The sequence below is a fragment of the Lygodium microphyllum genome, chromosome 19 (genome assembly GCF_053477565.2).
Source record: "Lygodium microphyllum isolate KBCC chromosome 19, Lygodium_microphyllum_v1.1.10, whole genome shotgun sequence".
Taxonomy (NCBI): domain Eukaryota; kingdom Viridiplantae; phylum Streptophyta; class Polypodiopsida; order Schizaeales; family Lygodiaceae; genus Lygodium; species Lygodium microphyllum.
This window is the reverse complement of record NC_141153.1, coordinates 95,848,874-95,993,052: the sequence shown is the minus strand read 5'-3', so window position 1 is coordinate 95,993,052 and position 144,179 is coordinate 95,848,874.

The following is a 144,179-nucleotide window of genomic DNA, read 5'->3' as shown; positions in this document are numbered from 1 at the left end:
TCGGTCCACGTTCCCGGCGCGGTCAACAACCCCCTTGGTTAGGGTCAGGCAGGCAGTCGGGGGTAACTGAAACTGCCTCTTCCTTCAGGCCTTCAACCTGAAGCGTAGATATTCATTTAATTTGTAATTCATAAATCAAACAGTGCTCTAAATTCTCTAGCAAGCACAAACACTTTCATTAACCGATCTTGTTGTTGGCAAACTACTAAGGAATGATTCTTTCCTTTCGAATGCATCAGCACTCATTCCAAGGTGTCTTGCAACTTGGCAAGATCCCTTATATTCTGGGTTAGGGCGTACCTTATTAACCCAACTTGGTCAACCCTAAAGTTCATTGGATACTTTAGATTCCATTTTTTTAACTTTCCTTATTTAGAAGGATATCAAAAAATACATCCTTTTGCAAGATAACTTGCGTAAGGATCTGCCATCCTTGTTGAGGGTATTTAACCTTTCTTCTTGTGAATCAATCACAAGACTATATGACTTCGTACTTGCTGCGCAAGTCCTGCATCGTAATATACCATGAAATAATCCGTTTTCGTTTCTTTAAGCTGACGTTTGTTGGACCTAGGGTCTCTTTTTAAGAACCTCAGGGACAAACCCTAGTTATTTTACATTTTAAGAATTTATTGACCCTACAATCAGGGAAGATAGTCAAGTGTTTAAGGTATAAACGTTTCTTGGCCTTTAAATAATTCCCAAGGTATATTTTGCAGCAAAGGTATTTCTAAGTTTACATTAAAATCGGTTATCTTTTAGGAGGTAATATTGAGATCAGCTCGACATGATTTGTTATCCTTGTGACAATTGATTTTTTCAGTCCTAAACTTTAATGCTTTGAGGTTAGGTAAATTCAATTAATCCTCATTTTTCCTTGCAAACGAAACTCATGCCAAATAACAATCTTTTCCTTGCTAAGATATGCAATTAGCAATGATAACTTCCTAGAATTCGGCAACGTAAGAAACCTTTCATGAATTTCATCTTGTATGTTGCAAAAAAAGAATAGGGTTTAATGATGTAAGATGCAGTTTTTATACCTTTAAGACTTAACCGAAATATATTATTATAGTAAGTAGATAATCTTGCTCGTAATTCGTTTTGATGCATGATGCTATTCGAAGGAAACTATGTTCTATACAATATCATTTGTTCAATTAAACTAAACTCCTTCATTGTAAATAACTCGGAAAAATATATCTTATCCCTAACAATTCATCTTTGCATGATTGACTTAAAACCGATATAAAATCAAGAAGAGGAAACCTGGTTTTGGGGTGAGATATCCACATGGATACCGAGAGATGACCCTCCCGCACCTACTCCTTGGACTTTCTTAGGCGGCATCGCAGTTCGAACGTGAAGACAGCTTTTACTCTTTCTTTCGGATTTCCACCGTCCCTCTTGAGAGATTTTTGGACTTGGGGGTTTTCAAACCTAGGGGGAAAATTTGAAGGGTAACACAAGGGATTACAGCACGGGGAGAAGGTGTGAAGGAAAAAGGGTACACGGGGGTAAGGGCTTAGGGGGTGTGTTAAAAGGAGTATGGGTGGCGAGGGGCCTAAGCAAGCTCCAGCGAGGAGCTTGCTGGCCCCTCTATCCCCCCTCTCACGCTCCAGCTCGAAGCGCCGCCGCGAAGGTGAACTATATATATTTAATATATTACATCTATAGAACTCTAAATATTCTTACAGAGGAAAGGAATAGCATCTCCTAAAACTAGGTGATCCAAAGAAGGAATGGATATGTCCAAACTACCATCTCTAGGTGCCCTGAATAAATTTAGAGCTGTGAGGCATGGAGGAAGGGTATTGCTAGATATAGCAGGGATCAACACTCACGGAGTAGAAAAGCAAGAATTATTTTTGCCACTCACTTTAAGGGCTTTTTGTAAACGACCACAAGAGGACAGGAGTCATGATTTGTAGAAATAGGCTCACAATCCTCAACAAAAGGAGGGGGAACTGATGCCAGAAGGCATATTCCATGGTGGATTCGGTGAGGTTTTGTGGTGGATTCCGTAAAAGTATATTTATTCGCCGGGACTCATACACAAGGTGGATTTCTTGTGCAAAAAGTTGACCGGGACACCTGTCCTTTTCGGGCATCATGTTAATTTAATGTGCAAGTGGGTGACTCCAGAGTGGGTGATTTCGCAAAATACATATTTAAATTAATGGACGTTTATCAGTTTAGAGTGTGCACTCATATTAAATTAAGGTTAGGATAGAGTTTCGACCTATTTATTTATTTTGTAGTTGAAGACTGCTAGGTATTCACTTTTTTTGGTTTAATTTTATTTTTTTCTAGCAATTGTGAATGCTTCAGTTGATGTGTAGAGCAAGTGGCGGTGGCATTGGGAAGCACTAGGTCATAGCGTGTATTCAAGTTATTTAAAAGAAATTATCATTTTTTATGGACGTGTGTCTTAGGCATGGTGCTAATATTTATTTTGATGCACTTATTTATTGAAGCGCTTGACATATATTTATTATTTTGTATACGCATGGGCGCACGGTTTAAATATTCATTATTGGACATTGTATTTGGGCACTGCCCGACTCTTGGGCCGCCTAACCGCTTTATTATTTATTTGGACAAAAGCAAACACAAAAGCTAAAGCATACTAATTGTAAAATTGGGCTATTTTTTAGCTTGGAGATTAATAAAATATTAAATACATGCTTTGTGGAGCACTCACACAAGGCATGGGGGGAGATTGTACCCAATTGGTCTTTTTGCCTCATGTCGTGCAAGTCTATTTTCTTGAATTTTGAGCTTAAAGCAGAGTTATTTGTTCTTGGGGACCTTCCGACGCTCGCTAGTATGCATACGGCATCTGATTTGCGCACCGATGGTATCAAAGCGAAGTTGTAATATTTCCATTCAAAATATTAAGTCGACTATAAAACCGCACATCTTGCTCAAAAGTAGTACAAAGTAATCCCCCTGCGTCGAATAATGTCGGTGGCTAAGTGTTCCCTCCATGCACAATGTTAAAATCCGGCTCGATGTCGTGCAAAAGAGGCTAGGGTTTAAAATCCGAAAGCCGCACGAGAAACACCCCTTACATAAAGGCAAATGGATAAATGATTAGAGTAGTGCAAATTTTTTTAATTAATTACCCCTCCCCTCAGCCGATGCATGGCAGGGGGAGAGGGAGTGTGTGGAGGAGTGAGTTAAGTGGAGAGAGGGAGGAGTGTGGTGTGGGGATGCATGAGAGAGGGAAGGCATGAAAGCCCTCCACGTGTGTGGATCTTCCCCCCCCCTTACACACTATAAAACCTCCCCCTTAAGCTTGGGGGAGGCACGAAGGGAGAAAGGAGAGAAAGGAGGCAGACGTGCTGCCATCGCCGTCGCCACACAGGAAGCTACCGCCCGCTGCCGCCTGTTGCAGCACTGCAGGCCACCTCCACCGCCACCATCACACCCTCCTCGTTGACATCGCCCTGGTCGTCGTCCTCTCCTCCAAATAATTACCACCCCCCTCCACGTCATTTTGTAAGAAGCAGAAGCTTCTTAAAATAGGCTCCCATAGGCCTTATGCACCCGGCCTTTTTCCCGATTTTTTTTAAAAATCTACATCTGTAAAGGGGATTCCTGTGCGAGGGGGAAGTAGGCAGGTTTTTGAGGCTGATTTGCCAAAGCTTGGAGGGAATTCAGAGATCGCATAAGGGTGAGGGCAAACCGTGGAGTCCAAATCCACTACATCAATGGTGGCTCCAAAACAAGAGATGCAAGGCGCATGCGCAGAAGTCTCCAACCGAAGCATACGTGTGGACATCCCTACAAGCCCTCAAGCCCAGGTTCTTAAAAGAATGAATCCGCATTAAAGCAATGCATTAGGCATGTTAAATTTTCATGGGAAGATTGCACTTACGCACGTTTCTAATTCACATAGTCTAGTTAAAATACTTTTGGGAAATTATCTCCTCAAACGATTTACAAGAGTTAGTGCATGTCATGCAATTGGGATGCTTGCATTTCCAAGTTGAAATTCCTAAGCACATATTGCTTAGGTTTAAAAGATAAATTGTTTAAATGCATCTTTGATTGACCGTGGAAAAGAAAAGCGCATAAGGCATTTAGGTAGTAATTTTCTACTTGTAGATTTGAATGACATAATCGTTGTCGATGTTGTCCAAGTTGTTGCATTGCATGGAAATGAAACCATGGACTTGCATGTTGCATGCGAAGATGCTTGTATTTTAAGACAGATTAAGTGCCATAGAATGGATTAAGTCAACAATAATCTTATGGTATTTGCCATGCATGAACTTCATCTATCGAAGTTGTATGTAGAAAAGATTGCATGTCATATGAAAGCATGAAATTCAATTGCATTAAACGAAAGGTTGTAGGCAAAGTTCTTAGTGTAAATCTAAGTAGGTTTTATGCGGGTTACCCCAAAATTGTCAATCATTATGATTCTAGCAAGAACAAGAACTCTGGTCAATTGCAAACCCTATAGTTGCATTGAAGGAAAAGTCTATGATTTGCACACTTACATGGAACGTTGCACCTTGAATCTATTTATTTGCATCTCTTAGGAAAAGTATTTGCATCTCTTTTGGGAAAAGATCATTCTTGTCGCAAGACAATTAGATCGTTTTAGGTAGATCATTTGTAATGTTATAACCCTCAAGGGATTCGTAAAAGCTTAACTAGATGGTACAATGAACACTTCAAAGTGCTAGGTAGGGTTTAGCACGTTGAGAATTCTGCATAGTATCGCACTTGGGACGCCAAGTCGAGACTTTCAAACCTAAAGGTCCTACCCACATTCATGCAATGTTCGGTTAATTGGAAACCTAAAGTTTAGAATCCCTAGGGCCAAACGTTATTGGCCTAGTAAGGTTAGGGATTGGGTTGGGTAAGAAGATACCCAAACCCTACATCTTGACTAAACATACTTCTTGACCAAGGAACGTCATTGATGGGAGACTGATCCCACAAGTTAGATGCAACTCCTCTGCAACAAGTTGCAACGTGGCATGACTTTGTGTTTAAGTCACAAGATATATTTGCCACTCCTTGGAACAAGGTTGGTGCATTCCAAGTACAAGCTTAAAATTGCAAGAGGATGAGTAGTCATCTTGCAATTGAGTTGCCAAGTTAGGGTAACTATTAATTGCCTAGCAAGCAATTGACAAATCAAGTTAAAGTGACAAAGTCGCCAGGATTTACTGTCTTATTTTAAGAAACCTAAGGTGTTGGTTAATTTGGGTTAACAGGGCATAACCCTTACCCAAGGATACAAGGGTACACAAACAATGAAACCCTTGGGGATCTTGCCAAGTCACAATTGATCCCGGATCGGATGTTGGACACATTCGGAGAGAAGGATTCACTCCTTAGCAGTTGGCCAAATAAACGACCACTGGATTTATTGTGTTTATACAGTTTAGACTATTTGTATTGCTTGCTCAAAGAACTAAAGATGGAAAAATAATAAATGCTTCAGGTTGAAGGCCTGGAGGGAGAGGCATCATCAGTTACCCCCGACTGTCTGCCTGACCCTAACCAAGGGGGTTGTTAGCCGCGCTGGGTACGTGGACCGAACCTGCCGCGAGAGGTCTCTGCATGGGTGCTACTTGGAGCTGGAGGACGCTTGGGTTCTAGGGGGGGCTCTGGCCATAAATCCCTTGCCTTCCGGGTCATACACAAGAGGCTGACGTGACTCGGGATTGAATATCGAGGCCCGTATACTAGTCTACGGGCAGAAACTTGAATTAGTAATCCTTGAGGATTATGGATAGCCTTCGGGCTGGATTATATGATGTATTCCAAAGATAAATAAGAGCAAATGTTGTAAAGGAACTTGTTTGAGATTGTTTTTCTATGTCAATGCTAAGATTACGTGAAGGAATCAGTAATTAATTGACTAATTAAGGAAGCTGTTTTTGCGTGTCAAGCTAAATGTGGTAGGTAATTAGACAACTAAAGCAACCTTGAGGAAAGTGCGGTGGATGTGGCCATGGGTCCGTCCTACGGATGGGTGGTCCCGGTTGGATAGGAACTTTTCTCAAACAAAATCGACAGCAAGGAACGATGACTTAGAATCTAGGATACTAGAGTCCCGATTTATGTTGTTTTAGGGGAACGGAATGGGATTATGCCTTAGGGGTAGAGAGGTCGATCTTTGCATCCCTCTCGTTTCCCATTCTCCTTGAACGAAGTGCAGCATGAATCCGCTTCGATCCTAACGTTTCTGCGTAAAGTAGTTCGCCTGGGGTTCGACGCTAGTTACTCTCTAGGAACTTGACCATTAGGAAAATCCTGAGTCCTAAGTGGGAATGGACGGAATGCTTCAGCTACGTGGCAGACTCGGGTAGACCTAGTTCGCAAACCACGTAGCATTCCGTGGGAGTGCCGGGCGGCGCTTTCTAGTCTCTCTTCCCGATGGGCTGCTAAGACGTGTCCTGCAAGTGAACAGGTGGACACGTCACAGTTGGTATCAGAGAGAACAAAGGAGGAAGTAATGTTTACAAGAAAACTTAATGAGGTGAAGTTGAGCAAATGTTGCGTTAAAGAACATTTCTTTACTTACTTATCAATGCTGACTTGCAGAGTCATGAAGCATGGAAGAGATTCTTGGTGTTCCAAGTTATGTTTATGATCGCGATGCATGCTTCAGATTATCGACAAAGGCTCGATATGATGAATATCCTAGATCACATCTACAATCCTTCACCCCTGTATGTGGAACGGAGATGGACGGGTGATTCAAGAATTTATTACATAGCTGCCCACCGATTTGTGTACCTTCGAACCAACTTAAAGAGAATCAAGTGGTTGGAGGACCTGAAGATCCTGAAGCTGTTCATCTTTTTTGAGGCTCACACAAACGCAACCCTACATGTCGGAGGTCGGAAGGTCAAGCAGAACACCTATGTGTATGAGGAAGTGACCCGAATAATCCCTACCGACAGAATCAAGGTGTTGGGACGTTACGAGAAGAACGGGTACCAAAGGAAAGGATACCCTAATCTTCCAATGACCTATCAATTCCTAAAAATCCATGACCCCAATCCATACTATTATTCGGTTCCCGTAAGCTGAATGTAACACAATCTTATTCTCCTCAAATTAATGTATCAGCTTGTTCCATCTTCCCAAGAATAATTGTACTCCGAAAGGACTATGCCCATATGAATGAAATAAACTTTTTATCAATGATTGTCTTGATTGCGAGTATTGATTAAGAAGTTAAGTGATTTGGTCAGTTGGCTAAAAGCTGAATTGGGCATGAAATGTAATGTGAGGAACGCTTAGCTAAAAGCTGAATTGGGCATGAAATGTAATGTGAGGAACGCTTAGCAAGTTTTAATGTAAAGAAGCTTATTGCCCAAGCGCATCCTCAAGTGGAATTCGTACTGGGAGGAAAATCGACTTCGGTCAGATTCAGGGTTATGAACCTAGGTATCCATGAGTGTTTGCTCAGGATGGATTGGCTTAAACCTAATGATGATCACATTCATTATGGAAAGGGCTAAGTTTCCTTTCGAAACTCTAAAGGGGAATTGGTCACAACTCAAGGAGAAGCTGGAAAGTCGAAAATTCAATTGGCCAAAGCATCTCGGATAATAAAGGGAGTCAGAAAGGGGCTACCTGTCTATTTGATTAAGCTTAATAAGCTAGATCAGAATCAGGAGTCTAAGGAAGAACCTTCATGGCTAAAGGAGTACGCAGACGTATTTGATAAAGAGCTGACAGAACTTCCTCCTCAAAGGAACTGATCATGAAATCAAGCTAGTGCCAGGAGTTGCACCAATTGTAAAGAGGCCATATAGAATGTCCATCCCAGAAGCGATTGAGCTGAAGGAGCAACTCAAACAACTGTTAGATCAAGGCTACATTCGTCCTAGCAGTTCACCATGGGGAGCTCCAGTGCTATTCCAGAAGAAGAAGGATGAAACGCTTTGGTTATGTATTGATTACAGAGGGTTGAATTAATCAACCATTAAGAACAAGTATCCTATTCTAAGAATAGATGAACTTCTTGACCGTCTTCAAGGTGCGTAGATCTTCTCCAAGATTGATCTCAGGTCTGGATACTACTAGATAAGGATCAAGGAAGAAGATATACCAAAGACAGCATTCAACACAAGATATGGACACTTTGAGTTCCTAATCATGTCATTCGAGCTGACAAATGCTCGTGCCACCTTCAACAGGTTAATGCAGGATATCTTTAGGACATATCTTGATGACTTTGTACTCGTCTTCTTCGACGATACCTTAGTCTACTCCAAACAGGAAGAAGATCATGAACCCTTGCTTCACATTGTTCTTGAGACAATGAGGGCACACAAGCTGTATGCCAAGAAGAAGAAGTGTGCATTCTTCAAACGACAGATTGAATATCTGGGATTCATTGTTTTAGCTAAAGGAATTTTAGTAGACCCGGCTAAGGTTAGAGATGTTCTAGAGTGGCCAATACCAACAACTGTCAAAGAAATACCCAGTTTTCTTGGATTGACAGGATGGTACACGGTCTTTATAAAAAACTATGCTTTGATTGCAGCGCCACTGACGGATCTACTGAAGAAGCAAACATCGATTGTATGGTCAGCTCTACTGAACAATCTAGATTTGATAAACTAAAGCAAAGTTTGGTATCAGCACCTATCCTGAAAATTCCGGATCTTGGTAAGGAGTTCGAAGTGATAATTGATGCTAGCACACTTGTCTTAGGATGTGTGCTTATGCAAGAGGGTCATCTTGTAGCATACTCTTCAAGGAAGCTGAAGAGCCATGAGAAGAATTATGCTACCCACGATCTGGAGTTGTTAGTTGTCATCCATGCTCTCAAGCTTTGGAGACACTACTTGTTGGATAACAAGTTTACCCTAGTGACGGATCATAAAAGTCTCAAATGGATCTTTACCCAGAATGAGCTCAACATGAGGCAACGTCGATGGATTGAAGTGCTAGAGAAATATGAATTTGAAATCAAACACTGGCCTGGAAAGGATAATGTAGTTGCCGATGCACTCAGTCGCAAGGCATTCCTAAATTCTCTAATCTTGCAAGATCCATCAATAGCTAGATCTCTAGCCACAAAGGTATCCATGCCAAACAACCCAATACTTGAGCTAGCTAAAGAAGAGGCATGCCATGATCAAACTTACCACAAAATGCTAAGGGAGGTCCCTATAAGGATCAAGACCCAAAGCTACAGGCAAAGTATCAAGAATTCTCTATCAATAGTGGACTTTCCTACTACAGAATGAGATTATGTATACCGGCAAGCCAGTCACTCAAGCATAAGATACTTGGGGAAGCTCATGACTCCCCTTTCTCAGGACATCCTAGCTATGCCAAGAATCTCAATGTAGTCAGAAAGAGTTATTATTGGGAGAGGCTTAAAGGTGACATTCTCAAATATGTCATTAAATGTTTGTCTTTTCAACGCATTAAGGCTGAACATGTCAAAATGCTAGGGAAGTTGCAACCACTTGACATTCCCCAAATGAAATGGGAATTCATCAGTATGGATTTTGTTGTTGGCCTACCCCAAGTTCAGGGAGGATACAACCCCATTATGGTTGTGGTGGATATGGTCACCAAGGTTGCACATCTTATTCCTGTTAAGACAAACTATAAAGCCTCAGACATTGCAAGGTTGTTCATCAAGGAGATATTCAAACTGCATGGATTGCCCATAAGAATCATTAGTGATCGTGATTCTCTCTTCACATCACACTTCTGGAGAGCTATCTTCGAAGCCATTGGGACTCAACTCTGTTTTAGTACAGCTTACCATCCTCAAAACGATGGTCAAATGGAGCGAGTAAACCAAGTCCTTGAGGATATGCTAAGGGCACGCTGCTGCCATGAACCCAAAAAGTGGATTCAATATTTGCCCTTGGTTGAGTTTTCCTTCAATGCTTCTTATCAACAAAGCATTCAAATGACCCCTTTTCAAGCATTATACGGACAGGACTGTCGAAGTCCTTTAAACTTCTCGGATCCAACCTTGAGTGTTGAAGATTCAAAGAAAATGTTGGAAGATATGGATGATCAAATGAAGTCAATAAGACAGGACATCCAAGCCGCCAAGGATAGACAGAAGGCATACACGGATTTGAAATGACAAGATAGATCCTTTGCTGAAGGAGATATGGTCTTCATTCACGTACGCCGAAAGAAGAGTTCCCTATCCTTGGGTGAATGCAAGAAGCTAAGTCCAAGGTATTGTGGACCCTACAAGATCCTCAAGTACTTAGGGCCTAATGCTTATAGACTGCAACTCCCTGAGAACCTAAAAGCTCATAATGTATTCCATATTAGTCTACTGAAAAAGTATGTACCTAACCCTAGACACATACTTGATGATCAACAAGTTGTAATGCCTAGCCAAGGAGTCATTGAGCTACGGCCTGAGAGGATCTTAGATGTTAGGGATATTGAGATATCGAGCTCCACTCGTGATATGCCAGGGTGACCGTTGTGCATTTATGTCACCGACTTGTTAGCTGCAGATGCGGTTGGTACACCGCACATGAATAATAGCTAGATGACAACTATCCTTATCTACTCTAGTTCGTGGCTCAGTTAGTATGTCACCTTAGTTAGTTGAGTTTGGTTTGAGACCCATATATAGGGTTCTTCTATTTCTCTGTACTAGAGTTCTTTTTTGGCTTACACAACTAAGAAGAGAAAAATTGTTTTCAGCCTCCACCTTTGTGTGTATTCCCCCATTGTGTAAGAGAGAAAGCTACAAGTGAGACTCCTTCCTTCTCTCCCACAATCTTAACATGGTATCAGAGCCTGGTTCGTGGTAAGGAGCTCAAGAAAGAAAACTAAGTTCGCGGTGTTTTGGTAAGAGGACCAGTGTTGCTTTCATTTTTCGAGTTTGGAAACAAGTCTCTACAGGTAGCACAGCTGGAAAGTGCAAGAGTACATTGTCTTAGATTGAGACGCCCTTCGCGGTGTAGCAAGAGGGCAGTATATGCTGTGGGAGAGGGACTTAGCCCTTGGTTGTCCTGTTTTTTTGATTCGAGGCCATTTCGGGGCCTGTTTTTGAGGCAGAAGTTTTCCGCACACACTCAGGAAAAGACCCTATTTTTTGCTGTGCGACCACTATTCTACAGGTCGGTGAAAAGTTACTGTAGAAATTGCATTGTATGCCTGTGCACAGAGACATTGGGAGTTACAAAATCATCCTTGTTGCCCGTTGATGCAAAATCGTCACTAGGAAGTGACTGTGTGGTCAAATACCACTTCTGTCAGTTTTGCAGATTTGCCCTTGTGAGGCTGAAGCTGTGTTTTTTGTAGTGACAGAATTGTTTGCAGTGTTCTATAATGGCGTCTGATTCTCTTTCACAGATTGTCACTGAAAAGCTTGATAAGAACAACTTCCAAGCATGGAAGTTTAGAATGACGAATTTCCTTATGGGAAAAGGATATTGGGAATTTGTTGCAGGAAATGAAAAAGAACCAGTTCTTCCTGATGTTCCCAATCAACAGCAAATGCAAGCATTTAAAGGATGGCATGAGAGAGCCAAAAAAGTTATGTACTGGCTGTCTATCAATATTTCAGACTCTATGATTATGCATATTCAGGATGCAAGTACGCCAAAGGAGGCATGGGATACTTTGTCAAAAATGTATAGCACAAATACGCAAGCCAGGAAAATGTAGCTCAAGCAAGAGTTGCACAATGTGCAAAGAGAAAGTATGAGCATCAATGACTACCACATGAAGGTAAAGAAGATTGCAGATACACTTGCTTCCATTGGGTCGCCAGTGGAAGATGATGATTTAGTTTATGTGACCTTGAATGGTCTAGGAAAGGATTATGCACAGTTCCAAACATCCATTTCTGTCCGTGAAAAATTTTCTAATTTTGAGGAGTTGATTGCTCCTCTAATTTCTGAGGAGTAGAGAAATGGTGGTGCATCTTCTTTAGGAGGAACTTCAAAAGAAGTTGTCTTCTACTCAAATGCTAGAAGAGGTAGAGGCAGAGGTAGAGGAGGCCGATCTGGAGACCGTGGTAGAAATCAGAATATGCAGCAAACTCAAGAAAACCAGTCCTATGGAGGAGGACGTGGTAACTCTAGAGGCAGGGGGAGCCAAAGAAGTCGTAGTGGATGGCAAAGAGGGCAAAATGCAAACAACAAAAGAAGTCGTAGTGGATGGCAAAGAAGGCAAAATGCAAACAGCAATGTTGAATGCTACTACTGTGGTAAAATGGATCATATGGCTAAAGACTGCTATAAAAAGCAATATGACATCATGAATGGTAAATTGCAACAAGGGAATTATGCATCTTCTAGTAGACAGGGTGATGACAGAAATGAGCATTTGTTTATGGTGCAGCACATGACCAATTCTGTGACAAGTGTAGAAGAAAGCAACGATGTGTGGTATGTTGACTCAGGTGCATCAAACCACATGATAGCTCATGCAAAATGGATGTAGGATGTAAGAAAAATGGAAAAACCAGGATTTGTGGAGGCTGGTGATGATACTGCACATTCTATTATGCAGATTGGAAAAATTCATTTGTCTATGCAGGATGGAAAAAAGAAATACCTATCGGATGTATTTCATGTCCCGAATATCACCAAGAACCTGGTTTCTATTGGTAAAATGGTTGAGCAAGGCTTGCAGGTTAGATTTAATCCTCATGGATGCTTTGTTGAGGATATGAAAAATAAAGGTTGCTTGATAGCAAAAGGAAAGAAGAAGGGCAGAATTTTTACGTTGGATGCAGACATGCCTGAATTGAGTGCATCAATGTTTGCACATGGGACCATTGTAGTTGCAGGTATTGATATTTGGCATAAACACATTGGTCATGTTAATGTACAACGACTTAAATCAATGCAAGCCCAAAATATTGTTGCAGGATTGCCTAAATTCAAGGTTATAGAAATGCATAAGGTATATGAAGCCTGTCAATTTGGAAAACAGGCAAGCAAACCATTTCCTAGACATATTCAAGAGAGTAAGAAGTCATTGGAATTAATCCCCTCTGATCTGTGGACTATTAAAGCTGCATCTATTGGAGGCTGTCATTATTTTGTCACTTTTATTGATGACTATAGCAGAAAAGTTTGGGTGTATTTTATGAAAAAGAAAAGTGAAGTTTTTGGGCATTTCAAAACTCTTAAAGCTATGGTTGAAAAAGAAACAGGCCTGCAAATAAAATGCCTAAGGTCAGATGGAGGGGGAGAGTACCTCTCAAATGAGTTTGCAAGGTTCTTGCAGGAGCATGGCATAAAGCAACAATATTCATGTAGTCATACCCCATAGCAAAATGGAATTTCAGAAAGAAAAAACAGGCATATTGGAGAGGTATCTCGTGCCATGCTCAATGAAAATGACCTGCCAAATTTTTACTGGGCTGAGGCAGTTGCTACAGCAGTCTACATAATGAACAGTACTCCCATTGCAGCAATACATGGCATGACTCCAGAGGAGAGGTATACTGGTAGGAAACCATATATTTCTCATTTGAAAATTTTTGGTTGCATTGGCTATGTTCATGTGCCAGATGAGTTGAGATCCAAGTTGGATCCAAAAGCTGAGAAGTGCATCTTTATTGGTTACTCTCTGCAGCAACAGAAAGGATATAGATGCTATAACCCTTCTACTCGTAAGTTTACAGTGAGTAGAGATGTTTTTTATGAGATGAGTAGCTGGTATAAACCAATAAATGTGATTGATAATGTAGATGCACAAAATGGTAATGCTGCACAGAATTCACAGCAGCAGTCACAAGATATTAGTGGACTTGGAGTGTCCTCTAGTAGAGGTTCACATTCTTCGCCATGGACAGGTAGATTGAGATCAGGAGAATCTTCTCAAAGAAATGTAGATAGTGGTATGGAGGTATCACGAAAAGGAAAAGAGAAGGTAGATTAGCCCATGTTTGATGTGAATGCAGGTCACTCTTATGTGGATGGTGAATCCAGTGGCGCAGAATAGAGCATTGATGATGAGTTGGATATTCCTTCAATTGTTACACCTGGAGTAAGGAAGACCAGGGATATTTTGAGAGCACCTGGAAGTGAGCCTACTTTGCGCAGGTCTACCAGAGCTAGGTATCCTGGATAGGCTGAAATATGATGGATTTACAGCCATTCACTATGCCTATATAGTCAATGTGATACAGGAACTAGAACCCACTTCTTTTGAGCAAGCCATGGAAAAAGAAAAATGGGAGAAAGCCATGGATGAAGAAATAGATGCTTTGGAAGCAAATGCTACATGGGAATTGGTACCTTTGCCTAAAGATAAGAATGCAATTGGTTGTAAGTGGGTTTATAAGGTGAAGCACAATGCAGATGGTTCTGTGAACAGATACAAGGCAAGATTAGTAGTCAAGGGGTATGCACAAACATATGGCATTGATTATGAAGAAACATTTAGTCTGGTTGCAAGGATGGCAATCGTAAGAGCAGTCATTGCTATGGCTGCATCAAAGGGATGGTCTTTACATCATATGGATGTAAAGAATGCCTTCTTGCATGGTGATTTGCAAGAAGAGGTCTATATGGAGCAGCCACCAGGTTATGTGCATGCTGTTCATCCTGAGTTTGTTTGCAAGTTGAAGAAAGCCTTGTATGGCTTGAAGCAAGCACCTAGAGCATGGTCTGACAAGATAGGACAGTATCTTGTCACTATTGGCTTTCAGATTTCCAAGGTAGATTTCTCACTTTATGTGAGAAGAACAGATAAATGTATTATGCTGCTAGTCATTTATGTTGATGATTTGATTATCACAGGTGATAGTGATGAATATATCCTTCATGTGAAAATGCTATTGAAGTAGAAGTTTGAGATGAAGGATTTGGGAGAGTTACATTATTTCTTGTTGCAGGTGAGCTTCTGGAAGATCCTACTATGTACAGGGACGCATATTAGGAAGTTTGATTTATATCACTATTACCAGGCCAGATTTGAGCTATGTTGTTGGATTGGTAAGTCAGTTTATGCAGGCTCCAAGGAAACTGCATTTGGATGCAGCTAGACGCATACTCAAGTATGTGAAGTCCACATTGCAGTATGGACTATTGTATGAGAGTGGGGTTCAAATACAGTTGCATGGATACACTAATGCTGATTGGGCTGGTAGTATTTCCGATAGACGATCTACCAGTGGATATGTGTTCTCTTTTGGGAGTGCTGCAGTCACTTGGAGCAGCAAGAAACAGCCTACAGTTGCCTTGTCGAGCACAGAGGCTGAGTACAGGGGTGCAGCAATGGCTGCATGTGAGATAGATTGGTTGCATAAGCTACTTTATGATATGCATCAGCCTCTACAAATGGGCCAGTTGTCATTTATTGTGACAACATGAGTAGTATACACTTGGCAAATAACCCATTCTATCATGCTAGAATAAAGCACATTGAGGTGCATTATCACTATGTGCAGGAGAGGGTTTTACTAGGTCTTATTGATCTAGTTTATGTCAGCACAAAGGATCAGGTAGCTGACATATTTACGAAGGCATTGGGCACAGAGAAGCTACACAAGTTCAAATACCTGCTTGGTGTGCAGGAATTGGGATTGAGCTCGAGGGGGAGTGTTAAGATATTGAGCTCCACTCGTGATATGCCAGGGTGACCGTTGTGCATTTATGACACCGACTTTTAGCTGTAGATGTGATTGGTACACCGCACATGAATAATAGCTAGATGACAGCTATCCTTATCTACTCTAGTTCATGGCTCAATTAGTATGCCACCTTAGTTAGTTGAGTTTGGTTTGAGACCCATATATAGGGTTCTTCTATTTCTCTGTACTAGAGTTCCTTTTGGCTTACACAACTAAGAAGAGGAAAATTATTTTCAGCCTCCACCTTTGTGTGTATTCCCCCATTGTGTAAGAGAGAAAGTTACAAGTGAGACTCCTTCCTTCTCTCCCACAATCTTGACAAGGGAGAGACATTTGAGATCCAGAACCTTGAGAGAATACATCATCCAGTGGAAAGATTATCCCAAGGAGGATGCCACTTGGACAGATGAAAGCGCTCTCAACCAATAATACCCCCAGTTCTTCTCGAGATGATGACATCTCGATTCCTCTAAGGGGGAGAGAATGTAATATTTCCACTCGAAATATGAAGTCGACTATAAAACCGCATATCTTGTGCAAAAGTAGTACAAAATAATCCCCCTGCATCAAATAATGTTGGTGGCTAAGTGTTCCCTCCGTGCACAATGTTAAAATCCGGCTCTGTGTCGTGCAAAAGAGGCTGGGGTTTAAAACTCGCAAGCCGCACGAGAAATACCCCTTACATAAAGGCAAATGGATAAATGATTAAAGTAGTACAAATTTTTTTAATTAATTACCCCTCCCCTCAGTCGATGCATGGCAAGGGGAGAGGGAGTGTGTGGAGGAGTGAGTTAAGTGGAGAGAGGGAGGAGTGTGGTGTGGGGATGCATGAGGGAGGGAAGGCATGAAAGCCCTCCACGTGTGTGGATCTCCCCCCCCCTTACACACTATAAAGCCTCCCCCTTAAGCTTGGGGGAGGCATGAAGGAAGAAAGGAGGAAAACGTGCTGCCATTGCCATCATCACGCATGGACCTACCGCCACACACCACCCACTGCTGCCTTTTGCAGCGTTTCAGGCCGCCTCCACCACCACCATCACACCCTCCTTGTTGACGTCAACCTGGTCGTCATCCTCTCCTCCAAATCATTACCACCCCCCCCTCCACATCATTCTGTAAGAAGCAAAAGCTTCTTAAGATAGGCTCCCATAGGCCTTGTGCACCCGGCCTTTTTCCCGGTTTTTTTTTTAAACCCACTTCTGTAAAGGGGATTCCTATGGGAGGGGGAAGTAGGTAGGTTTTTGAGGCTGAGTGTCCAAAACTTGGAGGGAATTCAGAGATTGCATAAGGGTGAGGCCAAACCATGGAGTCCAAATCCACTACATCAACGATGGCTCCAAAACAAAAGATGCAAGGCGCACGTGTGGAAGTCTCAAACCCAAGCATACGCATGGACATCCCTACGAGCCCTCAAGCCCATGTTCTTAAAAGAATGATTCCGCATTAAAGTAATGCATTAGGCACGTTAAATTTTCATGGGAAGATTGCACTTACGCACGTTTCTAATTCACGTAGTCTAGTTAAAATACATTTGGGAAATTCTCTCCTCGAACGATTTACAAGAGTTAGTGCATGTCATGCAATTGGGATGCTTGCATTTCCAAGTTGAAATTCCTAAGCACATATTTCTTAGGTTTAAAAGATGAAATTGTTTAAATGCATCTTTGATTGACCGTGGAAAAGAAAAGCACATAAGGCATTTAGGTAGTAATTTTCTACTTGTAGATTCGAATGACATAATCGTTGTCGATGTTGTCCAAGTAGTTGCATTGCATGGAAATGAAACCATGGACTTGCATGTTGCATGCGAAGATACTTGTATTTTAAGACGGATTAAGTGCCGTAGAATGGATTAAGTCAACAATAATCTTATGGTATTTGCCATGCATGAACTTCATCTATCAAAGTTGTATCTAGAAAATGTTGCATGTCATATGAAAGCCTGAAATTCAATTACATTAAACGAAAGGTTGTAGGCAAAGTTCTTAGTGTAAATCTAAGTAGGTTTTATGTGGGTTACCCCAAAATTATCAATCATGATGATTCTAGCAAGGAAAAGAAATGGTCAATTGCAAACCCTATAGTTGCATTGAAGGAAAAGTCTATGATTTGCACACTTACATGGAACATTGCACCTTGAATCTATTTTTGTCCATCTCTTAGGAAAAGTATTTGCATCTCTTTTGAGCAAAGATCATCCTTGTCGCAAGACAATTAGATCATTTTAGGTAGATCATTTGTAATGTTATAATCCTCAAGGGATTCGTAAAAGCTTAACTAGATGGTACGATGAACACTTCAAAGTGCTAGGTAGGGTTTAGCACGCTGAAAATTCTGCCTAGTATCGCACTTGGGAAACCAAGTCAAGACTTTCAAACCTAAAAGTCCTACCGACATTCACGCAATGATGGGTTAATTGGATACCCATACAATAACGATCTAGGGTTTTACCCTACGGATCAATCGACCTAATACTAAACTTCTAATTAAGTTTAGAATTCCTAGGGCCAAACGTTATTGGCCTAGTAAGGTTAGGGATTGGGTTGGGTAAGAAGATACCCAAACCCTACATCTTGACTAAACATACTTCTTGACCAAGGAATGTCATTGATGGGAGACTGATCCCACAAGTTAGATGTGACTCCTATGCAACAAGTTGCAACGTCGCATGACTTTGTGTTTAACTCACAAGATAGATTTGCCACTCCTTGGAACAAGGTTGGTGGATTCCAAGTACAAGCTTAAAATTGCAAGAGAATGAGTAGTCATCCTGCAATTGAGTTGCCAAGTTATGGTAACTATTAATTACCTAGCAAGCAATTGACAAATCAAGTTAGAGCGACAAAGTCACAAGGATTTACTGTCTTATTTTAAGAAACCTAAGGTGTTGGTTAATTTGGGTTAACATGGTATAACCCTAACCCAAGGATACAAGGGTACACAAACAACGAAACCCTTGGGGATCTTGCCAAGTCGCAATTGATCCTCGATCAGATGCTAGACGCATTCAAAGAGAAGGATTCACTCCTTAGCAGTTGGCCAAATAAACGACCACTGGATTGATTGTGCTTGTATAGTTAAGAAGCACTGTTTGTATTGCTTGCTCAAAGAACTAAAGATAGAAAAATAATAAATGCTTCAGGTTGAAGGCCTGGAGGGAGAGGCAGCATCAGTTACCCCCGACTGTCTGCCTGACCCTAACCAAGGGGGTTGTTAGCTGCGCCATGTATGTGGACCGAACCTGCCGCGAGAGGTCTCTCTGTGGATGCTACTTAGAGCAGGAGGACGCTTGGGTGCCAGCGGGCTCTGGTCGTAAATTCCTTGTCTTTCGGGTCCTGCACAAGAGGCTGACGTGACTCAGGATTGGATCTCGAGGCCCGCATACTAGTCTACGGACAGAAACTTGGATTAGTAATCCTTGAGGATTATGGATAGCCTTCAGGCTGGATTATGTGATGTATTCCAAAGATAAATAAGATCAAATGTTGTAAAGGAACTTGTTTGAGATTTTTTTCTATGTCAGTGCTAAGATTACGTGAAGGGATCAGTAATTGATTGGCTAATTAAGGAAGCTGTTTTTGCGTGTAAAACTAAATGTGGTAGGTAATTAGACAACTAAAGCAACCTTGAGGAAAGTGCGATGGATGTGGCCATGGGTCTGTTCTACAGATGGGTGGTCCCGATCGGCCGAGAAATTTTCTCAAACGAAATCGACAGCAAGGAACGATGACTTAGAATCTAGGATACTAGAGTCCCGATTTATGTTGTTTTAGGGGAACGGAATGGGACTATGCCTTATGGGCAAAGAGGTCGAGCTTTGCATCCCTCTCGTTTCCCATTCTCCTTGAACCAAGTGCAGCATGAATCCGCTTCGACCCTGACGTTTCTGCGTAAAGTAGTTCGCCTGGGGTTCGACACTAGTTACTCTCTAGGAACTTGACCATTAGGGAAACCCTGATTCAGGTCAGTCCTAAGTGGGAACGGCCAGAATGCTTCTGCTACGTGGCAGACTCGAGAAGACCTAGATCCCAAATCTCGTAGCATTCCGTGGGAGTGCCGGGCAGCGCTTTCTAGACTCTCTTCCTGATGGGCTGCTAAGACATGTCCTGTAAGTGAATAGGTGGACATGTTACAGAAGTTGAGATCGAGGGCTTCCAATCGCTTTGCGAAGGACTAGTCTCTGACGGCAGAGGACCACCTCCCAAGCTCCTTCATCAAGTAATTTTTTCTCAGAAGAAGATAAGTCAAACTTTGCTTAGTTGGAGGATACAAAGCTTAAAAAGCTTAAGCTCTATAATTCAGTCGTTCGCGGTGGCAACATGTACTGACTGCAGCAGAATCCGTCGACAACATCTTAACGTCTTGGTCATGATCAAAACGTTTTATTAAGCTTTTAAATTAAAGCTTAAGTCTCTTTAAGATTTTAAGGCTTAAAACTTTTAAAGTTTCAATCTTCCCATGGTGGCAGTTCACACACAACTAATACCGAACTTGTCTCAACCTCCCTACAAGCCTCTGTTCACACACGTGTTGTGACAGAGATAATTTCCATCAAGTAGATTGCTATACGCAGTCTTCATGGGAAAATAATTCGTTGATGAAGAAAGATTGTTAAAAGCCATTATAAAAAAAAAGAGAGCAATCCTTGTAAACCTGACCTTGAGCTACGCTCATCTCACTAACAAGATTTCTAGTGTGTGAGGTTGTTTGAAATTTTGTAGGATGGCTGATCAAAATATGGAATATTTTATGGCCAAAGGAGATTTATCGGAACCAACGATGGAGAAAAAACTAGACCTAATTATGATGTAGCTTCAAGAGGAACAAAGAGCACATTAGACTTTACGAGCTCAATTGGTCACTCTTCAACGATCTACTGCCGATCAAGATGGACCACAACCTGAAGATGTTATATGACACACGATCGATGCAACACTTGAAGCACAATCTATCCGAAAAGAAGCCAAGATAAGTAAAAGAAATTTGAAATTCAGTACTTTCAATGGGTTACGCGATGGAAAGATTGTTCTCATTTTTATCAGTCAGTTTGATGATTATTTCTATGAAGAATAGTATTCCAAAAAATACAAAATTAAGTGTGTCACTAATCATTTAGTGGACAAAGCATCGCTATGGTGGATTTTTGTCCACAAAATCATTGATTGTCCTACTACTTGCGAGACTTTTCAAAAGAAATTTTTGCAAAACTTTCTTCCACCTCAATTCCACAAAAAAACAATCAAAGAGTGGGATCTTTTGCAACAAAGAGATCGCGAGCCTATTTCACAATATACCGAGCATTCTGGAATGCTTTATTGCAACTTCGAATGCTCAAAGATGTACCTGAGGTGACCCATAAACCTAAGTTTATGTCTGGATTGCTTGGTCACTTCTATGCAGAAGCGAACATGTTTAAGTCAATGACTCTCAAGGATGCGATTTCCTTGGCCCATGATGCTGATGACAAAATTTGAGGACAAGAGAAGTGACCACAACAATTCTCAAATAATGGTACAAAGCAATTCAATTCTAACTTTTGAAGATTCAATCAAAATCGCTTTGTTCCATCTTCATTCCGTAAATCTTGGACACGATCCCCTGCTTTACCATCAAACACAAATCCAAATCCTAAGCCATATCTTCAACCAAATCCCAACATTTCTAAACTTCCCGCTATTACCAATAATATTTCTAAAGCCACACCCATAGTCTGCTATAAGTGCCATCAAATTGGACATCTAGTGGTGAATTGTCAATCCAAAAAGCCAATTGCTCACATCAACTACTTGGGAGCGACTGAAGATGAAAACCATGAAGAAATGCCAAATTTCACAAAAGACGATGATGATATCAGTACTACTACAGATAATTTATCACGTATGCCAAATCCTCATTCTTTATTAATGATGAAATGTCTTGTGCATGGTAAAGAAAAGGCTATTTTACATGATGATGGGAGCACACACGATTTTATTTCTGCAAAATTGGTCAAAGAATTGAATTTACATACTGTTTCTACTCATTATCGCATCAAGGCTGCATTCTTAGGCACTAGATACAATGGAACACAAGAAGTGCATGACTTAGAAATTAAAATTGGTGATTATGCTGAATGTAGAGATTTCCTAGTTGTGCCTTTGCAATCTAGTGACATTATCTTAGGAATGCCTTGGCGTCATCAGTATAATCCCGATATAGATTATTCCATGCATTCAATGAAGATTTATTCTAACGGAAAACAAATCACATTGCGTGGCATGCACACTTTTGATAATTTTCCATTGCTTAGTCATACACAAGCAAAATATGCATTAAGAAAAGGTAGAAAATCCTACTTAATATGGGTGAATGAAATTGAAGTTAAGAAAAATCAGATGCATCCTAGGCACGCACAATTTCTTTCACAATTTAAAGATTGTTTTGCTGCTTACTTACCACCTGGTTTACCACCTAAACACTCTTGAAGATCATAAAATAGACTTAATTCCAGGTTCTCAACCACCATGTAAAGCACCTTATCAACATAATCAAATTGAACAGAAAGAAATTCAAACTCAAGTTGAAGAATTGTTAACCCAAGGACTCATTAGATCCACTAGTTCCCCATTTGGCACACCTGTCCTATTAGTTAAAAAGAAAAATAACGCCTATAAGATGTCCACTGATTGTCATGCCTTAAATAAGATCACTGTCAAGAATAGATATCCGATTCCTAGGGTAGACAACCTCATGGATAAACTACAAGGGGCTGCAATATTTAGTAAAATAGATCTTAAATCTGGATACCATCAAGCATGACTGGACACATTTGATATTTTCAAAACTGCATTTAGGACTCAATTTGGACATTATGAATTCCTTGTTATGCCTTTTGGTTGAACTAATGCACCAACCACATTCAGTCGTATGATGAATCACATATTTTTGAAGCATCAGTATTGTGTCATTGTTTTCTTTAATGACATATTGGTTTTTAGTAAGAATGAGAACAAGCATTATCAAAATTTATCCTTGGTTTTCAAATTATTAAAGATAATTAATTATATGCTAATCATGAAAAGAGTGAATTTTTTCAAACCCAAATTGAATATTTAGGACATATTGTTTCATCTGAAGGTATTAAAGTTGATCCTAAAAATATAGAAGCAATTTTAAATTGGCCGATACCTAAAAATGTGCATGATTTACGTTCTTTCTTAGATCTTGCTAGCTTTTACAGAAAATTTGTGAGAAATTTTTCATTGCTTGCATTACCTCTGACAAAATTATTAAAGAAAGATATTGTGTATCATTGGTTTGAAAATCAGCAAAAGTCTTTTGATTTACTAAAACATGCCTTAACACATGCTCCTCTATTGCAACTCCCTGACTTTAATAGACTATTTTTCCTCGTAGTCAATGACGCTAATGAATCTGGAATAGGAGCTGTCCTTATGCAAGATTCCCATCCCATAGCCTACTCTAGCTGCAAACTTAAACCCTCTAAACTTAAGTATTCTACCTATGATAAGGAATTGCTAGCTATAGTACAAGCTTTATGACAATGGAAACACTATTTAATGGGATCTAAATTCATGATCAAAATTAACCAACAAAGTATCAAACATCTCCTTAGTTAGCCACAAATCTCTGACCGTCACATTAAATGGGCTGCTTTTATTCAAAGTTTTCATCCACTTATCCAGTATCAACCTGAAAAAGAAAATGTTGTTGCCGATGCCTTGAGTAGAAGACCAACTATTCATAATATTTCTGTGATATCTTTTGATTCCCTTACTCCCATGAAAGATACCTATGATCAAGGCCCTAGTTTCAAGCTGATTGGAATTTATGAGAAAAGGTTATGTGTAACTGTTCCATTTAGATCATTTGTGTTACACGAAATTCATTTTTCATCTTGAAACAAATGGGCAAACAGAAGCTACAAATAATACAATCTTAGATCTTTTATGTGCATACACAATTTCAAAACCACAAACATGGGATACACACTTGCATTTACTTCAGTTTGCTTATAATAATACTCCACATACAACTACACAGAAAGCACCTTTTGAGATCATTTATGGACATAGATTGCCTCGGGAGGGGTCACTCATGAATATATGTAAAATAAGGGGTTTTTAAAACACCATTTTTATACATTTTTTACATACAGAAGGGTATCATATAAAGGGGTTACTTACAGGTTGAATAGAAAAGGGTTATGTTTTATTCAAAAAAAAAATCACAGATTGGGATATTTATAAATAGGCCATGAACACACATTATACAGAGAATATATATATAGTGAACCCCTTGAGTAGATTGCCTACACCTATTACTTCATTGTCAAACAAAGTTAAAGCTGCTGATGATATTGCCAATATGCATGCTACTATTTTTGCTGAAGTCAAAGATATGATTCTGAAAGCCCAGCAATCATATACAAAACAAGCTAATAAGAAAAGAAAAGCTATGAATTTCACAGTTGATGATTATGTTTGGTTACACATTGAAAAGTGAAGATTACAAAGTGTTGAGAAACACCCTATTGTCAAATTAGCTCCTAGATTTTATAGACCTTTCAAAATCATTCACAAAATTAATGACAATGCCTTTAAATTAAAACTACCCCAACACTGGAAAATCCACAATACTTTTCATATCAGTTTGTTGCGACCTTTTAAAGGCTAGTTAACTATTCACTCTATTTATGAAAATCCTCCTTTGTTAGAAGAAGAAACTGAAATCCTTGAACCTGAAACTATTTTAGACACTAACTATATGAACACTAGAACTGTCCATAGATATTCTAGATATTTAGTGAATTTAAAAAAATCATCCTGTTGAAGAGGCCCAATGGATGCATGCTCGTGACTTAAGTGCTTATCCCTCACTACTCGTTCCACATTGAGCTAATAGCAATTAAGGACAATTGCTATCCCACCCCGGGGTTATAATGCCAGGAGGCATATTCCACGGTGGATTCCGTGAGACCACGGTGGATTCCGTGAGGTTTTGTAATGGATTCTGTAAAATTATATTTATTTACCGGGGATCATACATAAGGTGGATTCCTTGTGCAAAAGTTGACGGGGACAACTATTTTTTTCGAGTATCATGTTAATTTAATGTGCAAGTGGGTGATTCCATAGCTGGTGATTCCACAAAATACATATTTAAATTAATGGACATTTATGAGTTTAGAGTGCGCACTTATATTAAATTAAAGATAGAATAGAGTTCCAACCTATTTATTTATTTTGTAGCTGAAGACTACTAGGTATTCACGTTTGTCGGTTTCATTTTATTATTTTCTAACAATTGTGAATGCTTTAGTTGATGTGTAGAGTAGGCAGCGATGGCGCTGGGAAACATTGGGAGAAAGCATGTATTCAAGTTATTTAGAAAAAAATAATATTTTTTATGGGCACGTGTCTTAGGCATGGCACTAATATTTATTTTAGCGCGCTTATTTATTGAAGTGCTTGACATATATTTATTATTTTGTATACGCATGGATACACGGTTTAAATATTCATTATTGGACATTGTATTTGGGCACTACCTGACTCTTGGGCCGCCCAACCGCCTTATTCTTTATTTAGACAAAAGCAAATAGAAAAGCTAAAGCATGCTAATTATAAAATTGGGCTATTTTTGAGCTTGGAGATGAATAAAATATGAAATACATGCTTTATGGAGCGCTCACACAAGGCATGGGGGGACATTGTACCCAATTGGTCTTTTTGCCTCATGTCGTGCAAATCTATTTTCTTGAATTTTGAGCTTAAAGTAGAGTTCTTTGTTCTTGGGGACCTTCTAGCACTCCCTACGTATGCATACAACATCTGATTTGCACACCAGGAACCACTGGAGGGTTTTCAGGAGGTAATAGAATTTCTTTGGCAGACAGGGACATAGCATTTCAAGAAAACATACAAATAAGAGCTATATGTGACATTAGTCACATTACCCCTAGTCACCCCCTAATAAAATGTCAATCCATCTTAGCCAAGAGATAGGAACTCCAATCAATGGTTATGCCCTTGAGCACCATTCTAGAAACAATGAACAATTCCTTGGACATGTAATTGGACGGAGTCTTGGCAAGCATAGACCGGTCTTGAATGAATTCACATAGTTGTTTCCAAAAAAGATTAGTTTTTATGGAGATATAGACCCCAGATGTGGTGATGATCCATTTGGCATCCAATAATTCTTTGGTTTGCCTCTGTAATAGCTTCAGAATATCAACATTGGAAAAGAGCTTATGGACTGCTCCAAAGGATTTCCCACGATAGGGAAGAGACAAGGCTTTTCCCAAACCTTGAGGTGTCATCAGACGCTACAAGGAAACCCAGGAATAGTGACGGTGGGTAGCGACGCAGGAATAGCGGCGTCGCTATTTGTGTTGCAAATGCGACGCTAATAGCGTCGCAAATAGCAACGCTCCACAGAGAAAAAAAAACGGGCCGAAACCCGAGCACGTTTCATTTCGCACATTCGTGAAACATTTCGAGAGGGAGAGTGAGGGAGAGAGCAACCGTCTTGCATAGAGGGTGAGAGATGGAGAGGAAGAAGGCTTGCCGCCGTTGCCGTTCGCAAATGAGAGGAGGAGCTACTGTCACGAAGAGGAGCCGCCAAACCCTCCTTCAAATATTTACGGTGAGTCAATTCTCTCTCTCTTTTACTTGTTTAGGGTTTAATTTGTGTATATTGAGAGAGGGAGAGGAAATGAGAGAGAAAGAGAGGGAGAGGGAGAGGGAGAGGGAGGGAGAGAAAGAGAAAGAGAGGGGGAGAGAAAGAGAAAAAGGAGAGGGAGGGGGAGGAAATGAGAGAGGGAGAGGGAGGGAGAGTGCATTCTCTCTCTCTTTTACTTTTTTTATATAATTTGTGTATATATATTGAGAGAGGGAGAGTAAATGAGAGAGAAAGAGAGGGAGAGGGAGAGGGAGAGGGAGGGAGAGAAAGAGAAAGAGAGGGAGAGGGAGAGGGAGGGGGAGGGGGAGGAAATGAGAGAGGGAGAGGGAGGGAGAGTGCATTCTCTCTCTCTTTTACTTTTTTTTATATAATTTGTGTATATATATTGAGAGAAAGAGAGGGAGAGGGAGAGGGAGAGGGAGGGGGAGGAAATGGGAGAGGGAGGGGGAGGGAGAGAGAGAGAGAAAGAGAGGGAGAGGGGGGAAATGAGAGAGGGAGAGGGAGGGAGAGAGAGAGAGAAAGAGAGGGAGGGAGAGGGAGAGGGAGGAAATGGAAGAGGGAGGGGGATGAAATGAGGGAACGAGAGGTAGGGAGAGTGTATTCTCTCTCTTTTTTATTTTTATTTTGTATAATTTGTGTATATTGAGAGAGGGAGAGGAAATGAGAGAGAAGGAGAGGGAGAGGGAGAGGGAGAGGGAGAGGGAGAGGGAGGAAATGAGAGAGGGAGAGGGAAGGAGAGAGAGAGAGAGAAAGAGAGAGAAATTAAAGAGAGGGAGAGGGAGGAAATGGGAGAGGGAGGGGGAGGAAATGAGAGAGGGAGAGGGAGGCAGAGAGAGAGAAAGAGAGGGAGAGGGAGAGGGGGAGGAAATGGGAAATGAAGAGGGAGGGAAAGAGAAAGAGAGGGAGAGGGAGAGGGAGAGGGAGAGGGAGAGGGAGGGAGAGGAAATGAGAGAGGGAGGGAGACATTAAACATAATAGGAAAATGAGAGAGGGAGAGAGACATTAAACATAATAGGAAAATGAGAGAGGGAGAGGGAGAGGGAGAGGGGGGAGACAAAAACATAATAGGGAAATGAGAGAGGGAGATGGAGGGAGATGAAATGATAGAAGGAGAGGAAGAGAGCAAAAGGAAATGAGAGAGGAAGAGGAGAGAGAAAAAAGAGAGAATGAGAGGAGAGAGAAAAAGAGAGAAGATGTTAAAGATAATAGGAAAAGAGAGAAAGGGAGGGTGAGGGAGGGAGAGGAAGAGAGACAAGGAAATGAGAGAGGGAGAGGAGAGAGAAAAAGAAATGAGAGAGAGAGAGAGAGAGGAGAGAGAAAAAAAGAGAAAAATCATTAAACCTAATGGGAAAAGAGAGAAAGAGAGGGTCAGGGTGAGGGAGGGAGAGGAAATGAGAGAGGGAGAGAAAGAGAGAAAGGGAATGAGAGAGGGAGAGGAGAGAGAAAAAGAGGAAAAAATCATTAAATCTAACAGAGAAAGAGAGAAAGAGAGGGTCACGATGAGGGAGGAAGAGGAAATGAGAGAGGGAGAGAAAGAAAGAAAAGGAATGAGAGGGAGAAGAGAGAGAAAAGTAAATGTGAGGGAGAGGAGAGAGAAAAAGAGGAAAAAATCATTAAACCTAATAGGGAAAGAGAGAAAGAGATCATTAAACCTAATAGGGAAAGAGAGAAAGAGAGGGTCAGGGTGAGGGAGGGAGAGGAAATGAGAGAGGGAGAGAAAGAGAGAAAGGGAAATGAGAGAGGGAGAGGAGAGAGAAAATGAAATGAGAGAGAGACAGGAGAGAGAAAAAGAGAAAAATCATTAAACCTAATAGGGAAAGAGAGAAAGAGAGGGTCACCGTGGGGGAGGGAGAGGAAATGAGAGAGGGAGAGAAAGAGAGAAAGGGAAATGAGAGAGGGAGAGGAGAGAGAAAAAAATGAGAGAGGGAGAGGAGAGAGAAAAAGAGAAAAAAATCATTAAACCTAATAGAGAAAGAGAGAAAGAGAGGGTGAGAGTGAGAGTGGGAGAGGAAATGAGAGAGGGAGAGAAAGAGAGAAAGGGAAATGACAGATGGAGAGGAGAGAGAACAAGAAATATGAGAGAGAGGAGAGAGAAAAAGAGATAAAAATCATTAAACCTAATAGGGAAAGAGAGAAAGAGAGAGTCACCGTGGGGGAGGGAGAGGAAATGAGAGAGGGAGAGAAAGAGAGAAAAGTAAACAGGACCTTATAATAAGCTCATCCTAGGCTCATAAGGGTTAGGCCGATCCTCAACAAACCTAAGGGATATATGGGTAGAGAGCCCTAGCATACTTGTGCCTCCTAGCATATTGTTCTTCTTGCAAAGACACCTCTCATACATGGGGCTTGTCCTAACCTCCACCACACAAATATACAACGAAGGCAATCAGCCTATCAGTATAAAAATATTTATTTTTCATAACGTAATCCCAAAAATAACTTTGGATATTCCATAAAAATCAATGTCTTCTTAAAAAGACAAATACAGAAAACTAAAAGAGCATCATTCATATATATGCTTCGCAAAACTAAAACAACATCACCACAAGATCTCTTAGGAAACTCATCTTCAACTATCAATTTTAATTAATAAATATAATATAAAATCACTTGCAAGGAAGGACACTCTTTTATCATTAGCCCTCTTTCTTCCTTAGAATAGTCTTAGGAACAAATTTATGCTCTAACAAGTATATATTTGAGCATAATAACTATTTTAAGGTTTATTCCATGAGTAGTAGTAGTATATATGCAACTATCAAGCTAGAGATCATGCTTTGGTATCTGTGGAGATCCAAATCTCATGCCCTCATAGAGATTCTAGTGTGCAATAGTGTGGAGAGAAGATGGGTGAGTTGTAAATGGTAAAGGAGAATTCTATTGATGATGGAGAGAAGATGAGGTGAATCGCCAATCCTATTCTTAGTGAGTGCAACCTACCCATAGTCATGGTCGTCGTGGTCATGGTCATGGTCATGGTCGTGGTCCTGGTCCTGGTCCTGGTCGTAGTCGTAGTCGTGGTTGTAGTCGTCCTCGTTGTAGTCGTAGTCGTGGTCATGGTCATGGTCATAGTCATAGTCGTATTCATGGTCGTGGTCGTGGTCGTGGTCGTCGTAGTCGTAGTCGTAGTCATGGTCGTGGTCGTGGTCGTGGTCGTCGTAGTCGTGGTCGTGGTCGTGGTCGTGGTCGTGGTCGTGGTCGTGGTCATGGTCATGGTCGTGGTCGTGGTCGTGGTCATGGTCATGGTCATAGTCGTAGTCATGGTCATGGTCGTTGTAGTCATGGTCATGGTTGTGGGTCGTGGTTGTGGTCATCGTAGTCGTAGTCGTGGTTGTGGTCATGGCCATGGTCATAGTCGTAGTCGTAGTCGTGGTCGTAGTTGTCATCATAGTCGTAGTCATAGTCGTGGTGGTGGTGGTGGTGGTGGTGGTGGTGGTGGTGGTAGTCATAGCCGTGGTCGTGGTCATGGTCATAGTCGTCGTGGTCGTGGTCATGGTCATGGTCGTGGTTGTAGTCATGGTCGTGGTGGTCGTGGTCGTGGTGGTCATGGTCGTGGTCGTGGTCGTAGTCGTAACGTAGAAAAAGAGAGAGAGATGGAAGGAGAGGATAACAATTTAAGAAAGAAAAAAAATGAGAGAGATGGAAGAAGAGGATAACAATTTAAGAAGAAAAAAGAATGATAACAAAAACAAATTGTTTGTTGTAACGTAGACAAAATGGAAAACGATGAAGGTCCTGTTGTTCAAGATCGTGAGGCGTATCTTAATCAGCATGTCCCATGTCCTTGGATCAATGTAAGCCGACAATTAGAAAAAAACGTCGATTTTTTATAGAACATGTACGACGATTTGGCGAGTTTCAATCTGAGATCATTGATTTGGCGATTGCAGATTTTCAGCGCCCTCAAAAAGTTCTCAGACACTTTTCGCTTATCCCCCGCATAAACTACATGTTTCGTACGTCCGACATGGCGAGCTTGACAAGTGGTATGCACAAAATAGGTCCACGGATGGAGTTCAACGAATATCAGCGGATTCACGTGCATGGAGCCACATTGACTCTACCTTCCCAGGCTTTGTCCAAGAGCCAAGGAATCTTCGGCTCGGTCTGGCAATGGATGGCGTGAACCCATTCGGTCTGCGATCAACTTCTTACAGTGTGTGGCCTATAGTCCTTGTCAACTACAATATCCCTCCATGGATTTCTACAAAGAAAGGACATCTCATCCTTAGCTTACTCATTCCCGGCCACTACAAAGTCAAAAATATGGATGTGTATCTTCGTCCATTAGTCGATGAGCTTAAGATTTTGTGGGAGGAGGGGGTCACTGTGCAAGATATGAGCAGGCGTGATGATCGGCGGTCTGCCAATATTTGAGCCATTCTCATGTGGACGATGCATGACTTTTCGGGATTTGGAGAGTGCTCAGATGAGCAGGCCTCCATTCTCGTTGGTAATATCTATATTTTATCTTGTTCAAGCTTGTATTCACTGGGTTGTGGTGTTGGAACAGGTTTGGTTACCTCAGGTTATCATGCATGTCCATTGTGTGGGCCATAGTTAGACTCCTGTTGAAGGTCACGAACCATGAAGAATATGGTATATCAAGGACACGCTGCTTTCTTACCAGAGGATCATGAACTCAGGGAAGGTTTTCTTGGACGACCTCCAATACGTATGAACGCTGCAAGCTGGTATGAGCTGAAAATGATCCACCCGGAATCACATCCAAACGGAATGTGACGGTTCTCAGTTTTCTACGAGTTGCCATATTGGACCCACTTACAGGTCAACCACTTGTTGGATCCCATGCATATTTTCAAGAATGTGAGCAGCTTGCTATGGGACCACATCACAGGAAAGAGAGACACTATAGGGGCACAAATGGATTTGAAAGAGGTAGGTAAGATGGAGGTGCTTTGGCCGCAATCGAGTGCTAATGGTCACGTGCAGCTACCTCGCGCTCCTTGGGTTTTGTCCACTAAAGAAGAGCGCATGGTGAAGCAAGTGGGAATTCTCAAGGGGATGTAGTCCAAAGGTGATGAGGTGTTTAGGATTTGTCGTATCTAAATTTTATATATGACATCTAATTTGAGTGTTTCAATGTACAGTACAAAATATATAGTGCAGCGTGGTCGCGCGAATGGCATTTTCGCATGGAGCATATTGACAAAATGCGCTCCACAATGGATTATGGTATCATGGCAAGGTTCGAGCAAGAGAGCTGGCGATGAGAAACGGATCCAAACACGGTTGGGGATGAGATGGAGTATTTTGGAAACTTGCAAAGTATTGTTACGGTGGATTACCGTAGCTTCTCCATGATACTATTCGATGTGCAATGGCTCAAAGTGATACTTGGAGGAGCTGGAGCAACAGTTTGACAAGGTCCATCTGGATTTCTCGAAATAGATTCTGAAAAAAAATGGACGGATTTGCGCGACACCTTTGTGTTGCCAGCCCATTGTGAACAGGTGCATGGACTCATTTGTTTGTTAATTATATGATGACATGGTTTATGTCACAATGATTTAAACTCTCTTGTACGTGTTTGTGAACAAGTAATCTTCTATCCAAACCCCTGACAACCTCGATGGTGGTATGTTATACCTTCAACTCCCCGAAGTACGAGAGCATATGATCAAAGTGATGTTCCGAGCATAGATGAAGATAATATGCAAATAGAGGGATCGATATTGCAAGGGGTGGAGGCCACCGAAAGCTTGGAGCTAGCAGCAGCCAACAATGATGGAAATACAGGAGTCCAAGAATTCTTTAAGAACGAGGTGGACTCATCCTTTTGTGGTGACATGTCTATCGATCTTCCAGTGTATGTGGAGTTATGTCAGGAGATTGACATGGGACAATAGGATACTTCATACTTGGAGCATCCACTTACTCAATTCGTTGACCAATCGCTTATAAGGGTTCATAAGATATGCATTTTAAGTGAGATTTTTTTTAGGATTTATATTACTGTGCTTTGTATGATTTAAATTGATTATTCTAAAACCATTTTTTGTCTATGCAGGTGACATTTTCAGGATGAGTCGAGGGATGAGCGATGAGGAGTTATAGGATATCTTCACACGCATGTCTCCAGACTAGATCACAAGATTCAAAGATATGGCAGACCAGGAGCTCTCTCGGTCTTCGTCAGGGCGCTCTACTAGATCTACTCCAACGCGATCGAATGCTTCCGCTTCGAGCAGACGAGCTCGACGCTCCAGACTTGGGCCAGAGGAAGGGAGTGCTTTAGGGTCAAGGGGATGCTGTAGAGATACGGATGTAGTGAGCCTGTGGTCGACACGGGATATAGGTGTGACTCCTTGCTCTCATGGTGGTTCCAGGGAGCGTGGCTCAGGCTCAGGTGGATGTCATGGAGACATGGACACGGTGTCTCCGTCTCGTCGTTCAGCCTGGAGTTGCGTCACCTCCAAGATTTGTCACACCTGTAGGGACGTCTACTCCAGTTACTCCGGCTTTTGCTTAGTCGTCAAGTGCCACTCCGAGAGGTATTATCCCGGTCAGTACACCGGATGCACAGGGGTCTCCTGGATACGCCCAGGAGCGTGGATACAGATGGGAGAGGACCCATCTTAGGCAGACCCTAGAGGGGATATGGATATCTAGTCGATGATAAGTCAGGAGCCATCATCATGAATGATGAGGGGAGGAGGGTGATAGTTCGCAAGAGAGAGTTGTGCCAACAAGTTTTTCAACCTCCTTGCATGAAGATTTTTCGGTTCCAGCCTCAGTAGATAGATTTTCTACGGACTGCATGATGAATTGCATGCATGCATACATGTCACACAAACGATCCGATGCACGCAAGGCAATCAAGAGTGGGGCTGCAAAGCTCGAGTGGTTAGATGCGAACAACTGGCGCCGACTGGGAGAGGAGGCTACAAATTCTCCAAGACGTTGGAGTCAGCAACACGAGGCGGCAAGGGCACGACTTGAGGCTAGAGTGGTCCATCATCTTGGGACTAGCAGCCACAGGACATATTTGGAGGACTTTGTAAGTTTTTCTTATATTTTTCTTGTTTATTTTTTTGTAATATTCTTTGTACTGACAATCATATTTCTAACAGATAGCATTTTGTTTTCTTTGCAGCACTCCATTACAAATCGCGATCTGACTAGCCTTGAGACTCAATATGCAGAGAGGCACAGTCTCACTTCATTGATTGACCGATTGTATAGACGTGGAGGCCCTGTAAGTCACTCATCTTTCTTGTCCATAGTTACCATGTTTAATTAGAATGCATTATTGTATGGTGGACTGATGTGTTTTTTTTTTTTTTTTGCAGAGTCCATTTGATGCTCCTTTGCAGCGGGACAAGCTTTCGGAGGGCGAGGATATATAGCTCGCCCTTGGATCCCTAGAGCTCACACACCTTTATTTTTTGGTCGCCTGATCTATATAGACATTTTCTATGTATTAGTGATATCTTGTAATGATTGTACCAATCACTTATTATGCAATCATGTATTTATTTCATGTATCAGTGTTATGATTTAAGTATACTTTGTTTTTGTTTGCAAGCACATTGTACATAGTGCAAAAACTATTTTGTATGGCTCTAATAAAGCACACAGTGCTATATGTGGCAGCGCAGCTTGCTGCCCTGCCACCACAATTTTTTTTCCCTGTTACCATCGCTATTAGCATCGCAAATTTTACAGCTCGTGTCATTATTAGTGTCGTTATTTTTGTCGCAAACCGTCGCTATCAGCATCGGTATTGGCTTCGGTATTAGCGTCGCAAATGCAATGCTGATACCGACGCCAATACCGTCAGCGTCGATATTAGCATCTCAAATGCAACGCTGATACTGACACCAATACCGATGCTCATAGCGACGATGATATCGACTATTCTATGCCATCACCAATAACGACACTTTTTGGGACGACGGGGACAAATTTTGTTATTTGTATTTTCGTCACTTTTAAGATCGGTATAAGGCCTATATCTTGTAGTGAGAACAATGTTGCCCAAACTGCTTGTTTTATGAAGTTAAAAATTCATCACATAGGGTGGGATCATCAAGAATAAGTGGCAATGAGAGAGCCACAAAGTAGGAGAGCCTAGCCTTAGTAATAAGGTCCAATGACGTCAACTAAAAATAATCTCGGCAAACCAACGGAACATATTGGACTAGAGGAGGAGTTTGGGATATCATTTAGATAGAAAAACAAAACACACACCACAAACAGACACCAAGGACGCCCGCAAAATAGGAAAATACAAAACCAATAAGATCTTCATAAAGAATCAATTCGTTCGCAGCATAGAAGACCACCCCAAGCAAACCACATCTTAGAAAAAAATTGGCATGACCTACCGACACATGCAACCGATAGCTTCATGAAATGCAACAAACAAGCACCCTAATCCCCGTATCAAGCAATAAAAATTTTAAAAAATAGACAAACCGTATCCCAAACCACATCATCATGACTAGCAATGAAAAATGAATATCACAAACTACACCACTCTTGATACAACGTCTCCCTCATCCCATGTATCGCATTCATTAATTAGATAAGAGATGTGTAGTGAGAATGGATTTAGATTTAATGGAAAGGTGGATTTTATCAATTAATAACAATGAGTGATTTTTGATTAGGTGATTAACATAAAAAACAAAACCACGGTTCATTTTATCCTTGAAGACAATTATTATGTTTTAGGGTGCATTAAACTAACCTAAACTGTGATCCTCACTCCATGGGACTTTAAATGCATGTTTGTTTTAGTCCAATTAATTGTGTGTGTAGTGTGTTGTTTCTAGCATGTGCAAAAGTGAGGAGTGGTTCATTTTATTACCAATTAAAAATTATGTGTTTTTAATTCATGAAACACGTGCAATGTGAACGACATGTTGATTTTATTTATTTAGATTGGTGTGTGTAGAATGCAGATGTGTGTGGAAAAAGTAATCAATGGGTTCTTTTTAACCATTAAATGTGGTTGGAGTGTAGTAAATAAAATAAAATTTAAAATACATGTAGGATATATGAATGCACCCTAATTTGAATTGGCACACAACAAATTGTTGGGTGAAAGAGAAAATCAAAATGAGTCATGATTTCTTTTTGAATATGTTCAAATTTTTAGGAAAATTTTCACATTTTTTTTAAAATTTATGGATTTTTAATGGAATTTATAGATGTTTACCAAGTTGTTTAATTTCTTCTATTTTTTATTTGCAATTTTCAGTTGAAATATGTGAACAAAAATGTCAATGAGTTTTTAGAATTTTACATGAATTTTTTGAAAGTTTTTTTATTTTACTTAAATTTTTGTATGTTTTTAAAAGATTTTTTGTGTTTTTGGTATTTTGAATAATATAAAATTGTAACAAATGCATGTATCCGAATCCGTGACACTGCACGTGAACAACACCTTGGCAGGGCTGAGACCCTACGCGCGCCCTCGTGCATGAACGACAACTGAAAAAAGATACCCGTGGACTAAGGGGTGGGGTATGGCGGGTACAAAAGGGGCAAGAAAAATTGCCGATAGCAAGATAGAGGGGGGGGGAGGGAGGGGAAAGAAAATGGGGGGTTCGAGATTCTGTGTGGTGGGACTGGGGGCGGAAAGAAGAGGACTAATAATGGGGAATGGGGGTGGAGCAAGGGAATGGAGACTTAGGAGGAGAAGAGGAGAGGTGGGCAGGGTTCACTTGGGAAGGAGAGGGGTCAATGGGTGTGAGGGGAAGGGGTAGGATGGATAGGGAACAATGGCGTGTAGCGGGTCCAAAAGGGTGGGCAGGTTAGGGGGAGGTAAAAGGAGGGTGGGAGCTTAGTAAAGGGATGGGCAGGGTGTCAAGGGGGGTGGTGTAAAATTAGGGGGGGGGGTGTAAGGGCTTTTTAGCTATACCATGTCGTTGCTACCAAATGCACCTATATAGGGAGTAGTAGTGACTCAAAGACCTGCCTTGTTTCCACACTATGTGTGATTCCCTATACCCACTGGTAAACCCTCTTATGTGCGGCATTACGAGGGTGTAGTCCTCGGATGTGTCTATGTTGTCCCACTTTTTGGATTGAATAATACAAGAGTATACCTTGAGCTCATATATCGTGTTACCTTTCTGTGCCGTATTGAGTGCATAATGAGTGCAGGTTCATCACACTCGGTATCAAAGCAACTCTTTCTCGGAATGAAGAAGTGCTCACGGAAGCAGGAGAGAAGATCCAGTGCCCCAAAAAAAACGAAGTCGTAGTGACCCACTGCGCGATGCCCCACGTCATGTCGCCCCCCATCGCGTCGACTGTCATCATGACGCCCCAGCGCGTCAACCCCCGGTGTGACGTCCCAACTCCGACACCACCCACCGTCCAAAGACGTGATGCCGCTTCTTGTGGCATGACCATGCAACGTGCCCGTCCCTCAATTTGCGGGACACATCATAGCAGCCCATCGAGAGATCAATCTAGAAGATACCACCGACACTCCCAAGGAATGACACGGGGTTTGCCAACTAGGGTCTCTAGAGTCTGCCCCGCAATGGAACTTATCCGGCCGTTCCCACTAGGATCGACCTGAAGTCTGGGTTCCTAGTAGTCGAATCTTCTTAACAGCTTTCTAGCGTCAGTCTACAGCCGCTCCACTTTGCGTAGATACAATTGGACCCAAGCAGACTCATACCGCACTTGGTTCAAAGAGACTGGGAAACGAGAGAGATGCATCGCTCGACCTCTCTGCCCATAGGGCATAATCCCATTCCGGTCCCCTAAAATGGTATGAATGAGGATTCTAACCAACATTGTCTAAGGTCATCGTCCGTCCTTCCCTAACATTACTTGTTAACATTTCCTTTTGAGGAAAGCTCTTGGCTAACCGAGACCACCCTTCCGTAGGATAGACCTATTGGTCACATCCACCATGCTTCCCTCGAGTTTGTTTTAGTTATCTAATTACCTACCACGTTATGTTTGACACATAAAAGCAGCTTCCTTAATTAACCCGTTAGTCACAGGTTCCTTTACGTAATTTAGGGCACTGACACGAAGACAAGATAAAACAAGATCAAACACTTCCTTAACTTATCTTAAGATTAATGTTTGCCTCCTGCCCATACAGAAGAATTAAGTGTTCCTTTCTGCCTCCGCAGAAAAATCCTTCCGTCTCCCGGTAATAAAACCCGAAGGTTTTATCCTCCCAAGATTCTACCTTGTAACTAGTATCAAGGCCTCGAGATCCCATCTCAAGTCATGTAGAACACTTGTGTAGGACTCGGAGGCATTGGGATTTACGGCCAGAGCCCCCACTGGCACCCAAGCGTCCTCCTACTCTAAGTAATTTCCACGGAGAGACCTCTCGCGGCGGGTTCGGTCCACATTCCCGGCACAGATTCATAACCCCCTTGGTTAGGGTTTGGCAGCTCGCGGGGGGCAGCTAGTGCCATCCTTCCTTAATTATTCCGTTAGGGAATCAATCACAGCTGAAGCACCCATCTTACAAACAATTACTAAGGAAAACATCCCTTTCATTTCTAATCAAGAAAAAAAAAATCATTTTTCTACATCAAGCAATCACTTGCTTATAAACCACTTGTCCTCAATAGGGATCTCTTCTTACCAAGGCAACCAGTCAATTCACTTAGAAATATTCTTCTCGAAACGTCCAAGCATAAGCCTTGATCAACGTTCCATTTAGAGTTAGCTTATTAGCTTGGCTTAAGCCTAGAGGATATTCACTTCCAATAATTGAAAACAACTCACAAGCACGTGTGTTTAATCACTCGACTTCTTTTGAATCCCTCTTTCCCTTGGGTTTTTCTCTAAGGATCCAAGTTGTGAATCCTTGATTTTTTTGCACATCTTTTAACATACTTGGTATTGTTTAAAGCGCGTTAAATATATTGCATGACTTGTCATACATTCTTTCTATCTTCTCTTAGTGCGATACTATGCAGAATTTTCTAATCAAACTTATCTCGCATGCACAAGGTGCGTTTAGTATATTAGTACAACCTAAACAACCTTTAACTCTTTTCATATCTGGCAATGAGTACTTGTTCCTAGAGTGCAGGGTCTCATGCGACTTGAGTATATAAAGTTTAAACTCAATTCACTTATTTCCTCTATGCTCTAACATAAGTAAAAGATAATCATATAATGTATAATAATCTTTCCTTGTAAGTGATCCATAAAAGTCTAAGAACGTGCTAGTATTCTAAATGCAATTTGACCCTAATATTTCATGCGGTCTCCAACATAAACATTAGTTGTCATAGGATAGGATAAACTATTCGTGGTATACAAGATCAGGACCTATCTTCCGCGTGGAACGCAAGATAGATGGCAAGTCCTCTATGCTTCTGTGTAGTTGCATCCTATGAATGGAAACTAATATTTCATGTATTTATTTTAATCACGGGAGTAAACCATGGACTATAGTTAACAAATCATGCACCAAACTAAGTGAAAGTCTATCATTTTATGTGACATATTATGAAAACCTTATCATTTCATGTGGCGGAATGAAATCAATAGATCTTCCATGGGCTAAGGAGAACCTAGTTTTCCGAGATGGGGTCTGGAGTTGTGCTAATTCCAGCATTGGCTATACTCGGTGCTCCATTATTGGCCGCAATTCCAACAGCTCCAACTGTACCATGAATTCCATCTATACTTGTCCCTTGAGCATCTAGGGTAGCTCCCATGGTCTTCACTCCTTCTTTGCGCTTAGGGGCCATGGTAAGTAGCTGGCCCAATAACTCTCACTCTTCCTCCCTTTCCTTCCTTCTCTTCTCCTCCTCTTCTCTCCCACTCTTCTTCTTCTCACTCTTCTCTCTCACCCTCCTTCTCTTCCCTTCTCTTTCTTCTCTTCTCCTCCTCTTCTCACTCTTCTCTCTCACCCTTTCTTTTCCCTTCTCTTTCTTCTCTTTCTTCTCTTTCTTCTCTTCTCCTCCTCTTCTCTCTCACCCTCCTTCTCTTCCCTTCTCTTTCTTCTCTTCTCCTCCTCTTCTCACTCTTCTCTCTCACCCTCCTTCCCTTCCCTTCTCTTTCTTCTCTTCTCCTCCTCTTCTCACTCTTCTCTCTTGCCCTTTCTTTTCCCTTCTCTTTCTTCTCTTCTCCTCCTCTTCTCACTCTTCTCTCTCACCCTCATTCTCTTTTCTTCTCTTTCTTCTCTTCTTCTCTTCTCCTCTTCTCCTTCTCTTCTCACTCTTCTCTCTCACCCTCCTTCTCCTCTTGAAAGATGTCTCGCCATCACCCATCGATACCTCTCCAACCCCTTATTGCCAGCCACCTTGATCGCTGGGTGGAACTACGGGATAGCCACCACCAATCCATCTTGAACCTCCTTTACGCAGATCATGTCAGGGGGGGTTTCGTTGAAGTCAATGAAGAATGGAAGTGCTGACGTAAAGGAAGGCAGGGGTGGCATGCTTTAATAACCTGATTGGGAAAAAATTCTGATGATGGGGGAGAAAAAGCATGTCGTTGATGAGGTATGCCACTATCGTAGGCGCAGAGGACAGGGTTTTGACCGCACCCAACATGGGGAGGAGAAGAGTCTCGAGAAAGCCAAGAGGAGCCAAGCCCCCCCAACCTACAGCAGAGGAGGGAAAATTTATAGGTGGAGGGGGGGAGAGGTGGCACGGCGGTACCACTTGCCACCTGGGCTGCATGCCCCCTCCCTTTACCACATGGCTCTCTCTCTCTCTCTTCCCGCCATGCTGGCAGCGAAGAGAGAGGGGTTAAAATTTTTTTAGAAAAAAATAAATTGAAAATTTCCTTGGGGGGGTCGTATGGGGATATTACAGACCAAAACCTCAAACAAAGACAAGGGAAGATGAAAGAATACGTCAGCACGTATAGACATCAATCTCCTCTGGTGTCAAGCATGCTCCCAACCGATTCTCTTGCTGATGTTGACCAATCGGGTTGAGGCTTGCGTCCTGGACTTGGGAGCACAACCCTTTTTTGATCACCTTGCGAGCTATTTCTAGTTTCATTTTAAGCACATCAAATGCCTCCTCCTCCTCAGAGAGTGTGACATCTAAGATCGTGTTGAGGAAGGCACATTGCTGGATTTCAAGACTAGCTTGAGTGGCATCTACCCTGCCTTCTACTAATATTCAGCCTCCCTCTATAAGGGCCAAGCAGCTCGCTAGGTCCTTCACTTGCTTCTCGCTCTGCTGCCACTACCAAACATGAATACAGACACCAAATTACATGGATTTTTGTTTGGGATGCAAGAATGGGCTAGAAGAGATGTGGAGAGACAGGAGCCAACAAGCTTAGCAAAAGCCATGAGAATGGACGAAAGACTAGTGGACTTGGAAGGCAGAAGAATGGCCCAAGCAAACCAAAGTAGGTTCAACAAAAACTCATGGAACCAAAGGCCCAATACCCCTAGAGGGTCATTCACAGATACAAGGAGCCAAAACACCACCACCACAATGGCCGTGTCACAAACTGCATTGGTACCAAGAGGAGCAGCGGGAAGATGGGGAAACAACCATTACAGACTAACCCCTAGCGCATCGTATGGACCCAAAGGATCAAATACATCATGGTGGAGACCCTAGGCCCAGCCATTGGGATCATGTTCTTTAGATGCGGGGGCCCACACTACCAAAACAAATGCCCGGTAGAAGATACAGCCTCATCAAGCAGGTCGAGGGTGAATATGACTAGCCATATGGAGGAGAAGAACCACAACCACCGGGTATCCAAGAAATCCCAAGCGGAAGTGAGGAAAGCATGGACGACCCAAGGGTAGGGACAATCAATGCCCAACCCCACTACATGGTAGCCAAAGTAGCAACAGTCCACCACCTATACATCAAAGGCCGAGTGAGAGAAGGAAACCAACCCATCATGGTGGACATAGGTGCCACGCACAACTTCATGACACCAGAGTGCGCAGAAAAACATGGATTGAAATTATATAAGGCCCTAGAAGGATTAACAGTAACATTCGCACAAGGAGAAGCCAAGGAAGTGAAATAAATCTTTGCAGTCCAAGTAGAAATTGGCAAGTGGAAAGCAAAACTCAAATTCTTAGTAATCCCCATGGATGATTTTGAAGTGATACTAGGCTTGGAATTCTATGACAAATATATTGCAGTATTCGGTAAAGGTGTAAATGAAATGATGCTAGATATACAAGGAGAAGGCGTCAGAGTACCCTGAGAAAGAATTCAATTTCCTGGCAAGACCCCAATCAAAGTGCAAATGAAGGAGAATAAGCCAGGAGTGTCATGTCAAATAGTGAAGCCAAATGCAATCCAACCAAGAAGCCAGACCCAAACTGCACTACTCCAAGGGACTGTTATCAGGCCACGCATCATGACGTGCAGTGCCAAGTAGGTAGAAAAATCAGTCAAACAAGTAGATATGGTCTACTTATGTATGATCCGACCAATTGAAGAAGAAGATGGAGAAAAGCCTAAACACCAAAGCAAGAACACAGAAGTGGCAGAGATACTTAAAGAATTCAAAGATGTAATGCTAGTAGAGCTACCTAAGGGTCTACCACCCAGACGGGATGTGGATCATAAGATTGAATTGATTCCAAGGTCTGCCCCACCGGCCCAAGATATGTTATAGTAGCAACTGATTACTTTACAAAGTGGTCAGAAGCACGGGCGACAAGGCAGGACAATGCAAAAGAGACTGCTAGCTTCCTACTTGAGGAGATCATCTGCCGTTTTGGTCCCCCAAAGGAAACAGTATCGGAGAATGGGACTCACTTTTTGAATAAGGTAATTAGAAGTCTGACTGAAGCATGGAGCATTAATCATAACAAGACAACCCCCTATAATCCGCAAGCCAATAGATAGGTTGAAAGTACCAATAAGCAACTTGTGGGTATCCTATCCAAGATAGTCTCTGAAAAGAAATAGGAATAGGATACAAAATTATATATGGCGGTTTGGGCGTATAATACGACGTTTAAACGAGCCACTGGCCACACCCCATTCAAATTAGTTTACAGGGAGGAGTGTGTCTTGCCCTTAGAAATTTAGTTGCCAACCATAAGATTCATAATCAATCATTCTTTGGGTGATGAAGATGCCTTATTTGAGCGGTTTACGACTATATCCCACTTGAACGAGCTCAAATTGCAGAGTTTGTTGCACCAGGAGGTAGCTAAACGTTGGATAAAGCGGTCGCATGATCTAAAGGTGAAGAAGTATACCTTTTAAAAAGAGCAATTAGTTCTGTATTACGATGCACGTAGGGAGCTATTTCCAGGAAAGCTGGAATCTCGTTGGGATGGCCCTTACAAGATAGTTTGGATAGGTAAAAATAAGTCCACGGTTTTATTAGCTGACCTACAAGCAGTGTAATTTAAGAATAAGGTTAATCTTAATAAGATTAAACCTTATTATTTCTAAATATGCTAATACGCTAAATGCATTGCAAGTCCATGTTGGGGCTGATTTGAGACCTACAAAAGGCATTTAAACTAGTCGATGGGGCGGTTAATCCCTTATTTGGAGCACCCATATCTAGAGCAAAGATATCATCAGGGGAGGCTTATATGGTGGAGCAAGGGATACAAAGTTGTTGAGCAAGAAGATAGTACCTTTGTGTGGGAGATTAAAGTTTTCAGCCATCATTGCTTACAAATCTTAACAAGTATCCCTGTTGAGTTTAATGAAGAAGGTGAGATGGAGCTGTCAGTTCATCCTCTAAATATGTTAAATTTTGATTAACATACTTATGAATAGAGGAGTTCCTAATGGCTGGCTGTGCAAACCCATTGTGGATGTACACGTTATACTTTGATGGAGCGTCTAGGGGGGCTCATAGAAAAGGGAGTGTTGGAGTAGTCATCCGAGATCCCCGATGTAGAGTCACAATGAAATTAGTTTCTTCTCTTGGGGTGGGATTCATTAACAACATGGCAGAGTATAAAGCCCTGATTATGGGATTGAATATTGCCAAGAAAGGTGGCATTAGGCAGTTGTTAGTAAAAGGGGATTCCCAGCTAATTTTAAATCAATTTATACAGTCTGGAATCCTCTCCTTCATATGTATCATTGAACTGCTATAACCCTACTTGATGAATTTGAGAACATATCTCTTTAGCTCATTCCACATTATTGGAAGCAGTTTGCGGATTCATTAGCCAATTTTTCTTATGAGGAGGATCTCTTTTTCAATTATGGTCCTAGTCCGGATGTTGTTATTGATGATGAGACAGGACTTGGTTGCTTGTGGGGAATGTTATCAGACCATGCGTTATATGACAGGTGATGGTTGATATGGGTAATGAGAAGAGTAGCCGAGACCCATCTACCATTATTATCTTGGACCCATAGGCTGATTCGACGACATGTTATGCATACACCTCTTGATGTATATGTAGGAGGAATGGGTCATAACTTGATGCATTTAGTTTAGCGCTGAGCGCCTTGTCTTTCCCCTTGGAGTGGAGCATGTGTTTTTCTATCTTCCTTCTTCCAAGGAGGGATCTATATGAGCAGGTTTGCTTGATTTCTTTAGGCCAAGAGAGCCAGTTAGTTTGCAGTGTAATGTGCTATTTCTTTAGGCCAAGAGGGCCATTTGTTTGTTTGGTGCGGGTACATTTAATGGTTTCTTGTTGTAGTGATTGCATCATACAGGTTGACAAAGTTTCTGGAGAGAGCCTTTGTTGCAAAGGAGCTTCTTGTGGCCATTCCAAGTGGTTTCATTTCCTTTCCCAGTCTTTTCCCTTAAGCAATTAATGATATATGTGTGTAAGGGTTACTTTATTTTGTTTCTTGGGGACCAGCACTCGAGGCATGAAATCCCAAGATTAGACTCTGTATGTTTGGGGGAGGTCTGAGTAGTCATTGCCTCCTGCAAGGCATTGTCAAGCATTGAAAGACCAGTTTTAGATGGGAATTCTAGTGACCCTGTTCTGCTGACCTGCTAGGCGGCCATTCTAGGAGTTCCTATTAGTTGTGAGGAAGTTAAAGAAGCCTACTAAAATAATGATGGAATCAACGTATTGGTGTAAAGACTGAGTTTCATTATAAATTGGAAATATCTTTGCATAGGTAGGTAGTAGAGACATTGTTACCCTAAGAAACATTATAACTAAAGATTAGATTGATAAGTTTACATCACCAACATTATGAAGGTTATTCCTAGGAATAGGGGGTACAAGATAGTATCATATAGATATATACAAGAAAATATATAAGAAATTCAACCCCTATACTTTGTAGCAGTGTTGTTTCCAATGATGGAAACTATACAATATTAAGGCAGTCAAAATGAGAGGTCTTCTTGAAATGTTCTCACATGTGGATATTGGTATAAACATGGACATGATACAAAAGAGCCATGCACAGGTGAAGACCAATGTTGCAAGTCCCCAACCATTAGGGTAGAGGGATTATGATGATATGGAATGTGTTCTTATATGTACATAAAAAGTATTGTTTGATGACATCAAGTTTAAATTCTCATTAGTAAAACATGGTTGGGATCGGTTGCTTAATATATGGATTTCTTATTCAATGGAAGTTTTCTTTTGTACTTGATAGAGCCACAGTATGTTGTTTTTTACTATTGTAGTAGACCGTGGTACTTCCAAGACCACATGCATATCCACTTGTTGACCTTTTGTCATACATACAGCTAGTCCAATTTGCATCACTATATACTACATTGAATACATAAAGCTGCAGAGATGGAAAATGCTAACATGATTGATAAGATAACTCAAATAGTGAGTGAGAAACTTGATAACAGCAACTATGCTGTTGGGATGTTCAGGGTGGAGATCTTTCTCATCGGCAAGGGTTACTGGAACTTGGTTACAACATGTGGTGCAGAGGCTAAGCCCCAACTCTCTGATAGGAATGCAAGTCCAGATCAGCTTAGGGCACATTGAGAATGGACTAAGAGAGCTAGAAGGGTACTGCAATGGCTATCCCTATGTATTTTCAATGCTATGGTTATGCAAATAATGAATTGCATCTCACCAAAGGATGCATGGTATATTCTCATGAGATGCTATGGTACTACCACTAGTATTAAAAAAAATATAGTTGAAGTAGAAGTTTAACACAATGGATAGGAAAGGATGGTCCATTCAGGACTATGTGAGTGAGATAAAGACTATTTTAGATTAGCTAGTGTCCATTGGGATTGAGGTAGATGATGAGGACTTGGTGGATGTGACGTTGAATGGTCTAGATGTCAATTTCACTAATGGATGAAATGCCTCCCTTTACTGAATTTGTATCCTTGCTTATCCATGAAGAAGTGATGTTGGATTTGACTAGGAGCTCGAGTAGCTCTAAAAATAGAGATGAAACTTTTTACTCTAATTAGTGATGCTCTAGTCATCATGGCAAAGGTTCTAGCCATGGTATGGAAACTAAGTAGCATGCATCTCAACATGGGTAGAGTTAGTAAGGATTTGCTAATAGAGGTGGTGGATACTCCTGTGCAAGGGGGAGATATTAGTCTAGGGGCAAAGGATCCCGGCATGCTCAATATACTCATGAAAATGCAAACAAGGATAAAGATTTCCATTACTATGGCAAGCATAGACACATTGCAAAAGAGTGCTGGAAAAAGTAGGTTGATTAGAAGGGTAGACAATAGGGTTGTTATGCATCTTCTACTCATGCAAAGCTTGAGACACATGAGAGATTGTTTGCTATGACTTATGTACACCAACAAGGGCAAGCATTAAGAAAAGTCTAATGATGTCTAGTATATATATTCTAGTGCCTCAAATCACATGACACAACATGGCGAGTGGTTTGATGTGTTGAGATATCGAGCTCCACTCGTGATATGCCAGGGTGACCGTTGTGCATTTATGTCACCGACTTATTAGTTGCAGATGCGGTTGGTACACCGCCCATGAATATAGCTAGATGATAGCTATCCTTATCTACTCTATTTCGTGGTTCAGTTAGTATGCCACCTTAGTTAGTTGAGTTTGGTTTGAGACCCATATATAGGGTTCTTCTATTTCTTTGTATGAGAGTTCTTTTGGCTTACACAACTAAGAAGAGGAAAACTATTTTCAGCCTCCATCTTTGTGTGTATTCCCCCATTTTGTACGTGAGAAAGCTACAAGTGAGACTCCTTCCTTCTCTCCCACAATCTTGACATGATGGAGAAAAAAACATGTGCTAATGGCTATGTATATACTAGAGATGATTCTGAGCATGACATAGCACACATAAGGATTGTTCCTCTGGTTATTCCTAATGGCAAAAAAAAGCAATTGCATGATTTATTGCATGTTCCATCAATCACCAAGAATATGTTATCTGTTGGTCAAATGGTTGAGTAGAATCTATAGGTACGATTTAATAGAGATGGTGGCTTCATAAAGAAGTATGGCAGAGGATGTAGATTGGTTGCTAAAGACTAGAGACATGGTAGGATATTTACACTAGATGTAAACATCCTTGAATTGAATGTTGTTTTGTTTGCTCATGATGGGGCAAGTATACAAGACATTCATATATGGCATAAGTAGATTGGCCATATAAATACCCAAAAGATGAAAAATATACAACATAAGGGCATTGTAGGGATACTAAGGTTTAAGTATACTGATTTGGGACATGGCTACTTAGCATGACAGTTTGGAAAATAAGCTTGGTTTCCATTTTTCAAGAATACACAGAATAGTAGGCCTTTACAGCTTGTGCACTCAGATGTCTGGGGGACATGCGCATAATGCATCACTTAGTGGGTCTGGATACTATGTGACCTTTGTGGATGAGTATAGCAGGTACACATGGATATACATCTTAAATCATAAGGGTGAGGTTTTGGAAAACTTTATGGATTTTAATGCTCATGTTGAAAAATAGCTTCAGTGTTATGTCTCATGCTTATGGTTTGATGGTGGTAGCGAGTACATGTCATAGGAGTTTAACAATGCATGGGATCAGGAGTTAGTTAACTTTTAGTTGTACTGCTTAGCAGAATGGTGGTTGAAAGGAAGAACATGGTGATTATGGAGGTAGCTGGGGCCATGTTGAATGAGAAGGACATGCCTTTGTCTTATTGGGCTAGAGTAGCACTTATGATTGTCTATGTTATGAATAGAACACCTACAATAGGAATACATGAAAAGATACCTTATGAGAAGCTGTGTGGCTACAAGCCTGCCATCCAACATTTGAAAGTATTTGGTAGTATTGCCTATGATCATGTTCCAAATGACAAACTAAAGAACTTGACCCCAAAACAATGAAGTGTGTTTCCCTTGGATACTCACAAGAAAGAAAGGCATACAAGTGCATTGTTTTGACTACTCAAGAGATATTGCTCAGCCATGATTTCATTTGATGAGTTAGCATCTTGGTATGGTGCTAAGTAGGCTATAGTATATGATGACACTTCGCAAGGTATGGATGTAGAAAATGGTCATCAAGACACTTTGTCTACCTACTGATCAAGTTGCATCTGGTTGTGTAAGTCCTTGGAGAGGTAGGCTATGAAGCCATGGGTCTCCATCCACTGACATGGATATGTCAGTGAGAGGGAGAGATAAAGGAAAATAGAAAATTTTGATGATGTTACATGTCCATTGACTTCAAGATATGACTCTTTTGAGAGTCTGGATGAGTTTGGGATACTTGCAGTGGCTATACTTGGAGTTAACCATAGATACATGCTGCCTCATGAGAGAGAAAAATCTCGTTTACCTCCATTACACAGACTGTAGAGAGAAAAGAAGCCAGTGGATAGCCTTATCTACAGTGGTTACTCCGTAAAACATTATGCATACATGACAAAAGTGCAGAAATACAAAGATCCTACATCTTTTGCAGAACCAGTTAAGGATGAAAACTTGTGCAAGGCTATGGATGTTGAATATGAAGTTTTGCTAAAAAATAGAACATTGGATTTTATTGAGTTTCCTAAGAGGGCAAAATGCCTATTGGATGCAAGTGGGTCTATAAGGTAAAATGTAAGTATGATGGATAACAAGAGAGAGGTATAAAGCCAAATTGGTCGCGAAAGGATATGCCCAACAATATGGGTTGGATTATGAGGAAACCTTTAGTTTGGTTGGTATGATTGCAACTATACAGACTATTATTGCATTTGATTGCATCCAAATGCTAGAATCTTTATCACATGGATGTTTAAAATGCTTTCCTAAATGGTGATTTGGTATAAGAGGCTTATATGGATCAAGTAGAGGGCTATATGCATCCCGACTATCCATCATATGTATGCAGATTGAAAAAAGCATTGTATGGCTTGAAGACAACCCCACAAGCATGGAATACTAGGATTACTTCCTACATCCATACACTTGGATTTCAGCTATCTAGGAAAAGTTAATCACTGCATATTTACCAGGAAAACATGGATAGGATATGTGATTTTGGTGCTCTATGTAGATGATTTGGTGATCATAGGTGATGGCATACATGGCATTGATGACATAAAAGCCATGTTGCAGAAATAATTTCAGATTACAAACTTGGGAGAGCCAAAAATTTTCTTAGGGATTGAGGTTATGTGTACACCTGATGGAATGTGGATGCTTCAAAAACAATATGCATTGAATATGTTGGAGAACTATGGCATGTTAGACTGCAAACCCATGGGCACACCATTGGAGCAAAATGTAAAACTGGTTGTTGATATAGAAAATGTGATAGAGAATGTGACTATGTATAGACAGATGGTTGGTAGTCATTCCATGGCAAAACAAAAAACTCCTAAAGTAAAATCTATTTTTGTAGACACATTGCATTCTTCTTTGCTTAATAGTCAAACTCCACTCTAAAATCCATATGTAGTTCCATCAGTTATTGCATCATCTTGCTGTGGGCTGAAAGAGGTGCAGGAATAGGCACTCTCTCTTTTGTAGAAGCTTCTCCTTCATCTTTAAGGTTGCTCACATCAACCCTTAAGTTTACACCCTTATGAGAGGGCCTCCTCTACATGACCTTTGGATGATCCTCATCATGTACAGGTTGCAAGGGGGCAATTTTCTTTTCCTTAGGCATATCCAGAATTGGTTGACATTGAGATACGAATTTGGACAACTCATGCGAAAACATGTACAAATGATGGAAAAGATGGATAGCACTCTTCAATAGACATTTGGTGCACTCACGACTTAAAAGTACTCGCAATTCAATTATTTGAGTTATTGGGTAATCGATGCTCTTCTAAATTAAAATTCCAAATAATATCAGTTTAAACAATCTGACAAACAATTTTTTGACCTCATTGAATCTGACTAACCAAAATCCAATTGATTCACCAACAACAGGCTCTTGAACCTACAATATTTGAACAAGTAATCCAACTTGAAACCCTCCTACCTTACCATCATTTTTAATATCCCCCACTTTCTCAATTATTTGGCAATGAGGTGAATCCATTCTACATTCTTCAACTATCCCACAATATTCTCACCCATGTCCAAACTTTGCTTCCTCTGATACACCAAAACTATCAACATCAATCAAACCTACTATTGGCAAATCCAGATGAGGTGATTTACCTTGAAATTTTTTTGACCTAAAACCATTAACTGGTTTCTCTACTCTTGTTCCAAAAACATCTACCACAATAAAAATTCATTGGCCAAAATCTTGCACAATCTGGTAAGATCCCTTTGATCTAAGTGTAAACTTACCTGGATGAGGTCCCAACCTAGAATTGTAAAGTATCACCCATTTTCCAACCTAAAATACTTTAAACTTGACATTCATAGTGACCTATGCTTGTCTTCTTCTCTAAATCACCTCAATAATATAAGAATTTACCAATCTATCTTCTTCTCAATTGCATCAAATATTTGCTCCTATTCTTGATTGACAATTTAGGAGACATCTTCTCAGCACTGATTCTTAGGCTTGGAACCACAAACTCCATACATTCCACTGTTTCAAGCCTATATACCAATCTGAATGGTGTCATCCATGTTGTCACCTTAAACATTATTCTAAAAGTCCATAATACTAAATCTAAATTTTCATCCTAGTCCTTCTGGTTCTCAACTACTATCTTCTTCAAAATCTTGGGCAATGTCTTGTTAGTATTCTCAGCTTGTCCACTAGCCTGGGGGTGATATGTTGTGGATTTCTCATGCATAGTCATGTGAGTTTTGGTTAACTCAACAATGACCTGATTCAAGAACTGAGTTCCCCTATCCTTAACCAACTCCACAAGGCAACCAAACCTAGCCATGATGTTATGATACATAAACCTTGCCACACTTGAAGCTTTGTTATCCTTCAATGTTATAGCCTCCACCCATTTGGTACAATAATTAGTTGCAATCAAAATATACCTACATCCTCTGCTTGTAGTTGGCTTCACAGGTCCAACAAAATCCATCACCCATTTTTGAAAAGGTTCCAATGGAAAAATAGGATGATCAGACATTCTATCCCCAGGTTATCATTCTATCCAATCTTTTGGTAAATCACATATCTTTTAGCATGCTTATGGGCATCTTTCAACACTATAGGCCACCACAATCTAGCTTCTAATATCTTCTTACCAATTATGTCACATGAAAAATGGCCTCTTGTTGTTCCTGAATGAGCCTCTTGAATGAGAGCCTTTTGTTCAAAATCAAGAATACACCTCCTTATAGCTTAGTCAATTCCGTTCTTATACAATGCTCCTGCAATCACCAAGAAAGATATACTCTTCAAGGAAAAATTCCCCCTTTGATCTAAAGAAAACGCCATTGCCATGGTTCCATCAGCCAAAAATATCAACATTTGATCATATACTAAGATTCAAATACTTTTTTTCCAGTAACTAGTTAGGATTCAAGGAACCCTAATGAAGTTCTGGCACAGCCACCACATCTTTCTCCTAAGAGTAGAGTCAACGCTCAGCTCTCCCTAATGTTTTCTAATTAATGTTTCGTTCAATATCTTGGGAGAAGCTCCAAGCTTACCGAGACCAACCATCTATAGGATGGATCCGTCAGGGATCTCACCTACCCGGTTCCCACAAATAAATTTCTTTAGTTTTCTAATTACCTATCACATTAATTTATAGCATATAAAAGCATATTTGTTAATTAACCCGTTATCATAGGCTCCTTCGCGTAATTTTATGGCACAACACAAAGACAAAGAAAACAATCTTTTGGCAAAACATATTTATTTATTATTTCACAAAGTTATTTACAATGATTTTCCCCTTCTGCCTATGTAGAAGATAAACGTATGTTTACCAAAAAATACATTTTTTCTATGCAAAAGAAAAGAAACCCTCCAAGATTTCCATCCCTTCATTAGTAATGGGGGACTCCAGGATCCTATCTTGATTCGTGTGAGGGTCAAGTAGTTTGTAGGAGCAATCAAGAGCTTACGGCCAGAGCCCTTGTGGCACTCTTGCCTCCTCCTGCCTAACTGATTCCTCATTGAGCAACCTCTCATCGTCAAGGTTGGTCCAAAGCTCCTCACGACGGTACAAAACATTCCCCTTAGAGAAAGGTTCTGCGTCTACTCGTGGGGAAGGCATAGTGTGATATTTTCTCTTATTATCCTAATTATGTATTTACAATCAAATCTAACTGCATGCAAGCACAATCAATCTTTCTTGTGCAACCATCAATGCATTGTCATGAGATTCCCGGCCCATGGTTTAAAAACAAAGATTTTATCATTTACATGTATCACTTGGTCACTCGTATCCTAGATATGCTACATAAAGACTTGTGTAGTGCAATAAATCTCAAACAATTGAATCCACCAGCATATGACATGGTGTAATAAAGATGGGGCTCTCTGCCTTAAAACACAATAAAATTATCACGAGTCCATGACAAAATGATTGGATTTTGGTTACTTACTCTTATCCTTCCTTGCATTGCATACATGAAGTTGATACAAGTTCTATAAGTCATGGAACATTAAACATGAAAAATATGGTCATGACCATATGACTTGATAGGTCCCCTTAGGAAGCCTATGATGTGGTTGTGTACTTATGATATTCAAGAGTTACAAGTGTATTGACAAGAAAAGTCACAAAGAAGATAGAGTTGTCCAAGTTGACTAAGTATGGGGCATTCTGTTTATCATAGCCTTGCTTATGTGACTTAGTTGTGGTTCATTTGAAAGACATGAACCTTTTGCTTTTTGCACCACATTTTAGGGGCTTCTTCAGGCTAAGAATAGGTCACATCTTGGATAAGGGAGGAAGAAGCTCATACACTTCCACACAAAGGAGATGAAGCCATGCAACCACAAGAAGACTCTACTTGACATGTAAGTACCTCTCTTTCCATGCATTGACGAAAATGGAAGGCCACTCTTGGTAGTGAAAAATAGGGAAAATGTGTATAAAGAGAAGGGCAGCAGCTCATTCATGAGGGGGAATTCATGCTCATTGAAGAAGAAAGTAGGAAGCTTTGAACATTGTTTGTGTCTATTTCTATGAAGTAGCAAATCTCTCCTATGAAGAGAGCCTCTTGTTCCACTTCAAGGCTTGTCGGTTGTTTTGAAAGGCCCAAGCTTGTTCTTTTATGGGCTGAATATTTCATTTACAAAGCACCTCTTGCACGGTTCAAGTGGTACATGTATTTGTGAAGAAGAAGAGAAGGGCAATGTCTTATGTACCTACCTCTTGATGTAGACTCTCTTCTCTATCAAGAAGAGCTCTTTGGGAGACATAAAGCCCTAATTTTGGATTGTCATATGCAGCCCAACACTCTCTTTTTTGGGCTGAATCCTGTCTCTTTGATGCTCCATTTCGATGCTTATGGTTTATGAAGTGAACATGCTCTATTTTCACTTGTAATTGTTGCATCTAATCACTCTTGCCTTGAAAGTCATTGAAAGTACTCTTTGGGAGATTATTTGTGTCATCTTGGATTATTCTTGGCAGCCTAAAATAGGGTATTCATGGGCTGAAGCTTTATTTGTGACCCTCTTCTTTAATCTTGGTAAAACATGAGCTATTCTTGGTTCTCATGAGTGACTACAAGCTATAATCTTTGTAAGGAAGCTTCAAGGACATATTTTGGCCTTGTTATGTGATAGTATTGGCCTCTTCTTCTGATCCTAAAATAGGGTATATTAGGGCTAAAACGTGTAAACATAGATTCTCTTTCGGCAAAAATCATTGCAAGTACAAACTAGACTTGTAATTCCCTCTACATAGTATCTTGCTTCCTCTTCATTCAAGGGAGGTTTCAAAGAAGTATTTTGGTGATTTCTTGCCATGCTTTGGAATTAATATTGGTTGTCCATAACAGTCATTGCATAGGTTGAAGCTTTTATGCAGCTGCTTTATTCATGTTACGTTGATCTAAGTCATGAATGTCATGATCTTTTAATGAAAAACTAGTGATAGTGAAGCTATTTCCATAACCTTGAATCATTCAAAGGTTGATATAGGAAGTCTTTATCTTGAACCTCTATCTTGATTGTACTAATTAGTTGAAAAGAGAAAGTTTCTTGAAGATCTTCTTCATGCCTAGGCTGAAATAGGTAGCTATATTCATAGGCAAAGAAGAGCAAGACTCTTCTTGTATCAATGGAAGTTGTATTCCTGCTTGCAAATCATCCATCATTGTGATCATAAGTTCAAGCTCTTAACCCATTTATTCGACCCATCTTATGAATGAATCTGTATTTCCAAGATAAGCTAAAGTATATGGAAAACTAAAGGATGAGAAGTTGTTTACCGCAGCACAGAGGAGTGGGAAAATGGAGCAGAGGAGCGGGAAAATGGAAAAAGGAGATAACCAAAAGGGAACAGGACAAAGTAAGGAAAAGGCGCCCCGGATGGAAGTCAGACCCTAAAAATTTTGAACCCACATGATGCACACATATATTCATGAGTAACTTACCAGAGGCGATTCCTTACCAATAGTCTTGGTGTTAGGCATCACAAAGAATATCATAGGAAGGATTATAGTCTCAATAGAGACTGCTATTTTACACTTTTACAACAATGAGTAGGATTGTCCCCAAAATGGGTTGAGTTTAGCATTAGTAGGCTGTAGTTGAGGGTGACCAATGGGGGTCCAATGGTCATGTATAAGGATATTATAGTCAGCTCCCTTGTCAATAACGTGTCAAAGAAGTATATCTTCGAGGCAGTCACACCGATATGCGTAGGTAGGCATGTTTTGCCATTTTTCCATCCTTGTTGTCTATCTCGGTGATAGTGGAAACTCTCATGTTTATAGGGGGTTCTAGTATTGGAGGTTTGTATAGTAGATGCGTTGGGGGGTAGTACTTCTTGAGGCCACTGCCATTGAAGAATCCTATGCCCTCTCCTCTTAGGATCTCGAGATCTACACTGTTAGTTTGACTAATGTTGTAAACCATGAAAGATGCCAATCCTCTAAACTTCATCTTCTACTTATGGCCCCTTATAGAATATAGTAACATTAGGTAACCATGCTCAAAATCATGCTGGTTTGATATGTTTGTGAAACCAACTCTTGCATCTTATCTTCATTAGGGGAGTTTTGAGGTCTCGAAAATGCCTTTTAGGATGTGGAGAGAGAGTGCTCTAGACCAATAAGAGCAAAGCCTCCGTAACGGAACTTCTATTTAAAAAAAATTAAAAAATCATTTTACAAAAATATATAAATATGATAATATTACGAATTTGTATTTTTATTATGTATTTTTAGTCTCTTATATTTGTGATTATAACATCTTTTGCATTAATGGCATAGAGTCTCGGCTACTTTTATTTAATGATATTTCTAGATTAATGATAATGACTGATGTAATCGAAATTCAAATTGGTGAAAAGCATGGCGCTCAGTTTTTTCCCTCCTTTCTTTTATTCCTCTATTGTTTTTCCCTCCGTTATGATAGCCTAGTCCTCTCTCTCTCTCTCTCTCTCTCTCTCTCTCTCTCTCTCTCTCTCTCTCTCTCTCTCTCTCTCTCTCTCTCTCTCTCTCTCTCTCTCTCTCTCTCTCTCTCTCTGTGCATGTATCTACCTCTTCTACCATGGATACAGAAATTCGACCTTCAACAAGGCGTCCAAGCTCCCAAATCACATCCATATCAGTGTTTAACTCATTCCAAAGTGATGGAAGATGGATTCCTACTATCATTAGCAAAGGTAGTTGGATCACCATGCAACAAGCAAAACGTGGAAAAAGGCAAAGACATGAGAGCTCGTTTATCTATGCTTGGAAGGGCAGAATCCGAGATTTTAAGCTTGGAGCAAATAAGAATAGTATCAAAGAGGTACTAGTGCAACATGTGTTCATGCATAGAGAGCTGTGTTTGAAACCTGGATCTTCAAAGCTTCCAATGCATAGACCAAATTGTAAGAATTTGATTCTTAAAGTTTTTCCTTTCTTAAACATGGTTTAGGTTTTTCCATTATAATATTTGTTTGTCTTGTAGATGTCTATCCCTCTAATCTTGAGGAATGGCAACCAGTGGAATCTATTATTGATGTTATTGATGTTATATATGGTTCAATTGGAGAAGAAATGTATAGATGTAGAAAGAAGACAGAGCTTGCAGAGAATGGAATATTCTTTTATGACCATTCTTATGCTATTCCTATGCGGCGTTGCCAATGGGGATCAATAAAACTCCTTTCTTTGCCAGATTTTTCAAGCTTTGAGTGGCCTTTGCCAAGTCCAGCTACTAGTGAGGGCTATAGATGTAAGATATTTTCTGAGATCCAGAAAGCACTAAAATCTAATATCTCAAGTAGGCTAAGCAAAGTTACTTTATTTATGCCTATTAATATATTTATTGATTTCTTCTCTAATATGGAGATAAGAATAACAAAAACCATGCTTTCAGTGAAGAGACTAACATATGATCATATCATACAAATTGTTGATGAAGGTTGGGATACAAGGACAGAAGGAAAAATTATATGTAAGATAGATCAAGACTCTATAGCTTGTAAATATATGATTGCTACTCAAAATTTTATCCTTAGCTTTTACTATAGTCGATGGCATTTTGTTGGTAGTAGTCTAGTTGCTTTAGACCAGAATCTTAATGATTTCAGCAAGGATCCTATAGTGGATCTTGATATTTGGTTCAACGAGGATATTATTGCAATCTTAAAGATCAGAAAATCATGTACGCTACATCAAGTGAGGATGGATTTACAAAATGAAGACATTGAACTACCATGCTCCTTTGTATTCCAACTTGACAAGAAACGAGTAAGTTTTCACATCATATTATATCTACTTAGATGTATATCAAGATCTCACTTTCTAACTAACAAACATTTGTAATTTATTTTTTGCAGATATCGAAAAGGAGAGAAAATAAAATACACTACAATGACATTCAAGAAAAGATATCTTTACTATCAATATAAAATACATGTACAAATTTTGTAGCAGATGTCTATCTGCCATCTCTATGAGATATACAAGGGCTGAAGGGCAAATTTCTATATATGAAGGCTTACAAGGCGATATGGCAAAGCTATTTCTTTTTTGGAGAACTATCCTTTCTAGGAGTCCTTTTGCCTTTCTTTGATGTCTTGGGTATAGAAGGTGTTGAAGCTGTGGATTTGCCTTCCGTGGTTATAGGCAACGCATCTCCTTCATGGTGCAAATCCCCACCAATCTCTGTTGTTGGTTGTATACAATTGACCATTATATACTTCAAGAGCTTTGCTCTGATGTACCAAACATGCTCAGATGTATAGCAATCCTTCGAAAACTGTCACACATTTATAGAAAAAAGAGTTTTAGTTCATTATTGTTCTTACAATAGACTATATTTTTATCATCAATGGACTATTTGCAATTAATATCTATCTTAAAGTTTAGCATCTTTCATATTACCTTTACATGTTTATCATCATTAAGATAAACAAAGTTAACCATTCTTCTAGCATTTGCAATCACCCTCCAGCAAGAATGGCTATCATCCTGATGGGGACACTGCAACCACCAACACAAAGTAAAACTATAAAGAGGACGAATGGTCGTTCATAGAATAAACTCATGTTTCAATTATTTTAATGAATAACTTACCGCAACTTGTCTATATTGCATTGTTGCAAGCAAATCAGACAGCATAGGGGGTCTTTTCTCTAGCTCTTCAATTAATCTTTTGGCACCTCTGTATATAAAATATGTTAAAATTTAGAGTACTTACAAAAAAAAGAATTGAAATATCAAGGAGCCCTTGGATAATATAACTTACAATTTAGCATTTCCATGGCTTCCTTTCATAGAGTTGATTAAAAAGCATTGCTTATCCACAAGGTCTATTGCAATCAAGCTCCAATGAGAACTAAAAGCAATCATATCTCAACAAATTAGTAGGATAAAATCTCAAAAACTCTAATAGAATATTGAATCACTTACTTTTCATTATATGGAATTATAAGCAGCTCCAAAGTATCGAAGTCAATCAAATTGAGCCAGTGCTCAATAAAACTTGTATCAAGCTCATTCCTCATAAAGAATGAGATAGATGGATCAAAAACCTCAATTTTTTGTTGTATATCCAAAGGAAACTCATGCATTATACACCTAGAAAAGGCATAGAAATAGTGAGTATAAACAAGAAAAATCTTATTGCTAAAAAAATATCAAAAAGTATAAGTAATTATGGATGGACATACCTTAGGCCAGCAAGAATAAGACTGTCATTTACTTCTCTTTTTTTTATCCTTAAGAATCTGAACACATGCAGCATCAAAGGAGATAACCTCAGTTCTTTTGCCTAAGTCACCAGGTAAGAAACAAAACACACTGAATCCTTTTGGATTAGCTGCTTCAAGAAGGGTGGCTAGCTCATTTTCAAAGGACTCTAGTTGCTCTATTTCCCTTTCTTCAACCCTTTGCCTCCTATACTCTCTCCATTTATCTGCTTGTTCCTCTTTAGCCTTCTCCTCTTTTTCATGTTGCCTTGTATCCTTCTCATGGGTGACATCCTCAACCCTGAGACCAGAATCATCTTTCTTTCTTCTAGCTAGGGGCACATTAAGGATATTAAATGTCTTCATATCAGTGAGGGGAATTGGCTCAAGGACCTTTGAAAATCTATATCTTAGCCTCCTAAGAATTACCATGTCCTTGTCCATGAGTGTGAGCCTATGAGCATGAGCAGCACAAATGTAGGCATCTTGAAAAAACTCAACTAGAAAATCCTCTGTGGCTTCTTGTATACAATTAAGAGCTGTCCTTGTCCATCTGAAACTATCCAAACTATATCTGTCACAAATTTCCCTGACAAGCGTCTGAAAAGACAACTTTGGAATTGCATTGTCAAGAGCATTTACTGCCTTCCTAATCTCCCTTAGACACCTGACATTTTGAGAAAACTTTCTCCTTGGCTTTGACTTTCTAGAGAGCTTCTGAGGCTTTGAAGACTGATGAATCTTTGATGCTAAATCCCTAGGATCAATCTTCTCTTTTCTTGCTGTTGCCTTAGTCCTAGCCATCTACCAAAAAAAGATATGTTACTTCTTCTCCAGCATGTCCAACGAAACGTGAGTCCCAGACAAGAGTTATCTATGCTGCATGGCGTTTTCGCGTTTCAGTTGAATTTTTCTCGAGCTGTCTAGTGAAACGTGAGTGTCAAGCAAGGCGCCTCCTTGCAGCTGCTTCTTTTCGCGTTTCACCGGACTTGTTGTCCATTGTGTCCAGTGAAACGCGAATTTAAGCCAGGAGACCTGCTTGAAGTACCTTATTTTCGCGTTTCACCGGACAGCCTCCTGAATAGCATAAAAATTGACAAAACCAAGAAAAAAGAGCTTTGATCCAAGGAAAGCTCTTAAGATTACATAAAATATCCACAGAATTAGGGAAGAAATTTGAAGATTTTCTTAAATATCCACAATATTAAGGAATGCTTTCACTGTGGAAAAAATTCTTTTGTAGTGGTCATAAGCTAATAATAACATAAAGGATTAAGGAAAAGTATCAAAACAATGCATTGAATGGAGCCTGTTATTGAAAAGCAAGATGCAGAAACCATATCTTCTTTTTAGCTTGTTCTTCACAATCTCAGCCTAAAGACGACAATATGCTCGAAGGTTTGCTTTGTTGGGGAAGCAGTGAAAGAGGGGAGTAATACCATTATAGCTTGGTTGCACATCTCTTCAACATAGCATTAATAGAAGACTCTCCCTGCACATAATATTTTATCCATACACATCAATTCAATTGTTAAATTGGATGACCCTATACATTCATGAAGTGATAGGGTATGGTGATCTATTTAAACTTTAAAATCTGCACCATATAAATAGTGTCGCCAAACTTTAAGGCAATGAACAATAGCATAAAGCTCTTGTTCATGAACTGGCCAATTCTCTTGGTTCAGGGAAAGCTTCTTGCTTTCAAAAGCTACAGGCTTGCCTTCTTGGCTAAGGAATGACACACTCACCGAGTGACCATAAATTGAGATTTGTATTCAATAACCAAAGGAACTCACTCAGATAAACCACTCAAGGAACCTACCAATAGGAGAGGACCCAAGACATAGACAAACAATTGAAGCGCAGGGTAGGACCAAGCAAGGAGCGCCAACGACGAGGATCTGTCAAGACTATTCAACCTGATTGACAGCGCAGTGGAGCGCAAGAATTCGATCATGACGGAAGAAATCTTAGACCATCGGTCTAATGAGGAGCTCGATTTGAGTGTATTCCTAGATGCTATCCAGCAAATGGTGAGTAGTTACGACGCGCATGCCTGGTACGATCACTGTGGCAGGACAGCGGACGCAATCATTGCAGATCTAGAGGAGGAGAGAAGGCTAGCCCACAAGGCATTGTAGGGAATAGCTGATTATAATAGGGATGAGCAGAGTAGGAAAGGAGCCAAAGGCAAAGCATAGAGCTGCATGAGGTGAAGCGAGTGCTGAACTTGGCTGATCGAAACCGAACGGACCAAGAGAGAGCGCTAGAGGGAGACTTGACGTTGAGCGAGCTCCTCATGAAATGGCTGCTCGATAATACCGCAGTAGAGCAGAGTGCCACGCACTAGAGACGTTGCTGCTCGTAGGATTAGGGGCAAACCAAGGCTCAAAGGGCCAGGCCAAAATACCCATTGTTGCCAAGCAACTCGATAAGTACCAACCTCATGACGACCCCTACAGCTTTGTTGAGCAGTTTGAACAAGTCTGCGAAGCCAATGACCTCAACGACTAGACTCAACATTCAAAAGCATTCGGGCTTTGTCTTGGCGACAAGGGTAGGACGTGGTATACAAGCCGAGATGCCGTAGAACGAGCCAACTTCAATAATCTCGATCTCTTCATCAAGAGATTCGCCAAGCCCGGATACTCCGATAATCTGCTGGTGCGCTTGATGAACGTCAAGCAGAAAGAGAAGGAGGACATCCGCAACTACGTGACCCATGTGAGGAGTCTCTTTAAGAGAATCCATCTAGGTGAGCGACCGACTGACAGAGCTGTTTTGACTGTATTCATCAGCAGAATTCGGCACGAGGAGTTATATAAGGCTTTGCAGGCAATTCAAGCTTACAGGGGGATGTGGTGGCTAGAGTGTTTGAGGAAGCCATCAGAGTCGATGACCAACTGAAAGAGCGGAGCTCTAGGAGCTCAAATCTAGAAGAACCTAAATCGCAATGTTTAGAGAGAACGTCAACCTCTATAGATCGGTCCATCCCATTATCCCAAGATAAGGGGAAGGCCACCGAGACAGACCAAGGCTTGGCTGAGGTCAAGATAGAATTAGCCAAGTTACAAGACATGTTGAGACGACCAACGCGCCTGCATGCCCAATGCGTATACTGTGGCAGAGACCACTTGCCGGTCAAGTGTCAAGACCCTAGGTCAAGACCTTGCGCTAACTGCGGTAGGTTCGGCCATGATGTGGCACATTGTAGATTACCAAGAAGACTTCCATACTCGCAACCTTACAGCCAGCCTTATCTAGCTAACAGGCCGCAGCCATTCTTCGGAAGGGGAGCCCCATTGGCTCTTCCCGTGCCTAACGATATGAAACTAGCCGTCCCTAGAATGGACATAAATCCTACAGGCATTCCTAGACCGCCTGGTCCTTACGTGACCCACCCATCGAGCGACGCTCCTGTACACTATGTAGAGGAGCCGAATGATGAAGAGACCTACATATACCCTTACGTCTCACACGATGACGAGGGCAACGCGGTGCTCATGGATTATCGACCCATTCCGGTGATGGCGTTAGGACGAGGACGAGGTAGAGGCCTAGGAGGGCAGCCGCAGGATCCAGTCACTTGTTGGACTTGCGGACACCCCGGTCATGTCTCATCACGCTGCCCTGAAAGAGAGCAGCAAAACAGGGACAAGGTTGACCAAAGGTGCACAAAGTGCGGAATCACCCATCTTTTCATAGACTGCCCAAAGTGGAAGACATCCTCTAGCTCAGCCAACTTGCCATCCGTCCCATTGGGGCTGTTTGGTGTCGAAAACCCCGATAGGGAGGCCACACTTATTCCGTTGCGGGTTATGACCCGAGCCCAAATGAAGCAGGCCGGCATCTCTCTGCCAGAAACTAGCAATCTTGACTCAACCTCGATGGAAAAGAAAAGCCGCAGGTGGAAAAAGAAGAGATCGGAAGCTAAGGTCGCACTAAAGACCGAGAGTGCTACGACTCTACCTACGGGAAAGAAGGTCTCAGACACGGAGGCAGAGACTTCAGCCCCTAAGACAATCGAAAAAGGAAGCGCTAAGGTAGGGGAATACCCACATCCGAAGCGACAATTAGAGGCCATAGAAAAGGTGAAGGAATGGGTGAGGGAGGCTCAACAGCATCTCAAAGACACTGAGCCCATCGTAGAGGACGAGATCGATGATCTCTCCACTGTAAGTATGCCAATATCACTGCTTCAACCTAAGTCGACAGAAGCAACTGTGCCGCAAGCAGTGCCGCTAAGACCAAGCCTAGACGTGACAGAGTCGCATATCAGCTGCGGCCATTGGCACGGACAATCTAGGCTAAAGGAAGGACGAGTATCTAACGATCTCCTAACCATGGTAGTGACCACCCTTGTAACACTTAGCCTGGGAGATCTGCTTAAGCAACACCCTTCCCTATGGCAAGACCTTAAGCAGTGGGTCGAAGGATCACAAGAGCAGGTCACTGTAGACCCTCGAGACCAGGATGCAGAAACGCAATTGCCAAGTTTGACGCTGCACTCCGTGCCTAAATCCTTACACGTCAACGCCTTTTGGGAAGGCTCTGAGATGCACGCGGTCTTGCCGGTCCTAGCCCTGGGTGACACAACAAGGAAGAGAATCGTAGACACGGGAGCTAGGATTAGTGTGCTTAGTCACGCAATGCTTCAGACTTGGGGAAACCCGCCTGTCGAAGCTGCTAGGTTTAATGTCACACTAGCAAACGGTATGAGAGTGAAGCCATTCGGGGTACTAAAGAATTGGCTAGTGAAGATCGCAGGTGTCGAGTTCTCTGTCGACTTTATAGTCATGAAGAGAGTGGACTACGATGTCCTATTAGGCCGACCCTGGATGTGCAACGCTAGAGTCATCGAAGATTGGGGTAACAGCTTGATCTTCCTTGGCAATAGAACGGACGCCGTAAGAATAGAGATGGATACTTGGAAGACTTCACCAGTCAACCTAGACGCCATCTCTGCTATGGTCAAGGGGAACACTCAGGTCAAGAAGCCCTATGGGTCCTTGACCAAGTATATCCCATGCCCAAAGGATGAGCAGGATTGGATGCACATTCTCGCTACAATCGACCTGCCATTCTCAAACCATGAGGTGTATGAGCAGGCCATCAAAACGATCGGCAAGACCAATGAGGCACTCTCTACACCATTTTGCATGATGGCAGCAAGCCTCCATGGAAAGCCTAAGCCTGTCACCTTCCAAGTACCATCCAACAAAAGGGAACTCCAGAGGGTACTGGAATACCTAACGGACCAGCTAGCTGGCAACCCAGCTGCAAACTTCAAACCACTCTAGGATCTCTTGGAGGATTCCAAGTGGCAATGGACTAGGGTGCACGAGTTAAACCTCATGTATAACTGGGCCCTAGTTTCTGACCAATGACACGAGGCATACCAAGCCCTAGGAGACGACGAGCAATTGAATGACAAAGATTCCAGTGACGAATACGAAGACTGCCAATCCTTCAGTGATGAGAGCGAGGGTGAAGTAAATACCATAGAATACGACACTGAAGGACGAGAAATTAAGCAGATATGAGCAGACACCAAGCCGTAGAAAAGGCAGGCCCTTAGAATAGAGCGAGGAGTCATGCGCATGGAATGTGATCATGCTTGGTTGGAATGCATAGGAGCCATAGACCTTGAGCAAGAAGGCCTAGCCCAGTCAAGAACGACATCAGTACTTAGGATCGAATCGCCATCTGAACTGCGGCCACCAGGGGAGACCACCTCTTCTAGCGAAGATGGAGGGTTTGACTCTGAATCGGAAGTTACTTTGGATATTGACCCAGAGATCCCTAGACCGCCCATGACTAGACGCACCAAGGGGGACTTACCCATCCACCTGAGGCGCAGACGGTTAAGGCAGGATAAGGCAAAGCACCCCAGGGATACATGATTAGAAGAACAGTGGAAGCCACATGACCTCCCTAAACGCTTCACGAAATTCAAAAAAGGGGATAGGATAGTAGTTCTATTAGGTGCCAAACGTCAAGGGCAGATGAGCGAACCAATCGAAGGACCAGCCAGGGTCAAGGAGGTAGACCTAGCCCAGGAAGGGGAAACACCCCGACCAGTGTTCATTGCAGATGACTTGACTGGTAAAGAAGAAATGAGTCTTGTCGCTCTCTTGCGGGTGTACATAGAAGTGTTTTCCTGGTCCTTAGAAGAGCTACGGGGGGTAGATCCAAGTGTTGTGACTCACAATATACCCATGATGATGGACGCAACGCTGGTCAAGCAGCGACCGTACCCTATGAATCCAAAACATGCTCATGCTGTCAAAGAGGAAATTGACAAGCTGATGAGAGCTGGATTCATTTACGAAATTGAGCACATAGACTAGGTATCACCCATAGTCATTGTGATGAAGAAGAATGGAAAAATCCGAGTGTGCATCAATTACAAGAAAGTGAACGCTGCTACGAAGAGAGACAACTATCCATTGCCGTACAGTGAGCACATGCTGGAAAGGGTGGCAGGCAAGGAAGCCTATAGTTTTCTGGATGGCTTCTCAGGGTACAACCAGGTGCAAGTGCATCCTGTAGACAGGCACAAGACCGCCTTTGCCACTGAGTGGGGCGTCTTTGCATACATAGTCATGCCTTTCGGGTTGACCAATGCCCCTGCCACTTTCCAACGCCTCATGTGCACCATCTTTAAGGACACACTTCGCAAGGAGTTAGAGGTCTTTGTCCACAACCTGTGTGTCCATTCGACCTGGATCGAACACTTAAACAAACTCCGCGCCATCTTTGAATGGTGCCACTTATATTGTCTCTCCTTGAACCCCTCGAAGTGTCAGTTTTGGGTGAAGCACGGATGCATCTTAGGACACATGGTGTCGAAGAACGGCATTGCCACTGACTTCTCGAAGGTCAGGGTTGTTGTTGACCTTCCACCCCCAATTAATTACAAAGGAGTTCAATGCTTCTTAGGCCATACAGGATACTATCGATGGTTTGTGCTAAACTACACGGCGCTGATCGCCAGGCCATTGTACAAGCTGCTGATTGTCTTCGAGTGGACCGAGGCATGCCAACGAGCATACGAAGAATTGAAAAAGGCTCTAACAATAGCACCAATTTTTCGAGCCCCAGATTGGACCATTACCTTCCACGTGCACATCGATGCTTCTAAGTTTGCCGTGGGGGCAATGTTGTGCCAACCTGGTGAGCATAACTTAGATTACCCAGTGAGCTTTGCTAGCAGACAACTCATTGAGACAGAGATGAATTACTCGATAACAGAAAGGGAGGGATTAGCCATGGTGTTCATTGTGAAGAAATTCTGGCATTATCTATTAGCCACACTCTTCATCTTTTTCGTGGACCATCAAGCCTTGCTCTATTTAGTGAACAAACCTTGTGCTATAGGGCGCATAGCTCGATGGCTCTTCCTACTCCTAGAGTTTGATTTCTCCGTGGTGGTATGAAAGGGAAAACAACATTACATGGCTAATCACATGTCCCGCATACCCACAGGAGAAGCCGCTAGACAAGGCATCATTGACGAGTGACCTGACGCCCACTTATTCCACCTGTCCAGCGAGAGAGAACTATTTAAGGCTGATCTAACGCCATACTGGGCAGACGACATAGTCCAAGTGCTCGAGCACTGACTACCTGAGTAACCAATAGAAAAGGCACAACTTAGGCGCTTGATCCTTAAGATCCAGCCCTACCAGCTGATTGTAGGCCAACTCTATAGGCTGGGGCAAGACGAATTGCTGCGTAGGTGCATGTGTGAGCATGAGATGCACGATGTGCTCTCGGAGGCACACAGTGGCATTGCGAGAGGACACTTTAGTGGAGACGGGACAGCACGAAAGGTGCTGTAGTCTCAACTATGGTGGCCCACACTTTTCCGTGACGCCACGCGATTCTTCAAGAATTGTGATGAGTGCCAACGGACAAAAGTCCCGATTCGTAAAGATCAAATGGAGTTGACCCCAATCATTGCTCGCCAATCCTTTGAAAAATGGGGAATTGACTTCATAGGACCCATCAGTCCTGTGGCGCAGTACTCACAAGCCAAATACATCGTAGTGGCCACCGATTACCTCATGAAATGGGCAGAGGAAAGAGCCACACGAAAAAATGATGCTAGGATGACCGCCAAGTTCTTATGGGAGCAAGTGATCTCGCGCTTCGGTTACCCCATCGAACTGCTTAGCGACCAAGGCACACACTTCATCAATGAAGTGATAGCACATCTCCTATCCACCTTTCTCATCATCCATCGCAAATCCTCACCATACTACCCTCAGGCTAATGGCTAGGCAGAATCAACTAACAATATTCTTATCAACGTCCTGACTAAAGTAGTCTCAGCCTCATGAAGCGACTGGGACAACAAGTTGATGGCAGTCTTGTGGGCCTACCGCACAGCTTATAAAACGGCTGTCGGCCAAACCCCCTTTAGACTGACCTATGGGACTGAGGAAATTCTACCATTAGAATTCTTCGTTCCTAGCTTGAGAATAGCACTTCAAGAACGATGGGAAGGGTAGGAGGCATGGACACAACGCCTTGTCGAGCTTGAACGTCTATCAGAAACTCGTCTCCTAGCCACCCACGAGCTTATCTGCGAGACAGCCCGACGCAAGAGCTGGTTTGACAAGCATGTCAAGCAGCGTGAGTTTGAACAAGGTGACTTAGTGCTCCTCCACTCAGTTAAAGGACATAAGCAAAAGATGAAATTCAGAGGTCTCGGACCCTTCAAGGTTCGGACAATCAGCCGAACCGGCAATGTCAAGCTTGAGACCCTAGACAGTGAAGGAATAGGCTTCTTCAATGGCAGTCGTGTCAAGAAGTACTTCCCTCCCACTCATCCTTTGCATGAACCACCAATGTTAGAACCGCCGGTCAAAATACGAGCAGCCACAATCATTGAAGTCAACGAAGATGATGAGGAAGCCATAGAACCCGCCTACCTCTGTGTCACTGTCACTGCCAAGCAAACATACGCTTTCAACACCTTGATCGAAGAGGGATCAGACTTCAATGTCTTAACCCACAATCATTGGAGCCAACTTGGCAAACCATTGCTTCAACCCACAACTGCCAAGTAAAACCCATATGGAGCTCAATCGTACTCACTTCTCGGCAAGTGCAGAGTCGTCGTTTCTATCGAGTCTGAGACTGTCCCAATGCTTTTGTACATGTTGCCAAGTGCTACAGACGCAGGCATGGAGTCACTGCTGGGGCGAACCTTCAAAAAGCAGACTCACTGCAATATTGATTATGAGTTGCAGTGCATCCACCTGGCAATAGGCAACGTGCGCATTGTCACAGCTTTCAGCAAGGGCTGCGCAACACTATCACCATCCGCAAAGCCACCCATCGAAACATCCATAGGCAAGACTAAGGAGGGGGGTAGTACGTGGATGCCGCTCCCCGACTTCCATAAACCGCATCCCACAACAACCAAAGCAAGGGCCCAATAGCCTCGCCTCCAATGGATACCTAAACAACCGTGAGAACCGCCTAGGACTAGACGCGCCTATCCTCATAAGACCCAGTACTCTAAACCTAGGAGGCCAAGACGCAATCACAGGAAGGGCCGCGTAATTAAGCAAATATGGGTCCCTAAAGCCCTCTTGCATGTGCAAGGCTACTATGAGGGAAATACCTCACTGTGGATCCCCAAGGCCCCCACGGCTAAAGACACTAGTTGTACGCCACCCTCAGGCCTGATCAGCCCACGTCCCTCAGCACTGCGAAACCATAGGCCGCAGCGCTCTCCAAGCCCCAACCATCCGACTTATTTACACTTCGGCCCAAGGGAGTCGCACAAACCTATCGGGCCAAGCAACAGCCACTGTCACAGGAGGCATCACTCGACCAAGTCAATCCCACTCCCCAAAGCAAAGCTGAATGTAGCAGTCCATCCATTAAGGCTGACCCTAATCCGCCCATGTCCCAAACAGCCCAACTGCAAGCTCAAGGAAACTCCCAACCACAGCTATGTATTGTCAAGGCCTCTAGTTCTAGCAAACCTCGACCGCCCATCAGCCTTACGCCCTCCTATGAACGGAAATCATTTCTAGCACTAGCCACTGACCTTACCGAGGACACCGGTGATGATGTGGTGGACTGCATCAAACGACTCGATGCCACCTTCGTGTCGCTCGCCCTCAGCTATGACCGCTTGGACTTGGGTCTATTAGCAGAACCCTTTGCAACGGAAGTGCACAATATGCCTTGCTCTTGGGAGACTTTTGAATTCGCCTTTGCAAAGGCTTCTCGCTCTGCTGCTGAGTTGCTTGGTAGCGAAGTCTCCAAAGAGCAAGCCATTAAGCAACATCTCATCACATCATACGATCCGAGGACCACTTCTGCTATCAGTGACCAAGAGATTGCAAGGTTATCCCACCTTGCTGACACTGGATCACCTTTCTTGAGGCACTGGTACGCTCTTTAGTTGCAATGGGAGGTTGACGGATGCCGCATAGTGACCAACGCCGATCCATCAAAACGACAGAGTATGATCCCACTTACGTCGCGACTACCTCGTATAGAGTGTTAACCACTCTTTGGGGCCAACCCATATACGAGCATATCAAGGGGCATCCCTATCTTGACCGCCTCTTAACAGAGGAAGAGCTCCACATCGCGAGTCGAGTCGACTCTGGTGAGTTCCTCACATACGTCACACACGTAGGAATTCGACCCTTTGATCTGGACCGCGCCGCTCAACTGGAATACAATCCAAATTTCTACACTTGGCTCCTTCACAAGTAACTCCTACCCCAACAAGCCGAAAGCCCATCTAAAGAACCACACCTTCGGCCAGCTCAAGTTCCGAACCATCCACAACATAGAAGTCGTGGTGGCCAAGGAGGAAGCAGTCAGGAGAGTGGTGGAACAATGCAACCTTACAAAGTATATTGAAAAATTCTCGCAGGAGACGGACCACCTAAAGTGCGTGGAATTCCTCAAAACATACAACCCAGACCAAGAAAGTGGTATTGTAACAGTGGGCAGAGGAGAGGGTGCAAAGCAGATACAAGTCCGGTTGGATCCAGCCTTGGTGGAGAAGGCTTTGGGATTGGTACCAAAGACAGAAAGGAAACAAAAAAGGGACGTTTATGCCATGCTGAAAATGAGAAAGGAAGAGGTGCTCACAAATGATGACAGAAGCATCCAGGACATCCCTGACGCAGAAGCCAGGTTGCAGGCCAAGTTGGTACATGTGCTCTTCTCCAGCCAGCGTTACAATTCCTTGATGCATCGAATTAGTGTACCTGTGCTGGAGAATGTAGCAGCCCATACCCTAGACGAAGTAGATTGGAATGGGTACATGCGGAAAAGGATTGATCAAGCAGCCAAGGCACTGGCCCTACGAAGTGCACCAGCAGGAGGAGAATCTCTGGCTTCTAAAGTTACGGAAAGGAAGAAAGCCTCCTTCATTGGGTATGGAGGAGTCTTGACTGCACTCATCCAGGAGGCAGTAAAGGAAGTACAGGAGGCGAAAGAGAAAAAAGGAGAAACGCCAGACAGGTCGCCTCCTCACCAGGACAAAGATAGGTCCACCGACAGAACTGAAACAGAAGAGGAAGGGGAGGGACAGACTCGCAAAAAGACAATCAGGAAAACCAAGAAGAAGACGACGCAGAGGAAGAAGAAGGATGACGAAGGCAGAAAGAAGGAGAGAGAATACTTGGAAAGGGCGAAGAAAGAATCCCTAAAAGAAGCAAAGGAGAGAGAGAGAACAAAGAGACAGGAGGAGGAGAAGGAAAAAGAGGAGTTATAGAAAGCAAAGGAGGCATCGAAATAAAAACAGAAGAGAAGAAAAGGAGGAAAAAAGAACAAAAAGGAAAAAAGAAGGAAGAGCAGAGAAAAGCGGAGGAGAAAAGGCAAAGAAAAGCGGATGAGGAAGAGGAAGAGCTACGAAGGAAGGAGGAAGAGGACCTGGCGGAAGCCACCCGCTGGTCCATTGAACAACAAAGCCGAGCAGATGAACTGAGGAGCCTAAGCCCGTGTAGAGAAGAGGGGCCAAGGTCTAGCACGGAGGTGCCAGAGTATGTGCCACCTCCAGTCCCTGAGGTCAAGGGCAAGGCCCTGCTCCATCCGATCCCTACCCTCCTGGTGCCTTTTGCTAAACTCACAACCATCACCCCCAGCATCCCAACCAGTGTAGACGTGTTAAACTTCGTGGCGTAGATACAATATTTCATCAACAAAGAGATGGGCCAGGGATAGAGCACAGAGACCATGGCCACATGATAGAAGAGGCCTGCTACGGATGCGGAGTCCAGGCAAGAGCCCAAAAAGCAAAAAGTCGAAGCCTCAACCTCGCCCATCCCCAGAACAATGACGCCATCGGCTAATTACGACAAATGCATCGCCGAGCTACTCTCCCAATTGGAGAAAGCTAAGGAGGAACGCAAGATACCCGTGTGGCTGAGTTGGCAGTCGAGAAGGAATCAGTGGCCGCCTTCCAACTGGATAAAACAAGAATGATAGCCTTGCAGCAGAGGGAGATTGCAAATCTCAGACAAGAAATGAAGGCTAGGGATGAGAGGGAGGAGCACTGGAGGCAGCTGCTCGAAAACGAGACACAGGAGCTAGTAAAAATGCAAAGAGAGCACAAGCTCCTAATAGTGCAATACCAGGAGCTTGCTGCGAAATCTGCTTAGATTGATGCACTCGTGGGGTGGCTGAGCTGAATGCCAGGGACAAAGAAAGAAAACGAGGCATGGAGGAATAGCAGGAGGAACTCGAGCGCCTGACAGACCAGCTGACCTCTAAAAGAGAAGAACAAGAGAGGCTAGTCAGGGAATTGGAAGACTATGAGCAAAGACTTATGATGCTAACCCTAAAACAGGGAGAGGGCTTGGAAGTGATGAAAAAAAGAGCAGAGGAGTGGGCTGTGCACAATGAAAAGAGGGTGAAGACACTGGTGCGGCGCCTTGCTCTAGCAAAAAATGAGAAAATCACCGCAGAGAGCAAGGCAGAGGCAGCCCAAGTGGTCTTCAGCACCTCAACAGAAGGCCTTCCTCGACACCATCCTGGACGCCACCCACGCAGCGCAAGGAGAGCCATTGGAGGTGATGCAAAGAAAGCTCGGCATGGTACGAAGAGCCCTACACGCTGGATTGCAGATGCCACCATTACTTGCGGAGGTTAGGCTGAGCTTGGATGAGCAAAAAAAATACCTAATGCTGGCCGGCCTAACCCCCCCGGAGATCGACGCCCTCAGATTTGAGGAAGAAGCAGCACACGCAGAACAGCAGGGGAAAGAAGCGAAACTAAAGATCGATATGAATCGATTCAGGGAGGATGTAGTCCCACAACCCCCCTCGCCACAGTCTCAAGAGCCGCCACAAGAGGACCCATCTGCGGAAATATTAAAAGCCGCCTCTAGGGAAAGACGCAAAAAGTTGGTGGAGGAAGCCAGAAAAAAACTGAGAGCCAAGCCAGCCGTGCTATCGCCCACACCTCTCCCACCGTGCCCTGATGATCTTCCTGCAGGATTCCATGTAGAACTGGTGTTGTGCGAGATACATGAACTAGGAAATGATCCATTCCCCTTTAGTTTCCTCCTACCCAACAGTCTGCGGAGGGTCCTACCGCTCAAGGTGATGGACGAGGTAATTGCGGTCGGTGGCCAGTTGGGGCAAAAATGGCTGGAAGAGCGGGAAAAGACCCCGACCTCTTGGGGCACAGAAGCGGCCGACTACTAGCAAAATAAAGTTTTTGAAGTCCCACACACTGTACAGGGCTACAAAAGCCAACCCCTGTGGAGGAGGCGAGTATGCGACATCAGCATGCTCGCCTGGATGGCATTTTGTAACACCCTGCCATTTGAGCGGAACAACCCTACCTACATGCGTACCCTCGAAGGGTAGGGGTAGATTTTTATGCCACCCTCCACGGGTGGTATGACTTCCCCATTATTTATAACTCCACTGTAGTATCCTTTGAGCATGCCCTTCTTTTTACTGTCGAAAGCCTAGATGAGTCCATGATGCACTTTCTTGCGGATTTCTCCTCATGTCCTGACCCCGCTTTTGTAACAACTTGTAATTATCTTAGGTTACTTAGGCTACTTCTTAAGCAGGACCCGACTCCAAAAGAGCGCGGCCTACCTCCCCTATTCTTTGATCCTAACGCTATAGACAACTGCGCCATGGCTCGTCTCATGATGAGGGCTAGTCTCCTTCCCTCTTTTTGCCTAGCCCTCCTAGAAGATATGAACGACAGCCAATTCACTAGGTGCAATCACCCCTTCCTCTCCACCACTTCTCTTCATGTCCGCATGAATCTGAAAGATTACATGCAAAGTCGCTAGTTTTTTAGCAAATCTATCCGAACCCCTTCTCCTCCTCATTCCGATGAAGACAATTGGGCCTATTTATCATTTCCAAAAAAAAAAAACTGCAGTCACCGCACCTAGGGTTCTCCCTAGCCCCCTCCCCACTTCACACTTAGGGCACATCAAGGGCAGGACTTTCACACCTGTCACCCTAAGACTTGCACTGCACCTCCAACGATGCACGAAGTGGGTCCTCAAGTGTGGGATGTTACCAAGGGCTTGCCCAAGGTTAGACCCATCTCCCAATTCCATTGCCATAGGCACCACACACTATACGGCGAAAACAGACACACCCCTTAGGGAGTGCACAACTTTTCTTGCAGGTTATGTTCGAGTTTCAAGAATTGGCTACTCCACGAAAGAGGATCACCCACGGCTTCCTTTAATGACCAAAACTTCTTTCCATGTGCCGGCATCTAGCCATCTGCTTGTTGATGGCTACCATGATTGAACCAAGTCAAGATTGGCATAGATCTTGGAACCTCAACTTCCAAAGATGCATGCCCAATGCCTCAAGATCTACGGATCACTTATTGATTCCATCAGCCTGAAGAATTTGGATGCAGGGTTGAAGATCTTCAATGCCATGCTGAAGACCTTCAACTCAAAGACAAAGACCTTCAGATCAACGACATAGATTTTCAATACAAAGACAAACTATATCTTTGTCAAAACAGAGTTCGGGGGGGGGCTTCTCCAGGATAAATCCCTCCAATACCATCCTCCTAAGGGATTGCTTATTGCTTCAAGCGTTTCTGATGCTCCAGGAACGACCGGCTACATAACGGATGCCACAACTGTGTGAAAGATGCGGAGCATCTTCATGGAGCCTAAAGCACACCGGAACCTCTCCTGGTCATCATCACTAAACTCCATCAACTCTCATTCACCCAACCACCTCCAAAGCAGTGTCATCCACCTACCTGTTCCGCCTAGCAGCAGCTGACCTAACTAGCCACTACGTCCCACCACAGTGCCATGGGACTGGCACTTGGCTAGGAGGGGGTAATGTTACCGTGTTTCCCGCAACACAGAGGAGCGGAAAAAGAAAAAAAAACAAAAAAGGGAAATAGCAAAAAAGGCGCAGGATAAAAGCAGAAAAAGGCGCCTTGACTGGTAACCAATCCCTGAAAAATTTGAATGTTCAGACACGACCCTCAGAAAGCCTCGGTGTCGCCCCGAGAACAACAAAAGAGTAAAAGGACGCACCATTAAAATGTGGGAGCGCCCGCGAATCTTTGTAAAAGAGTGCCAAGCTCACTCCTGTGCAAAGTGTACACATTAGTTGGGAATAGGATAAATTAGAATGGTGGGAAATGGGAAAAAGGGCTAGGCTACGGCCAGCCATGTAAAAAAGGGAAAAGGGGATGAACGCCCAAAGGGAATTTAGGGCTTTGTATATAAAGTTGAAAAGTGAATGAGAAGGTCAGTCTTTGGTGTGTGGAAAAAAGAGTCTTCTTCTTCCTCTCTTCTTCTCTCCTTCTTGCTTGTGTGTGCTCTTGAGAGAGGAAGTGTGAGAGTGTGAGGGAGTGAGTGTGTGTGGGAGTGAGGAATCAAGAGGGTGAAGCTCTTCACCATCTCCTCTTCTCTTCTCCTCTCCTCTTCTCTTCTCTTCTCTTGCGTGCGAGGCTATGGAGGATGGAGCTTGGAGATGGAGGAGGCTTGAAGATGCTTGAGCTAGCATCAAGAATCGTGGAGCTACCGGAGTGCAAGAGAGAAGAGGGTACTCGATCAAGCATCAAGGTAAGCTCACTACACTCGTAGGATCGACGGCGCGTTGGCTAGGTGAGAGATAGCCATTAGAGCTCGCTTGGAACGCTTGAAATAATAAGCAGTCTGTGGGTCTTGGCGGTTGAGCGAGAGCTCCCACAACCCCAATCCATACTATTACTCAGTTCCCGTAGCTAAATACAACACAACCTTATTCTCCCCGAATTAATGTATCAGCTTGCTCTACCATCCCAAGAATAATTGTACTCAAAAGGGCTATGCCCATATGAATGAAATAAGACTCTTTTTATCAATGACTGTCTTAACTATGAGTATTGATAAAAAAAAGGTTAAGTGATTAGTTCTCTTGGCTGAAAGCTGAATTGGGCATGAAATGTAATGTGTGAAATGTTTTAGCGAGTGTTAACATTAAGAATCTCAAACTCAGGCACAATCTCAAGTGCAGATCCTTAATCCGACCCCTACACCAAGTATGACCATGATTCAGGAGAAGAAGTTTCTTGTCAAGAAAATCAAGCCACCAGAACTTGATGGCAAGGGAAGGTCCGTCCAAACTGATGCCGAAATCTAGATCGAGTCCATGGAAGATTATTTTGTAGCGACAGGTATTGCACCCGCCAACCAAGCAATGCTCGCCAAGCTGAAGGTTACTAGCGAGGCAAGACTTTGGTGGAAGCAATGGTGCAGAGACCAAGGGAACTCGGAAGGGTCCGTTACTTAGGAGAAGCTGAAAAGAGATGTGCGAGGAAGATACTTACCACCTTCCTACCGCACGCAGAAGATGAACGAGTTCTATGAGCTGAAACAACTTGGTTTATCTCTTGACGCATACTACTCGAAGTTTGTCTCTCTTTGAAGTATGCACCACAAATGGATATGACACAATAGGTGTCAAAGTTTTGTATCATATTAAACCCACCTATAAGTACCTGCCTTGAATCAATGCACCCAACAGATCTTCAGGACGCACTCATTCGAGCTGCGCCCATAATAGAAGAGGTGCAAACCAGGCCAAGAAGTAACAAGACTTGGTCTTACAAGGATCAAAACAAAGGAGTGTATAGGTCCCAAGCGAAGAGAGTTCAAGGTCAAAACCAGGGACAAAGGAAGAAAGCTAGGACCAACAATGTCAATAATTTTGTTGCTACCCAAGGTAATGGCCGCAACCTCCATTGCTTCCATTGCAATGAGCCCGGTCATTTCAAAAGGCAATGTCCCAAGCTTGGTGGAGGACAACATCAAGGACCATTTCAAGGAACCAACCATGGCCAAGGAGCCGCCACCCAGGGCAGAGGAAGAACCGCCTGTGTTGCCAACAGGGAGATGTGCAATGAAGAAGACCCCACCATGGAAGCAGTCTTTGAGATGGCAACAGTCCATGCCGCCCTTCACAAGAAAGGCCCGAATCGCCATTTTTCGATGATTCAGACACCATCGGATTATCAAGTTAAAGGCTTCAAAACCTTGATTGATTGTGGCATTACACATTCCTTTATTTCACTAGCTTGTGTAAAAAGATAAGGAATAGCCACAAAAGATGCACCTACCTTACTTGTGGAATTAGCAAATGGTCATGAGGTCACTTGTACCAGGCAAACTGCTAAGGTGGAATTCCTACTGGGAGGAATGTCGACTTCGGTCAGATTCAAGGTTATGAACCTAGGTATCCATGAGTGTTTGCTCGGACTGGATTGGCTTAAACCTAATGATGCCCACATTCACTGTGGAAAGGGCCAAGTTTCCTTTCAAAACTCTGAAGGGGAATTGGTCACAAATCAAGGAGAGGCTAGAAAGTCGAAAATTAAATTGGCCAAATCATATCGGATAATAAAGGGAGTCAGAAAGGGGCTACCTATCTATTTGATTAAGCTTAATAAGCTAGATCCGAATCAGGAGTCTAGTGATGAACCTTCATGGCTAAAGGAGTACACAGATGTATTTTCTGAAGAGCTGACAGAACTTCCGGGAAGTTGATCATGAAATCAAGCTAGTGCCAGGAGCTGCACCAATTGCAAAGAGGCCATATAGAATGTCCATCCCAGAAGCAATTGAGTTGAAGAAGGAACTCAAGCAACTGTTAGAACAAGGCTACATTCATCCTAACAACTCACCATGGGCAGCTCCAGTGCTGTTCCAGAAGAAGAAAGATGGAATGCTTCGGCTGTGTATTGATTACAGAGGGTTGAATCAATCAAGCATTAAGAACAAATATCCTATTCCAAGAATATATGAACTTCTTGACCATCTTCAAGGTGCGAAGATCTTCTCTAAGATTGATCTCAGGTCTGGATATTATCAAATAAGGATCAAGGAAGAGGATATCCCAAAGACGGCATTCAACACAAGATATGGACACTTTGAGTTCCTAGTCATGTCATTCAGGTTGATGAATGCACCTGCCACCTTCAACAGGTTAATGCAGGATATCTTTAGGCCATATCTTGATGACTTCATACTCGTCTTCTTTGACGATACCTTAGTCTACTCCAAAGAGGAAGAAGATCATGAACCCCAGCTTCGCATTGTCCTTGAGACAATGAGGGCACAGAAGCTTTATGCCAAAACGAAGAAATGTGCATTCTTCAAACGACAGATTGAATATTTGGGATTCATTATATCTACGAAAGGAATCTCAGTGGATCCAGCTAAGGTCAGAGATGTTCTAGAATGGCCAATACCAACAACTGTCAAAGAAATAAGCAATTTTCTTAGATTGACAGGATGGTACATGGTCTTTATCAAAAACTATGCTTTGATTGCAGCGCCTCTGACAGATCTACTGAAGAAGCAAACATCAATTGCATGGTTAATTGTTGAACAATCTAGCTTTGATAAACTAAAGCAAAGTTTGGTATCAGCACCTATCCTGAAACTTTTGGATCTTGGTAAGGAGTTTAAAGTAATAACTGATGCTAACACACTTGCCTTAGGATGTGTGCTTATGCAAGAAGGTCATCCTGTAGCATATTCTTCAAGGAAATTGAAGAGCCATGAGAAGAATTATGCTACGCATGATCTAGATTTGTTAGTTGTCATCCATGCTCTCAAGATTTGGAGACACTACCTGTTGGGTAACAAGTTTACCCTAGTGACGGATCATAAAAGTCTTCAGTGGATCTTTACCCAGAATGAGCTTAACATGAGGCAATGTCGATGGATTGAAGTGCTGGAGGAGTATGATTTTGAAATCAAATACTGGCCTGGAAAGGAGAACGTAGTTGCCGATACACTCAGTCGCAAGGCATTTCTAAATTCTCTAATCTTGCAAGATTGATGGGACCTAAAACGGGCCGGCACTGGCTCATGCACTAGCTGGACCTCTATCATGCGCTCAACAACGCCACGGCCTCGCGGCCAGGAGCGTCGATTACACATACATCATACATTGCCTTCCTAAACATCTTGCGTCTGTATCACGTCTCGTAGTCCAACTCTAATCTAATTAATACTCCTCAGAGGGAGTCCCAGCACATTGTCAAATGGCACGAAGTACAAACATAGGAGGTCCTCCCACGGCTGACTGCCGCTACCTCACTGCGACTCTCCTACATCTTGGGGATTGGCCCCTCGATGCATCGCTAAACATATATAACACTTCACACATAGTTCTCTCAAGGTACCAATTATTTCATTCCACGGTGTACCATACCTCACTTTACTTTCCCCTTAGACCCAACGCCTAGCCTACAGCTTGGGACAACCTTACGCGCTCAACGTTGGTCACGATCTAGAGAATATAGGTGCTATGCATCCAGGAGGTATTGTCTAATACCTTTTATCATTTTATGCTTTATGCAGATTGTGAATGTCCATGTGCTCAAACAAAGGAAAATCAGCATTGTGCTTAGTGCAAAAGCATTCTTTCAATGAATTTCTTTGACGCGTAATTGCTACGTTGCACAAACCTAGCACCGAGGAGACCTCGTGCTATTAGATCCTTATTTTAAATTAACGATCGATCTATATGATATGCATAGATGAAAACAATCAGCCTTTTCTTTCTCTCAGCACTTAAACACCACTCTCATTCTCTCTACCCCCTCATCGTTTAGATTGTGCACGGTGCATAGGTTTAGGGTAATATTTTCCATGTTTTTTGTTGTATGAAACGCAATAAAAACTCACTGAAACATAAAGGTAGGGCTGAACTGAGGCTAAACCTCATACTTCAGACCCCCCATACATACACAAACATGAATCTTATTTTTTAGTATTTTTCGCACACTCAAAACCTATTTTTCCCTTATTTTTACCCATTTTTCTTATTTTTCTTGTATTTTCACAATATTAAATAACTAAAAATACAAAATGAGTTGTGGACTGTGGCCCTTAGGTTAATTTGCAGCAAAACCACAATTTTAGTTGGTGTGTCTTATTATATTTTCCATTTATATACCAAAAACACCCAATTTCCCCCTCTTTCGCGTGTTTTACAAGTTTTACACCATTAATTTCAATCACAACACTTATGATTTTCTGGTTTTTTGAGCATAAACTGATTAAACTCATAGCAAACAACAACATAATGCATAATCATCCCATGGGAACAAATATTCATGAAGCAAATTGCATAAACCATCAATTTCCTTTGTAAAAATGAAATTACCGTTCTTTGCGGGTTGCGGGTTTTTATTTGCCATATCTCGGGACTGATTTCCAGTAGCCATTAATGCTCATGACGACCCACAATCAGCAATCTTCATTTCTCTTGAACCACGGAGCAATCCGGTCTTCATTGGACAAGCATCCGTCATCCATTCTTCTTCTTCTTCTTCACCGCATGAATCTACCCTTAGAGGAGAGAGAGGGAGGCAACTCTGCCTTGTCCTTGCTATGGCTTACTTCCAGCCAAAATTCTCTTCCATGGGGGGGGAGGGGGGCGTTTTTTTCTGCGCGCAGCTATTGCACGATGCCCTCCTCCTCTTTGTTTAATTTTTGGGGGGTAGGGGGTCCCAAGAGGCACCCCCTTTGGCCCCCTCCTTGACCACCCTTTCAATTCTGGTCCTTTTCCCGGCCTTTCTCACATACGGTGTTTGAATTCAGTTCTGAAAAATTTTTGTGAGCTCGTATTGGCATCCCGCACTGACTAGCAGCTCTAGGACTGACACAGTCGCATGAAAAAATTACTAAAAATTTGAAGGTATCGCATGCGCGCCTTCAAAGCACTTTGACGCTTAAAATCGTCCTAGATCGAGCCGCCCCCTTCGATGTTGAATATTTTTCCCTTGATATTCGTAATTTTTAGCTATTTTTAAGCACTTCTCGGCATCAAAATTCCGCTCTCATTGGCGACCACGGGATAGGGCGACTCAGCCCGTCGAATCCCACAGTAGATTTGCACAAAACAAGCAAAGGAAGCATCAAGCTGATACAAAATAGATATATACTAAACACATCACAATGCTCACCCTACCCCCTGACAGAACCAAGGCATGACATCCACAAGGAGTAGGCCTAGCATAATTTGATAAAAATCCCGAAGCTAGTCACTAACCAACAGCTCCAATACGGCCAAACTAAAAAGAACTATTAAAGAGGTTTCCCTAAGTGGTGGTTTGAACTACCTACCTAACTAAGGACACCACAACCAGGAGCTCCTACTAGGCTAGGACTCCTATAGCCTGATCAAGAAGTATTTTCTTTCAGCACATTTCTTCTTTTAGGGTTTTATTTTATTGACATACTCGGGTATGTAAAAAGGAGGGAGCTGAGCGTAGTGACCTAAGGAGAACAGGGCATCGGCCTCAGGACCTGTCTCAATACCCAAGAACCTACCAAGCCCTCGCAAGGTGACACTTAATCCTTTTTTAACGCTCACTTTTATTTTTGCTCCAACCTTCCTTAGTTTCTTCTTTTCTAGCAAAATGCCACCCCTAGGAAGACAAGGCATCGGCCCTAGGCCTGACTCGTCCCCAGGAACCTACCAGGCCTTCGCAAGGCAATGGTCAACTGCTTATAAATTTTTCATTTCTTTTCTTTTCTTTGATAGGGGTTAGAACCCCTTTTTACACACCTCTGTATATTTTTATTTTCTTTAAGATATTCAAGGTTTTTTTCCCTCTATCATCATTATTTTTCTTCTGGCAGGCTTCTCTAACTGCCTCACAACTAACAAGAACTCCTAGAATGGCTGCCTAGCAGGCTAGCAGAACAGGGTCACTAGAACTTCCGTCTAAAATAGGTCTTGTGATGCTTGTCAATGTCTTTACAGGAGGCAATGACTACTCAGACCTCCCGCAAACATACTTAACCTAAACCTCGGGACTTCATGCCTTGGACATCGGTTCCCAATAAGAAACGAAAAAACCCTTTAACAAGTACACAGACATGTATAGCATGAAAACCACAGTACTCATAAAGGAAAGATATCAGCTGGAGAGGGCCACCAGAAGCTTCCGCGCAACAAAAGGCTCCTTCCAAGCTCTTCTTCCGAATCTGTCTAGCACAAAACTAAAACAAGAACCATTAACCGCACCTGCACTAAACAGACAATGGGCCCTCTTGGCCTAATCAAATAAAGCACTTCACTACCAAACTTAATCGGCCCGCTTGGCCTAACGAGATAGAACACTAAAACCTCGCAAACTGGCCCTCTTGGGCTAACGAAATCAAACATAATAGCACCTACACATCCTTCCCTGGAATAGCACAGATATACAATAATAAGCTCCTTCCCAAGGAGGAAAAACAGGCTCGCAGCCCTAACCTAAATGCATAAGGTTATGACCCATCCCTCCTGCATATATAGCAAGAGGTGTACGCATAACATGTTGTCTGATTAGCCTATGAGTCCAAGATAATAACGGTAGATTGGTCTCGGCTACTCTTTGCATCACCCATAACAACCATCATCTGCCATATATTGCATGCTCTGATAACATTCCCCACAAGAGACCGGGTCCTGTTTCATCATTGATCACAATATCCAAACTAGGACCACAATTAAAGAAGAGGTCTTCCTCATAAGCAAGATTTTCCAATGAATCTGCAAACTGATTCCAGTAATGTGGAATCAGCTGAAAAGACACTCTCTCAAACTCCTCAAGTAGGGTCATCGCAGTCCGATGATACATACAAAGAATGGGATTCCGCACTGTGTATGTTCCATCTAGCTGATTCAGGATCAACTGGGAATCCCCTTTTACTAACAACCGACGAATACCACCTTGTTTGGCAATATGCAGTCCCATAATCAAGGCTTTATACTCCGCCATATTATTAGTGAATCCTACCCCGAGATAAGCAGCTAACTTCATCGTAACTCTATGTCGAGGGTCTCGGATTACTACTCCAACACTTCCTTTTTTATTAAGGTCCCTGGACGCTCCGTCAAAATATAATGTATACATCCACAATGGGTTTACACAGCTGGCCATCACGAACTCCTCTACTCGTAATTATGATAATCAAAATTTAGCATGTTGAGAGGATGAACTGACGGCTCCATCCCACCTTCTTTATTGAACTCAACAGGGATACTTGTCATTTTTTTGACTCACTTAAAACTAATAGCTTTCTTGCCCTTAGGCAATGGTACTAGATCCTAAGTCTTATTGGCCTCTAATGTAGCCATCTCCTCATCCATTGTCACATCCCAATGAGCAAGGCCAATAGCATCCCCAAAATAAGTGGGCTCAATATCCTCAACCACCTTTATCATATAAGCATAATGGTGAGCTGCACAACCTTCAAAACCAAAAATTTTAATAGGATATTAGATTGTGCTAGACCTACATACTACTAGATCATTTAGTGAAGCCTCTATATTACCACATGCTCTTAGTACACCTGGTATCCTGACTAAAGGAATACCAAGCTCATAATCTAAACTCTCTATATCCATCAAACCCCAAATTACTAGCAGATATATCATTACCATTTGACACTTTCTTCTTTCCTTTATATTTACTTGAAACACTTGTAGATGCACCTAAAGATGTGGGGCTACTACTTAGTCTTCCAGACCAAGAGCTAACTGTAGATGTAGTACCATATGATGTTTCTGGTCCAATAAGGCTCCATGATTCCTTTTTTCTTTCTACACATAACTATCATCATCATCATCCAATGCATCACCACTAGATGCTTACCAATTTTTCATCTCACCTAGATAATATTCCTACTAACTTTGAACTCACCTAGATAGGGTTATAACAATGGTACCCTTTCTACTCTAAAAAGCATCCAATTAAATTACATTTTTTAGCATTTGGATCAAGCTTATTTTGTAGCTCATTTGGCACATGAACATATGGCTATTTCAAGTGTGACACATTGGACTTCTTACTTGTAAAGCATTCTTTGGGGATCATTTCATGAACTATAACTGTGGAAGTTATGTTCATAATATAGAGAGCAATATAAAAGCTTTAGATTAAAAATGTTATGGGAAAAAAATTTAAGCCATCTATGCCTATGCAACTTCTACAATATGCCTATTTTTTCCTTATGCAACTCCATTTTGTTGTGGGGTATACTTGCAAATAAACTACCTCTTTATCCCATGAGACCTCAAAAAGTCACTTGACTCATTACTCTCTCCCTCCATCTGACCTCAACCACTTAACTTTCAACCTTGTTTCTATTTCAAGAGTAGTCTTAAAAGTTTTGAGCTGCTTAAACACATCACTCTTTAATGGAAAACAAGAGGGATGCAAAGCTCGACCTCTCTGCCCATAAGGCATAGTCCCATTCCGTTCCCCTAAAATAGCATAAATCACGATTCTAGTATCCTAGACTCTAGGTCATCATTCCTTGCTGTTCATTTCCTTCAAGAAAAGTTCCTTGCTGCCGATTTTGTTTGAGAAAAGTTCCTGGCCAACCGGGACTACCCATCCGTAGGACGGACCCATGGCCACATCCACCGCACTTTCCTCAAGGTTGCTTTAGTTATCTAATTACCTATCACATTTAGTTTGACACGCAAAAAAAAGCTTCCTTAGTTAGCCTTTTAGTCAAATCACTGGTTCCTTCACGTAATCTTAGCACACTGACATAGAAAAACAATGTCAAACAAGTTCCTTTACAATAATTTATCTTATTTATCTTTGGAATACATCTTATAATCCAGCCCGTAGGCTAATCCATAATCCGCCTGAAGGCAATCCAGCAATCCTCAGGAATTACTAATCCAAGTTTCCGCCTATAGACTAGTATGCGGGCCTCAAGATCCAATCTCGAGTCACGTCGGCCTCTTGTGCAGGGCCCAAAAGGCAAGGGATTTACGACGAGAGCCCCCTCTGGCACCCAAGCATTCTCCTGCTCCAAGTAGTGCCCAACGGAGAGACCTCGCGTGGTGGGTTCGATCCATGTTTCCGATGCGGCTAACAACCCCCTTGGTTAGGGTAAGGCAGACAATCAGGGGTAACTGATGCTGCCTCTCCCTCCAGGCCTTCAACCTGAAGCATTAATTATCTTTCCATGTTTAGTTCCTTGAGCAAGGCAATACAAACAATGCTCCTAAACTGTACAAACACAATCAAACCAGTGGTCGTTTTATTTGGCCAACTGCTAAGAAGTGAATCCTTCTCTCCGAATGCATCCAGCATTCGATCCGGGATCAATTGCGACTTAGCAAGATCCCCAAGGGTTTCATTTGTTTACCCTTTTATCCTTGGGTTAGGGTTTATACCCTGTCAACCCAAATTAGCAACACCTTAGGTTCCTTAAATTAAGATAGTAAATCCTTGCGACTTTGTCGCTCTAACTTGATTTGTCAATTTCTTGTTACCTTAACTTGGAAACTTAGTAGTAGGATGACTACTCATCCTCTTGCAAGTTAGGCTTGCGCTAGAACCTGCCAACCTTATTCCAAGGAGTGGCAAATCTATCCTGTGATTAAACCACAAAGCCATGCGACGTTGCAACTTGTTGCACAAGTGTCGCACCTAACTCATGGGATCATTTCACCCATCAATGGCATTTCTTGGTCAAGAAATATGTTTAGTCAAGATGTAGGGTTTGGGGTGTCTTCTTATGCAACCCAACCCTAACCTTGCTAGGCCAATAACATTTGGCTTTAGAGTTTCTAGACTCAATCGGAAGTCTAGTATTGGGTCATTCAATCCTTAGGGTAAAGCCCTAGATTGTTGTTGTATGGGTGTCCACTTAACCCAAACATTCCATGAATGTGAGTAGGACCTTTGGGTTCGAAAGTCTCGACTTGGTGACTAAGTATGATACTAGGCAGAATTTCTAACGTGTTAAACCCTAGCTAGCACTTGAGGTGTTCGTTGTACTAACTAGCTATGCTTATAAGAATCCCTTGAGGGTTATACCCTTACAAGTGATCTAACCAAATTGGTCTACTTATCTTGCGACAAGAAACGATCTCTTCTTAGAGATGCTAAACTTGTTCTAAAGGTGTGTAAATAGTTGCAAGACATCGCATTACGTGTAAATATGCGATTCAGTACCTCTATGTACTATAAGGTTGGCAATAACCCTTTCTTTTCTTGCTAAACTCATGACGAATGACAAATTGGAGAATAACTTGCATAAAACCTACAAAGATTTACATCAAGGAACTATGCCTGCAACCTTTTGTTTAATGCAATTGAATTTCAGGCTTTAATATGATATGCAACCTTTTCTAAATACAACTTCGATGAATGAAGTTCATGTATGACGAATATTATAAGACTAATGTTGACTTAATCCATTCTAAAAGCATCTTCACATGCAACATGCAAGTCCATGGTTTCATTTTTCATGCCATGCAGTTCTTTGGACAACATGTACGGATGTTAATGACTTTCTCATGCGAATCACAACAAGGAAGTTATTGCCTAAATGCAATATACGCTTGTTCTTTCCGCGGCCAATCAAAGATGCATTTAAATAATTTTATCTTTTAACCCTAAGCAATATGCACTTAGGAATTCCAACTTGGAAATGCAAGCAACCCAATTTCATGAGATGCACTAACCCTTGTAAACCGTTCGAGGAGATAATTTCCCAAATGTATTTTAACTAGACTACGTGAATTAGAAACATGCATAAGTGCAATCTTCCCATGAAAATTTAACGTGCCTAATGCATTGCTTTAATGCGGAATCATTCTTTTAAGAACTTGGGCTTGAGGGCTTGTAGAGATGTCCATGCGTATGCTCGGGGAAGAAACTCCCGCATGAGCGCCTTGCGTACTCCGCAAACTCGTTTTTTTGCCTTAACCGAACTACGAACTTTCTCTAGCCCTTGGCAATCAGCTTCAAGATCTTCCTACTCCCTCTTACGCAGGAAATTCTTTCACAAAACGCAGTTTTAAGAAACCGGGGAATAGGCCGTGTGCACGAGGCTTATGGAAGCCTTATCCTAAGAAGCTTCTAAGGAAGCTTCCAAGAAGCTTTTGCTTCTGGACAAAATGACATGGAGGGGGGGTAATGATAGAAGGGGAGGAGATTGACGACTGCCAGGGCGACATCAACGAGGAGGGTGTGATGGTGGCAGTGGATCAGCGCAGCGGCGACATGTCTTGGCGTGGTGGCGATCTGGTGGGCTGTAGCACGGCACGACAGAGCCTCCTCTTTCTCTCCCTTCATGCCTCCCCCAAGCTCTAAGGGGGAGGTTATATAGGCTAAGGGGGGGAGAGGTAGCCACACACGTGGCTTGTGCATGCCTCCTCCCTCATGCTTCCACACACCCCACTCCTCCCTCTCTCCACTTAACTCACTCCTCCACACACTCCCTCTCCCCCTGCCATGCATCCGTTGAGGGGAGGGGTAATTAGTAAAAAAAATTTGCCTTAATCTCACCCATTATCCAATTGCCCCTTTTTTTGAGAAGGGTGTTCTCACGCAGCTTTGCGGTCTTCAAGCCGCAGCTCCTTATGCACCATGCGGGTGGAGTTTATTAACGCGTGAAGGTGGGGTATTTAGCCCAAGGTTCTTCTAGTCGCCGGGAGAATATTTTAGGCTGCTTTTGCGCGGGCGTGTAGAGGTTAAAATTCTTTAATATTTCTTGTAGAAATATTAAATTCTCTCCCCCTTAGAGGAATTGAGATGTCCTCATCTCGAGAAGAACTGGGGGTATTGTATGTTCAGAGCACTTTCATCCATCCAAGTGGCATCCTCCTCAGGATAATCTTTCCACTGGACGAGGTATTCTCTCAAGGTTCTGGATCTCAAATGTCTCTCCCTAACATCTAAGATCCTGTCAGGCCGTAGCTCAATGACTCCTTGGCTAGGCATTAGAACTTGTTGATCATCAAGCACATGACTAGGGTTAGGTACATACTTCTTCAGTACACTGATGTGGAATACATTATGAACCTTTAGGTTCTCATGGAGTTGAAGTTTGTAAGCATTAGGTCCTAGGCACTTGAGGATCTTGTAAGGTCCACAATACCTTGGACTTAGCTTCTTGCATTCACCCAAGAATAGGGAACTCTTCTTTGAGTATACGCGAATGAAGACCATATTTCCTTCAGCGAAGGATCTATCTTGACGTTTCAAATCCGCGTATGCCTTCTGTCTATCATTGGTGGCTTGGATGTCATGTCTTATTGACTTCATTTGGTCATCCATATCTTCCAGCATTTGCTTTGAAGCTTCAACTCTTAGGGTTGGGTCCGATAAGTTTAAAGGACTTCGACAATCGTGCCTATACAATGCTTGAAAAGGGATCATCTGAATGCTTTGTTGATAAGAAGCAGTGTAGGCAAACTCAACCAGTGGCAAATATTGGATCCACTTTTTGGGTTCATGGTAGCAATGTGCCCTTAGCATATCCTCGATGACTTGGTTGACTCGTTCCATTTGACCATCAGTTTGGGGATGGTAAGCTGTACTAAAAGAGAGTTGAGTCCCAATGGCTTCGAAGATAGCTCTCCAGAAGTGTGATGTGAAGAGAGAGTCACGATCACTAATGATTCTTCTGGGTAACCCATGCAGTTTGAATATCTCCTTGATAAATAACCTTGCAATGTCTGAGGCTTTATAGTTTGTCTTAATAGGAATAAGATGTGCAACCTTGGTTACCATATCCACCACAACCATAATGAAGTTGTATCCTACCTAAACTTGGGGTAGGCCAACAACAAAATCCATACTAATAAATTCCCATTTCATTTGAGGAATGCCAAGTGGTTGCAACTTCCCTGGCATTTTGATATGTTCGACCTTAATGCGTTGACAAGACAAACACTCTGTGACATATTTGAGAATGTCACCTTTAAGCCTTTCCCATTAATAGCTCTTTCTAACTGCATTGAGGGTCTTGGCATAGCTAGGATGTCCTGAGAAAGGGGATTCATGAGCTTCCCAAAGTATCTTTTGCTTGAGTGACTAGCTTGCCGGTATACATAACCTCGTTCTATAGTAGACAAGTCCACTGTTGATAGAGAATTCTAGATACTTAGCTTGTAGCTTCGGGTCTTGATCCTTGAAAGGGATCTCCCTTAGCATCTTTTGATAGGTTGGATCATGGCATGCCTCTTCTCTAGCTAGCTCAAGTATAGGATTTTTTGGCATGGATACCTTTGTGGCTAAAGATCTAGTCTGTTGATGGATCTTTGAGAGCGGAATTTTGATGCCGAGAAGTGCTTAAAAATAGCTAAAAATTACGAATATCAAGGGAAAAATATTCAACGTCGAAGGCGGCGGCTCGATCTAGGACGATTTTAAGCGTCAAAGTGCTTTGAAGGCCCCCATGCGACACTCTACCCCCTACCCCCCGAAAATTAAACAGAGGAGGAGGGCATTGTGCAGCACTCGGCGCAGAAACCCCCCCCTCCCCATGGATGAGAATTTTGGCTGAAAGTAAGCCATAGCAAGGACAAGGCAGGGCTGCTCCACTGCTTCTTCGCTCCGTATCGCCTTCTCTCGCGCATCCAATGGCAGGCTGTAGAGAGAGAACATAAATCAATATTTCTCTCTCCTCCCTCTCTCCTCTAAGGGCAGATTCATGCATTGAAGAAGAAGAAGAAGAATGGATGATGGATGCTTGTCCAATGAAGACCGGATTGCTTCGTGGTTCAAGAGGAATGAAGATTGATGATTATGGGTCATCATGAGCATTAATGGCTGCTGGAAATCAATCCCGAGATATGGCAAATAAAAAACCCGCAACCCGCAAAGAACGGTAATTTCATTTTTACAAAGGAAATTGATGGTTTATGCAAATTGCTTCATGAATATTTGTTCCCATGGGATGATTATGCATTATGTTGTTGATTGCTATGAGTTTGATTAGTTTATGCTTAGAAAACCAGAAAATCATAAGTGTTGTGACTGAAATTAATGGTGTAAAACTTGTAAAACACGCGAAAGAGGGGAAAATTGGGTGTTTTTGGTATATAAATGGAAAATATAATAAGACACCAATTAAAATTGTGGTTTTGCTACAAATGAGCCTAAGGGCCACAGCCCACAACTCATTTTGTATTTTCAGCTATTTAATATTGTGAAAAATACAAGAAAAATAGGAAAAATGGGTAAAAATAAGGGAAAAATAGGTTTTGAGTGTGCGAAAAATACTAAAAAATAAGATTCATGTTTGTGTATGTATGGGGGGTCTGAAGTATGAGTTTTAGCCTCAGTTCAGCCCTACCTTTATATTTCAGTGAGTTTTTATTGCGTTTCATACAACAAAAAACATGGAAAATATTACCCTAAACATATGCACCGTGCACAATCTAAACGACGAGGGGGTAGAGAGAATGAGAGTGGTGTTCAAGTGCTGAGAGAAAGAAAAGGCTGATTGTTTTCATCTATGCATATCATATAGATCGATCGTTAATTTAAAATAAGGATCTAGTAGCACGAGGTCTCCTCGGTGCTAGGTTCGTACAACGTAGCAATTACGCGTCAAAGAAATTCATTGAAAGAATGCTTTTGCACTAAGCACAATGCTGATTTTCCTTTGTTTGAGCACATGGACATTCACAATTTGCGTAAAGCATAAAATGATAAAAGGTATCAGACAATACCTCCTGGATGCATAGCACCTGTATTCTCTAGATCGTGACCAACGTTGAGTGCGTAAGGTTGTCCCAAGCTGTAGGCTAGGCGTTGGGTCTAAGGGGAAAGTAAAGTGAGGTATGGTACACCATGGAACGAAATAATTGGTACCTTGAGAGAACTATGTGTGAAGTGTTATATATGTTTAGCGACGCATCGAGGGGCCAATCCCCAAGATGTAGGAGAGTCGCAGTGAGGTAGCGGTAGTCAGCCGTGGGAGGACCTCCTATGTTTGTACTTCATGCCATTTGGCAATGTGCTGGGACTCCCTCTGAGGAGTGTTAATTGGGTTAGAGTTGGACTACGAGACGTGATACAGACGCAAGATGTTTAGGATGGCAATGTATGATGTATGTGTAATGGACGCTCCTGGCCGCGAGGCCGTGGGGTTTTGAGCGCATGATAGAGGTCTCGCTAGTGCATGAGCCAGTGCCGGACCATTTTAGGTCCCATCAGTGGTGCGTCTGCCGGGAGCCACTTATAAGTGGTGGTTTTTAGATCTAGGGTTTCTAGGGACCAAAAGGAAGTTGGTTTATGTCCTCGGACAAGGACCGTCAAGCCAAAATCCAAAAATCTGAACATGCTGAGAGGGCTAGATGGCGGTTAGAGATTGTCAGCTGTTATTCTCCTCAAAGGAGTAGTCCAGTGCGTATACGAAGCAATGGTCTTAGTCACTTAATTGCTCCACCTATTTCATTAGGGGCAGGAGGAAGCATAAGTTCTTCCTCTTCTCCACCAAGTCTACCTACTTTAAGTGGGGGTGTGAATTCGTCACTTCAAGCTCCTACTGCTAATCCGATTATCACCATGGCACAGCCTATTCCGATTCCTGCAGGGACGCCGGATTTACCAGCCTTAGGAGTTCCCTTGCCCATTTTTAATGGATTAGCAGAAGAGGATGCAGAATTTCACATTTGTGAATTTCAGAGATTGATGTTCAATTATCGCATCCAAGACGAGGGACATCTCATGATGTTCTTCAATATGACGTTAAAAGGAAGGGCTGCGGTATGGTGTCACAGCATAGAGTCTGGAACCATAACCACCATTGATCAATTCTATGTAGCTTTCCGAGCCGAATATGCCCCTGAAAGAGGTGGCTAATATTGGTTGCGGGTCTTGAATGTGACACGTCAAGATCCTCATGAGAATGTGAAAGAATATGCTAACAAGTTGAAGGAAGTATTCCTAAGTTGCAAACTTACATTCCCATTCCACCAGATACTTTTTGGATTTTAATATCCAAGTACAATTGAGCAGTGTGGCCTTGGCAGATATAGACACCGCTATTACGCGGGCAAAGGGAGTAGAAGAACGATTACAAATGGCCTACTCCTCTCGAGTGAATGTTAATGGGGATTAGTACCTAGTGGAAATCCATCATTGACGAATGGACGTCAAGGGATGCCTATGACTAACCCTATTGGGAGAGGGAGTGTGGTTTCAAACGTACCTTTATTACTGGCTCCTCCCAGTGTGACTATGCCTATGGCAAGTCAGTTGGCTCCATCAAATGTTGGAGGCCAAGTTTCAAATCCTAATGTTGTTCCTGTGGGTCAACAGCCAATGCCAAATCAGATTGTTAGGCCAATGGAACGACGGGTTGATGATCGAGGCTACGAGTCGAGTGTATCTAATGTCCTTGGCGAAGTCAAGGATATGATGAAGCATTATACCGATATGATCTCTGAACAATATTGACAAATAGCCATTGACATTAATTTTTTGAAGAAGCAACAAAATTTGATAGGGAGTCGATGCCCTGAGGAGGGTGGACCCTCTAGATTCAGTTGTAAATGGTGTGGTGGACATCACTTCCCCAGAAACTGTCCAAATGTGAAATGTGACATTTGTGGGAAGTCATGCCATCTAGCTGCTACCTGTTGGAGTAAGATTAGCTCTCTCCAACAAGGGAGTAAACAGCCGGGCCCAGTGAATCATAGAGCACAAGGAAATAACTTGCAGCAAAATGATGCACCTAGGCAAATATTACAGAGGGGAAAAACAAATATAGAAGAGTTGCCACAAGGCAACGCAGTCAACCTTATTGAGGCTGTACGAGTTAATGATGCTGAAACCTCTAACTTAAGAGCCGTGATAAGAGGCCAAAAGGCTAAAGAGGTTGACAAAGATAAGGAAAAATCGGTTGAGGAAAACCCTAAACAAGGGGATAAGGGGATGCAAATCCAGAATTCTAGCATAGAAGGGGGACCGCTAAGGCTGGTTGACAAGAAAGTTGACCCTAAGAAGGATGAGGCAATGCCAAGAAAGAAGGCAAGAGCTAAGAAAGAAGTACCAAAACCAGTCCAAAGACCAAAAGAGAGGATGGTTTGGTGAGAAAAGAGAGCTTTGGCTACCTATCATGACTTTGATTTAGCAAGTTCTCTTTGCGAAATCAAACCAGATGTGAATCTCTTGCAATTGATCAAATTATCTCCAGGAGTACGCAAGGAATTTAAGAAGATCCTGCGTATAAGGTATATTGTGGAACCTCTGGGCATAGCACGAGTAGGGGAAGATTGGTTTGACCATGCTGAAAAGAACTGCCCTAGGGTTCCAGCTTATGTGGTTGGAATATTAGTGGAACATGCCATTGTAGACACTGGATCCTCTGTCAATATCATGAGTTCAGAGTTGATGGAGAGGTTGGGTCTAGGCATCCAGAAAGACAACTCCACCCTTCTGAGAATGGCTGATGATAGTCTAAGACAACAAGAAGGTTGCGTTACTAAGGTCCATGTTACAGTTGCAAGTGTAGAATGTTTCTTGGACTTTAGGGTGATAAGATTTGCAGGACGTCCTAGCTATCGAGTTTTTCTAGGTAGGCCTTGGATCTTACGAACAGACTGTTAAGTCGATATACACGCTGGTCGAGTGGTCCTAGGTAGAGGTGCTAATCGAGTAATAGTCAATGCTTATCCTAAGTCTCCTCAAAGTGAGAGAGCTCCTTTATCGTCTACTGAATTAGAGACAACAGATGATCCATTTGGTAGTGAGACATCATCCAACGATGAATCTAAAGAGGGGTCCACTACAGAGGATATCTATCAGATAACTCTAAATGAACCGATAGAGCCGCAAGATAGGATAAGAGATGCGGATGTGATTGAGTTAGACCTTGGCACATCGACTGATTCGCAGCCAATTAAATTAGGTTCTATGCTCAGTTCAGCAGAAAGGGAGGACTATGTGTCCTTGATTCAAGAATTCCGCGATATCTTTGCTTGGAGTTATGATGAGCTAAGAGGCATCCCTCCCAGCTTGGCTGTTCATACTATTCTTGTAAAAGAAGGCAGTTGTCCTGTGTATCAAAAGGTAAGGCGTATGCCTTTTGAATTGAGGGACGGGCTGTTTGAAGAGTTGCAAAAGTTAAGGAAAGCTGGTTTGATCTTCCCTGTACAACACACAGAATGGTGTTCACCCGTTGTGATCAGGAAGAAGAAAAATAACCAGATCCGATTATGTGTGGATTTTAGAGAGCTGAATAAGCAGACGGTTAAAGATTACTACCCGTTGCCATTTATTGACCAGATTTTGGATCAATTAGTGGATAGGGAGATATATTCATTCATGGATTGCTTTGCAGGATACAACCAGATGGCAATTGCAGAGGAGGACAAGTTGAAAATGAATTTTATTACTGTCTTTGGTACTTTTGTGTACCATGTGATGGCCTTTGGTTTATGCAATGCACCTGGATTGTGGCAACGAACAGCAAACAAGACCTTTGGTGGCATCTCCCCAGATGAGTTGAAAGTATTTATTGATGACCTGGGGGCAGCCACTGTAAGGGAAAGGATGTTGGTTATTTTGAGAAAGTGCTTTGAGTGCTGCAGACAATTTTGTATCGCTCTTAACCCATGGAAGTGTGTCTTTGGAGTACCTTATGGGCTATTGCTGGGGCCATGTGGTCAGTTCAATAGGGATAGCAATTGACCCTGAAAAGATCAAGGTTATAGTTGCTATGAGTCCACCACGCACTTTGAAAGAGGTTCATAGTTTCCTCTCATCAATAGGGTACTATCGGAGGTTTATAAATGCCTTGGCAGAAAGAACGTTGCCATTAACGAATTTATTATCCTTTAGCTGTATTTCTAACAATTGATACCAAAGCCTCCATTCCACCCCCCTTTACAAACCTCTTCCACAAGTGCAAATGACATTCATGACCTTCAGAAGTTTAACTGTGGTCCACACAATGGACATGCATGATAACTTGAGGTAACTAAACCTATCACAATATTTCTAGCTAGTCAACACAAACATAAATGACCCATGTTAGATATTAGCAATGAGAACAAAAGCTCATTTACCTAAGCACTCTTCAAATCTCAAAATTTCATGCATGGTCCACATAAGAATGGCTTGTATATTAGCAAACCATTGATCATTATGGTTGCTCATATCTTCCATAGCAATCCCCTCCTCCCACAAAATCTTGAGCTCATCAACTAATGGATGGAGATAGATGTTCATGTTCTTGACTTTATAGTGGCCCAAAATGAGCAATCTAAGGATCATGTGTCCCTTCCTTGTAGAAATCCATGGCGGAATGTTGTAGTTTACAAGGACTATATGTCATACACTATAAGAAGTTGAGTGGAGACTAAATGGATTCATGTCATCCATAGCAAGACCGAGCTGAAGATTCCTTGGCTCTTAAGCAAAGCCTCAAAAGGTGAAGTCCATGTGACTCCATGTGCACGAATCTACTACTATTCATTGGACTCCATATGTGGTTCTATTTTTCACATGTCACATTGTCAAGCTCTCGATTCTTGATGTGTGAAACATGTGATATATATACAGTATAAGTGAAAAGTTTCTGAGAACCTTCTAAGAAACGGTTTTCCCTTGCAAGTTCTGTCGATACCTATATGCAACACACTTCGGCCATGCCTTTATAGTCTTGTAGTCTCCTCAGAATAGTATACAATTATTGACACATGCATAAATACTATTGTAGTCCATGCCAAGCTTTGGTAACACTAGTCATGCATCATTACAAGACTCGGGCATTAAGTTTCTAGGTGAAAATATGTGATATTTAAGCAACCTTTAAAAAAACCCAAGCATATTTGAAAATAGTAAAAATCGTTTTTATAATGAAGTCAAAGACAAACGAGTGTAGTATACACCTGAAAAAATTAGACACTTGTATCGCTCCATCCGTACTTTGTCTATACACTTAGGAATGTAAGTAGCATATTTAAGCAAGATACCCGACACCCATCATATAATGGTATCCATGGGCAGTAATGCATCGATGACTGTCTCCATATCGCACTCTAAGATTAGAGAAAGGTTTGAAAGACCCACTATCTCTTTTGGTATCAAGGGCATAGTTAGTGGCATCTCCTCCAATGTGTTTATTGGCTAAGGCATTCCATCCATTGTACACCCACGAACTCTTCTTATGGGCCACAATAGGTACATTCCTTGGGATGGAATGACATCTCTCTATAGACATTTCTAGGGCACCTCCAATATTATTGTATATGATGTTCGATTATAGTTTGAATGTAAAGCATGATTGGTACATACTTTTCTTACCATTAGCTAAAAGTTTGAGATTCCTTCATTAATGATCTCTGATTGAAGCTCGTCGAGCGTCACGCCTGGTCTATAGAAGATAAGCAACACTTTTATCGAATTGGTAGCTTACATTGAGCGCAAGGGCATTAAATATTTTGATTGAGATATGCCTCGCGATCTTAAATGTCATGGCTATCATCGTTGTCTATTTTATTTATATTATGGTAGATAATATGCTTTTTTTTCCTCATTGTTTCTCTTCCTTCATCTTTCTCTCCCTCTCTCTCGCTCTCTATTCTTATATTTCCCTCAATGTCTCTAATTGTATTCCCCTTGTCGAGACCTAAAACATGCCCAATACTGGCTCTAGGGCTCTAGTCGAGGCTCCTATGCTTAGCAAACCATCCTTACAGTCTCACTACTAGGAGCATATGGAGGTTGTATGCTATAAGTAAAGCATACATTTGTAATGATCATTTGTAGTCTAACGATATTGCCCCTTCCAACTCCAATAGAGGGAGTACTCAAACGTACAAGTGATCAACACCTAAATTCATATACACAAAGAGCTCCCCCAATAGAGTGTTGTGGCTCCTATGGCTCTCATATAGCCTAGGGATTGGCCCCAAGATGATGCGCCATCTCCAACATAAAATACAAATGTAACAGAGTCCTCTCATAATATAAACATAATGATCCAAGAGAGTCTATATATTCCTCACTTAATCAATTTTCAAATATATCATATTATCCTATAGCAAAGGGGATCTTACATTCTCAACATTGATCGTCACTTAGACATACAATTGTAATGCATCCATAAATTTATATTTTGCGATCATATTTATATTGCATATGCAAATTGTATGAAACTTTGTACTCAAATACCTTACCTAAAAACTAGCCAACCTAATGCGCACAAACATGATTTCTTTCTACTAGCATCATGTTGCATTATTAAGGAACAACATTGGGCTAACCTGTGCTCAACCCATGCTACTAAACCTCTTAAAACTTACATAAACCACCGCCTATTATGTTGCATTATTAAGGAACAACATTGGGCTAACCCATGCTCAACCCATGCTACTAAACCTCTTAAAACTTACATAAAGCACTGCCTATATGCTAAGATATTCAAAAAAATCAACAACTTAATCAAATATCTTTCTATTTCAGTCTCACATCCCCTACTGTTTACGTTTTGCTTGCTTGTACAAATATAGGGAGATTTCGTTATAATTTGTCATAGGAACAAGCTCTAAACACGTACTTTAACATATAAATAGAGGTAGACTGAGGCAAACCCTTATGCTTTATCTTCATTACACAATCATAAACATTCTCTTATTTTTTAAAAAATTTTAACGTATAAAAGACTCATTTTTCTCTAATTTTTTTCTTTATTTAACTTTTTTATATAAATTTTTCTATTTATTTTACCATAATTTTTTTGGGTTTTTTGACCTATATGGCTTATGTAAAGTAGTGTGATCGATCAACATACCCATTTTCATGCCATATAAACATCATTTGATCCCTAAAACCCAAGAACAATACTATTTTCCATTAAATCCCGTGTTTCGAATTTTGTGATTTTATTATTTTTAATATGGGTGAATAAAAATTAATAAAAAATTTAAATTGTAGATATTAGCAAATATATTTCAACTATCTTCAATAATATTTCCATCATATGCACTAAAGATTCATCATAAAAAATTAAATAAAAGTCACTTACTCTAAAATCTGCATATATATGCCTTGTATTTTGAGAAAATGAAGTCATTGATGCTATTTTCTAGCCATTGATGCATCCAAATCACCCGATCTACATGCCATTACACTTTTGAACCATCGTCCATTCTCGAAGATTCCACCAGCCACTAAAAATGATTTTTTAATTGTTGAGATATCGAGCTCCACTCGTGATACGCCAGGGTGACCGTTGTGTATTTATGTCACCGACTTGTCAGTTGCAGATGCGGTTGGTACACTGCCCCTGAATAATAGCTACATGATAGCTATCCTTATCTACTCTAGTTCGTGGCTCAGTTAGTATGCCACCTTAGTTAGTTGAGTTTGGTTTGAGACCCATATCTAGGGTTCTTCTGCACTATTCTATCCTGTACCGCTCTGTCCCTCTATTGGCAAGTTGAACTTCACAGTCTTGGCAGGGGAATTACTCTCTTTCTGGAAAATTGGTTCCTTCTTCTTGGCGTGCGTGATAGCGGCAACTTCCAACTCTACCAAATTGGCAAGGGAGTTACTCTCTTTTTGGAAAATTGGTTCCTTCTTCTTGGCGTGCGTGATAGCAGTAACTTCCAACTCTACCAAATTGGAGGCAAGATCTTGTGCCTTCTGCTAGCTATCAGTGGCATTGGCCTTGACAGGGGCTAGACTTGGATAGTCTTTTGCAGTGTGGCCTTCTCCTTTGCATTAGCTACGTAAGGGCTTGTAATCCACAGATCTTCTAGGGTTTGGAAAATTCGGGGAGATATCACTCTTTTCTCCACATCTATAACATTCCACCTCTGATCTCTAATCACCGCCAGACATAGGATAGGCTGAAATATTATGGATTTACAGCCATTCATTATGCATATATGGTTAAAGTGATACAGGAACCAGAACCCACTTCTTTTGAGGAAGCCATGGGAAAAGAAAAATGGGAGAAAGCCATGGATGAAGAAATGGATGCCTTGGAAGCAAATGCTACATGGGAATTGGTACCTTTGCCTAAAGGTAAAAATGCAATTGGCTGTAAGTGGGTTTATAAGGTGAAGCACAATGCTGATGGTTCTGTGAACAGATACAAGGAAAGATTAGTAGTCAAGGGGTATGCACAAACATATGGCATTGACTATGAAGAAACATTCAGTCCGGTTGCAAGGATGGCAACCGTAAGAGCAGTCATTGCTATGGCTGCATCAAAGGGATGGTCTTTACATCAGATGGATGTAAAGAATGCTTTCTTGCATGGTGATTTGCAAGAAGAGGTCTATATGGAGCAGCCACCAGGTTATGTGCATGCTGTTCATCCTGAGTTTGTTTGCAGGTTGAAGAAAGCTTTGTATGGCTTGAAGCAAGCACCTAGAGCATGGTCTGACAAGATAGGACAGTATCTTGTCACTATTGGCTTTCAGATTTCCAAGGCAGATTTCTCACTTTATGTGAGAAAAACAGAGAAAGGTATTATGCTACTTGTCATTTATGTTGATGATTTGATTATGACAGGTGACAGTGATGAAGATATCCTTCATGTGAAAATGCTATTGAAGCAGAAGTTTGAGATGAAGGATTTGGGAGAGCTGCGTTATTTCTTGGGCATTGAGGTGATTAGATCACCAAGTGGGATACAGCTCTTGCAGAGGCAGTATGGATTGGACATGCTGTCCAAATATGGGATGACAGGCTGTAAGCCTATTTCAGTTCCTTTGGAGCAGAATGTGAAGCTGAGCGTAGATGTAGGTGAGCTTCTGGAAGACCCTACTATGTACAGACGCATAGTAGGAAGCTTGATTTATATGACTATTACCAGGCCAGATTTGAGCTATGCTGTTGGATTGGTAAGTCAGTTTATGCAGGCTCCAAGGAAACCACATTTGGATGCGACTAGACACATACTCAGGTATGTGAAGTCCACATTGCAGTATGGACTATTTTATGAGACTGGGGTTCAGATACAGTTGCATGGATACACTGATGCTGATTGGGCTGGTAGTATTTCTGATAGACGATCTACCAGTGGATATGTGTTCTCTTTTGGGAGTGCTGCAGTCACTTGGAGCAGCAAGAAACAGCCTACAGTTGCCTTGTCGAGCACAGAGGCTGAGTACAGGGGTGCAGCAATGGCTGCATGTGAGGTAGCTTGGTTGCATAAGCCACTTTATGATATGCATCAATCTACAGATGGGCCAGTTGTCATTTATTGTGACAACATGAGTAGTATACACTTGGCAAATAACCCAGTCTATCATGCTAGAACAAAGCACATTGAGGTGCATTATCACTATGTGCGAGAGAGGGTTTTACTAGGTCTTATTGATCTAGTTTATGTCAGCACAGAGGATCAGGTAGCTGACATATTCACGAAGGCATTGGGCGCAGAGAAGCTGCGCAAGTTCAGAGACCTGCTTGGTGTGCAGGAATTGGGATTGAGCTCGAGGGGGAGTGTTGAGATATCGAGCTCCACTCGTGATACGCCAGGGTGACCGTTGTGTATTTATGTCACCGACTTGTCAGTTGCAGATGCGGTTGGTACACCGCCCCTGAATAATAGCTACATGATAGCTATCCTTATCTACTCTAGTTCGTGGCTCAGTTAGTATGCCACCTTAGTTAGTTGAGTTTGGTTTGAGACCCATATCTAGGGTTCTTCTATTTTCTTTGTACTTGAGTTCTTTTGGCTTCCACAACTAAGAAGAGGAAAACTGTTTTCAGCCTCCACCCTTGTGTGTCTTCCCCCATTGTGCAAGCAAGAAAGCTACAAGTGAGACTCCTTCCTTCTCTCCCACAATCTTGACATTAATATGGAAGAAGGACTGTCGAAAAAAACGTACACCCTCTCGTGTGATTTTTGTGAGCTGTAAGCTCTTTTAACTAGAAATCTATCATCCTAATCTCCGTCACATGCTTTTCGGCTTTCGCATCCAGTAGCTACTTCATAATGCCAAATTTTGTAGCCATTCAATGGGGGATCAAACAAACTCCATTGACAAATGGTTGCTTGCATTGGATTCATGGTGTTGAAATGTATGTAGAAAAACTCTAGCTCCTTGATCTATGACTGTTTTATTTTTTACAAAAAATGCCACTTTTACAGCTCTCTGGCCACTTTTACACTTGAATTTCAGCTTTGAAATTAGTTCTCAATTTCTCTCCCTTTTCTCTCACCCTCTCTATTTTTATCTCTCCTCCCTCTCTATTTCTCCCCCCACCCTCTTTCTCTCTCTCTCTCTCCCTTTCTTTGTTTTTCTATTTCTCTCTTTCTTTGTTTCTCTCTCCCCCTCTCTCTCCCTCATTGTTTCTCTCCCTTACCCTCCCTTCCTCTCCCTCCTTTTATCTCTCTATTTCTCTCTTCCCGCCCCTCTCCCTTTCTCTCTTCATCTCTCTATTTTTCATGAAGCCCCCTCTCTCCCAGTTTTTCTCTCTCTATTTTTCTCCCTCTCTTCTTCTCTCTTCTTCTCTCTATTTCTCTCTCTCCCTCCCTTTCTCCCTCTCCCTCAATGTATCTCTCTACAAATAAAAGTAAAAATAGAAAATAAGAAACTTAAAAAACAAACAAATGGGAAGCAATGTCTGTCTCCCTCTGTTTATCTCTCTCTCTCTCTCTCTCCATCTTTCTCTACTTTTCTCTCTCTCCTCTCTCTCTCATTCTCTCATTGTTTCTCTATATCTCTTTTCCTCCCTCTCCCTCACTCTCTATTTTTATATTTTCCTCCATATCTCTTTTTCTCTCTCTTTCCATGTCTCTATATCTCTCTTCCTCCTCTCTCTCTATCTTTTTTCTCTTTCCCTCCATGTATGTCTTTATTTGTTTTTCCCTCCGTATCATCACATCAGCTTATGATTGAGAGTGGCAGAGCCAGTGGCATCCCACGGGAGGAGAGGATATGCCCCCTTTGCAGATCAGAGGTGGAGAGTGAGGAGCATTTTGTTCTCAGATGCCCGGCATACTCAGAGTTGAGATCTAGATACACATTGAGCAGCTCACTTCAGGGATGTATGACTGATATGGATCAGAGATCATTTGGCCATTTTCTGGGAGAGGCATGGCACATCAGAGAGCAGAGCACACAGCGGGTCCCAGTCAGAGAGGGGCCCACCCAGACGACTATTACACAGTTCTTTCAGACAGACAGAGTGAGAGCTACTGTACCAGCCTCCAGCCAGACCTCCGTGCTCACACTACAGCAGGCTGAGGACCAGCGTACCCGACGCCACATGAGGATCCGTGGGTTTCGGACCCCACAGCCACACCGACAGGAGATCCGGAGGATTCTTGATCTACATCGACAGCAGCAGACTGAGATCCGACGACACTCGACACATTGGATCTCAGATCTCCAGTTTGCTCTTTCTCCACCGCCGATGTACCACATCCTGCATCCAGGAGGGAATCACCTGCTATTAGCGACTTCGACGACTGCTACTACATCCCAGGATAGTATATCTCCCTGCATCTGTTACATATACACATCGCACCACTTTATCACAGCCGACAGTTGTTCCCCTATCACAACCGACATTTGTTCCCCCTTTGTAGCCATTATCTGGAGTACCAGAGCTACATACGCACATACACATACACGACACTTATCACACTCACAGCACCGTATTTTCAGTTTCCAGTTTTTAGCTTTTCATTCAGCACTTTTATTTTGGATAGCTGGACCTCATCAGTTGTATCACAGTTTGTCTCATAGGCCAGTTTTGGTCTTTAGAAGACGTTAATATAACTTTCTTTCTTTCTTTCTTTCTCTCTCTCTCTCTCTCTCTCTCTCTCTCTCTTTCTCTCTCTCTCTCCACAAACAAAAATAAAGAAAGAAAAGAAGAAAACACAATAACATTAAAGCAAGAAGAGGTGATGTACCTACCTCAAAAGCTCGAAGATAAAACCCTTTGTGCCTCCCTTTCATGGCTTTACTCCCTTCTCCTTTATACATTTCTCCTTCTTTTTTGCATATGGTAGCAAATGGCAATAGAGATGGTGATGAGCTTTCCCTCCCTCCCTCCCTCCCTCCCTCCCTCCCTCCCTCTCTCCCTCTCTCTCTCTCTCTCTCTCTCTCTCTCTCTCTCTCTCTCTCACCTTTGAGATCTCTCGTTCTCTCTTTCATTCTCTTTTGCAAATGGTTTAAATAAATATCGTGCTCAAACATCACTATTTGCATTGCTATTGATGTCACTATGAGTGTCAGTATCATCGGCATTGCTATGAGCATCGCTATTAGTATTGCAAATTTTAGCTATCAGCATCACTATGAGCATCGTTATTAACATCACTAATCTAAAATTGGTGACACTCATAACAACGCTCATAATGATGCCGATAGTGACACAGATATTTTTTGTCGGAACTGGCCGCTATCAGTCCATTTCCTCATAGTGTAGATGATATCCTTAAATTTTCAAAGATATTTGGAATTACATTGAAGGAGACATGGTAGTAGCACTCAAAGTTTTTGCATGAAATACTATTGGAAAATAGGTAAAGACTAGGAAAGATTGGGAGTAGATGTGGGGGTTGCCAAATGCCGAGTAGAAATTAACGAGTGAATGAGTGAGTTACAAGCAAGAGTGTGTTTACAGGCATCACCACACTTATACTTTTATTAAGAAAATATAAATTATATCTAAATTTAAAAAATGGACACAATAAGAAATTGGCAATGTTACCATTCTTCTTTGCATAGGTCCCCAAAACTATGTTTGTATATGGATTATCCCTATGCAAAGAAGTTGTGGATAAACGTACAAGGGTGGAGGTTTCATGTGAACAAAATAGTGAATTACAATGAGTCCATAAAAATAAGCTCTACATAAACTTAGGGGCCAAGAGTTTCGTTTAAGCAAAAAAGAAGGCACCTAAGAGGTGAATGATGATGATAGAGAGGAACAATAACCATATGTTTCAAGTCTAGAGATAAGAAAGTTGTGCGTAGACCTTCATTAGACCTGGGTTGCACTTTTCTCTAAACAAAAAAGAGAGCAACTAAGAGAATCATGGTAGTACTTATGGCGATGACGATGATAGGTTGCAACTTGAGAGGCATATTAAAAGCTTCAAGATATGTACTTAAGAGCTTAATGTAGCTCTCTTTTAGTGAATGCAGCCAAATGCATGAACTTATGTACTCTTGCATTGAGTGACAATATATTTGTGAATATATATACTAAAGGTGTTTGCATGACATGCACTTTCTTCCTCGCTCAACTCGAATTTGAAACTCTATGCAAGTACATGTCTAGAACCTTCATATGACAACCTCATATGTCTTTCCCCTTCTTTGGCTACCTTTAGAAGATAATATATACTCCATATGTCTCTCTCCATCTCCCTATCTCTCCCTCATATGCACACACACATTCTCTCTATCTCCCTATATCTCTCTCCCTCCCTCCCTCCCTCCCTCTCTCTCTCTCACCATAGAGTTCCATCCATGCTAGTTGTTGATCTCCATTGGCAAGCTCTCCACCTATCACTTTGTAACGATGTTTATCATACATACTGAATGTTTGCTTTCTCTCATGTGTGGATATGTCAATAAATCACTAGAGATATTCCATTATAATTGTTCCACAATATGTCCATACACAATCTTAAGGCATCACATTCAAAGTTACATGTGGTACCTTGAGGATTTTTAGATGAAGTTGAGGCTTGTAAACATTTTGCCTATTCTCATCCTACATAGGGCACAAATACTTAGATATAGAATCACACTTGTGGATACAAGTAACACTAACACATATCTCTCTAGGATGTCTCTTCGTAATCCATAAATTCAAGATCAAGTTGTCAACTTTGAATTACTTTCTTTTTTAATGCGATTAATATTAGTACTAATATTTGTATTAATATGTGTGTTAATCCAAGAGTAGGTTTTCAGTGTCAAATCTCTAGGTAGTGGATAAGCAACTTGCAAGATTCCCTTGTGGATTGATTCCCTTGAGCACACTACCAACTATGACACATAATGTAGAGCTTGCCCTGCCCATAGTCATACTACAAGGTATGGTCTCTAGAGTGTTCTCTAGAGGGAGGCTTGTATTAGGCAATGATATGGACCTTATTATCAATTGGCATGGCCACCTTGATAATGGAGGCCTTGCAATATTTTACCAATTTCAATGTGCCCACATACCTAGCATGTTGACTCTCTCTCTCTCTCTCTCTCTCTCTCTCTCTCTCTCTCTCTGTGGAACATTGGCATTGGCTTGAAGACTCCACTACTTCATCATTTATACCTCTTTTTCCTCCACATTCTTGCAAATTATTGGAATCAACCGACCTCCTATGTCTCGAGCTCCATAGGGAAGGAGAGTTATGTCTTCAATTAGATTGCCTATGAGCTCCATATACATGGGGACATTATCGTTCAAACCATAGGGAAAGAGAGTTATTTCTTCAATTGGATTGCCTATGAGCTTGAGACACATGGGGATATTATTTTTCAAATCACTTGTCACCTCGCCAACCACCCCTTGACCCAGTTACACACACCAACCTCCACCCTCATATTCAAGGTTTCCCATCTCAAACATCCAGGTCCAATGCATAAGTAACACTTTGAATGTACGTGGAGATTGTGATGCTTGAGCCAATAGGCATACTAAAGTCCTAGTGATTGTTAACTATGTATCCAACAAGGCTTGTCATCACAATAGGAGACTCCTTGTAATCATTTAGAGCTCGAGGCCTTTCTCAATCCATCTTGATGTTGCCCTCTTGAGGCCACACACATCAAGTACCCTCTAACAATCACACACATATTACTTATGACGAAAGCTCATGACCCTATGCAATTATCCCTAACTCAAGGCCAACATCTTGCAGCTGCCCTCTCGATGCCATGCACATCAACTACCCTCTAACAGTCACACACATCAGCTACCCTCTAACAGTCACACACATATTACTTATGATGAAAGCTCACGACCCTATGCAATTATCCCTAACTCAAGGCCAAGGTTGCTTTTTTTCCACCCTTGGTCATTTTGAGCATGTGTTTGATGCTTTAAAGAAGCAGCAATTCCCCTTTTGCCTTGCGTGAAGCACTCAAGCCCAAACATCGCTTGACTTTCAAGCTCGAGGCCAATAGGCAACTCTTGCTAGCTCGGACCACTGTTGTCCGCTAGCCACAAGCCACTCCAAGCATAAGCCTCATAGCTCACCAAACCACTCGAAGCATGCTCCATCGACAAAAGTAGCTCAGGGTCGAGTCATCATACCATACTTGAGGCCTTCTACGACTAGCTAGTCTTCACTTTCCCACTCGAGGCTACTTGTACTTGGCCAACGGCTACTCCAAGAGCACCGACCTCACCGTTGAGATTATATATATATACAAGAGAGCCACTGAGACCCAGATAGTCCGCAACCAATCATACCCTTGCCCCACCATCTCATACTACTTCAACATTATCAAACTCCTCCTCCAACTCTCGTCTAGCTCTGTCGCATTTGAGTGCATAGGCAGAGCTCCATCATGTGCCAGCTGATGCTACTATGAGAGAGAGAGAGAGAGAGAGAGACAGAGAGAGAGAAATGGCAGATGATCTGCGTCATATGGGCTACTCCCGATTTCTTCCAGTGTCCGCTCTCGGCCTTGGTCAGTGTGAATTCGGACATCATCAATCAACAGGTTGTGTAGGACTATGTAGCATAGCATTCTGCTTCCCGTCCAGCATCCCCACTTATTCCAAACTCGACGGCACTAGTTCTCCATTGGCACTGTGGTTGGGTCCGCCGTCAGCATTGTGGATGGCCGTGATACTGCAGGCAGGATTGCAGGCCGAGTCCGCATGCTGCAGAATTGGTGCTGACGCTGCCCGGAATTAAGGGTCCTTGCTCGGAAAAATCCTGCTACTGCGGAATGTAGGTGCCACACAGGCAGAGTCTCCGATTTGCTTCGGACTGAGTGGCCTGATCTGACTGTAGTGTTCAGCCTGATCGGATGGGGATGACGTCGTGAGCATAAATGAGAGAGAGATGGTAATACCGAGATGGGTGAGCTGGACTTACCCTCGGACTTACCCTCACCCTCACCATTTCCTATGGCTGAACTCTTTAGAACTCCTCTTGCAACTCCTCCAATTATGCATGCCACCGCTATCACACATGCAACACAACACAACCACTGAAGGAGACTTGCGAACTATGCTCGGCCCTACCACTACACTTTCACCGTGGAGACCCCCTACATCTCACAAGCTGGAGTTTCCTTTGAGGGATCCTTCGTGGCTATCAAAGAAACCTGTCATTTTCCTATGAATGCATAGCACAGACTTTTAACCTCTCTCCACATTTAGGGCATCAAAAACTATCTTGTGGGTGAGACGGTACTAGGGTTAGACTTCCCCCGTCATTTTTTTTTCTTGTCAATGCATTGCATAGCCTCATTCCGGGTTTTGCTCACAAAGTATAAGTAGATTGATAGTAGCTGCTAAAGCTCGTTTAAGTTCACTACTTTCCTACAGTGTGCTTTGGAGATCAGAATTGTTATCATAGGTAGATCCTTTGTTATCGTGGGTGCTCTCTCTCTCTCTCTCTCTCTCTCTCGCGTCTGAACGTGTAGTTTCAATGTAGCTAGATGCTGAAAAGCAACAATGAGAGGGAGCTATCGGAGTTGGATGGAGAGACGGGGAGCGGCCAAAGCTGGATGGAGGAGAGTAGGACAGTTTCGGCGGTGAAATTGCATGGAGAAAATGGAGAAGATACCTGAGACGATAAACAAAATCTTCTCTTTTGAGAATAATTTTTTGGCGAAAAGCAATAAATGATAGAAGATAGGTTGTTTTTTTGTCCTATCCCCTATTTTCTATCACCTATGTTGGAGAATGATTGTTTGGAGAAAAGCAATACATGAGTGCTCTCCAAGATGATTAAACAAAGGTACTCAACAATATGATTAAACGTATTTTGATTTTGTTATTTTAAAACAATGACTAAATAGGTAGATAACATTGATCAAATAATAAAATGACTTTCCAAATTGCAAACCAACTTTTTGAAGAATGAAAATGCAGGAGCATAGAACATGAAAACTCTAAGTTTGGAAGGTGGGCAAGCATGCTAGAGCAAAGCATGCGAGATTTCTGAGTTTAAAGAGCAGCTTCATTTTTGTGCTTACAATAGTTTCAATGGCAGCGAAACTATACTATTACATTTTGCTTACTTCCTATCTCCATAATGTTTGTCAGCCATACAAATAATTTAGGCATGTTTTAAGTTCAAATCCCATGGCCATTGGCCAACATAAACAACGATTGTCTCTTGATTGCATTTTATTCTACATATCTCCAATTCTTTCTCAATAGAAGATGGATGTCAAGCCTTCTATGGAGCTCTACATCAAAGCATAAGCTAGACATGGCATCTTGTAACACTCACCAATGTGAGCTTTAGGTTTTGCCTCTAGGTTGTCTTACTTCTATATGGTTACTTTGCTAAATTTTTGGTTACACGTGAATCTGCTTTAAAGTTGGGGATATTTGCCCAATTTTCCACAAGAGCATGGAATACTACATGAAAGTAACACTTGATGTGCTACTCCATGATCACATATAGTAATACAAAGGGTTGTGATGGTACTAGAGATTTGCCTATGATGTGAATTTCGACATCCATAGAGAAACCTTAGAGCACATTCTTAATCTTATACAAGTTCCATACCTTATAAGTCATGGAATTCCATTGTTGTTCCATCATCTAACCAAGTATTTCCCAATTCACTCCAATGATGCTTGGTTTTGGTCTTCTACTCCACATAAGAACCATTGTGTGATCATTTTTTTAGATGGGTCATTGGTTGATGATTTTGTGATACACCATAAAAACCATCAATGACAATAGAAGTGAAGTTATGGTTTTTGTTAGATTTATTTGACTCTAATACCTCTTGAGACATCATCTCATTATTAATAGCATTTAATTAGAATGTGTTGATGAAAGACAACATGGGGAACACCTAATCTCATGGTTCATCACTTTTGGTTCATACACCAGAATCATTATTAGTTGACCATAATATAGATTAAGGAAAAAAAACTATGATTTGGTTTACTTGCATTGAAATCTTCCAAATATTTGGTTTAGCCATGATGTAGATAAGGGGAAAAAATCTATGATGTAATGATTTTGCGATGTCATTTTGCACAGATTGGAAAGAAGCCCTCAATCAAATTTTCATTGTTGAAACTATGATTGAGGCTTGTTAAAAAAGTTTTTATTTCCATGACCATATGCACCTTGGTGAGGGTTTTATGGCCCCCTAAATTGATGGATTAATAGTTAGTTGTAACTTGTTGACAATGCATATGTGGCTCAATAGAGTTTGTAATTCAAGTGTATTGAAATCTTTTTTCTTTTGTATGTACACATGGTGAAACAAAGGGGCTCCTCAAGCTCAAGGTCATGGAAGGAAAATAAATAATCTTGTGGGGAGGTGTGAAGCAAGATGACTATATTGATGTGCCACCAATTGAGATACGCAAAGCTATTTCCAATCCAAAAGAAAGTGAAATGGGTGATGATAATGGTGCTAGCACTTCCAATATTGCAAGGAATAAATAGCATATGACTTAGATAATGAGTGCATTATTCCACTGGCTATGGAAAAACCATAAGGATATGAATTCCTTGAAGCTTTAATAGTCAACCCAAGCAGGTCTCCCCCCTTGGTTCCATTATGTTGATACATATGCAATCAGTAAGGGAATTTAGACATGATTTATTGGTTTGAGAATGAGGGTTATGTCTCCACCAAAGGCTCTTTCACCCTCTTGATTGCCTCGTCGAATGGGACACAACAAGATGTGGATGACAACCACTACAAGGATATAGGGGAATAGCGACCGCCAGTTGCGACACATATCAGTGGCATTGTTGGCAAATGCGACACAAATAGCGACAGTACTCAGAGTAAAACAAATCAGCCGAAACTCGAGTGTGGCATTTTGCCGCGAAGAGCGAAAGAGATTATATGTTTGTGAGGGAGAGGGAGAGAAAGAGAGAAAGAGAGAGAAGGAGAGCTTCTCACTACCGCCGCTGCTCGCGAAGAAGAGGAGGAAGTGCGCGAAGGGCGAAGAGAGACCGTCGCGAAGAGGAGATGAAGAATCCATCCTTGGGCCTTTGTGGTGAATACATTGCTCTCTCTTGGTTTGCTCTTGTTTTTTTTTTCTTTTCTTTTTTCTTTTTTTGTTGAGAATGAGGTGCATCGAGGGAGAAAGAGAGGAAATGAGAGAGGGAGAAAGAAAGGAAAAAGAAAAAATAACGAGAGAGAGGGAATAAACATGAAACATAATAAAGAGAGAGAGAGAGAGAGAGAGAGAGAGAGAGAGAGAGAGGAGAATGAATGAGAAAACACAAGGGGGTAGAGAGAAACAAAGAGAGGGTTTTTTCTTGTTCTTTCTTCTTCTTTTTTGTTTGTTTTTTTTTAGAATGATGTGCACTAAGGGAGAAAGAGAGGAAATGAGATAGGGATAATAAGAAAGGAAAAGAGAGAGAGAGAGAGAGAGAGAGAGAGAGAGAGAGAGAGAGAGAGAGAGAATAGACATAAAAGATAACAAAGAAAGAGAGAAAGAGAGAGAGGGAGGGAGGGAGAGAGCAGAATGAGTGAGAAAACACGAGGGGGAAAAGAGAAACAAAGAGAGGGTTTTTCTTGAGAATGAGATGCATTGAGGGAGAAAGATAGGAAATGAGAGAGGGAGAAGAAGAAAGGAAAAGGAAGAGAGAGAGAGAGAGAGAGAGAGAGAGAGGGAGGGAGGGAGGGAGGGAGGGAAGGAGAGAGGAGAATGAGAGAAAACATAAGGGGTGGAGAGAAACAAAGAGAGGGACAACAAAGAAAGAGAGAGAGAGAAAGAAACATGGGAGATGAGAGAGCGGGAAGAAGAAAGGAAAAGGAAAAGAGAACGAGAGAGAAAGAGAGAGAGAATAAACATGAAAGACAACAAAGAAATGGGGAAAAAGAGAGAGGGGGGAGGGAGAGAGGAGAATGAGTGAGAAAACATAAGGGGGTGGAGAAAAACAAAGAGAGGGGAAACAAAGAAAGAGAGAGAGAGAGAAAGAAAGAGAAAGGGGAGAGAACATAAAACGAAGAGCACAAAGAAATGTGCAAAGAAAGGGGGAGAAAACACAGACTTTAGTTGACGTTAATTTTGTTGAGTCACAAGAGAAGAAATCCCTTCTCAAACAAATTAAGAAAGAAAAAGAGAATGAGAACAAAAATAAATTGTTTGTCGTAACGTAGACAAAATTGAAAATGATGAAGGTTGTGATGTTCAAGATCGCGAGGCATATCTTAATCAGTGTGTCCTGTATCCTTACTCTCAATGCAAGCTGGCAATCAAATGAAAGTATCACTTTTCTATAGAACACGTACGACGCTTCAGCGAGTTTCAACCAGAGATCATTGATCAGGCGATCTCAAAGTTTGAGCAAATGGTAGGATTAGTGTGTATCAATCATGCATTATATTCGCAAACTAATTGAATATCATATACAAAAACATCGGATGTGGCTGTAAAATTTATATAGGGAGGTGACGTCTCATTCCAAGGAGGAGTGCACCTGTTGTGGCCAGTTAGAAGAGTTCGTGGGCATGCGATGGATGGAGTGCATGAGCCAATCCACCACTTGGAAGGCACTACCCAATCTATACCGTCAATAGCAGAGGAGACAATCAGCCTTTCAGACTTTCCTACAATCTTGGAGCCTAAGATGGAGGCAATGATCGATACATTGATGCCCATGGATGTCGAGACAATTGATCCGCTTAGAGAGGAAGTATCCATACCATTATATGATGGGTGCTAAGTATCTCACCTAAAGGCATTAGGAGTGCAAGCAAAATACGAGTGGAGCGATGCGAGTGTGACTGAGTTGTTCAGGTACCTTCTACGTACACTTTGTTGATTTCTTTTTGGCACCATTATAAATAATAATAATGCTTTTTCAAGGTGTTTTATGATTTCTTTTCAAGTTGCTAAAGTATCATATATTACCACTTGGAAATACCATCTCTAAGTCTCGTGATGATATGTGACATGTTTTATGAAAGCTTGACATGGACTACAGCAGCATCCATGCATGTGTCAATGATTGCGTGCTGTTTCGAGGAGAGTACGAGACTATGGAGACATGTCCAAAGTGCGGTGCTTACAGGTATTGACAGGACTTGCAAGGGCAAACCATTCCTTAGAAAGTTCTTAGACACTTTCCACTTATCCCCCGTATATATCACATGTTTCGTACGTCGGGCTTGGAGAGCTTGACAACGTAGCATGTGCAGAATAGATCCACAGATGGAGTCCCACGAATATCAACGGATTCATGCGCATGGAACCACATTGACTCTACCTTTCCAAGCTTTGCACAAGAGCCAAGAAATCTTCAACTCATTCTTGCTATGGATGCCGTGAACCCATTCAGTCTTCGCTCAACTTCTTATAGTGTGTGGCTTGTAGTCCTTGTTAACTACAACATCCCACCATGGCTTTCTACAAAGAAAGGACACGTGATCCTTAGCTTGCTCATTCCTGGCCACTACAAAGTCAAGAATATGGATGTCTATCTCTGTCCATTAGTCGTTGAGCTTAAGATCTTGTGGGAGGAGGGGGTCGCCATGGAAGATATGAGCAAGCGCGATGGTCGATAGTCCAATATATGAGCCATTCTCATGTGGACCATGCATGACTTTTTGCGATTCGAGGAGTACTCAGGTAAGTAGGCTTCCATTCTCATTGATCATATCTATCACAGCTCGTTCAAGTTTGTATTCACATGATAGAGGTGTTGGGACAGGTCTGGTTACCTCAGGTTATCATGCATGTCCATTGTGTGGGCCAGCATTTGACTCCTAAAGGTCACTAACCATGAAGAAGATGGTATATCAAGGACACACCGCTTTCTTGCCGAAGGGCCATGAACTGAGGGAAGGTTTTCTTGGACGACCTCCAGTACGAATGAATTTCCAAAGCTGGTACGAGTTGAAAATGGTCCACACGGAGTCGCATCCAAACGGAATGTGATGATTCTCAATTTTCTACGAGTTGCCATATTGGACCCACTTACAGATCAACCACTTATTCAATCCCATGCATATTTTCAAGAATGTGGACAGCTTACTATGGGACCACATCACAGGAAAGAGACACTGCATGGGCATGAATGGATTTGAAGAGATATGCAAGATGGAGGTGCTTTGGCCACAATCAGCTTGCAACTACCTCGCGCTCATTGGGTTTTGTCCACTAAAGAAGAGTACATTGTGAAGTAAATTATTAGGTCTCGACGGGTATGTTGTGTTCTCTTAGATCTGCCTTTTTTGAAGATGACCAACTATCAGGGCTAAAATCCCATGATTGGCATAAGATATGTCATGTTTGTACTACGAATGGATTGTAAGTGGCCTACATATTTTTCTATCGAGTCTAGTCATCGGTGTTCGTAATGCTTCTTCATCTATGGCAAGTTATACTACTGATCGCGATCGTAGAATGCCTCACACCAGAAATACACGAGGTGATTTATATGTTGTCAGATTTAGTGCAATGGATCTCACAGAAGGAGATCAAGATATCCTCCATTGAAATCACAAGGCGGGGAGCAGTGGAGATGGTTTGTCTCTTTGAGAAATGCCTACCCACCAGCATGCTCACAATACAAATGCACATCTTGGTGTATCTTCTAGATGAAGTGGAGATTGTAGGACTTGTCCATACACGATGGATGTTCTTCTTGGAGTGCTTCATGAAAACCCTAAAAGGCTTTGTGCAACAATGAGCTTGGCCAGAAGGTAGCATGGCTGAAGGTTGATTAGTGTTTGAGGTGTTAGTGCATATTTCACAGTGGCTACCAATGGTGGATTCAAACAAGAGTACACGATGGTCTCACTGAAGGACAATGATAGACTGACCGAAGATGTGGTGGTTGGAAATGGGGTAGAAAAAAGGATGGATGCTGCAATGGAGGAGAAAGTGAATCATTTTTGTATGTTGCACCATGCCTCCATGAGGGCTTGGCTCGCTAATTATGAGCAAGCCAGGAAAGATAGGAAAAGAAGCATGATCTGAATTTCAATGTAGTACGTGCCATCGACCAATTCAATATCTTGAGGGCATGGAGGAGATGCCACAGTTTATGTCCATGCGATGATTACATGGAGCTTTGATTGTAGCCTCCCGCGAAGGGATGGAGGTCTCTATTGAGGAGTGGGAATTCTCGAGGGGATGTAGTCCAAAGGTGACCACATGTTTTATAAGTTATTGTATCTAGATTTTATATGTGATAACTAATTAACAGTTTCAATCACTACAACATATAGACCAATAGCGACGTTTAAAGTGACGGAATTATTTATAGAAAAAATTACCCCCATCATCGCCATTAGCGACGCGATCGATTCGTCATTATTAGCATTATTATTTGTATCGCTAATTGGGTTAGCGACGGTTGCAAAGTAAATTTCTGACACAAATAGTGATGGTTACAGAGGAAAAAAATTAGGTGGCAGGGCTGCATTTAGCGACGCTTATAGCGACGGTTGCAGAGTAAATTTCTGACGCAAATAGTGACGATTACAGAGGAAAAAAATTAGGTGGCAGGGCATGCAGCCCTGCCACCCTTCTAGCTATATGCACTAAATATTCTTACATAATTCATTTGCCAATGTCATCTACACCTAATGTCTAAAAATTGTGTATCAGATTTTCAAAAAAGAACTGAATCCTTTGATTGCAAAAGTTAGATATAATTAATCTGAAAAGGTATTTTGCAAGGAGCTTTTTCATCACTTGCTTAGGCCCGAGAAGAAAAAGAGCTTGTGATTGCAAAAGCTAGATATAATTAATTCAAAAAAGTATTACTCAATGAGCTTTTTTATCACTTGTTAGGCCCAAGAAGAAGAGCTTCACTTCAAGCTTTCATTATAGTCATGACCCTAAGGTATGAATAAGTCCCATTGATCTTCTGCTCACTCCAGCTTATTCCAAACTTGTTCAAGTCTTTTTGGGGGAGCATTTGGACATCTGTAAGAGCTATACCATGGTGTTGGAGCCAGAAACACTTATATAGGAAGTGGTAGTGTCTCTAAGCTCTACTTCTTCCTTTTTGTTTTTACCTACGTCTAAGTCATCTTCTATCTCTTCTTTCTTGTCTTCACCCTCAATCTCAATGGATGGAGGTGTTTTAAGATCAAAAGAATCAAGCTCATCCTCCCCCTTCTCAAACTCCATTTCTTGAGCTCAAACTAGTTACTGTACTCCAAGTAGATTCCTGAAACGAAAGAATTTCTCTTTAGCAAGTGATTTGGTAAAGATATCGTCTACCTAGTCTTCTGTCTTCACATGAAGTAGATCAATCTGTCCTGCAAGTACCATTTCTCTGATGAAATTGTAATGAATCTCTTTGTGTTTGGATCTAGCATTATAGACGGGGTTGCTAGCTAGCATCCATATACACCTCAGGTTGTGTACATAACCCTCACGCTACTCCATATATACCTCTTCAAGCAAGTCACCATTCAAGAATGCATTTTTGACATCCATTTTTCATAATTTTCAAGCCCTTAGAAGCCACTAATGCAATGACTATTCTCACCATTTCCATCTTGGCACTGAGCTGAAAGTCTCCTCATAATCTAGGCTGTATTGTTGTGCATATCCCTTTGCAACGAGCCGGGATTTATACCTTTCCAACAAACCATCTGACTTGCATTTCTCTTTATAAACCCATTTTCCTAAAGACATCGAGTACCTCATCCTTGTACTTTCGAATGTACAGCCATGTGTATACGTTGAAATCATCTATCCAACCGACAGTAGATTCTTGCAGATTTTGTTCTGCCATCTGTCCAATCAACAATAGATTCTTGGTAATAGAAGGTATATGTAGTACATCATGTAGACTCTTCTTTCGATCGTCATAGCTACAGTAGTCTATCTTCCTACTGGTGGGCTGTCTCACACTTGTGCCCAAAATCTTTCCATCCCTTTCAGCTCCAAGTCTTGCATGACTTCCCGAACAACGTCCTTATGAAAGATCTTTTCGAGATGAGAAGCTCATATCCACACTGCATTCTCCTTATCTCCCGAAGGGCAATAGTGCTCGGTTTCCATCTCCTCTTCTTCTCTGGTGGTCGTTGTGCTCTATAGGGAGCACCTGCACTAGAGGAGGCTCCACCTTGTGCTCCAGGTGGCGGGCTTTGGCATGAGGCCTTCCCATGACCGAGAAACGAGGACATGCTTGCTTGGTTCCTGCCATGCAAGCTCGAGGAGGGTAAGATAGAGAAGAGACAGAGGTTGGGGGTTCCCTCCTTCTCCTTTGTAGTTGTCCCCTCTCTTTTAGTGGATGCGGTGGCAATGGTAGTGGCAGTGGCAGCTTCTCTCTCTCTCCCTCCCTCTCTCTCAATCTCCCTTGTGTTGTTATGTCTCCCTTCTTCTCTCTATACATCTCTTCATCAACAAAAAGAAAAAGAGAAGTAAAGAAAAGAGAAAAACAAAGAGAGAAGAGATAATGCATTTACCTCAAAGCTTGAAGAAGAATCCTTTCACGCTTCTCTCCTTCTTCTTCTTCTCCTTCACGGGTTCCCTTATTCTTCTTTGCAGTTGTCCCCTCTATTTTTGTGGTGGATTGACGGTGGCAGCGACCTCTCTCTCTCTCTCTCTCAATATCCCTTGCGCACGTTGATCTCTTTCACTTCTTCTCTCTATACACTCTTCATCAACAAAAAAAAAGAGAGAAGTAAAGAAAAGAGAAAAACAAAGAGAGAAGAGATAATGCACTTACCTCAAATCTTAAAGAAGAATCCCTTCGTGCTTCTCTCCTTCTTCTTCTTGTCCTTCACGGGTTCCCTCGTTCTTCTTTGCAGCTATCCCCTCTCTTTTTGTGGTGGATTGGTGGTGGTAGGGACCTCTTCCTCTCTCTTTCTCTCTCTCTCTCTCTCTCTCTCTCTCTCTCTCTCTCTCTCTCTCTCTAATATTCCTTATGCACGTTGATCTCTCTCACTTCTTCTCTCTATACACTCTTCATCAACAAAAAGAAAGAGAGAAGTAAAGAAAAGAGAAAAACAAAGAGAGAAGAGATAATTCACTTACCTCAAAGCTTGAAGAAGAATCCTTTCACGCTTCTCTCCTTCTTCTTCTTCTCCTTCACGGGTTCCCTCCTTCTTCTTTGCAGTTGTCCCCTCTCTTTTTGTTGTGGATTGGTAGTGGCAGTGACCTCTCTCTCTCTCTCTCTCTCTCTCTCTCTCTCTCTCTCTCTTTCTCTCTCTCTCTCTTTCTCCCTTGTGCACATTGATCTCTCTCACTTCTTCTCTCTATACACTCTTCATCAACAAAAAGAAAGAGAGAAGTAAAGAAAAGAGAAAAACAAAGAGAGAAGAGATAATGCACTTACCTCAAAGCTTGAAGAAGAATCCCTTCATACTTCTCTCATTTTTTTTCTCCTTCAGGAGTTCCTTCCTTCTCCTTTACACTTGTCTCCTCCCTCTTTGTGGATGGCGGCAGTGGCGACAGCCTCTCTCTCTCTCTCTTGCTTGTTTATAAACCTGTAAAATGCCATGCTCAGGTTTTGACACTTTTTTATGAAGCCCCTCTCTCTCCTGTTTTTTATTTCTCTCCATCTCTTTTCCTTCCCCTCCCTTCTCTCTATTTCTCTCCCTCCCCACTCTCACTCAACTCATCTCACTGCAAAGAAAATCAAAGATAGAAAATAAAAAGCTTAAGAAACAAAGATATTGAAAGAAATGTCACCCCACCTCTCTTAATCTCTCTCTCCCCCCTCTCCCTTTACTTTTCTTTATTAACCTTCTCTCTCATTCTCTCATTGTTTTCCTATTTCTCTCTCCCTCTCTCTTGCTCTCTATTTTTTTCTCTATCTCTCTTTCTCCCTCTCTCGCTCTTCTTTTCACTTTCCTTCCTCTATTTACCTCACCCTTCTTTTCTATCTCCTCCTCCTCTCTTCCTTCCCTCTCCCTCTCTCTATTTCTCTCCCCCTCTTTTTCTCTCTCTATTTCCCTTTCTTTGTTTTCTCTCTCTTTGTTTCTTCCCCCTCTCTGTCTCTCATTTTTTCTCTCACTCATCCTCTCTCCCTCCCTTCATCTCTCATTTCTCTCTTCCTCTTTCTCTTTGTTTCCTTTCTCTCCCTCTTTCTCTCTTCGTCTCCCTTCATTCTTCTCCCTCCCTTCCTCCCTCCCTCTCTTTCCATATATCTCTTTGCAAAGAAAAACAAAAAAAGAAAACAAGAGAACACAAAAATAAAGCAAGAAGAGGCAATGTACCTACCTCAAAGGCCTAAAGATGAAACCCTTTGTACCTTCTCTTTGCACCTTCCCTCCCTTCTCCCTTGCACACTTCTCTTTCTTCTTCGTGTATAGTGGCGGCAGTGGTGACGATGGTGATGAGCTCCTCTCTCTCTCTCTCTCTCTCTCTCAACTTTAAGCTCTCTCACTCTCTTTCATTATTTCTCACAAATGTTTTCTCAGCAAATGTTACACTCGGGTTTTCGAATCTTTTTCCTCATACCGGCGTCGCTATTAGCATCACTATATGCATCGCTATATGCGTTGCTAATAGAATTAGCGACGCTTTTAGCGACACCGCTTTTTTGCGTTGCAAATGGCCGTCGCTATTTCTCCATTCCCTTGTAGTGAATGTACAATACAAAATATACAATGTGGTATGATCGCGTGAACGACATTTTCATGTGGAGTGTATTGACAAAATGCACTCTACAATGGATTGTGGTATCATGGCAAAGTTCGAGCAAGAGAGCCGATGGCAAGCCACAGATCCAAATATCATTATAGAAGAGATGGAGTATTTTGGAAACTTGCAAAGTATTATCATCGTGGATTACCGTAGCTTATTCATGATCCTATTCGATGTGCAGTGGTTCAAAGTGGTACTAGATGGTGTCGGGGCAACTATTCAATGAGGTCCATCTAGATTTCTCAAAATAGATTTCGAAAAAATCTGGACGGATTTGCGTGATACATTTGTCTTGTTGGCCCATTGTGAGCAGGTGCATGAACCCATGTTTTTAAAAATTTTATTATGACATGGTATATGTCACAAATGTTAAATCTCTCTCGTATGTGATTTTGAACAAGTAATTTTCTATCCAAACCCCTGAAAAGCTCGATGATGGTATGTTATACCTTCAACTCCCCGAAGTGCAAGAATATATGATGAAAGCAATTTTCCCAACGTAGATGAGGACAGTATGCAGACAAAGGGGTCGATATTGCAAGGAGTGGAGGTCACCCAAAGCTTGGAGCATGTAGAGGAGGCTGAATCGGGTAACGATAATAAAAAGACAAGAGGCCAAGATTTCTTTGAGAACGAGGTGGACTCATCCTTTTGTGGTGGCCTTTCTATCGACCTTCTAGTGTATGTCGAGTCGTGTTAGAAGATTGACATGGGACCACAGGCTATGTCATACTTGTAGCTTCCACTTACTCAATTCGTTGATGAATCGCTTATAAGGGTATTGTAGAATATACATTTTAAGTAATATCATTTTTTTCAGAGTTATATTACTGTGTTTTTCTTGAATCTTTATATTGATTATGCTAGCATTAAATTTTGTATGTGCAAGTGGCCTTTTGTGGATATTTGGACACCATGATGAGTCAAGAGATGAGCAACAAGGAGTTATAGGAGATCTTCACATCTATGTCTCCAAATCAAATGGCTCGATTTAGAGATATGGCGGACTAGGAGCTATCTTGGACACCATTAGTCCGTTCTATTAGACCTACTTTGGCACGCTCTGATGCTTGAGTTTCTAATAGATGAGGTCGACACTCCAGACTTGGGCCACCGGACGGAGGGAGTAGTTATGGAGGATGTTGCAGAGACATGGATACGGTGAGCCCACGATCGAATGAAGATACAAGTGCTACTCCTTGCTCTCGTGCAGGTTCGAGAGAGGGTGGCTCAAGTGGTTGTTGTGGAGGTACCGATGCAGTATCTCCGTCTCGTCGTTCTACTGGAGTTGTGCCACTTGTGGGATTTGTCACACCTGTGGGGATGTCTACTCTAGTCACTCCAGCTTTTGCTTACCATCCATAGGTGGCACCCCTATGGGTGCTACTCCTAGAGATACCACCCCCGTGAGTACACTAAATGTACAGGGGTCTCCTGGATATGCCCAAGAGCACAATCGTAGGTGGGAGAGGACCTCGGGTAAGTAACTCATTAATATATATGTACATCATGTGGGTTCAAAATAAGGTATTTTTAAAATATCATTTTTATACATCTTTTACATATAGAAGGGTGTAATATAAAGGGGTTATTTAGAGATTGAATAGAAAATGGTTATGTTTTATTTAGGAGAAACTCACATATAAGGATATTTATAAATAGGCCTTGATGAACACACGTGATGTAGAGGATAGACGTATAGTAACTTCCCCGAGGAGAGAACACATCTTAGACATACCCCAGAGGGGTATGGATACCTTGTAGATGATAGGACAGAAGCCACCATCATGAATGATGAGGGGAGGAGGGTGATGGCTCATATGAGAGAGTTGTGCCAAAAAAGTTTTTTGACACAACGTCTTGGATCATTGGAAGAATATATCAGAGGGGAGAAAGGACTACATGTATCATTGCATGAGGAGTTTTCGATACGCATCGCAGCAGATAAGTTTTTCACAGGCTGGATGATGGAGTGCATGCGTGTGTACATGTCCCACAGATAATTGAACGCATGCAAGGCACTTAAGAGTGGGGCCTCAAAGCCTGAGTGGCTAAATGCAAATAAGTGGTGCTCACTCAGGGAGGAGGCTACAAATTCTCCAAGACGTTGGAGATAGCAATGCGAGGCAACGAGGGTACCACTGGAGGTAGGAGTGGTCCATTATCTTAGAAGTAGTGATCATAGAATACCCATAGGACTTATCTGGAGGACTTTGTAAGTTTTCCTTCTGTTATTTTCACTTATTTTTTTGCAATATCACTTGTACTGACAATTGTGTTTGGGGGAGCGCATTAGGTAGTTACCCAAACCGGTAGGTCCCCGCAGGGTATTTCTTAAGCAAGCGTATTCCATTCCGAATTGATGAGGATATGAATGCTGTGGATAGGTAAGTTTCAAGGTATTCCCAATCTTTCTTAAGAGTTGTATTTTGTTTTCTTTGCAGCACTCTATTATTACAAACTACGATCCCACTGGCCTAGAGACTCGATATGCAAGAGAGACACAATCTCACTACATTGATTGATAAATTGTATGCACACGGCAGTCCAGTAAGGCACTCATATTTCTTGTCCATAATTACTATTTTTAATTAAAATGCAATATTGTATGGTAGACTAATGTGTAATTGTTTCGTTTTTTCTAGAGTCCGTTCGAAGCTCCTTTGCATCGAGACGAGCTTTCAGATGGCGAGGATCTATAGCTCATGCTTGGATTCATGGAGTGCATATCCTCTTCTTTTTCGGTGATGTGAGTTATGTAGGCATTTTCTATGCACTCTGTTATTATCATCCTTTGCATCTTTCCATGATTCCATGAGCACTTTCATTAAGCAATCTCACATTTGTTTTATGTATTAGTCTAGTGGATTCAAGTACACTTTGCCTTCATTTTGACGATCATTGTACACTTTATATGTAATCCATTTGTAGAATGTAATTACAACACATAGTGCTGCATGTGGCAAAGCAGCAAGCTACCCTGCCACAATTTTTTTTTCTTTGTAACTATTGCTATTAGCATCGCAAATTTACTACACACGTTGCTATTGGTATCGCAAAGAATCACTATTTGTGTCCTTATTGGCATTGCAAATGCGATGCCAATAATGACGCAGATGTGATGCCAATAGCAATAGTTCTATGGAGACGCTAATACCAATGTGTTTAGCGATGATGGGGGCTTTTTTTTTTAGCATTTTTGTCGCTTTAAATGTTGGTATGAGACATGTATCTTGTAGTGAACATTATTTTCAAGTGTGAAAAAAATTGGCAATTGGTCAATGAAGCGTTTAACAAGGAGCTAGAAAGCAATGACGATTGGAGGGTCTTAAGAAAAAAAAAATGTTTGGGAGGGAAACCATAGGACCATAGCATGGATGCAAATCATTGATGAGATATACAAAAATAACAAGGCAAGACATGTGAGAGTGCAATTGTAGTTCATTTTGCCAAAGCCCAAGGATGAGTTGGTATTGATTGGAGCATTGCAACGATTCAAATTATAAGTTCTTCATTTTTTTGTTTTTCTCTACTTCATTATGAATGGTGTTTTATTCTATATTGATCATATTTATATTTCTCATGGGACTAGGTACATGTAACTGCAAATTCATAGGTTGAACAAAGATGCAATTGTTGTCACAAACCTTAGGGAGGACTATTTGTACCATATAAGTACCTTGTGTTCATGTGATGAACAAGAATTCATTGATAGATTCGCAGAAGAGAAAAAGTCTATTCAAAAAGCTCAAGCTTTTGAGGCAAGTATGGGAAGAAGAGTGTGGTATCCTCTTACCCAGCCCATCCAAGCACACATGGCTTATGTAATAAGTTACCAAATCCTATTTTGTAATTTATGTCTTTTATAAGCTTTACTTTAACTTTATTCTTATGTTTAAAAACGGAAGGCCAATTTTGAGGTTTCATGCAAGAAGATCCCTTCCAATCTTCCAAAGGATGAAATGGAGGTGAAAATCAATTCAGCAAGAAGACTCCAATAGCCAAGCATGTGGACATACAAAATGCCTCCTACCGATTGGTGTATAGATTAGTTACATGTTATCTCATTTCTTTAAATGCATGCATATATGACTCAATAGTTGACATTATTTTTTTATTTTGGTGCTACATTTCTATTTACATTAGTTGGGATAAAGAAAATTTTATCACTGCCTAATATTTATAAGGCATGTACAATTCTCTCTCCCCCTGCATATTGCATGTATACCTCTCCAAGTTTTAGGCAGGATAACAATCCATATGGTTCTTTCATATTGTCTAATTAGGAGCATAAGCATTGTCCTTGGTGGTTGGACATAAGAAAGGGAGAGTGTCTTTGGGAGAAAATGAGACTTACCTTAGGCACTTGAAGGGGGAATGCAAATATGATTCAAAATCTTCTGGCAATTTGGATGATAAAAAATGTAAGAAATTGGAGGTAGAATTGAAACAAATCAAAGAGAAAGAGGAGGCAGAGAGATTGATGAAGCGTGCCAAGGGCAATTGTTCTCCTGACATATCTGGATCAAGGGAAGGGTATGCTTCTAAATTGGACTATTATATTATTTTTTGATATTGTCATTTTTGTTTGTTTTCATGGTTCTATATTTAAGATCACTATGATTTTGCCAATGTAGACTCTACTCATTTAACTATTGGCATTCTTTCTCATTGCAGAAAGATGGTCACATAGAATTACATCATGTGCCTCTTGAACATTTTCATGAGCTTGTACATAAAAGCCCTCATAAGCACACAAGTGTTTGGTGATATGATTATATTTTTTTAGGAAGAGAATTACTTGCTAGAAATTTCAAGGAGGGTTTTGAGGTGATGAGAAAGTTCTATCTAGATGTGAATGGTGGAAGGAAGCTAAGGAATTCGAGAGGAATTCGAAGCCAAGCTTTTGGATTGTAGACTACTTTGTCATTGATCTTCCCATGGGTTCCCACCTTGGGGGATCCATCTTATAAAACATGTAAGATACCACATGATTTCAAAAGAAAGGGTAATATATTTAGTAAAACTTAAAAGATTATATTTACAAAATGGGTTTTTTAATTACACTTTGAAAAGAATCCACAAGTTTAGTTAAGTAAAAGGGATCACTTTAAGGTCTTATAGCATGTAAAGAAAGGGTATTTGTTAATATCCTTTGAACACATGTTATATAAATGGTTTCTTATAGGTGGATTCCCCAAGGTTCCCCCATAGCAGGTTTTGATGATGTTCCTTCATGGAAGTCTCTCAAGAAATCACATCAAGTCAACATTGGTAGTTGCAAGTGTAGTTGTGGATGACATGGGATGGGTGCTACTGAACTATCTACCCTAATGCCTTGGAGCTATAGAGAAAATGGCATCACATGCAAGATTAGAGACATGTCTCCAATGGGCAATGGAGTATTCAAAGTCTTAATCATCCATAATAAAGTATGGGGTCTCATTTAAGGTAATAATTAAGTGATTTAATTGTTTCTCTTTTGCTTATTAGCTCTAATTTTTCAGCGATATGCATCTAGCTATTTTTTATGTTTTCATAGAGTTGAGTTCTTTATGTAGTGGCTTTCCGGAGGTTTGGAAAGAGTCCAAAATATAATATATACACTGCTTCAAAGGTAGAGAATAGTAATTAGTACAACACTATGCAATAATGTTATTTTCTTATGAGTTTTGATGCTATCTTTGATTACAAAAAAGTTAATCATGTATTATGGTGGTATAGGTTGGAGATACATTGCAAGAAGATCTAACACAAGATATCATCCACCATTATTTTCCCTCATCTCTGAAAGCACACCGAGATGGCAAGAGTGGTGGTTGGCATAGGGCCATTAGAGAAAAGCACCTGAGAAAGTGTCTAACATATGTTGTTGTTCATGGGGACATTTTGTCCTCCAATTGGATGTGTGCTTGGGATTCGAGGTGGAACTTCACCTTGCATGAAGGTAGCTGGGCATGCCTGCATGGTAATTGAGAGTGACAATGGGATACGTGATAAGTGCTTACTCCATTTTTTGAATGGATATTGTGACACAAATCTAATTCGGTCATGGATGTTGATACTGAGGATGGAGACAATGTTGAAGCATTGATGTGCAATGTACCACCTGACTAGTAAGTGAACAAGTCCAATTTATGAGCACTACAACATATAGACCCAATAGCGATGTTTAAAGTGACGGAATTATTCATAGAAAATTTTACCGCTATCATCGATATTCACGTCGCTATTAGCGACATAATAAATTCATCATTATTAGTGTCTCTATTTGAGTTGCTATTTGTGTCACTATTTGTGTCGCTAAATTAGAATAGAGATGCTAATAGCGACAAAAATAGCAATGCTAATAGCGACGGTTATAGAGGGGGGAAAAATTAGGTGGCAGGGCATGCATCCCTACCACCCTTCTAGCTATATACACTAAATATTCTTGTATAATTCATTTGCCAATGTCACCTACACTTAATGTCTAAAAATTGTGTATCAGATTTTCAAAAAAAAGGAATCCTTTGATTGCAAAAATTAGATATAATTAATTAAAAAAGGTATTACGTAAGGAGCTTTTTTATCACTTGCTTAGGCCCAAGAAGAATGGCATGGCATGCAACCCTACTACCCTTCTAGCTATATGCACTAAATATTCTTGTATAATTCATTTGCCAATATCACCTACACCTAATGTCTAAAAATTGTGTGTCAAATTTTCAAAAAAAAAGGAATCCTCGGATTGCAAAAGCTACATATAATCAATTCAAAAAGGTATTACACAAGGAGCTTTTTCATCACTTGCTTAGGCCGGAGAAGAAGAAGAGCTTGTGATTGCAAAAGCTAGATATAATCAATTCAAAAAAGTATTACTCAAGGATCCTCTTTTATCACTTGCTTAATCCCAAGAAGCAAAGCTTCACTTCAAGCTTTCATTGTAGTCAAGACGCTGAGGTATGAATAAGTCCCAATGATCTTTTGCTCACTCTAGCTTATTCCAAACTTGTTCAAGTCTTTTTGGGGGAACATTGGACATTTGTAAGAGTTTTACCATGGTGTTGGAGCCATGATAGATGGGGTTGCTATGTGTTTGGATCTAACATGATAGACGGGGTTTCTAGCCAGCATCACATTACTGAGATTGTCACAATGCAATGTGACTTTGCTATCCAACCAGATACCCAAATCATGTAGCAGTTTCACAAGCCAAACAGCTTTGCATGTTGCTAAGGTTGCACCCCTGTATTCTGCCTAAGTATACTAGATAAAGCAATGGTGGAATTCTTCTTACTACTCTAGCTGATCATATTACTACTCAAACTAAAAGCATAACCATTGGTTGACCTCCTATCATAGACACAACTAGCCCAATCATCTGTGTATAACCTGTCAAGTCAGTTTTGTTGACTTCATGGTTACTACTGACCATGCAAAGTTATAGAATTTGATGTTTAGTTTCTATCTTTTATAAACATGAGCATAGTGTTATGATATTTTATCTACATTCCATTGGTACGCAGATCGGACGCTGTATGCTCGAGTAGTGAATGCCGGAAGGTCCCCAAGAACAATGAACTCTACTTTTTGCACAAGTTACAAGGTAAAAAGCATGAACGACAAGAGCAAGAGACCAATTGGGTGCAATCTCCCGCCATGCCTTGTGTGAGCACTTCACAAAGCATGTATTTTATGTATATTTCATCTTCATGCTCAATAATAGCCCAATTTACAAAAATATAACAAGCTTTTAGCTTTTGAGTTTACTTTTACAAAAATAGGAATAAAGCTAATGGACGGTGCCCAAAGAGTCTGGCACGCCCAATACAATGTCCAAATAGAAATAACATAACCGTGCGCCCATGCGCATACAAAATAATAATAAATAATCAATGCCTCAATAAATAGGTATGACAAAATATAGGCGTGGCGCCTATCAAAATATAATCCATAGATCGAATACTCGCTATCCTCCAATGCTTTCCTCCGCCACTGCTGCTATCTCTACACATCAACTGAAGCATTCACAATCGTTAGTAAAATAATACAATTAAATTGACAAAAGTGAATACCTAGCAGTCTTCAGCTACATAAATAAATCAACTGGTTAGAAATAAATCCTAACCTTAATTTATTACGAGTGCGCACTCTAAACTCATAAACGTTTATTAATTTAATATGCATTTTGCGGAATCACCCGCTATGGAATCACCCATGTACACACTAAATTAATGAAATGCCCGAAAAGGACAGGCGTCCCCATCAACTTCTCGCACAAAGAATCCACTTTGTGTATAAGCCCCGGTCATCAAAGTTTACGGAATCCACCGTAAAACCTCACAGAATCCACCGTGGCACGGAATCCACCGTGAAATATGCCTCCTGGCATCATACCCCCGGGGTGGGATAACAATTGACCACAATTGCTATTAGCTCAATGTGAAGCTAATAGAGTGGGGAAAGCATTTAAGTCTCTAGCGTGCATCCATTGTGCTTCCTCTACAGGATGGTTCTTAAATTTAACTAGATATCTAGAATACCTTCGGCCAGTTCTAGTGGTCATAAAGTCAGTGTCTATAATAGCTTCTGGTTCAAGTATTTCAGTCTCTTCCTCTAATAAAGGTGGGTTTTCATAAACAGGGTGTACAGGTAATTGGCCTCTAAATGGTCTCAATAAACTAATGTGAAATGTGTTATGAATTTTCTAATGAGGTGGTAATTCTAACTTGAATGCATTGTCATTAATTTTATGAATGATCCTAAATGGTCCATAGAATCTAGGGGCTAATTTGACAACTGGGTGTCTATCTACACTTTGCAGTCTACGTTTTTCTATTCTCAACCAAACATAGTCATCAATTTTGAAATTCATTGCTTGTCTTTTCTTGTTGGCTTGTTTGGTATATGATTGCTGGGCTTTAGCAATCATATCTTTAACCTCATCAAAAATACTGTTATGCATACTAGCAATATCATCAGCACTTTGAATTCTATTTGACAAAGATGCAACAGATGTAGATAATCTATATCCATAAATCACTTCAAACGGTGCTTTCTTTGTAAATGTGTGTGGTGTATTGTTATATGCAAACTATAATAAATGCAAATGTGTGTCCCATGTCTGTGGTTTAGAGATAGTGTATGCACGTAAAAGATCTAGAATTGTGCTGTTAGTGGCTTCTATTTGTCCCATTAGTTTCTGGATGAAATGCAGATGAGAAATCAATCTTTGTGCCTAGGTTAGCAAACAGAGTAATCCAAAAGTTGTTACAAAATCTAGAATCACGATCTGAAATAATAACTTTTGGCAATCCATGGTTGGTAAAAACAGTTTTCAAAAACAATTGTGCTGCTTGTGATGCTGTTAAAGTTTTCTTACATGGAATGAAATATGCTTGTTTACTAAATCTATCTACAACTGTCCAAATCATATCATGGTTAGATTTAGTATTAGGTAAACCAGTAATGAAATCCATAGAAATTTGTTCCCAAGGTTTAGATGGAATAGACAAAGGCATAAGTAATCCATACTGTTTACCATGATGTCTCTTAACTCTTTGACAAATCAAACATTCAGAAACAAAGTTAGATACATCAGCATCCATATGCGGCCAATAAAAATCTTCAGTTAACGTACGTAAGGTAGATATGATACCTCTATGACCTTGATATGGGGGACAATGAATTTCATTCAAAACAAAAGATCGGAATGGAATTGTAACACACAATCTCTTTTCATAAAACATAAATCCATCATTATATGACAATGAATCAATAGGAATCAAATTATTTTGAACTAATTTATTCCAATCAGCATGAAAAGTAATATCCTGATGATATGTATCTTTCATAGCAATCAAAGAATCAAAATATATGACAGAAATATTATGAATGGCAGGTCTTCTACTTAATGCATTAGCCACTACATTTTCTTTTCCAGGTTGGTATTGAATGATAGGATGAAAACTTTGAATAAAGGAGGCCCATTTGATATGACGGTCAGAGATTTGGGGTTGGCTAAGTAAATGTCTAATACTTTGCTGATCAGTCTTAATCATAAATTCTGAACCCATTAAGTAGTGTTTCCACTGTCTTAATGCTTGTACAACTGCTAATAGTTCTTTGTCATATGTGGAATATTTCAACTCAGAGGGTTTCAGCTTACAAACTAGAATAGGCTATGGGATGATTGTCTTGCATAAGTACAGCTCCTATTCCTGATCCACTAGCATCGGTCACTACTAGAAAGAATGGTCTATTAAAGTCAGGCAACTGTAGAACAGGGGCATGGGTTAATGCATGTTTCAGTAAGTCAAAGGATTTCTATTGATTTTCGGACCAATGATAGACAATTCCTTTCTTCAGAAGTTTGGTTAATGGTAAAGCAAGTAATGAAAAATTACGTACAAACTTCCTATAGAAACTAGCAAGACCAAGGAATGAGCGTAACTCATGCACGTTTTTAGGTACAGGCCAATTCAATATTGCATCAATTTTCTTAGGGTCAACTTTAATTCCATCAGATGATACAATATGACCTAAATACTCAATTTCTGTTTTAAAGAATTCACTCTTTTCAGGATTTGCATACAGTTGATTTTCTTTCAATAACTAAAAAACCAATGACAAATGCTCATAATGTTCTTTCTCATTTTGACTAAACACCAAAATATCATCAAAGAAGACAATTACACAATACTGATATTTCAAAAATATACGGTTCATCATTCTACTAAATGTAGCAAGTGCATTAGTCAATCCAAATGGCATCACTAAAAATTCGTAATGACCAAACTGTGTTCTAAATGCAGTCTTGAATATGTCAGACTTATCTAGTCTCACCTGATGATAACCAGACTTAAGGTCGATTTTACTAAATATAGCAGATCCTTGCAGTTTGTCCATAAGGTCATCAACTCTAGGAATAGGATACCTATTCTTTATAGTGATCTTATTTAAAGCTCGATAGTCAATGCACATACGATATGTATCATTCTTTTTCTTGACTAACAGAACAGGTGCACCGAATGGAGAACTGCTAGGTCGAATCAATCCTCTATTTAGTAATTCCTCAACTTGACTCTGAATTTCTTTTTGCTCTATCTGGTTATGCCTATATGGTGCTTTGCAAGGTGGTTGTGTGCCAGGAATCAAATCTATCTTATGGTCTTCTGGACGTGAAGGAGGTAAACCAGGTGGTAGGTCTTCTGCAAAACAGTCCTTAAAATATGCAAGAAATTCTTTATGCCTAGGGTGCATATGATTTTCTTTTACTTGCAATTCATTCACCCAAATGAGATAAGATTTACTACTCTTGCGTAATGCACGTTTAGCTTGAGTATGCGAAAGCAGTGGAAAAATATTAGATGCATGCATACCATATAATGTAATAGATTTTCCTTGAAAATTAATATTCATTGAGTGTGTGGAATAGTCTATATCTGGGTTATGCTGATGACGCCAAGGCATACCTAAAATAATGTCACTCGACTGTAATGGAACAACTAGGAAATTTCTTCTTTCAGTGTATTGACCAATTTGAATCTCTAAGTCTTGGACTTCCTGTGTACCATTATACCTAGTGCCTAAGAATGCATCTTTTATGCGATAATGCGTAGGTACAGTCTGTAACTTCAATTCTTTTACTAATTTTGCTGAAATAAAATCATGAGTACTACCGTCATCATGCAAAATAGTCTTTTCCTTTCCTTGCACCAAACATTTCATAGTCAATAAAGAATGCGGAGTAGGCATACCTGGTAAAGTATCGGAAGTAGTAGTAGTAGTGTCGTCCTCATCTTCAGTGAAATCAGGCATATCTTCATGTTCGTCTTCGTCCATTGCTCCAAAGTAGTTGATATGGGCAGGTGGCTTCTTTGAATGACAATTTGCTGCTAGATATCCAGGCTGGTGGCATTTATAGCATACTATTGGCTTGGCTTTGGTTACATTGTTTGCAATGGTGGGAAGTCTAGGTACATTTGGATTTGGCTGTCGAATAGGCTTAGGATTTTGATTGACATTGGATGGTAATGCAGGTGGTTTTGCCCAATTCTTGCGAAAAGATGATGAAGAGAAACGACCTGGATTAAATCTTCTAAATTGGGAATTGAATTGTTTAGATCCATAATTACCATTGGCTTGGATTTGCTGTGGTCGTCTGTCTCTACCTCGTAGCTTATCTTCAGTGTCGTGAGCTAGTGAAATGGCGTCTTCAAGGGTAGCAGGCTTGAACATGTTAACTTCAGCGTAGTAATGCCCAAGGAGTCCAGACATATACTTACGCTTGTGTGTCGCTTCAGGTACGTCTTCAAGCATGCGTAGCTGGAGTAATGCATTCCAAAAACGCTCTGTATACTGAGGTATAGGCTCACGATCCCGTTGCTGGAGAAGATCCCATTGTTTAATAGCTTTCTCATGAAATTGTGGAGGAAGGAAATTCTACATGAACTTCTTCTTGAAATTCTCCCAAGTATCAGGACATTCTATGCTCTTGCGTACTACAGTCTACCAAAGAGATGCTCTGTCTACTAAATGATTAGTGACACACTTGATTTTATCTTTTTCTACATAGGTTTCTTCATGGAAATAGTCGTCAAACTGACTAATGAATGCTAGAACAATTTTTCCTTCTCGTATGCCATTGAAAGTACGGAATTTGAAACTTCTTTTACTTATCTTTGATTCCTTGCGGATGGTTTGAGCTTCAAGAGTTGCGTCGATGGTATATCGAATTAGATCTTCAGCTTGAGGTTCTTCTTTATCGGTAGACGGTCTTTGTAAATTTGCCAGTTGAGCTTGCAATGCTTGCCTAGCCCTTCGTTCTTCTTCCAATTGCATCATGATTAAGTCCAGCTTTTGCTCCATCGTAGGCTCAGGTAGGTCGCCTTTAGCCATAAGATCATCCATATGTGGTTCCGTCATCCTATAAAACTAAAAAGACCTTTCTCACTCAAAATCAGGTTAGCGGGATGAGCGTAGCTCAAGTTCGGGGTTACAAGGCTTATGTGTTTTGGGGTATAGCTTTCTCAATCTTCGAAAAATCTATGATTTATCCTTCTTTGTATGCTGAAAATGCTTCAGCAAACCTGCGTATGGGTAGAGTACCTTCCAATGAACAACTATGCAGTTTGGAGTTTCTGCGCAGGAACAGCCCTTCTAGGAGTTTTGAGCACAAGTCAGTTCTGACTCCAATTGACTTGTCTGACTTGCAGAGTTGCAGACTTATGTGACTTGCAGAGTTGCAGACTTGCAGAACTTAGTCAATTTATGGAACTTGCAGAACTTGATCTGAAAATACTTGCTGAACTTGATTGTTGTGGTGTGACCTGGATTAATTGTGACTTGCAAGGTTGAAAACTTAGGTGGCTAAGCTTGATGGATTAAGCTTTAAGCTTAAGAAGCATAATCGGCGCAGATCGTGGGGGGGGGGCATTTTTTGTGCCGTCGCGCAAATTTCAGAGGTCCTCAGAGACCTCGCGGACCAGTTTTGAAGCTTTTAAGCTTCTTTAAAGCTTATAAGCTTTACTATTAAACTTATGAAAAGATTGGATATGGAGTTTTCTCACTGTTTTCCCACGACTTGATGAAGGAGATTTGGAAGTGGTCCTCCGCCTCTGTAGCCCGGTCCTTCGTGATCTAATGACAGAAACAGGGGTTCTTGATCGCCAGAAGTCTGCCTGTATCGACGGTTCGCGACGAGATGACCGTAGAGCCCGATCGTTCCAGGAGTTCCGCCTTCGCACGAGATGGGTAGCGATTGGAAGCTCTTGATCTCAGCTCCGCTCTGATACCACTAATGTGCAGATCGGACGCTGTATGCTCGCGTAGTGAATGCCGGAAGGTCCCCAAGAACAATGAACTCTACTTTTTGCACAAGTTACAAGGTAAAAAGCATGAACGACAAGAGCAAGAGACCAATTGGGTGCAATCTCCCCCCATGCCTTGTGTGAGCGCTTCACAAAGCATATATTTTATGTATATTTCATCTTCATGCTCAATAATAGTCCAATTTACAAAAATATAACAAGCTTTTAGCTTTTGAGTTTACTTTTACAAAAATAGGAATAAAGCTAATGGACGGTGGCCAAAGAGTCTGGCACGCCCAATACAATGTCCAAATAGAAATAACATAACCGTGCGCCCATGTGCATACAAAATAATAATAAATAATCAATGCCTCAATAAATAGGCATGACAAAATATAGGCGTGGCGCCTATCAAAATATAATCCACAGATCGAATACTCGCTATCCTCCAATGCTTTCCTCCACCACTGCTGCTATCTCTACACATCAACTGAAGCATTCACAATCGTTAGTAAAATAATACAATTAAATTGACAAAAGTGAATACCTAGCAGTCTTCAGCTACATAAATAAATCAACTGGTTAGAAATAAATCCTAACCTTAATTTATTACGAGTGCGCACTCTAAACTCATAAACGTTTATTAATTTAATATGCATTTTGCGAAATCACCCGCTATGGAATCACCCATGTACACACTAAATTAATGAAACGCCCGAAAAGCACAGGCGTCCCCATCAACTTCTCGCACAAAGAATCCACTTTGTGTATGAGCCCCGGTCATCAAAGTTTACGGAATCCACCGTAAAACCTCACGGAATCCACCGTGGCACGGAATCCACCGTGAAATATGCCTCCTGGCATCATCCATTCTATGTTTCACTATTGATAGTAAAAGTGATGTATTGTGATATATTTGCTCCATTCTATCTTGTGTAATGATAGTGGAAGTGTTATGAAATTTTCACTCCATTACCTCTGTTGCATGCATAAGCCCACGGAATTATGAGGAAACATTGTGTGTTCTTATTTTCCTATCATATTGGAATTGTGAAGAAAGATCTAGTATTGACCTCTATCATTGCTTATGTATGGCACACGAATTGAAAGGATATCTTTCCTATAGTTCCAACATTGAGTACTCTTACTAATATTCTCACAAGTGTATTTCATAGCCATTAACTTTGAAAATTAGGTATCTCCAAAATTCTCATGCACTCCAATGGTCTTTGACAATCATTCTATAGGTGCTTTCTACTCTTGGCATAAAGGCATGTGGCGTTTTCTTTGAGAAAAAATGTTTTTCTAGTTCTTTGAATCACTTACTCACATGTGATGCATTCAATAATTTTTTCTCGCCAAATGGATGTATTCCAATTGATTGTACTATTATTTTGAAAGTTGAGCATAGTGCCATAGTGCCCATGCAAGTTGTAATATTTATCATTCAGTAAAAAGACCCATAGCATGGCGAGAGTGCATGCACTATCTTTCATTCACTTTCATGATGGGTTGTGTAATTGAATATGTATGCATAAACTAGGAAAGGCTGACCAAGAGCCAAGGAGAGATAGGCACCCAACTTTAGTGGAATTTCAAACTTAAAACCTCCTGTATATTGAGAGCATGCTTATTCTTCTTGTTTCTATTTTATCTACTTGTGCTCCATCTTGAGAGGAGGGAGAGTGTGAGTGTGAGAGTGAGGGACTCGAGAGGTGAAGCTCCTTTCTTGCATGCACTCTTCTCTTCTTAGGTGAGAGGTGGATTGAAGGAGGATCAAGTGTCCTTTCTTCTTCTTTACATTTCTTGTGGTAGATCAAGTGCTTGTGGATTGGATTGGGAGTTATGAAGCAGAGGTTGTAGATTAAGTACTATCGCACAAATCATGAGCCTTACCTTTGTGGCATTGAGAAGAAGGTAAGGAAGTGAGTTCACTATACACATCGTTTTGTTTGTTCTTACTTTTGTGTGGTTTGCAAGAAGAATGGATCAATCTATGAGTTCAGAGGATGTGTAAGTTGTGTGAGAGGTAACCATTGCCAAATTAGATGAAGTGCTTGAAACAATAAGTGTTTCGTCAAGTTCTATAATCAAGCTTGTGAAAATTCTAACACTATTACTCCTACACTACATCTCAATTCTATTAGTGCTATTCACTTGGCGAAGAACCTAGTCTTCCATGCAAACACAAAGCACATTGAGATGTGTCATCACTTCATCAAGGAGGTGGTAGAGAACAAGTCTATTGAGCTTGTTAAGATCGTGGACTGATGAGAATCCTATAGATATGCTTACTAAAAGTCTCTTAGTGAAACTTTTTTCCTTCCTTAGAAAGATGATGGATGTAGGATGAGATGAGGTCTATTCATCATCCTATTGTACTTTATGTATATTTATACTTTGTCACTTTTTTATCGTTCTCTCTTCACTAGAGGTACATTTACCTTTAATTGAGTAGTTATAGGGGGTAAAGGCACCTATGCTTATACCTTGGGTAAGTTACTAATGAATATATGTGTGTATCATGTGGGTTTAAAATAAGGTATTTTTAAAATACCATTTTTATATTTTTTTCATATAGAAGGGTGTGATATAAAGGGGTTATTTACAGATTGAATAGAAAAGGGTTATGTTTTATTTAGGAAAACATCATAGATAAGGATATTTATAAATAGGCCTTGATGAACACACGTGATGTAGAGGATATACATACAACAACTTCCGCAAGGCTTATACCACCCTATATTTACTATACACACAATGATTACACACACGTACATTGTAGGTGGTAGGTGCCCATCACTATCACTTTATTCTTTATCCTTTCAATGAATGTTGAAAAAGGGAATCTTGGTCACACATTGTGACTCTTGGAGTTCCCACATACAATGTCTCTCTCTCTCTCTCTCTCTCTCTCTCTCTCTCTCTCTCTCTCTCTCTCTCTCTCTCTCTCTCTCTCTCTCTCTCTCTCTCTCTCTCTCTCTCTCTCTCTCTCTCTTACTCCATCCGCCATAGCTCTTGCTTTGTTCTTGCAAGCACTCTACCTTTTAAGGTTAGCATGCACACTTGTGATAACATATCTATGTGTATGCCTATATGTGTGTTGATGTGCTTCTCTATGTGCAACATGATTGTGTGATATAATTATGCATGTATATGTGTGTGGTGTAATGTGCTTACAATGTGTTGTGCACAGGGAAGTTGTGAGTGTGTGTATATGTGTCACTTTGTGGATCACAAGTTCTAGTGGATATATGTGCACTCATGTGTGGAAGTGGTACATCAAATACCTCTTCCTACCTTTCCCCTTGTATGCATCCTCTCTACCCAATAGGTTGGATGGCCAAGTATGAAAGTACGTGGGTGAAGTCTACTTATACGTGGCCACATCTAAGTGCATATGTAGTACACAAGCATAAATGAGAGAGTGCACACAGAGAGAAGGGCACCCTAACTAAGAGAATATACAGCTAAGTGCATATGTAGCACACAAGAATAACTAAGAGAGTGCACACAAAAAAAACTCTTAATAGAAAAAAATTATTCTTTTTCCCTATCTAATACAGAGACCTCACTGTTGAGAAACATGGAACCTTGTGAGCAAGGTTTAACTATGGAGAATAGAAGTCAATGACAAGAAGCATGATGAATGCGACTAGACACACTAACTATTACTCAAGTGAATTAGGTTTCAATATTTATTATCTTGGACTCATGAACATAATCTTGAGTAGACATTGACAAGATTGAAAGTACAAAGTACAATAGCATTGCATTCAAATGATTGTCACGTACACTCTTTTATAGTTTGTGAGATGGTTTCACTTTTCCTCACTGTGCCTATGGGATAAAGGCAGCTTCTCCTAGGCTGTTGCATGTCCCTTGCCCTAATGCTCCATACACAAAGGCTGTCTTAGGAGTGTGCTTGCATAAATCTCAACACCCCTCCTCAATCACAACCATAAAAAAAACCGAGTATACAGAGGTTGTCATGAGTAGAAGCTTGCTAAGTGTAGACATGGAAAAACAAACCATATAAAGCTAGAGGCTATCACAACGCCTCACTAAGTGTGTAGAGGCTATAGTGCACAGGTTACATGAGGAGTATAAGGCTTATGATAAGAACATTGAGGCAAGTACATACAATGCTCTAAAAAGGCCAGTGTGAATAGTGGAAATAGAAGGACTAATGAGGCTTCTCCTTCTGCTCTTGAGTGTCTTCTTCTTCTTCTTTGGCGATTGCTAGATAATGCTTCTATGATCTTTTCCTAGGATGCTTCTTCCACTTTTTAAGTTAATCCTTGCAAGTTATGTTAGCAAAATTTCCATATAATTAAGGTGAGTTATGAGGGATGTATTAGCCTTCATATTCAACCTAAAAAACTCAATCAACAATCCATATTTTGAAGATTTAGATTGGGCACCAAATAGTGTGTCCAACTATTCCCAAGTGGCATGAGATGTATCACATGTGTCTACATGGTGGATATAACTATCATCAAGCTCAAGCTTGATGATGACTTGGACTCTTTTGCCATATGCTACAAGAGCAATATCTCTAGGTTTTTTTTCTTGGACACTGGTTATTGACCAAAGGCCCTTCATCAAGATCAACTTTATCTTTGTCTACCAAGTGTGGAAGCCCATTCCTTTGAACTAGCATGATAGCCCAGGTAAGTTACTAATGAATATATGTATGCATCACGTGGGTTCAAATTTAGGTATTTTTAAAATACCATTTTATACATTTTTTACATACATAAGGGCATAATGTAAAGGGGTTATTTACAGATTTAATAGAAAAGGGTTATGTTTTATTCAAGAAAAATTCACAAATAAGGATATTTATAAATAGGCCTTGAACGCACGTGATGTAGAGGATATACATAAAGTAACTTCCCTGAGCATGATAGTGAATCTTTCCCCATACTAGATGGTAGGAGCAATAGCAAATTAGCACCAAAAATCTCACGTCATACCAACAAATGAGTTGCTTGGATTTGTTAAGAGACACAAATGACAAGAAGCACTAATGAGTATCAGAAGATATTATGTTTGTTCCCCTCCTTACCAATTTGATAAGGCAATCTTACTAAAAACTGAGTGGTACAGTATATCAAAGTGACAATGGGCTTGTTGAACTGAAGGAGTGAGAAAATAGAGTGAAAAATGAGGTTGGGTAAAAATAGCTATGGATGCCCTTTAGGGTTTCCTAGGTCTGACTTGTTTTTTACTTATGGCAACTCCTATAGTAAACTATTTAAACTCAAAATTTGTGAGGAGAGAGCCCATAGCATTACCTTGAAAATCTCTAAGGTAGCTGGACTAATTGCAAGCATGGATGACGAGATCTTGCTACTCTAAGTGAGCAACATGCTGCTGGCTATGGAGGTCAAGGAGAGTAGAGTGAAGATGGAGTGAAGAGATGAAGTCATTTGTTGGAGTTGAGATAAACTGAGCTTGAGGAGAGCTGGAAGAGCAATGTGCATAGCTAAACCAAGCTCACCATGGCTTTGATACCACGTTGAGAAACATGGATCCTTAAGCAAGGTTTACCTATGGAGGATGGAAGTCAATGATAAGAAGCATGATGATTGAGACTAGACACACTGTGACTGTTACTCAAGTGAATTAGGTTCCAAGTTTGATTAGCTTGGACTCATAAACACAATATTAAGTAGACATGGACAAGACTAAAAGTAAAAAGTACAAATAGCATTGCATTCAAATGATTGTCAAGTGCACTCTTTTATTGTTTGCAGGATGGTTCCACTTTTCCTCATCATGCTTATGGGATAAATGCAGCTTCTCCTAGGATGTTGCATGTCCCTTTCCCTACTTCTCCATACACAAAAGCTGTCTCAGGAGGGTGATTGCATAAATCTCAACACTCACAAGGTAGTTAACCCACCACAAAAGGGAGACGAAAGTACATGCATTTGATCTTTAATATAGTTCTCAATGTCCAATTTCCTTCATTCATTAATCACCATTCCACTTTCTCATGGGTCAACCAATAATTAAAAGAACATATGCAAACTCATTAGCATCCCTTAACACAGTGCACATGCCTTGTCATTTTGAGACTAGTAGGTCCTATCTTCCTCTTCCCTTATTTCACTCTCACCCCACCATAAGGGAAGAGAGTCATTTGTGGGATTGTGTAGAACATGTACAGACTCATAAGCATGAACAGACTCATGAGCGTCCCTTAATGCAGTGCACATGCCTTGTCAGTCTAAGACTAGTAGGTCCTCGTCCCCTTTCCGTAGTGCGCTCTCACCCAACCATGAGGGGAGAGAGTCATTTGTGTGATTGTGGTTGGGAAGGTCCCTACCCAATCACAAGCAATACTCTCCCCTATATCCAATACATTCAATGCATGAGGTATGTGGATTTTAAATGCACACCTATTGAGTAGCCATGATGGGATTTGGTGGATAGCTGCTCTTCTTGATAGGCGCTTCCCTCCTCCATGATAGTTCTTAGCTCATTGACGTGGCTAATCCTTTGTGGCTACATAGAGGAGATGATGATGATGATGACAACTACCTTGACAAGGAAACTAATGATGATGGTGATAAAGAAGACACAAAGGTCAATAAGGAAGATGATGACAATGATGTTGAAGAAGACAAAGATGGTGTTGATGATGGAGGGACTGATAATGGTGGTGGTGGCTCTACAACATTGATCAATATGCTACAACATAGGCAGAGATGGAGGTGATGAAGATGAAGATGGGGATATAAGCGATGATGGTGATGAAGCTGAAGATGCAGAAGGAAACACTACTGGAGGTGCTACAATGCTTATAGATGGAGATGATGATGATGATTATGACGATGATGATAATCACAAGAGATGACGATGATGGGGAGGAGATGCTTGAAAATGCCTTATGGTGCTGCATAGTGAGCAATGCCTACTACTATAGAGGGTAATAACTTGGGCGAGATGAAGATGGAGACAATGATGATGTGATGAAAATGTTGCTACTTGTAAGGAAGATGATGATGATGAGGAAAAAGTTGGAGATGATAGCATAGGTGGAGGAGAAGGTGTTAAAGAGGGAGAGGTGGAGAAGGCTACTAAAAGTAACAATGCTAATTTTTCTTTTTATTATAAATATATTTAAATAACAATGCCAAAATGGTAACCCCATGCACACAGAGAGCTCCCTATCTCTCTATCTTCTAATCTCTTCTCTCTCACACATGTTCCCCCTTGAGCTATCATTTGCACTTCAGGGGTGCCTCAATCCCATGTCTTCTTATTTGATCCACCACAAGGTAACCCCCTTTCATGCTCTTGTGGTATATCCTAAGATCTCCTTACCAACTTGTAAAAGAAAAACTCTCATTCACATGTGAAAATATGTCATGACAAAAATGTAAAGAATCAAATGCAAAGTGTTATTCCTAGGTTAAACTGTAAACAAATATTATCATTACCATTAGCATCAAATACTAAATAAAGGTTCCTATGCCAAATAAAAAACATTGAAGCATTAAGGTTTTTACAAGCCCTTGACTTGGCATATGAGAGGGTGTGGATGCTCGAGGAGTTGGGGCAGTACTTTTTTTGGGTGTGGTATCTCTATGGTTGACTTTGTGTAAGCATCAATCTTTCCGTGCTCATCAATAGTTGTGCTTGCCTATCCTTTGCCTAATGCAATTTTGGTCCTCTTCAACATGCCAATCAAGTCATTGTTTTCCCTCGCAAACTTTTGGCTCGATTTCTTATGCATCTACATCAATGTGTAGCCACTATTGTGTAGTCTCCATCCATGTCTACATCTAAACCTTATTCTATCACTACGAACTTCTTATCTTTACTCCTCTCCTCAATCTTTGTAGCTTGTTTGGTCCTAGCTTCTTGTCCTTCATTTTTAGTATGTGTCTTAGTAGTTGGTTGTTGTCCTTCTTCCTCACCCATCTATGTGTTCCCTTCAAATGGGAGTTGGGCATTAGTTCCATCCTCTATTTTGAATGCAAAGACAAGTTGCTCTTTCAAGGCTTTCTCAGCTAATTGAGCCACCAAAAGTTCTTTAGGGATTGTATCAAATTCAAAGGCATTGGCTACAAAACACAATGATGTAGTGGCTACACAAGAACACATATAGAACTCTGGTAATTCACCATCTCGGAGCTGTCATGTGTATCCACATAACTACTTTGAGCTGGGAATTACTTACCATCTTCTAGCACTCATTCAAGTGCCATTTTTGAAAGTATCATAGAAGCCTTAACAAATTTGGGGCATGATTTCACGAAGATATTCTTCTAGGTGTGTATATATGATAGATTTGATCACTACGTGTGGCCCAACAAGGATTAAGATTTATTGAATTTAAAATATTCTTGAATTTACCAAAATAATATAGTATCAGTTCAAGGGTTAGTTTTCCAAGGATGTGAGAGGAATAAATATAGTTCATACTTTATATTTCCATATCTACTTTTAAATTAGTCTTTGCATGTTCTACTACTTTATGTTGCAAATATGTAAATCAAACCATAAAGCTTGTAATAGCTCTTAGAAATAATATCATATCAAGCAAAATTTGATCTCTAGATTCAAGGAGAGAGCTAGAGGCTCAATTTTGAGATTGAGCCTCAAACTCATGTACAAATTGTTTGACCTCTTTTTTTATAGGCTACAATTACATAAACAAATTCATGAAGCTTATAGTAGCTCTTGGAATAATATGAAATCATACCAAGTCAAATTGAGCTCTAAATACAAGAAGAGAACTAGAGGCTTAATTTTAAGATTGTGTGTCAAACTCCTATACAATCTATTCATCTTTAGACACATGACACATTTACATCCATCATGTTCAACTTTGAGATCCTTTTTTCCTTTAGATTTCCCTTTATTATTAGACAAAGGCTCACTTTTGAAATCGAGCCTCAAATGAAGAATACTCAAACTCAAGCTCTCATGGTAAATTTTTCCACTTTGTTATGCCAAATCATTCAAGTTTGACTTGATACTTTTTTTAGGACTTGTACTCGCCTCTTGCATAGGATTTAAGCATGCAAATTTGACACCTCATACATTGTATGGGCTAAGAGTGTGCCATCATCCAATAAAAGGAGGTCAGAGGACTTAGTGTAGGCTTATACTAGGCTCATGCCCTCTTAAATATAAGTAGAACCCATGCCATGTCCCTTAGATGTAGCCCCATCACACATTGTTGCAATGGCATCTAGAACTCTATCTTTAGTTAGCATGATGAGGCTCCTTTAGTAGCTGACCTTGAGGGTCACTGTTAACCCTCAGACAAACAAGTGGAACATCGGGAAACTCTAAATTAGAGAACAAGGCCAAGGCAGAAGTGAAACGGAAGACGAAGGTGCGCAAAGAAAAATATGGAAACATAAGAAGCACAGAAACGTCCTAAATCAAGGAGAAATGCACACAAGAAAAAGCGCAAGTCAATACTTTTGTAAAAGAGTGCAAGGCACACCATGATTTATTTTAAGAAGCAATGGGCTCTCACCTAGTTGCACGGGCTCTCACTCGTGCAAATTGTAAAGGTAGATGGATGGTAGAAAAAAGGCTAGGAATATAGGAGGACAATGGATAAGGGCCTCGGCTGGCCATGTAAGAAGGGGATGACCGCCCAAATGGCATTAAGGGCTTTGATATAAAGTTCAAAATATGAATGAGAGCTCATTCTGGTGTGTGGCCAAAAGGAGCTCTCTTCTTCTTCTTCTTGCTTTCTTGAGCTTGTGCTTGAGAGAGGAAGTGTGAGAGACCACCAGTCGGAGTGTAGGAGTGCTGAATAGTGAATGGCAGCAGGCTGGTCACCAAAACGCAGCAGTTTGGAGGCTGGAAGCTGGTAAACGTAGCAGTGTACCACCGATTTGGGACTGGAAATTGTGCACAGTCTGCTGTAAATAGCAGGCTGAAACACTATTTGAGAGTGTCAGGGCCTGCAATGCTAAAAACGCAGGCTGGCTGACCCTGGAGATGATGGACAGCAGGCTGAACAGCAGTTTGGGACAGTTTGGAGTAGTTGCTAGTAGCTGATAGCTATCGCCTACAGCAATGGACAGGCTGAAGATGATGTGGTTGCAGTTGATGATGGCTGGATAGCAGATGGAGGCGGGTTGCAGGCTGGAAACTCGGCGCCAACAGCAGCAGAGGGTGTGTGGGCTGGTGTAACCTGCAAACAAGGATGATGGCTGAAAGGGGGTAGCCTGTCTATTTATAGATGTGAAAGGGCATCCCAAAAATTAGGGTTTCTGCTAAACTTTCTCGTACTGCTCCTCGTTTTAAGGTTTCCATTGAACTCTCTCGAACCGCTCCTCGTTTTAGGGTTTTACTCTAAAATAGCATTTTTAGTGTGTTTTGGGGCTGTTTAAGAGGCTAATCAGCAAGTAATGCATATTTTAGCTCAACACCCTCTCTGAGGCCCAAAACTAAGCCGAAAGGTTAAGCTAGCCATGGTGATGTGTATGTACCCCAAGGGGTCCTACCCCAAAGCAGCCAAGGCGTCGGACAAAGGGTGCACGTCGGCTGCCCAGTGGCCTACCAAGACTACAGAGGTGATGGTTATCTTACCAAGGGAATCCAAGTAGTCACCCTAGAGAGGACACGGCATCGGACAAAGGGTGCATGTCGGTTGCCCAGTGGCCTATCAAGTCCTATAAAAGCGGATGGAACCACATTGAACTTTGTGTGTTGGTTTTTTTTTTGTTTGAATAAGTGTGGTAAATTTTATGGGATGCGGCCGATTGAGTAATAGTGACCCAGAAGACGGGAGTAGGGAAGGGATACCCAAGACATCACAAAACAGTATAAGCTAACCCATCCACTCAGGGTGTCGATGACGAGGAAAAATAGGTGATGAGGTATCCATGTGATGAAGAAGGATGGTGGTGTGGTAACAATAGCCGCCGGTGGAAACAGCTTAGGATCCGCACAAGTGGTGCTCTGTACAATGAGATGCAAAGTATGCTACATGGTGAAGAATGCTCATGCAGCAGGTGCCACTTGGACAGTGTCCCTCATGGGAAAATTGTTCACTTGCCTAAGGGAGTGAGTGTGTGAGGGTGAGGGACTGTGGTGGAGAAGCTCTCTATCTTCTTCTCTTCTCTTCTCTTCTCTTCTCTTCTCTTCTCTTGCTCACAACAATGGAGCTTGGAGCGTGGAGCTTGAGGATGGAGCTTGCTTGAAGCTTGCACCTGAATCATGGAGCTACTGGAGTGCTCCGAGGAGAAGGAAACTCGATCGGGCATGGAGATAAGATCATTACACTCATAGAGATGGATGGGGTGTTGCTATGTGAGAGGTAGCCATTAGTACTTGGCTTGGAACGCTTGACCAATAAGTTGTCCGTGGGTCTTAGTGGTTGATCGCCTCTACATTTTGGTTGCGCTGTCACAACCAATGGATTCAAGCTTGAGCACTTGCATGCTTCAAATCAAGCATCGAAGTAAGGGTTTTAGCTTCGAATCGGAGCTTGAGGTAGATAAGAGATTTAGGCATGTTAATCGTTGAAAACAAGTATTTTCGGGTTTGGATGTGTGGATGAGTAAGCTAAAGAAGCATGAATGCTATCTGGTGATTTTTTTATTGCATTAGAAGCATGAATGCTATCTGGTGATTTTTTTATTACATTATGTAGGATAGGATTAAAATAGTGTGAGCACATAGTAGGGTTTTGTTGTTATATAACAAGCTAAAACAGGAAAAAGAAGGGCAAAAAACAAAACCTTGGGTTAAATACTAGTAAGAGGAGTAAGATTAAGGTGAATGTAGATCTAGGCATGGCAATTAGAGGCCACGAGTGGAAAGGAAGACCTCATTTTGCATTAGAGAGAGAGAGAGAGAGAGACTTGTTGATCAGAGAGGAGATCATGCACTTTTATTCTAGTGTTTTTGACTGATCTAGGTACATAAGGATCTTCTTTATATGCCATTGATGTGATCTGGAAGGTATGACATGGGGTCGTGACAAGCGCTAAGAGAAATCGGCCAAAAATCATAGCGTTGGGCCGCCAGGTTCGTAGTTGGATCACTGTGTCCTGGTCTGACTCCCAGAGTTGGATAGTCAGACCGTCCGACTGGGAGCATTAGACCAATCCCTTTGGTTCGATCGGACCAACCATCCAATCAGATACCCAACCGTCCAATCGGACAACCTTTGTCAAGATTGTGGGAGAGAAGGAAGGAGTCTCACTTGTAGCTTTCTTGCTTGCACAATGGGGGAATACACACAAGGGTGGAGGCTGAAAACAGTTTTCCTCTTCTTAGTTGTGTAAGCCAAAAGAACTCTAATACAAAGAAATAGAAGAACCCTATATATGGGTCTCAAACCAAACTCAACTAACTAAGGTGGCATACTAACTGAGCCACGAACTAGAGTAGATAAGGATAGCTATCATGTAGCTATTATTCATGGGCGGTGTACCAACCGCGTCTGCAACTGACAAGTCGGTGACATAAATACACAACGGTCACCCTGGCGTATCACGAGTGGAGCTCGATATCTCAACACTCCCCCTCGAGCTCAATCCCAATTCCTGCACACCAAGCAGGTCTCTGAACTTGCGCAGCTTCTCTGCGCCCAATGCCTTCGTAAATATGTCAGCTACCTGATCCTCTGTGCTGACATAAACTAGATCAATAAGACCTAGTAAAACCCTCTCTCGCACATAGTGATAATGCACCTCAATGTGCTTTGTTCTAGCATGATAGGCTGGGTTATTTGCCAAGTGTATACTACTCATGTTGTCACAATAAATGACAACTGGCCCATCTGTAGACTGATGCATATCATAAAGTAGCTTATGCAACCAAGCTACCTCACATGCAGCCATTGCTGCACCCCTGTACTCAGCCTCTGTGCTCGACAAGGCAACTGTAGGCTGTTTCTTGCTGCTCCAAGTGACTGCAGCACTCCCAAAAGAGAACACATATCCACTGGTAGATCGTCTATCAGAAATACTACCAGCCCAATCAGCATCAGTGTATCCATGCAACTGTATCTGAATCCCAGTCTCATAAAATAGTCCATACTGCAATGTGGACTTCACATACCTGAGTATGCGTCTAGCTGCATCCAAATGCGGTTTCCTTGGAGCCTGCATAAACTGACTTACCAATCCAACAGCATAGCTCAAATCTGGCCTGGTAATAGTCATATAAATCAAGCTTCCTACTATGCGTCTGTACATAGTAGGGTCTTCCAGAAGCTCACCTGCATCTGCGCTTAGCTTCACATTCTGCTCCAAAGGAACTGAAATAGGCTTACAGCCTGTCATCCCATATTTGGACAGCATGTCCAATCCATACTGCCTCTGCAAGAGTTGTATCCCACTTGGTGATCTAATCACCTCAACGCCCAAGAAATAACGCAGCTCTCCCAAATCCTTCATCTCAAACTTCTGCTTCAATAGCATTTTCACATGAAGGATATCTTCATCACTGTCACCTGTCATAATCAAATCATCAACATAAATGACAAGTAGCATAATACATTTCTCTGTTTTCTCACATAAAGTGAGAAATCTGCCTTGGAAATCTGAAAGCCAATAGTGACAAGATACTGTCCTATCTTGTCAGACCATGCTCTA